The sequence below is a fragment of the Leptinotarsa decemlineata genome, unplaced genomic scaffold (assembly GCF_025532065.1).
Source record: "Leptinotarsa decemlineata unplaced genomic scaffold, Ldec_3_MD MMD2_tig00026340_RagTag_RagTag, whole genome shotgun sequence".
NCBI lineage: Eukaryota > Metazoa > Arthropoda > Insecta > Coleoptera > Chrysomelidae > Leptinotarsa > Leptinotarsa decemlineata.
Genome location: NW_027412694.1, coordinates 1,527,482 through 1,671,660, shown reverse-complemented (window position 1 = coordinate 1,671,660; position 144,179 = coordinate 1,527,482). Strand labels below are relative to the sequence as shown.

At 35.2% G+C, this 144,179-nt stretch overlaps 1 protein-coding gene and 2 long non-coding RNA genes across 5 annotated transcripts; 1 reads left to right on the top strand and 2 right to left on the bottom strand.

Annotated features, from left to right (window-relative positions):
- Positions 1-48,706: 48,706 nt before the first annotated feature.
- Positions 48,707-114,558, bottom strand: LOC111503637 (facilitated trehalose transporter Tret1). Of its 3 annotated transcripts, none has more exons than XM_023157991.2 (5): positions 114,382-114,558; positions 91,610-91,661; positions 59,064-59,199; positions 54,321-54,506; positions 48,707-49,939 (listed from the first exon to the last, which is right to left on the bottom strand). In XM_023157991.2, exons 2-5 carry the CDS (start codon positions 91,655-91,657, stop codon positions 48,843-48,845), a joined length of 1,467 nt encoding a protein of 488 aa, XP_023013759.1. In that variant the 5' UTR covers positions 91,658-91,661; positions 114,382-114,558; the 3' UTR covers positions 48,707-48,842. The 3 variants fall into 3 exon arrangements, with proteins under 3 accessions (XP_023013759.1, XP_023013758.1, XP_023013757.1); XM_023157990.2 differs by lacking the exon at positions 114,382-114,558 and adding an exon at positions 108,633-108,813; XM_023157989.2 differs by lacking the exon at positions 114,382-114,558 and adding an exon at positions 108,422-108,468.
- Positions 50,418-51,776, top strand: LOC141485876 (uncharacterized). Its single transcript, XR_012467503.1, has 2 exons — positions 50,418-51,259; positions 51,362-51,776. It is a non-coding gene; the product is annotated as an uncharacterized lncRNA (long non-coding RNA).
- Positions 114,559-129,500: 14,942 nt separating the features above from the next.
- LOC111503635 (uncharacterized) lies at positions 129,501-130,762 on the bottom strand. Its single transcript, XR_002721901.2, has 2 exons — positions 130,437-130,762; positions 129,501-129,782 (listed from the first exon to the last, which is right to left on the bottom strand). It is a non-coding gene; the product is annotated as an uncharacterized lncRNA (long non-coding RNA).
- Positions 130,763-144,179: the final 13,417 nt, after the last annotated feature.

Sequence of the window (144,179 nt, the reverse complement as noted above, 5' to 3'; positions counted from 1 at the left end):
GTTTTACTTTTACTTTAGGGAGTGTGCTGTATAACTTCAAATTTTCGCCCTTTTTTGTAATTGTAATATAAACTCTAGCTAAACTATCAGCACTAGGAACCCAACAATATATAACCTCTTTGCAAATAAAAAGTGGACTTGGACAAAGAATATGTGAACTCTCAACATCAACTATAGTCTATTTCAAAAGAGTGTAGAGTAATAAATCATGAAGTGTCATAAAATTTGCCTGAATTTCGTTGTCGTCCATGGGCGTAGGCAAATCTTAGGATTATTAAACTTAATAATTAAAGTAAATTAAAAATTACAGACATAGATAATAATAAAAGGCCATTTTTGGGAAGTAATTTGGTCTAAAACTAAGTACCTTCATGTATTTAGGTAAGTAAAATTTCTTAAAAAAAGATTAAGATTAATTTTAGCGGTTCTTGTAAACTTATTTAATATGCAATTTGGGTTCATATACTTGAGCATGATTTCTCAAAAAAGGGTTAACACTTAGTTCCGAGGTGCCATGTCATTATAATAATCCCTTTTTGACCCTGCCCACCAATCATGCAATACCTATTAAACCCAGGTAATTAAGAAAAAGGGTTTAAATATATTGTAATGGTGTCTTAAACATTCGAGTTATAATAGTAATTGTTACTACACCAATTAAACGTACAGTGATATTGTGATATAGAAATAGTGGAAAAGTTATAAAATGGGGACATTTACTCCAAAGAAAAGAAGTGTAAAAAATTCTCCGCTATCTGTTTGCGAAAAAGTTATAATTTTAAATGTATATGATTGCATAAAACACGATCACCCTAGTTTGTCTGTGCAAGAAAGTGTTGAGCGATGTGCCCGAATGACTGGAATTGGACAGTCCACGATTTTTAAATTATTGCGAGAAAGAAAGATATCAGGCCAGGTAAGTCCATGCAAGAGAAAATCAGGAAGACCAATAAAAATCTTAGATGAAGACACCAAATGTGACATTCGAAGAAAAGTTCATTCGTTTTATTTTAAAAAGGAAATACCCACTCTTGAAAAAATATTTATCGAGATAAGCCAAGATAACGATATTCCTTTGATCTCCAGAAAACTTTTATGGAAAACTTTAAAAAGTATGAATTTTGCCTGGGAAAAGCACAATCGAAAGGCACTATTACTGGAAAGTGATGAAATTGTTTGCTGGAGACGAAAATATTTGACAACTATAAAGCAGTACCGCAGAGAGCAAAAGAAAATTTTTTATCTTGATGAGACGTGGATAAACGAAGGTTATATAGTCAAAAAAATGTGGCAAGATAAAAATATAACAAGTTCTCGCCAAGCTTTCATAGAAGGCCTTTCGACGGGTATTAAAGTGCCTTCGGGAAAAGGGAAGAGGCTTATAATTGCTCACATTGGAAGCGAAGACGGATTTTTAAAAGAAGGTTTGTTAAGTTTTGAGTCGTGCCGGACGGGAGATTATCATGAGGACATGAATTCGGATGTCTTCGAAGACTACTTCGGGGAAATGTTAAAATTTCTTTCAGCTGATTCGGTCGTGGTTATGGATAATGCAAGCTACCATTCAAGGCGCTTAGAGAAGGTACCAACTTCAGCTTGGAGAAAGCAAGAAATTATTAACTGGCTGTCAAAAAAAGGTATTCAGTTTGAGACGAATTCAGTAAAGAAGGAACTACTAGCCATAGTAAAACAACATAAATCTCGCTTCATGAAATATGCCGTAGAAGATGTAGCAGAAAAGTATAAAGTAACTGTGCTGCGCCTACCGCCATATCATTGCGAATTAAATCCTATAGAACTTATATGGGCACAAGTTAAAGGATATGTTGCAAGGCACAATACCACATTTAAAATGAAAGATGTCAAGGTATTGTTTGATCAAGCCATTATGGAAATCACATCAGAAAACTGGCAAAAAGCAATCCAGCATGTTTTAAAAGAGGAAGATAAAATGTGGGAACTGGACAACTTGGTCGATCAGGTGGTTGACCCTATAATTATAACACCAGGGGATGATGACAGTTCTTCGGATGAAGACTATACTGATGTAGAATAATTTAATTGAATTGTAAATATACTGTAGCGGGATAAGCAATCTGGACAGAGACCAGTGTATCAGTGACAGTGACACTTTTGCTTAGGTTAGGGTTTAGAATTAAGGGTAGTCTGAATAATTATTTTCTCGGAAGGTTCTCGAAAATTGTACCTAGTAATCTCTAGAACATTCAATTAGGGTATAAATAAAGTGTTGTTAAACGTTAAGGGAAGTTCACAGTTTTAGTATTGTTCAAGTGTCAAATTGTAATAACGTATCCAGTAAAGTTCTTGTCGTTTTTGTGAATAAATTGATTTAAAGTCCCCACAAGTGTTTCAATACGTAAAGTTCGTTCGTGTGTGTTTGTGAGTATTTCCCGATTTCGGTTCGTATATATTTTATTGTTACATTTTATATTTTTTTAATAACACTGTTCTGCTGTATTAAATTTTTATTTCCTTTAATATAATTTTTATGAATGCATATTCTTTTGGCAATTATCCCACTAGCGCGCCTCTGGCTCAGTATTTATCCGTCGATAACAATGGACAAATCCCTTAAAACAGGGTGATACCTACCTGCTCTTTATGAAACGACATAATTTTGCAATGCGGACTAGGGAAGTGACAGAATTTATTGACGGATCACCCTGTAGCGCTTTTGAATACTTAATGAGATTTTATTACTCTACACTCTTTTGAAATAGACTATAGTTAGTAAAAAACCAAACACTCACATAACGCCTCTTTGGTGGTTCATGGTCAACCATAGGTTCCGTTGACCCGGCTTGAGATTTCACTACCGATTTGTCTTGAATTTCGTATCACGCGCTTAGACAAAATAACTTTCCTATTTAGGCCACTTTCCTCAGCCTCGAAGACTAAGGGATGAGACCCATGATATCGTCTCGACGTGCTCCGGTAACCGTCTTTTTGTATCTCTCGCAAAATGATCGAGCCCCCACATCAGCAACGCTAGCCACAAAAACATCATCTCATCGGCAGAAAGCAATATTTAAAAATTCCACACTGAAAATTCCAGTAGTTGTTAAACTCTTAAATTCAAGTAAAGAGACCTACATAAGTCGAGTTGCCCGTTTAGGAGCTTATGTAGGTCTACTCTCTTAAATTTATGAGTGAACAACCCCTAGAATTTTCAGTGTGGAATTCCGAAAGTTGGCATCCTGGATCGCCCAACTACCTGTCCAAATAACCGATGTTTCAAACTTCAGATTTCAGTTTATATTTGATAATGGGGTCAAACCCGAAACCAGTCGTATGAATAAAATCTACCTGTGCTATTTAGACAAAAGTGTTTTATTCATTTCATTCAAGTAATCATGAATTACCCTGAAGTCAACAATCACACATATCAAAACAGAATATACTTAAATTACATTAAATACATACATACATTAAATAAATCCAAAGCAGACTCTCGAACATGGATTAAAATTAATGAAAATCCATAAAGTCCTGAAATTCAAACAGTCTGCATGGCACGACCCTACATCGAGTTGAATACTCGATTGAGGACTGCAGCCAATAGGTCGAAAAAAATCTGTTCAAATTGGCCAATGATGCGAAATTTGTGAAAACAATGGAAAACATCCGGTTACAAAGAATAGTAAAATAAATTTCTTCTTACGAGAGCAGATATGGTGCCAAAAATCTCAATTCCAGTCCTCGATGTCATAATCGTACAGTTTTCGAAACAGACTTGAGAGGAATTGAATTAAAAAAATCTGAACTTGTATTCAATAAACCAATGTATGTGGGAATGACAATTTTGGATTTGCCAAAAACTTGAATATTCAAATATCACTACGACTTTATGCTCCCTACTTTTGGTGCGGAAAAATGTAAGGAAGTGTACACCGATACTGATTCCTTTATTAATGAACTGTCATGTAACGATGCATACAAAGAAATTATTGGGAATCACTTAGAAAAATTTGACACATCCGATTACGCAAAAGATAACATTTATGGAATATCGTTCCTGAACAAAAAAATACCTAGCCTTATGAAGGATGAATGAAACGGTGAAATCATCACACACTTTGCAGAATTGCTTTCGAAAATGTACAGTTACAAAGTACATGGAAGTAAAGTTGTTAATAAAGCAAAAGGTGTGAAAAATGATGTCGTATAGAATGAATTGAGCTTTGAAAATAACGTGGATTGCTTGAAAAATTTCAAGCAAAAGAATATCACTCATTTTCTTAGATCAAGCCAAAGTAGCCCTCAGTTCGTATGACGTTGAACGTCATCTTATCTCCAAATCATTCGATACGTTACCTTGGAGGCATTATAATTCAAGGTATTTTTTTCATTTTCATCAAAACTGTTTGTGAAAATATGGATTATCTGTTGGATTTCATTGCATTTTCACCATTACCTCTACAATTGACAAATTCAAATGGTTTCAAAATCAAGTAGGAATCGAATATGACGGTGATGTCTAAGTTTCGAAAGTATTATTCTTACGAAATGTTTACATTGATTTACGGAAAGCTTTTTCAACGTGCGATAATCTACAGCCGGAAAATATCATTTTTTACTGTATTCCAATAAACCATTTTCATATTTCGAATATATTAATATATATATATATATATATATATATATATATATATATATATATATATATATATATATATATATATATATCTACATATATATAATTTTTCATTGTTGTATTTTACAGTAGGAATTTTATATTAAAATAAAACAAAAATATTGTATATGTCAAAGTGGTGCTGCAGAGTGAAAGAAAGTATTACGTCAGGGGTATACACATCAATCCAGGTGAACATTTTCTATATTTCCATACCATAATTTCACTATATTCGAAATGGATCGATAATTTGAAATTTAATTCCGAAAACATCATCGATTCTGCAATAATCCAACAAACTGAGAGTATGTAGCAGAGGCCTTTAGTATCTTTGACTAGAGATGATGGGTATGAAATTGAGGAGATAGCAATGCTGTCTACGCAATATGGTGAATCCATTCAAGTAGTTTCGTTGGATGAGGAAAATAATACTTCTTCCGAATCATGGCTTCCAAAACGTGTCAGAGAATATTTCACGGAAGAAATGATTCACGTAGTGACTTCATCCAGAGCCTAATTCATTTTTAGATATATGGATCCAAGTTCTTAGGATTAACCTTGTGCCAAATCGCACTCGCTCACTAGTCAAATTCGATATTTTAGATCGATAACAACTTCAATATCTCTGTAAATAGTAGAAATATTGCGTGATGATGTGAAATATGGATCAGCTTCCGCATTTCAAACATTATGAAATTTCAAGTAAGAGCTTTTTTTTTAATATAATTTCCAAACTGATGGATGCATTTTATGTATTCTCAAAGTTCTTTCTCCCACGAACATGTGGTTGCAATATAAGGCCAAGGAGTGGCCAAAAGCAGTGAATTTGTGTATTCTACAATAAGGAGGTTGGCTTGGGAATTAGCCGACTTGAGTTTTGACGCTCTCCCTCCATCATGATGCTAAAGAGGTGCGGAAACTTTTGGAGCTGAGCAAGAAGTATGAGTTCGGTATGGCACTGTGCCACAAATATTCACATGGAAGCAGAAATTTGAATAAGTCATGTGAGCTAATAATTGAAGCAGATTTGAAACATTTCTTTCACGACATATTCATTTACCTACACCAGAATATCATAGAGAAATATCAACTGGAATCAGTACCCACAACTAAAAGAATCTTTAAATAATGGTGTTGTGAATATTTGAAATCTGTTGTATATGTTATGTATGAAATCATGTTTCGATCCATATTTGTCTATATCTAATTGTTTGGTGAATAAAAGACAGAAGATAATTATCGAGTGTTTTATTATTCATCAATTTCGAATACTTCATGTCAATCTTATTACAATCTAGTCTGAACAGAGCCATGGAGGGTATTATAAGATGGAACAGAATCATGGAGGATGAGTGCATTCACTTTGGTGTGAGGTGGAAACATCACCTTGCGTGGTTCGAATTCTAATTTGATGTCGACAGTAGATGTCTTCAAAGTATCGAGTTGGTGGTTGATTGATGCGAAAACCACCAATATCCATCATCGGCTCACTCATAGATTTATCGTAGTAGCTGCGTTGGAAGTTTTTATACGCATAGTAGGATGATAAGTCTAACTTCTTGTCAAAATCCAGATTCCTACGTTCATATGGGTATAATTTAGAGTTTAGAGATAGTCTATCTGAATTATTTTCAAGAATGCATTGCGCCAGTGTTCGACATGTCAGAGAATACATTCATTCAAAAAATACCAAAATGCGAATCATAATTGAAAAAAATGCACTCATCACTTCTGCATTAGCTGATGAATTGACCAATGTGGAAAAGCGAGTTGGCTTGATAACTGAGTTGGTTGATTCCTTTACTGAGCAAGATATTGAAGTTGAACAGTCAGTCGTTAAACCTACACCTGAACAGTAGCGAACTGAATCCCTTAAGCTGGGGCCGCACTCAAGGAAGATTGGTAGGATGGTGGATGGTAGATAGCTGCCTGGCGAACATCCTGCTATTTATAAACGTGAGTAATAGAACGACGGTAGCCACAGTGTCCCCTCACTACCATCTAACCTCCAGAAACCATCCGAAGGTACGCCAGACATCTATCCAACCTAATCAGTCGTGTTTGATATTCAAGCCGGGTAGCCAAGCCATGGCTACCCATAAAAAGTTCTGTGTACAAAAGAAGGGCAATTTGGAACCCAGCAGACCCATTAAGGAAAAATTTGCACTTCTGGAAAAAGAAATCAGCTCCGAAGGAAATCCAGATTTGTGTTTCTTCAAGACTCTACTTCCGTATATGCGGGAATCAAGCCCAGGCCATAGGCTGAATCCGTGGGAAAATTCTAGACCTTATCTTGAATGAATATGAAAAAAGAAATTTGTCTGTGGGAGCCCCTTAATTTGGCCACGAGTATGATAGTCGTACCCAGTACTCATCATTGTCAAATTCTACTGATATGTCATTCTTTTCGATGGAACAACAATCATTAGATTCGTATGGTGTAACATCTACAACTCAACAGCAAGATCTTTTTTTTCATAATATGTAACTCTTTTCTTTAACGTTTATGTTCTAATGTTCAGTTTCAATGATTTTGTTTTTTCATTGAAGAAAGGCATGATTGTTACTATTCCGCTGTCAGTTAGATACTGGCATCATTTCACTGCGTCCAGGATGCATTGCCCCTCCACCATCCAGCCTCCAAGCGACCATCTAGCATCCTGCAGTGCGACCCCGGGTTCACTTCATTCCTTTGAAAAAGCCATATAGGGGTGATATGAGTAATGCAAAATGGCAGGTTGTGGACTGTTATTCGAAGTATGTATGGTCAAGACCATTGAGGAAAAAAACTTCTAATTCAGTTACTGCAGCTATGGCAAGTGTGTTGAGGAATGCAAAGCATGTCTCGAGGAACTCATAATCTGATCACGTTACCGAGTTTTATAATTCAAAATTTTCATCGCCAATGAGGGAGCAAATATCAATCATTACTCAACATTCAGCAAAAAAAGGCTGCAATCACAGAACGAGTTATCAGGACGTTGACTTTGTCACCTCACAAACCACAAGAGGAGACTAAATCATCTGTCGGTAACAAATAAGACAGATGGGTATCCGCGGCTAAGCTATACAGTGGAGACGGGAGTGGGTTAAACAACTTAGCAAATTTCAAATAGATCTCAATGGGCGCCAGGTAAATTTAATCCTCCAGATACCCTAAGTAACTCACAATATCAATAACTTACCAATTAATATTGGAAATAAAAAATAAAGATCCCCAATATGATTTATTCAGTAATCCTTACTTACATGGATTAACCAACAACGCTTCTAAGACAACAATGCGATACTCACACTACTGCGCGATGTTCGAATGTCAATACAAGAGCGCGGTGTATATAACCACGAATTCAATCAACCATAAATTACGGTAGTAACGACGCTCAAAAAAAAAACTACAATACGTCGAGTAAAACTACCACGAAAATTGAGTAGGTGAAATCGTAAATACTAGTATCGGATGGTAAGACAAACTCGTTTGCGTCCCGTGAGCTCAGGCGTAGGCGCATCGGTGTCAATCAGTAATCGTGAAAGGAAGAATATACCTCAATTTCCGTTTCAAAAATATCTATATCAATCAGGTATCAATAAACAAACTCCTAATCAATAAACGAAAAACAAACACTATATCAAACAGGTATCAATAAACAGAAGGGCAACAATTATTCAAATATCTCAGTATATCACAAATATTCAATTGAATCAATTATAACTTGCGTGCTCCTTTTGGGCCACCCGGTATATGGTGTTAGGATACCCCGTGGTTCGATGGAAGTGGATCACCCTGTAGTACTGCTGAGATGGATCACCCTGTAGTACGGCGGAGATGGATCACCCTGTAGCACCACCAAGATAGATCACCCTGTAGGGCACGACAAGCTGGACCAGTAATGGATCACCAAATAAGATCCAGAAAGATAAATAAAAAAAAGGAAAGAAGAAAAAAAAGAAAACAGGAAAACAGGAAAACAAGAAAACCGGAAAACAGAAAAAAACAGGAAAAAAAACCCCTGGCCAAGGGGTTTTCTATACGTTTCTTCGTGTGCGGCGCTCTGCACGGAAGTCCTACTGGGACTTGATGAGTGACTAAGGGCCTTCTGTTTCTTATGAATCTAATTTCGGAAATCCTTCCACCTGGCACGAGTTCGGTAACCACCACAAATCCTCAAAAGAGCTTAAGTTTCAGACTGCAAATATCCACACCAAAATGACCAATACAAATACAATCCTGACCAAATACAATCCTGACTTGTAGAAATAATCCCCGTGAAGGATGGCACAAATACAACCATATATATCCTACAATCAGCCTGATGGTACGCTTGAACTCCGAACCAAGCTCAGTCGAAGGCCAACTTCCGAATACCCAGAGACTGCCACATCTGACAGCTAACCAGTTGTTGCCACAGTGCGTCCAATCTACACTACAAGCACCAAGGGGGCGCTGTGCACAACATCATAAATCTATCAATTCCTCCACAGCCACTTGAGACAATATCAACAAGTCCATGACCCATCAAAACTCCTTCTCAAAGCAATGCAACCCTAAAACAACCCTTGACAACTTGAGTAACCGTTCAATCCCTCACCCGTGAACAACTGTAGAACTAGTTCGGTGTAAGTCGACGGGACGACACTACGAAAGTTCGGCAGATGTCAACCAACAGCTGTCTCTTAACCTTGTTTACAAATGTTTCCAAAAATATTGTTTCAACCAATTTTCAACTATTTACTAATCCTTATTCATGCGATGGAATAGAAACATATATAGTAAGTCGCCACATCCTTCCCTTTCAGTACAAATATTTAAGCATTCGTATTATGCAGAATATTTACCGAAAATATCAAACAGTATTCAGAAACCCAGAGCTAACTAAAGAAATATTCTTGGAAAGGTATAGGGAATAAGGCAGACAACGGCTAAAAAAATGATAGGTGAAGAAAACTGAGAAACAAACAATAACAACTATTTCAACCTAGTGAGGAATTTCGGATCTCCAACGTCGATTGGCAATAGGAGAATGCGTAAGTACTGGTCAAAGCAGTTAGTCAGGGAGCATACATTTATTCTTGTACATTTCATGTATGGTTTTTTATGGAACGGAAGATTCCCATTACTATGATGTTAAATGAATAACATCAACTTGTAACTGAATTACATTGTTAATATTCCTTTGAATAAAAATCTTAAAAGGTAAGGTAGTGTTTTGAAAGGTCACATAAGAGCAGTTTGATCTAGTGCTAAATTGAAACGTAACAACTTAACAATTTTCAATTCAAAGCCATTAGAGTACGATTAAATACTCTCCCTAAAATTACTACTCCAATATAACAACAAAGTTCATCGTACCATTGATATGAAGCCTGTAGAGGTAAAACCATTCACGAAATCGACAGTTCATGCAGGATCAAAGAAGCAGCATGAAAATCGTCAAAAAAATATTAAAAATTGAAGAAATGTTGTGATTCAGTAAGTATGAAGGCGTATTTGGAAAATTTTATACGACAGACTCTCCAACTGGAATTTTCGAACTTGTGAAAGTAAATAAAACAGAGCTCATAACTTATGCGTTCGAAAGAGCATCTTCTTTTTGTAACTCATGGATCAATGAAAGTTCATTAGTGTAGTAACATTATCATTGTAGGTACTTGTTGAAAAATGAAAGGGAATATAATGAATTGAAATTTCATTTTCTGAAGTTTCCGAAACTATAAAATCTATTATTCTTTGCTGAACAAATAGTTTAGAAACACCAAAAATAGTAAAACTGATATTATGGCAATTGATTTATCTATTCTATAGATCAATATCTAGGGCCTATCTAGGTGTATGTCGATAAACGATTACCATTGATTTTTCATCTCCTGATCTGCTTCTCTCGTGAATTCGACTGGGCTGCCATATCCCCCCCACTTTAACGTATAGAGCGATGAGTGGGAGTAGTGTGGGGCGCTACCACGACCACAACCGAATGATGTAAAAGTCGAGTTGCGATCCTGAACCTCACTCAGTATATTATATGAGATAACATCAAAATGAATTTCGAAAAAATCACCGCTGTATTAGCTAGTAAATCACCTGATGACGAAAATGATTGGATGAATGGTGAGTCAAGTGAGTGTGAAATGGCCTTCAACATGGAGGAAGTTGTGAAAGAGGAATTTGAGATCATTGGAGACGAGGTGGATATTGAAGCCAACGAAGAAGAAGATATCGTGAATGATGAGGGTGGTCTGAGCGATACAGAGCTGATTCATCTGAATATGATGGTGCCTCAATGATTGGCCTCCGATGGCTCAACGTGAACGACACATTGGAAGGCCACCTGAATCTGTATTGTGTAACAGATATACACATACGTATCAGAACTATCGATGGCGATATCCAAGAGTTATGTTGGTGATGCTTAAAGTTTTACTCGCAACGAAACAATAATGGTGGCTGCTATCAACATATAAACACCCATGATACGGTCTCTATAATGCAGATGGTGAGGCGTGTGGGAGGCTGCTCACAAATCTCACAATAGTTTCAATTTATGCAATAGTGTCAAACCTGTGACACACTAACCGTAGGCCATCGGATCAATAAAACAACAGCCCTTTCCAGGTATACATAATTCATACAAACAGTAGTAGTGGTAGTAGGAGTTGTTCGTAGGAGCGATATTTTTCGATTCAAACCCGAGAAAAGGATGAGGTAACACTTTATCGTTGCATTATCACGATCATTTTCAATTTCACGAGAAAAATCATGATCAACAAAGTTGTACGATATCAATTTCTCTACAATTTTGGTGCTTCATAGGATCGAAATTTTTCTATTTAAACCCGAGAAAAGGGAGGGGGAGGTAATAACTTATCATTGTATTATTACGTTTATTTTCAATTTCACAAGGAAAATTGTGTGTAACAATATGTATGATATTGAATTTCCCATAACTTCGATATCCGTTGATTTTTTCGTAGGATCAATATTTTTTCGATTCAAAGCCGAAAAAAAGAGGGGGCTAAAATCTTATCATTGTTTATCACGTTATCTCAATGTTACGAAAGAGTACGATGAACAAATTTGTATAAAATGGAATTTTCCATAATAATAGATGAGCAAGCTTGGTCCGAGCCCAAAATCTCATGTATTTCCTTATAGAGCTGAACTTTTTGCAATTTTTGGTTCAAATAGGAGTGGGGAAAACGTGTAACGTCATCGACGCAGGATGGAATGAGTATCAGAGAGATTCAAGCGTGGAACTCCGCCCCTCGGCCCCCTTAGTAAAGTAAAAAATATTGGGTTATGAACACCTATAAGTTCATTCAAATTGCAGAAGCTTGATTCAAAACGCAGAATTTATTGACGAAAAAAATGAAAAAAACATTCTATACTGAAACATATGATATATTTGGATTCCTTAGGGTTTGAAGGTTTCAGATCCATCAAAAAACGACCACTTTCGGTTTCACTTCCGGTCGTCTGATTTCGAAGATTTCAACATCAATGGATTCGTTTACCTGTCATGAAACATAATTAATCATTTGTCGAAGTCAAAAGGGCCTTATAACCTATTTTCATTATACTAGCCGCAACAGACCGATGTGGGTACCCATTTCAAATGATTTCATTTGTAGATTATGATTATAATATACAGCGTCTAATGTGAAATAGCATAAGAAGAATTGCACATTCAAAGAAAATTATTGAACAAACTTGAAATTAAAAGTTTTTGGGTCATGAAAAACTACGAGTGTAATACAATTGCAGAAGTTTGAATCAAAATGCAAAATTTGTTGACGAAAACATGGAAAAATCATCGTATACTGAAACATATGATATTTTTTGGATTTCTTAGAGTGAGGGGGTTTCGAATCCGTCAAAAACAGGTCGCTCCCGGTTTTCAGTTCCGGTCGTCGGATTCCGATTATTTTGACATCAATGGACTCGTATAGATGTCAAAAAATATAGTTGATCATTTTAAGAAGCCAAAAGGACCTCATAACCTTTTTTCGCTATACTAGTCGTAACAGGTCGATGTGGGTACTCATTTCAATGTGAAACAGCATAGGAAGAATTGCAAAGAAAATCATTGAAAAAACTTCTGATCGTCACGTACAGCATCTCAAAGGAAAGAATGCGAATTGCAGAATTCATCGACAAAGAAAAAACAAATACGGTGCAACATGTCAGAAAAGTACTAAGCCACATTTTCGTTAATGATCATTGAGCCTCAACGTGCATTATATCAAATGAAAGGAAACTGAATGTAGAATTCACCGACAGAGAAAGAAACAAATATGACGCAACGTGTCAGGAGGGCACTAAGCCACATCTTGGTTGATAATTGTCAAATCGTCACGTACAGCACGTCAAATGAAAAGAGAAGAAATGCAAACAAAGATGGCGCAGTATGTCAGAAGGACACTAAGCCACATCTTCGTTAATGATAGTTGGATCTCAAAGTGTAGTACATCAAATGAAAGGGAAACGAATGCAAAATTCATCGACAGAGAATAAAAAAGAAGACGATGTCAAGAGGTCACTAAGTTGCATCTTCACTAATAATAGTGAATCATCACATGTAGCACTTCAAATAAGAGGAGAAAAGAAGGCAGAATTCGTGTGTTAGTTGCGCTATTCATATCCAAGGTGACATGGATCAATGTCAACGCTGGATAGGCATCTAACAAAGACTCTTTGTTTTTCTTTGTTCCATTACAGAAAATGTCATCACTTATTTTTATATTCATATCCAAGATGACATTGATCACTGTCAATGCTGAATCAGCATCCGGAGATACGCAGTTCTGAAAGCGACGAAAGCTCTCTGTTTGATTTTGAAATATTCATTGCATATTTTTGACACATTTCCCTATATAAGTTTTCATTTTCAAAAAGAGATGTGTGTTATATGCATTTTATTCATTTTGGTAGTATATTATAGAGCCATTCATATAAAATATCAACGTTATTGAGACTGCAGCTAAACCAATTTCCTTTGGAATCATCCATACAGAACGGCGTGTTCTTCTCCAATTGTGGAATACACTACCATGAATCTCCAAATTCTTTCAAATTCATTACGGTTGAGTATATATTGAATAGGCGCAGTCTGTCCAAGAAACCTGGAAAATGAAATGGAAACTGGTGAGATTTGGAACTCGTTCTGGAAAGGTTGTTATGACGGTTTTGAATGTTGTTGTTGTTGTTGAAATGACTCTGACTGATACTGCACACGTTGATGTATTATTCTGGAATAAATTGGATTTTCAATACAAACATGAGTAGGAGATTTGAGCCGGTTCTAAGCCTCCCCTCACCACTATGACGTATTAATTGCTTTTTTTGTTGTTGTTGTTGTTTAGTAACATCAAGACGATGTGACCTTGAAGTGTCTGGTGTATGGGTCATTCAGAATTTTTTTCATATAAGATTTTGTGTGTGACATAATGACGTAATTACATTTGGTTTGTTACAGGGTTGGTGTGTGTGTGTGTGTGAGAGAGAGAGAGAAAGAGAGAGAGTGCACGGTACAGGGTTTCATCATGTGCTTGTCTCTATGTACAAACATACGTCTGCATACTCCGAAGATCCTTCACGTCATGAATGTTAGTAAAGGTACTAGGCCGGTTCTGGCTCATTCCTTATGGAGATTAACATGGGAAAACAGCTAAGGTTCATTATGCAATTTTTGGTTCCTTTCAAGGTCACGCGTACGGCAGAGTCTAATCAGAGCGCTCCAAATTGTCATGTGACCCAGATGCATCGTCGCGAGTACACCACACTGGCGCCACCTATGAGTCACTAGCTGAACTATCTATTGGTTGAAGAAGGACACTGTGAACACTAATCCTAGCGCCACCTATGAGTCACTAGCTGAACTATCTATTGGTTGAAGAAGAACACTGTAAACACTAGACATATGGGTGTTGTCATGCGACGCAGTATGCGCAGTTGCCGGTTTTATGATGTCTGTCAATACGGATCGGTGTCTGTGCAACTGTCAAATGTCAATGAGGGTGCAGGACGGTGTCTGTGAGGGGGAAACGTGTGACGTCATCGACGCAGGATGGAACGAGTAAAGTAGCGATTTAAGCGTAGAACTCCGCCCCTCGGCCCCCTTGGTACTTCACCTAACCTATCGGCCCCCTTGGTACTCCACCTAACCTATCAGCTCCCTCGGCCCCCTTCAGTAACGTGATTTTAATTAAAAAAAGTTTATAGTTATAAGATTCGAACCTGGGTCGTCCGCGCCGTAGACATTGTCCTTAGCCTCTACACCATCATAAGATATTGAAGTTAACTGCGAATGTTGGGTATTTACAGCCTTAGTTTTGTCGGGACCGAAATTGACTCATTCATTATACTTGACAGCATTTTAATTTTTGATTTCCATAGAATGTAATTGTCATTATCATATTGAAGATAGGAAAATATACTTAGATTTGGGAAATAATTAATATTTCATGTAAAGAGGTGCATGTGTGTGTAAGAGCGAGAGGCGCGTGTGTAAGAGCGAGGGGCGCGTGTGACGTGATCGATGCACAAATTTACGTGGCTTTAGGTATATTGAGAGATTCATTTGAATAATTTATCGTACAGAATTGTTTCATGTCCTGTTATCAGTAACCGCACAAAAATAGGCGCTCGATTCATCGATACAAAAGTATATGGAAACACCAAAGTTATAGAACACACAGAGTCATCTATGAGTCACTAGCTGAACTATCTATTGGTTGAAGAAGGACACTGTAAATACTAGACTCATAAGACTGCATCTGTCACAAATGTCAATACATGCCAGCATGGCAGGTTCGGCGTTGTCAGTTGTACAATAAATCATTGTTTATGGGGCAATGTAGCGTTGCCGGTTTTGGAATTGATCGTGAACTACTCGACGAAAATTGGAAGCGCGAAAGTGATATATTAATAATAATGAATCAGATTAAAGAAAAAATATGACAACCTGCGATCCGTCATTGTATACGGGGTGTCTCAAAATACATCATTGAAAACAAACATGACGTCGAAGTGTACAGGGTGCGTCAAAATATACCATTTAAGAAAAAACATGTCGGTTGAACAGAAGTCTAGCATTCCAACATGCCAAAAGGGCACTACGTCTCGTATCTTTGTTAACCAAGTTAGCATCATCAGGAGAAAGAGGAGATCCAAAAGTGTCGTGAGGTTAAGCGTTGTGGACTCAACGTGAGGGCAATGGGAGAGCGAAGTATTCGACAATGACATTTCAAAATACGTTGTTTTGCATAAGTTTCGAAAGAAAACGATGTTCCGTACGTCGTTGGTAAACAAAAATGAGTAGTATAATGGCATTCAGAGAATACAGACGTAAAGTAGAGGAATTTGAGAGACGTGTCCAACAAATAAGTAAAGATATTCAATTATATGAGGAAAAGAAAATGGTTCTCAAGCAGTTGAATAATTTACACATTCAAGACAAAGTGTTCCAGCCTCAGAGTGTAGAATATGTCGTCAACGATGCTGAAAAACAAATTTTGTACTTCCGACTACAATAATTTCTGTTCAATATGTGAATCATTCATTATACTTGACAGCATTTTTATTTTTGATTTCCGTAGGTTGTAATCATCATTATCATATTGAAGATAAGAAAATATACTTAGATTTGGGAAATAATTAATATTTCATGTAAAGATGTGTATGTGTGTGTAAGAGCGAGAGGCGCGTGTGACGTAATCGATGCAAAGAGAGATGGAGATGGTATCGAGATTTACCGGTTGCTAGTGCAAGCAGGTGTTGCCAGTTGTACAATAAATCAATGTTTATGGAGTAATGTAGCGTTGCCGGTTTGAAAATTAGGTTATAGAACACACAGAGTCATCTATGAGTCACTAGCTGAACTATCTATTGGTTGAAGAAGGACACTGTAAACACTAGACTCATAAGACTGCATCTGTCAAATGTCAATACATGCCAGCATGGCAGGTTCGGCGTTGCCTGTTGTACAATAAATCAATGTGTATGGAGTAATGTAGCGTTGCCGGTTTTGGAATTAATCGTGAACTACTCGACGAAAATTGGAAGCGCGAAAATGATATATTTTATAATAATGAATCAGATTTAAGAAAAAATATGACAACCTGCGATCCGTCATTGTATACGGGGTGTCTCAAAATACATCATTGAAAAACGAATATGACGTCGAAGTGTACAGGGTGCGTCAAAATATACCACTTAAGAAAAAACATGTCGGTTCAACAGAAGTCCAGCATTCCAACATGTCGGAAGTCTCGTAACTTTGTTAACCAAGTTAGCATCATCAGGAGAAAGAGGAGATTCAAAAGTGTCGAGAGGTTAAGCGTTGTGGACTCAACGTGAGGGCAATGGGATAGCGAAGTATTCGAGAATGACATTTCAACATACGATGTTTTCCGTGCGTTTTCGATCGTTTTTTGTGCGTTAACGATCGTTTTTCGTGCGTTTTCGACCGTTTTACGTGCATTTACGGTCGTTTTTCGTGCGCTTCCGATCGTTTTCGACCGTTTTACGTGCGTTTACGGTCGTTTTTCGTGCGGTTTCGATCGTTTTTCGTGCGCTTTCGACCGTTTTACATACGTTTTCTATTTTTTGTTGAGGGTATCATAAGGCGGTGAGGTTAGATAAAAAGGCTGCTTGGTACAATGAAAACGCTGTGGATGTTATATTGAATAAATTAGGCGAATTTGAAGAACAATTGTCGGGGTGGGCTTTGAGTAAAATTCTTTTGTTGGAAGTAGCAATTAATAAATATGTGATTGGTAACGGTTCTTCTTTCATTCCATTGCCACAAGAAATCGCAAGGAAGAAGGCATGCATTAATGTACAAAACAATGACGAAATGTGCTTCTTCTGGAGTATTATTAGCGCCTTGTATCCTGTAGCAAAAAATTTTAATAGAGTGTCAAAATATCCACACTATTCTACAGTTCTGAATACTACAGGGCTAAATACTCCAATGGATTTACATCAAATCTCCAAATTTGAAAAACTTAATAATATTTATGTTAATGTTTACACTTTGGAATTGAATCAAGCAAAGGAAAAATCATTTTTTGTAGTAGTACCTGCCAGACTCACGACAACAAAACGAGACAGACATGTTAATTTGTTATTAATTCAAGACAAATATTTTCCAAAATTGAACGATTATGAGGCTCCACCCATTAATGACGATGACGAGACTGAAATTAAATTCCATTATTGTTGGATCAAAGACATGTCTCGATTATTAAGTAACCAATTGAACAAAAAAAAGACAAAAAATTCTTTTGTGATAGATGCCTAAATTATTTTTCAAGTCAGCAAAAATTAAACGATCATACTATTTTGTTTATAAACATAATTTCGAAATTCCACATAATCGTATGTAGGAAAGGAAATTTTACAATCATTCACTTTTTCGCACAAAACAGTATGATCATTTAATTTTTGCTGACTTGAAAAATAATTTAGGCATCTATCACAAAAAAAAATTGACCTCTATGATTACTCATTTGTTTTGGAAATAGTCCAGACATGTCTTTGATCCAACAATAATGGAATTTAATTTCAGTCTCATCATCGTCATTATTGGGTGGAGCCTCATAATCCTTCAATTTTGGAAAATATTTTTGAAATTCGTGAATTCCTGGAACGGTCGTTATGGCGCCAAAAATTTAATTGCGAGCCCTCGATTTCAGAGTCGAACCGTTTTCGATACAGACTTGGTGGCTATTGAATTGAAAAAGACTGAACTTGTTTTCAATAAACCTCTGTACATCGGAATGGCAATTTTAGATATTTCAAAAACATGCATGTTTGATTTCCATTACGATTTCATGGTGCCCACTCTAGGTATAGAAAATTGCAAGTTAATATATACAGATACAGATAGCTTCAACTACGAAATAACGTGTGAAGATGTCTATTCAGAACTCATCAAAAATTACCTATCAAAATTTGATACTTCCGATTATTCACCCGATAATAAGTTTCAAATTCCACTTGTGAATAAAAAAATTCCTGGGTTAATGAAAGATGAAGCAAATGATAAAATCATCACGCACTTTGCAGGGTTACGTTCCAAAATGTACACCTACAAAGTGCAGGGTGGAAAAGTTATCAAAAAATCAAAGGGAATTCGATATAATGTAGTCAAAAATAAAATTGATTTCAGAGATTATATCGATTGTCTCAGAAATTTTAAAGAAAAAATATGTGAGCAGTTCACTGTTCGATCATATGCTCACAAAGTTTTCAGTATCAAGCAAGTGAAAATAGGCTTGAGTCCACACGACGATAAACGAAAATTAATCCCCAAATCATCCGACACTTCACCTTGGGGGCACTATAGCTTGAATCCTTGTTTGAATATGACTGATAGGTGTGAGTTACTCTGAGAATTTTCAACAACTTTTCAATTGACTGCAAACAGAAATATGTTTGAGTATTTCAGTTTTTGTACATTATTTATTATTGTACATGTACACGTTGATATAATTTTAATGAAATATATTGAAATTTTGTATACTTATTTATTGTTGTACACACACGTTGATAAAATTTGAATAAAATATATATTGAAATTTTGGTGTTTTATTCCATCAAATAATTTTTTAAAGCTGTTGTTTTCACCTTATACATTAAATGAAACAAATGTTACAACATTTTCTCATTTATTACATAAATCATACACTAATTTTTGTTTATAATAAAATAAATATTCACGTAAAGCATTAGCATACAGACTATCTAGAGCTGAGGCTTGACAAAAACCTTCTATGATTTCTTCCAAAGTTAAATTAGTTTTATTCTCACGTAACCATGATTTTATTATATTGAAAACACCTCGATAATAATCACAAAAGTTCAAAGCATCCAGCATAGCGATACGGTCAGAGAGCACACCAAGGTGAGTATTCAGGATATCGTTTACATCTCGTTGAAACAGCTCCATGTTCGTGGTGTCCTTGGAAATGGAAACTTTTTTGGTAATACTTTCGATGTACTGTGTGACGTAAATGTAATCCCCGCAACGTGTTGTAATTGGATCATATTCGTCTACATATCCATCGATTTGTGATTCAAAGAAATTTTCCTTTATTTGTTGCAGGATGTCAATGAGGGTCGCCCATTCATAACTTGTTAAATTGATGGAACGAATGGAGAACTGCTGCTTCAAAATTATGCATGGGCTGAAGTCTCTGCATGGACTTAGGCCACATCGAATTTCATAAGATGACATGGGGAATGCCATCAACAGCAATTGATGTTCGTTTCGAGCAGCCATTTCGTATTGCTCCAACGCTCTGTCTATTGCACTTAGAGTTTCATTATAATCTTCACCATCACTGTCGAATATTACTTCAACTTCACTACCGTAACCACTATCGAGAGACATTTTCAAACTGAATGTCCATCTGTGTTTGCATGCGCTCTTATAGCTTCAGATCACGTGGTCCGTTTCAGATATTGTGCGTTTGTTAAACACACAAATATTTCTTCACAAAAGGCCCTCCCAATACATTGTCAGTATGCTTGTTCTCCATAAGATTCTATACAAAATCGACATTTTCGATCCAACTGTTGTGTTTGTTATCCAAACCCAGCCATTTTACGTACATTTTTTTATCTTTCTTCCTCAAGACTTTTTCAACTAGATATATATCAGGATTTGCAGTTTTTTGTAATTCTTCTCCATAAAAAGCACCCCTAATAGGTGCACCCTGCATATCTTCTAGCATGAAGGTGGCGGGGTTGGTAATATTGACTTTGATAATTTTGAATAATTCCGTAGTCCAATTGGGCGTATAGCTTTTTTCAAAAACGTGTTTCGCCTTACTGATTCGTACAACATCACCGACTTTGAATTTTCTCGGTCCAGCTATTTTCACATGGGTGTATGTTGATTTGAGAATTTGTTTTTCGTTAGTTTTGGTAATTTTCGAAGGTTGTATGCCCGTCTTCGAGTGTCGCGTATCATTGTAGGATTTTGTGATTTCAGGCAAGACATTCAACCATTTAAAGGTGCCATTCAAACTAAAATATTTGAAGTCTTTCTTTTAACGTTCTAATGATACGTTCAGCCATAGAAGCCTTCGTGATACTGTACGTATTGTAGTGATTTATTCCATGTTTTTTCATCAAAGTTTGAAACTTATCGTTGTAAAATTCTTTACCTTGATCGGTTTGTAATTTTTTTGGACAACGTTTCGTATGTGTCAAGATATCTGCAAACGTTTTCGTAATTTCCTCTCCCGTTTTCGATTTCAGTGGTCGAGTCCACACAAATTTCGAAAAACAATCTATGACGACTAGAATCAGTTTGAAATTTCGATTTTGGTGAGCGAACGATCTCATCTCAGCCAAGTCCATCTGCCATAAGTCATCTATTCCTTTGATAACTGTACGGCGTCGAGGATAATTTTTTCTAATTGGTTTATGTAGTTCGTTGACAAGTTGAATCTTGTCTTTGGAAGTCATGACGACTGATGGGGAAGATGTGTGAACCCCGCTCTTTTATTATGGTTTTGCTTGAACTTTATTTTGTATCTTTTTGATTTCCTTGATAGTAGAATTTATTTCGGTAATTTGTTTGGAGATGTCACCTTGAAATTTGGTTAGTTTTTCATTTACTTGGATCATTTGTTTTTCGTGTTTCTTAGCTAGTTGATATATAAATGATCCTAATGATAACATTCGTTGGATGTCTGAAATCGTTCATTCTTTTTCTCAAGAGAGCCCCTTAGATCAACTAATTGATTTATTGACTGCTGAGATGAATAACTGAATTATCATTCAAATAGTTGTTGTTATTTTTTCCTTCAAACCGAAACATTCATTATTTGTGATTATTGTGTTGTGGTTGAAGTATGAATATTTCTATCGAATGATAAATGATTTGTGCTTTCACGAATATAAAAATGGTAAAAAAACATTTATTTGTTTTATTTCTATTTTCCTAACTAATTACTGCAAAGTATATAGCATAATGTGAATGAAATAAATATCAGTTTGAAAAGAATCATCGTAGAGTGTACAATGTCTAAAACAATAGATAAGTTTGGTAGAAAAAAAAATGGGGTGGTACTGTCATTGGAGGTCCTCCCGGGAATGGATTTAAATTAACAAAAGATGGTCATTATGACATGCAAAGGAAAATATTGAAAAATACAAGCGAACCTATTGACAAGAGTGATTGTGTAACTGTATCATATCTCGAGTGGGAAATTAATGGAACAAAGGAGGTTATACTTCTAGCCCTACAAGCTGCAATACAGTCCACAATAGGCAATGTTGCCCGCGATGCCCGTCAAGTATTCGATGATAAAATTGCAGAGGCTCGGATAACTTTCACTCGTAAATTTGACAAAGTTACAAGTGATGAAGAAATAAAAATGTCTGACATAACAGCGTGTACAATGAAAAAATATAATGCTATGTCTAACATAACAGCGACTACAATGAAAAAATATGATGTACTGGAACTGAGAGTTCCACCCCCACACTTTTGGGATGAAAAACCAAAATTGTGTGTCTACCCAATGATGATAATGGGGGCTGTTGTGTGCTACTTTTGCCAAATAAGTAGACCTAAAGAAACTATTAATCCTTGTACTGGTATGTGCAATGATTGTGTGTAGCGGATTCAGCTGTCGCCTCCATCTCATCCACCGAAGCGGCCAAAAATGGAATATCGTCAGCAACAGTTACAGTGTCTGAAGTGTTCCGAACCTATAATATCCAATAATATGGGTATTTGTAGAAATATGTGTGCTACCTGTGCTGCTATTCCAGCTCTGCTGCTACGTTGTTTGCGTTGTGATACATACACAACGAATTGTTGGAATCATGTATGCGCTTCATGTAGAAGTACTTGGGATCTGTGTGAGAAGGTTGGTCAGCTCTACCCCAATAGGAGAATTCATTCCCTTCAATGTTGCTGTCTGACACATGATCAACAAATATTGAGGACAAGAATCGAAGAACATTCTACAACGACAGAGAGACATCAACAATTTTGATTTTTTTTTTGTTTTATTAATGTCATTGTCATTTGTTATTAATAAATATATTATTTTGAATCTATTTGTGTTATTTCCTCATATTTTGAAATGCATGCAACAAAGTGTTCCTCTTGAATGACAAAGATCGTTACATGCGTGAACAGTTTAGTGAAAGAGCGCATGTGCTGATCAATGAAAGATTGGGCTAGTTGATGGAAGAGTGCATGCAAGAGCGCATGTGCTAGTCAATGAAAGAGCGCATGCGTTAGTTTATTTTCTTCTATAAAAGGTGAAGTATCAGTAACATCATCACCTTTCCTATTCACATTCTATTGCTATCACATATCATTCCTCAGACCTAAATAATCATTATCATGAGCTCTTTGCCGTTGTTGATTGCTGAAGATGGTTCACCACTTGTTGATATCGATCACACTGATTTTGAAAATATTCCAGTATTACATTTATCGAGTCAAGATTCGATAAATGATTTTGATATCAACGACTTCGTTAACTTTGCAGATGTGCCGGAACAAATTCAGCAAATTGTTGTTTCAAATCCAATCGATTCGCAATCATCTCCACTCAAACATCCTTCATCTACCCTTCCTCTTGGTGTTGATAAGAAATCTAGAACAATCAAGAGGAAGGGTACTAAAGCATCTTCATCGATTGTCACTGACTTCAGAGAAAAGAGACAATCGAAAAGTGTTGTGCGCGAGAAAAAACCCATAACGAAAAGTGACAAATCGAAGAGGAAGCCAAAAGGTTCACCTAAAGAAATGAAGGGTGATTTGAAAGCTGAATCGCTATCTTCTTTCAGTCCTCTACATCGGTTCGGAAAAATGAAAAAGAAAGCAAAATGCCGTCTTGTAAAGGCGCAGATGACTATTGCTGAACTTGAAAAGAATGAGCGAGTTATTAAAGATTCAGATGAACTCCGTTCAAAAATTGTTAAAGATAATCAATTCAATGGACGTTCGAAAATGCAAGCTCAGGCAAAGTTTGAGGAGTCGACTCAACTTTATGAGACGGCATTATCAGTGAGAGATAATTGGCGAAAAGAGTTGGAGAGTGCATTTCAAAGTGACGGCGATTAGTTTTGGGAATGATAATGTGTTTTCAAGATCGTGAGTTGAAAAATATAAGCGGGAATTGAGTATACAATTAATTTGGTTTGGTATACACAGAACGTTGCGAATGGCTGGGGCAACGTTTACCGCTGCAATATTTTTCAATTCACATACTTATAATTGAATTGAAAACAATAATAAACTCAAACATTACTTTATTCATAAATACAATAGTAGATACATTTAAACCATATTTGATTCATCAATCCAAGAATTTTGTTCGCTAGGAAGGCCTAACCACTTTACATATACTCTTTTTTTCTTCTCTTCAACACCTTCTCAATTAGATATACTTCAGGATTTTTGGTTCGTAATAACTCTTCTTCGTAAAAACATCCTCTAATAGGTTGTTCATTCATATCTTCAAGAATATAGGTCGTTGGGGTGGTTTAATTAATTTTAACAATTTTGAAGAGCTCCGTGGTAAAGTTTGCAGTGTAAGATTTTTCAAAAATATTTTTGTACTTGCTTATACGCACAATATCATTCAATTGGAATTTGGGTTCACTTTGTTTTCCTCCAATTCCTTTGATACCTTTGAATTTCAATTTTGTTGTTGATTCAACATTGATGGGTGCCATACCTATTGTACGATGAACTTTATTGTTATATCTGCTAGTTATAGTTGGGAGAATATCAAGCCATTTGTGGTGGCCTCTCATCGAAAATTCCTTGTAGAGCCATGCCTTTATTGTACGAATCACTCTTTCTGCTATAGCCGCCTTCTTGTTACTAAATGTTGAATAATGATTGATATTATATTCTCGCATGAGAGATGAGAAGCTTCTATTAAAAAATTCTTTCCCCTGATCGCTTTGTATATGTTTGGGGGAAAATTTGGCTTCCTTCTGTACGTGTTTCATTGCATTAGTTATTGTACTACCTGTTTTATCTTTAACTGCTACAGTCCACAAATATTTTGAGTAGCAATCAATCACTACAAGTATATATCGGTATCCTTTATTACTTTTTGCATAGGGCTGTAATTCAGCTAGATCCATTTGCCATAGATCTGCAAAACTTTTGATGATGGTTATTCTTCTGCGAAAATTACGTCTTGCAGGTCTATGTGATTCATTAACAACTTGTCGTTTGACATCACTTATTTCATTAGTCATTCTATTTCAAAATGATTAAAGGGAAAAATTGATAATGTTACTGCATTGAATGATGATATGATAGTGATCATTACTTGTGGATATATTAATATATCATACCTTCTTCACGTAACTCTTCAATTATTGAAATTATTTCATTGTCATGTCCAGTATGTCCAGCTGACTTTGAAGCCACCAATAATCGTAAGCGAGCAACTGACTCTTTCGATGAATTCCAATACACTTAATTCACAGGTTCAGAATTATATGTTTTCTCAATTTTCACTCGTTTGAGTACTCCACCAATTTTACCTCCACTTTTTATTGGATATTTTGGTGAGTCTGATAGAGGTTTGATAACTTCACGAAATTTTTTAGAATTTGTATTTTTAAAACCATTCTTCAAATTGTATTGTTTATATGGAGCATTCGTTATTTTCAATATTTTGGAATATACTTGACGAATTTCTTCATTATCAACATCTTGCGGATTCTTCGAAAAGATCATATCATACAATTCTGAACTACCTGCGCATTCATATTTTTTCACTTTATTAGCATCCCAAAATGAAATGTTTCCATCTTTGAAATGTACCACTAGACTTCCCATTTTCAGCTTTTGTGTAATAGGATCCATACGTACACCAAATATTCCATCATATGCTGAATTTCTAGTTTTTACATTATTGAAATGTTTCGCCAAACAGCTTCACAGCTTTCATCCATTTTAGGTGAGGAGTCACGATCCAAGGAATCTATGTGGGACGATGATGGTGTTTCGAATAGAGTTGTTCTCACATCGTCTTGAAGTGTGCTCGTATCACTATTCACAGATGATGCACTACCAAAATATTGTTTTTTTCCTTTTGGAGTACTCATGGGATAATTTGAAGTAGATTGAATATTTCCATGATTTGATGATAACACTGATGATTTCGATGCAGCGTTTGATGATAAAACATTCAATGGTTTCGTTATGGGCTCATACAATTTTTCAAGTGTCGTACGATTTTCAATACTATCATTCTTGATAGAATTGAATTTCTGTCTGGCAGCTTCTGTTGTCTCTACTAGTTATCGTTTCAAATTCATTTCATTGTTTTTATTTTCAGAATCATTTTTAGTATTCATATTGCCTTTTCAAATTATAGCTCAATTCGCTGATGAAGTGACCTCTACAATATTCAGTGATCGAATGAATTGGAATAACAAGATCATGGATATATAAAACTATCGAATCCTATGCGATATCGACCTTCATCTATTTTTCTGTCCTTATCAATGACTAGAAATCCATATTGGTCCTCCCAGCATTCAACACACATTAATTGGAATTGTTTGAATGTTACATCGGGTGATACATGATCTGAATTAATGTGGTGTAAATTCGTATCATCTTGTTTGAACATTATAATGGAATTGATATTGTCACGCACTAATTGTTTGGGTACCCGTGAATATGTCTGTGCGAGATAAAAACAATCAACATCCTTATAACGTCCCATACAGAAATATGATCTGATAATATCCTGCTTTTCACATATCACATCATCGAAAATGAAAACAGAATTAGGCTTAGTGTCGGAAGGTTCCACTATTTCTGCATTATTGCTGAATGTATAAAAACCTAATCCTTTTATAGGTTCCAAAACATTTCGCAAGTACTGATATTTAGGTTGATTGAGTGATTTCGAATAGAGATACACATTTCGAAATCTCAGTCCTTGTGGATGTGTTAATAGCGATATCATTGCATTCGTCTTTCCACAATTTGAAGGTCCTATAATGAGTCCTCGAACTGATGATGGAAGTAGTGGACCATGTCTGAATACCGTTTGTCCATTCAATCCACACCCAAATTTCTCATCTAGATTATCTACAGCAAACTTTTCTTTCTGTTTTACAATGCGCATCGTGCCGTGGTTGGAGACTATATAAATGTTATTAGCTTATTCATTTCAATGTGTACCATCAAACGATACGGACGTATTTGAAGTGATAGTAAAATTAGAAGAGGTTATGGTTTTGTTATTGATTTAATAAACAAACTTTCTTTTGAATTACATATACCGGGAGGCTATCAATACTGTGGACCGGGTACAAAATTGAAAAAACGTTTAGCTCGCAACGATCCCGGAATCAATAAATTAGATATTGAATGCAAAAAACACGATATTCAATATTCTAAGCATCCATCTGATCTTACAGCAAGACATTTACCTGACAAAGAACTTGAGTACAGCGCTTGGGATAGGGTGAAATCAAAGGACGCGAGTATTGGGGAAAGAGCAGCTGCATTACTTGTTACCAACATTATGAAAGCAAAAAGACATACAGTCATGGGTTGTAGTACCAATAAGAAAAAAGTAAAAGGAAACAAACGAAGAAAAATAAAATCAGAAAAGTTGCATTTGGTGCTGGGATAGTCCATAAAGTGCGAAATATATTGAAGAAAGCTGGCGGGGATCAATTTGTGACGAATAATAGCAAAAAAGCTATCACTGTGGCATTGCAGGCAGCACGTAAATACTTCAAAACTGCCGGTGGAAAGAAGAAAATCCGCACACCACGCGTAATTCCTGTTTCCAAGATCGGTGGACTTTTGCCATTAATACCAATTTTTGCTGGACTATCAGCACTAGGGAGTTTGGCAGGAACTGCTGCTGGTATTACCAAGGCCGTGAATTCGGCAAAAGCCAGCAGAGCGGCTTCATTTGAAGCCAATCGCCACAATAAAACCATGGAGGCTGTAGCATTGGGCAAACGCGAAAGTGGAATTTACCTTAAACCGTACCGTAAAGGATTAGGCCTATATTCAAAACCATACGAACCCGCAAGCAAATCAAAAACTAATTGATCCCCTACCTCAGAGGCCTCTCACCGATATCGATCTCAGTTATTATGCACAAAAAATGAAAATTCCACATTTTTGAGGTGTTTTTTTTGCGTGACAGATTACCCTCTTTAGGTCCAAGACAAAACGAGACAGCTATTGTCAATTTAGATGGAATACGTGGACCAGGAACATATTGGGTGGCATATAAAAAATGTGGGAAAGAAGTCGCATATTTCGATAGTTTTGGAGATCTACCCCCACCATTGGAATTGACTCGATTCTTTCGAAAATGTTCCAACGTAAAAATAAAATATAACTATGATCGTCAGCAGAAATTTAATACAGTTCTCTGTGGTCACTTGTGCTTACAGTTTCTCTCTGAATAATTTTCCAAATAAAAATGGATACAACACCAAAACTGGATCGGGAGGCTATCAAGGGAATGGGGTTTTCACTTAGAATGTTTTCAAAATATGGTACCTTGAAAAAAATGGATAAAGTGATGCTTGCAAACAGCCCAAGGAAGTGACACTTGCATGTGTTGCACATGAGATTGCATATGTTTGGGAAAAGTTGCCCAAACATCTACAAGATGACATCGATATAATGAAATATAGATATTGTTATGAACACCACCCTGATGAAAATTCAGATTCGGATGTTGATGATGGTCCTATACCTCGAAAATCTGTATGTTGTATTTGTAATATAGAAGATATGAATATCGGTATCAATGAAAATGTTATTTATTACAATACAACTTCGAAAAAGTGTAAATTGTCTCAAATATGCTGTTGCTGTGCACAACAATAAATTGAAATGTGTTTCAAAATATTCATCAGTCATGTCACGAAAGTTCGAGCTACAAGCTGTCGGGACAAGTGTCTTGAGTGCGGATTTTTTTCCACCTATCGAATTGGATAGGAGCATCCGTTATGGATTAGGATTTTTGGGATTCTATGGATGCAATACAATCAATAATATAACTAAAGCTAATAATTTAATAAGTTTCAGAATCAGAAATGACAACTCATCGATACTCCAAAAGTATACAATTGAAATTCCATCTGGTGCTTACGAAATAGAAGAGATCAATGCTGTCATACAGAAAGAAATTATGTTCAGATTGTTTCGTGATAAAAAACCAATTGATACCGTTGCAGATGACATTTTCTATCTACACGCCAATAATAATACATTCAAATGTGAAATGCGATCCAAATATGAAATTGATCTGACACATCCAAATTCTATAGCAGAAATGATGGGATTCGCTCATGACTTATTTCCACCAAATCAGATACATGAATCCTCATTACCTATAAACATTACAACTGTGAGACTTATCCGCTTAGATCACAATATAATATCTGGTTCATATATAAATGGTGAAGAATCCCACATTCTTTTCTCATTCGATATTGATGTTAAACCTGGATACAATCTTACTTAAGAACCACACAGTATTATATATATGCCTGTCAGTCCAGAAGTTCGTCAATTGATTCACAACATTACAGTGCGAATTTTGGATGAAAAAAATAATCTCATCGATTTTGGAAGTGAAGAAGAGATTTTCATTATTTTGGAATTGAAGAAAATCTAATAACTTCTGTTATGGGTTTCCTCTATAATAGACAAAATCGTATTGAACAATCTCAAACCAAAACTAGCAGCATCATCAAAAAGAAAAGTGTGCGTAAAAAGAAAAGTGTGCATAAAAAGAAGCTCATTCCACAAGTGTATGCTAAACAGTTAGCACATAACGCTCTGTCTGTGAATAATCTTGAATTTTTGAAATCGATTGGATTGAAAGTGAGAAAATAACAATGGTACTCGAAACAAACAGTGAAAAGTTGAATATATTCGAAGAACCAGTGCTCGATCATTCTCTCATAAGTTTACATGAGCATACATATAAGCCCTATGGATCACCGCTATTCAGGAACTCAGATGAAATTAGAATTGCAATCAATAATCAAGATGTTATACTAGATATTGCCGAGAGTTTTATTTACATAAAAGGTAAATTCACCCCCAAAGATGAAGCGAAAACATGCTATCTCTCGAATAATGAATTGCATTTCTCTTTGATGAAATTCTTTACGAAATGGGTGGTGAACAAGTAGCTGTTGTTAGAAAACCCGGGATAACATCTACAATGAAAACTATGATATCATTCGGACAATCACATGCTAACACATTATTGACATCTGGCTGGGGACTTTTACAATTGAAACAAGATATCTTGGATGTATTTAGTGGAAAACTACCACTGAAACATTTGATGGGTTTTGCTGAAGATTACAACAAAAGTATCTTGAATGCTAAACAGGAGTTGATTTTGATTATCGCTCGATCATTCAAAAACTCATATATAGGTGAGGTTGATGCTGATTTGGAAATAAATAAAATCGAATGGAAAATAAAACGTATCGTACCAGATGATAAACACAAGCTCAAACTTTTGAGTAGAATACAAAAATCAAGTTGGCTTATCGTATGTGGGACCTCTATGAACTACCATCATTACGTGGGACTTCTTCAGACATATGAGCCATCAAAACAACTAACGCTCTGGAAATTCTTCATTTTGTCATCATCGCATTCCAAAGTACTACCACATCTGAAGATAGATCACAGGATATTACAAAATTCACAACTGCCGATATTAATAGTATTTGAGTATACTTGAATTCTGAAGTTTATCCATATGAGCGTTGGAATTTGAATTTCGATAAAAAACTTGATGCTCCTGATTATTATGCTTTTGAGAGTTTCCAACGAAGTTATTATGATAAATATATGAGTGAACCTCTGATGGACATTGGGCAATTTAGAGAGAATCCACTATTTATCATCGATTGCTCCCATCAACCGAATGCAACAAAATCATCAACTATTGATATGAAGATTAAGTTTGAGACGAGGAAGACCAAATTTCCAGACAACACTGAAGTATATGCATTAATTCTGCATGATACAGTTTCAACATACAATGCATTGGATGGTTCAGTTCACAGCAGATATTGACACTCTTTAAATTATTGATACTAGTTCATTTTTTCCACTGTATCATGTACTGTTTTATAATCTTCTTTTTTTTTATTTTTAATTGACTTATATTATCATGTATTGTAATTTTTTCTTCATTCATATATATCATATTTATTGTCTTGTAGTCATTTTCAATTGTATATAATGAGATTTGAATAAATAAAACATGAAAATAATACAAAGTTTTTTATTTGACATTATTTATTATTTACAGGAACATACAGACTATCTAAAATAACTTCTTCCTCATAGTCATCATTTTCGCGACCATCTTCAATTTCCTCTCGATTTTCATCATTCAATTTAAAGTGACGAATAAACCATTCTGGCAAGTATGGTTGGAGACTATACAGAAATCTTCTCAGGTTCAGTTCAATCATAACCTCACAAAGTTGCCACAATTCCAATTCATTATCCAAAAATTTGTTACAAACTTCTGCACCACTCCAATAGTTCTCAGCATCACGAAGACATAATTCGATCTGTTTTTCATCATAACATACACTCATATCATAATTGCTTGCATGTTCGGCTCCTTCACCCAACACCTTCAATTTACATGACAAATGTTGAACCGATAATTTGAGATCTACAAGATCGTTCCAATCTTGACTTGCATACTGCATCCACATCTTTGAATGGCGGAACTGAAATCGAATAAAAAAACAATTAGAAACCTCCAACTTGTTTTCATGATATAATACTTACATTCACATTTCACTTGTAGTTATAAAGTGAGTGTATTCAACCATGTTAGTAATGTTTATATTTCCATATAATTATCATCTAAATCATCTAATATATGAATATTATTAAAACAAAAAAAAAATCACTATAAATAACTACTATTATTATTATTCAAAAATATTGCATTTGACTAGAGATCACGTTTTCATGCAAAAATTATTATTATTCAATCATATTGAATTTGACTAGAGATCGGTTTTCATGCCTGCAAAACTTTGCGGGCTCTGACCTAAATACATCATCGTATATTTATCACCCGATGAGTTGATACAAGTTATATCATCATCACTGAATTGCAACGAAAGGCGTTTTGGTAGCCATGTTTTGAATAATTTATCATTTCTCACATCTTCCAAAGTTAATAAAATTCATTTACGAAATCTTGTAGAATGAGTTGATATATTTTCAATTATGTACACTTCACCAATTGGCAATGATGATAAGGCCTTTTGCTTTAATATTTCAACCTCTTGTACAATCAAATTATTAATTTTATGTAAGTCTACTTTTGAAATGGACATGATGAAAATATGTATGAAAATATAAACAATTTCCAACAGAAGAATACTCTCACCGTCTTCCTTCTATTACGAACTGAATAACACTCTGCCAATTGCTAACTGCTGCAGAACTGACATAACCAACACTCGTCCGCTTCTTAAATACAGTCTGATCGGGTCCGTCAATACGTCATAGCCAACCACACCTCTCACCTACATGCGCCAACCCTATCTCCCAACTAGACGCGTTAACAAATATCGATACGAGCAGAGAGTGGTCGTTGCGCTATCGTAGAGAGTAGACGTTCTCACCGCATGCGCGTCACCATCAGCAGCGAGAGTAAAGCGATGCGTTACGTCATAGCCTTCACCGCATCGAGAGAGGTGAGAGCAGACCGATGAATAGGCATTACTCAGCCACACGCCGCGGAGTGAACATCTCGCTCTCCTACCGTTGAACGGTTGCTGCTGTGACGTCACACCACTACTAACTTGGTGGGCTCACACCGATAGAACATTCATTACGTGAAGGATCTTCGGAGTATGCAGACGTATGTTTGTACATAGAGACAAGCACATGATGAAACTCTGTACCGTGCACTCTCACTCTTTGTCTCTCTCTCTCTCTCTCTCACACACACACACATCAACCCTGTATCAAACCAAATGTAATTACGTCATTATGTCACACACAAAATCTCATATGAAAAAAATTCTGAATGACCCATACACCAGACACTTCAAGGTCACATCGTCTTGATGTTACTAAACAACAACAAAAAAAGCAATTAATACGTCATAGTGGTGGGGGGAGGCTTAAAACCGGCTGAAATCTCCTACTAACATACTCCAAAAAATATTTTTGTCAAAAGAGAGGGTAATGTCTTTCATGAAGTGATTACTACACTCATAGCAGAAATGAAAAATCAACTGTGATTCAGAATAACGAATTTAGAATACATATTCTGTACGTAATATATATTGTATGAATTTTTATGCCGAACGAAAAATATTGTATACAACCACAAACTCTTTGCATATTGAATGAAAAAAAAATTGAAAACAGTACTAACCTCAATTTCGTATAATTTCAAATGAAACGACACGATTCGGTTTCCCAATGTCCATCAACCCTTTGAACACAATAGCGTATTTTCCTGATGAAAATTCTTCCAAGTGAGGGCGATACGCCTTCGTCACTTGGCAAGAATGATTCTTCATCTCCCAAATCCAACCAGACCACCTCACCAAATTCACCTTTCACAATTTTGGCGGTGAAAATCCCCTGCGGCATTTCCACAGGCAAATATATATATATATATATATATATATATATATATATATATATATATATATATATATATATATATATATATATATATATATATATATATATATATATATATATATATATATATATATATATATATATATATATATATATATTCCATGATTCAACAAGTCAACAAGGAAAGGTGAAACTTAAAAAACTCACTTCCAAAAAGAATCGGTACACTTGTCACTGATACCACTTTCAACGGATGCAACTAACTCATTTCGCGATGCAAGACGTATTCATAGTAAAATAAGTGATGACATATTTCAAAATCAAACAAAGAGCCTTTGTTTCGTCGCTTTGATAACTGCGTATCACCGAATGCTGATTCAGCATTGGCAGTGATCGATGTCACCTTGGGTATGAATATGAAAATAAGTGATGGCATATTCTGAAATGGAACAAAGAAAATCAAAGAGTCTGTTAGATGCCTATACAGCGTTGACGTTGATCCATGTCACCTCGGGTATGAATAGCGCAATAAACACATGAATTCTGCTTTCTTTTCCCTTTTATTTGAAGTGCTACATTTGATGATGCAACTATTATTAGTAAAGATACAACTCAGTGCCCTCTTGGCATTGTTTTCGTTTTTTTCCTCTGTCGATGAATTTTGCATTCGATTCCCTTTCATTTGATGTACTGCACTTTGAGATCCAACTATCATTAACGAAAATGTGGCTTTTAGTCCTTCTAATATACTACGCTATCTTTGTTTTTTGTCTGTTGATGAAATTTGCATTTTTTCTCCTTCCATTTGCGTCATTTTTGTTTTTTCTCTGTCGATGAATTCTACATTCGGTTTCCTTTCATTTGATATGCTGCACGTTGAGAGTCATCAATCATTAACGAAAATGTGGCTCAGTGCCCTTCTGACATGTTGTACCGTATTTATTTGTTCTTTGTTTATGAAACCTGCAATTCATATTCTTTCCTACGTGACGATTCAAAGTTTTTTCAATGATTTTTTTTTGCAATTCTTCCTATGCTGTTTCACATTAGGCGCTCGATATTATATTTTTTATAGTCTACAAATTATATCATTTGAAATGAGTACCCAAATCGACCTGTTGCGACGAGTATAGCGAAAATAGGTTATGAGGTCCTTTTGTCCTCGTAAAATGATTGACTATGTATTTTGACATCTGAACGAATCCATTCATGTCAAAATCATCGGTATCGTACGACCGGAAGTGTAAACCGGAAGTATCCTGTTTTTGACGGATTCGAAACCTTCTCACCCTAAGGAATCCAAAATATAATATGTTTCAGTATACGATGATTTTTTCATTTTTTTGTCAACAAATTCTGCGTTTCGAATCAAATTTTTGCAATTGGATTACACTCGTAGTTGTTCATAACCCAACAACTTTCAATTTCAAATTTGTTCAATGATTTTTTTTAAATATGCAATTCTCCTTATGCTATTTCATAATAGACACTGTATATTATACTTTTCATAATCTACAAATGAAATCATTTGAAATGAGTACTCACATCAGTCTGTTGCGGCTTGTATAATGAAAATATGTTATAAGGCCCTTTTGGCTTCGACAAATGAATAATTAATGATTTTATGACATGTAAACGAATCCATTTATGTCGAAATCATCGAAATCGGACGACCGGAAGTGAAAACCGGAAGTTGGTCGTTTTTTGATGGATTTGAAACCTTCTCACCCCAAGGAATCCAAATATATCATATGTTTTAGTATAGAATGATTTTTTCATTTTCTTTGTCAATAAATTTTGCGTTTTGAATCAAGCTTCTGCAATTGGAATAAACTTATAGCTGTTCATAACCCAACATTTACTAATCCCAAGTTTGTTCAATGATTTTTGTTGAATTTGCAATTCTTCCTATGCTATTTCACATTGGGCGTTGGATATTATATTCGTTACGCCATCTTCGTTTTTTCTCTGTCGGTACACTCTGTATTCGTTTCCCTGCCAGTTGATATGCTGCACGTTGATTTGGCTTCGTGCTTTCTTGACATGTTGCGTCATCTTTGCTTTTTCTTTGTCGATGAATTTTGAATTTCTCATCCTTTCATTTGACTTGCTGTACGCGAGGATCCGATCATTATTAGCGAATATACAACTTAGTGCCCTTCTGACAGTTGCGCTATTATTTTTTGTAATAACTCATTAATTTTCACAAATCATCACACACGCCACCACCCCTCACGATGATTACGTCACTTTCAGAGTTTTAATGTTTCATCACTATTATTTTTATTCGTCCCTCATTCTCCAGTTCATTTCATCTAACACAATCAATCGAGCGGTATTTGATTTCTCCATTCTGATTGGCTAACCGACACCACTTTGTAACAGAAATTAGGTTGAGTGTTCCACAAGGTTTCGTTCAAGAGTTTGAAAATTCGTAAAATGAATCTTCATACAACAAACCATGGACTTTAGTCATTCCCTGATGATGCTTACTTGGTTAGCGGAACGCGTTGAATAATAATAATGATTGCTTTTTTTGACAAAATGCAGTACAACATATAGTAGATATATAAAAAAACAGGCTGTTCTTAAATGATATCCTACATCTTTGTCAAAAGGCAGAATTCAGGTTCTGATCTTGTCATTTGAGTAACGCAATCAGAACTTGCTCTTCCATTCAACCGTCTTCATAACAATAATTACAAATGAATTCTAATCATTTGCATGTATATACACATAGGCATTCATATACACACATATATAAGTGGATCATTATTTACAGCTAGACAATAAATTTGGTAGAAGAAATTCTTTAAAAGTAAATCATCTTTCAGCTTTTTTCTGAATTTTGCAAGCGACAGTGACTTCAATGAGTCAGGGAGTCGATTATACAGCCAAGATATATTATATGAAAAGGAGCATCGGAATAATGAAGTTTTATAGGGTGGAGTGGCTAAATGATGTTCGAATCTCAAGTTCAGGTGATGAACATCGGTGCGGAAGCTGATCTTTTCATAAAAATAACTCGGTACTTTCGTAGAGATTATATTATGAAATGAAATGCAAGAGTGGAGTATCCTTTGGACCTCCATATTCAGCCATCCTAGACTACTCAAATGATGAGAAATAGGTTGTCGCCTTTTTGTTCCAGTGATAAGTCTTAAACAAGAATTCTGCAAAGTTTGTAGTCTTCTTTTGTCAGACTGTAACAAACTTGGGCCATGTACAGTATCCGCGTAGTTTGCGTGACATAGTACCAATGCATCACACAGCAATTTCTTCGACTGTCTATTGAGAATTTCCCTATTCGAATATATAGTTTTCAAGCTCCAATATCCCCTCTTCAGGATTAGGGAAACATGAGGTGAAAATCTGAGAGACTGATCTATTGTAGGACCAAAATTTTTAGTGCGCTCAGACAAACTAAGATTAATATTATCAAGATAAATCGAAACTTGATTTTGACATCTTTTTCTCATTGCTGTCCTCCCGAATAGCATGGCAACAGTTTTAGAGAGATTGATTGTTAGACAGTATTTTTTAGAGGTGGTCAATAACGAAATCAGATCTTGGTTGATTTGTTGGCAAAGTATTGCCAGTGAACTTTTAGAGGAAATTGCTTATAGATTTGAGTGTCATCTGCGTAACTGTGAATTTTAGTATACTTGAGACATCTGGGAAATTGTGACGTATATCATCATGGATAATGCAGGGCCAAGGATAGACCCTTGAGGGACAACTGCAAAAACTCCAAGATAATCTGAAGGCTGATTATCCAGAATAACACATTGGGTTCGACTGTTCAAATAGTTATCAATTAGACTGACAGAAGAGTTCGCAAATCCAAGATATTTTAATAAGGCAATTGAAAGCTGATGGCATATTCTATCGAAAGCTTTGGAAACGTCTATCAATACAAGAACAGAAAGTTCATTGCTGTCGATTAATTTGTGAATATCATCTACGACTTTTAAAAGCGCAGTCGTGCAACTATGGCCTGGTCTAAAACCTGATTGGGATGATGGTAATATTTTATTTTCTTCCAGAAACTCACGGATTTGTTTATTGGGGATTCTTCCTAGAATTTTAGATATGGCACATAAAATTCTTATAGGACGGAGGTCACTGAAATTCTGGGGATCGTTGACTTTACATAGAGGGTGAACGTAAGATTGCTTTCAGATTGTAGGGAATACACTAAAATCGATACAGGTGTTGGAAATGTGTTCTATAAACTATAATATAAAAGGACTAGAATGAAGTAGCATTTTAATGCAAATGCTATGGGGACCAACAGCATTAGATTTCACTGAGAGCATGAATTCGTATATCTCTTTTTCGGATGTTCTCCTAAATCAAAAATTATTTTGAGTATTCATTTTATTTTTAGAGAGAGATGAGGGAAAATCATCATCTGGCTGACTATTAAGAATTTTTGAATTTTTTAATTGATCGGGTATAGTTTTTCTAGGATGTCAGCTACTTAAACCAAGATCAGAGAGTTTTTTCCAAATATTATTTTTGTTACGGAGTTGAAACTCTAGATACGGTTTCTTTTCAAGCTTTATTCTTTTATTAGTGAGATTCCTCAACTGTTTGTAGTAATACCAGTGAGTAGCCAAACCAATTCGTCTTTATTTCGACAGAGCTTTGTCTCTCAGTTTCATCAAAAGCCTCAGATTATCGGTCAGTCAAGCGGCCTTTTTTTTTAGTTATGCGCACAGTTTTCATAGGTGCATCCAATCCAAAAATCCAACTCTAAGAGGGGTTGGATTTTTCTGCTTTAAGATCAATATTATCTACCTCATAAATACTACTGAAGTCACAGGTTTGCATATCAACACAAAATGATTCGATATTAAAGCGTTCGAAATCCCTATAAATGTACTGAAAACAATGTTGTTTATCGACAGAACTTCCAATGGTACAAGACGATAGGCAGTTGTCAGAAAAACTCGAACAATCCACAATAGCACAGTCGGTGTGGTAAAGATTTGTAGAACATAAAATGACATCCAGTAGCTTATCCGAGTTAGGAGAGTAACGAGTGGGTTGGTTAATGATCTGGTTAAATCATATGATTTTTTGATATTTTTAAATTCTATGAGTTGCTTGTTAGTTGCATCCAAAAAATCTATATTAATATCCCCAGCACAGACAGTGTAATTGAAACAAGGATAGATGTAAGACATAACATCTTTAAATTCTGATAAAAATGATTGAGGAAGTTCATTGGGTGGTCGGTATAGGGCTTCGACAGCATATTTATTTTCATTCAGGCGGAAGGATATCCATATCTGTTTGGTTTCTATTATAGGTAAATTGGTGATTTGGCTAGCATATAGATAATTTTCAACAAAGATGTCAACCCCTTCACCACGGCCTATGCGTTCTTTTCGAAAGAGAACATATCCGGGCAGTAAAATCGACTCGTCAGGTATTCTATTACTTAATCATGTTTCTGATATAGTGATGATGAAATGTTAAATACCTTTTGTTTGATTTCGAAGAACCCATTCATAATGGATCGAGTGTTGATGTGGCAGATTGAGAATGGCATCTCAGTTAAAATTCAATTAGTAAATTGATAATAAAAAAAAGTAAATTGATAAAAAAAAAAAAAAAGAAAATGGAATGACATGTAAATTTAGCTATCTGAAGGAATTTTGTGAATGTTCACTTTTTTCATTCTCTCAGGTTGAGTTTCTTGGGGGCTGAGTCCACACGCGAAGCCAGCTCTTTCTTTTCCTGATTACCATCGATGGGTGTATTGACAGTGCCTTTCACTCCATAGATTATGGAAGGATCGGAACTCAGTTGTTCTAATATATATTTGGTACCATTCACGAATAATCTGTTTTGTTGGATTGTTGCTTTGAGTCCGTTTCCTTTAGCAATATTGAGGAACCCACGTAAAGATTTATGTATAACTTGGTCCTCGGGAGATAAGTCTTTGGCAATAAATATATCGGAGTCTTTGAGTTGATAAGAATTATTCAGTACTTTGAATTTTTTCCAGTAGGATAAAAATTCAAATTCAACTTTCAAACCCAGTGGGATTTCAAGAAGCTCGCTGAGATCTGTCAGAGATTGAGTGAAATTATCAGATTGAAGGCCGAAGACAATTATATTGTTTTTTTTCTCAGTTTATTGTTCAGATGCAGCATTTGATTTTTCAATTGCGAGTTTTCAGTTTCTTGGTGACAGATCCGTTCATTAGCGGAAGATAATTCTTTTTTAATTTCAGCGAGCTTCTCCTGAGTTTTATCGCTTTTATCATTGACAATCATGAGTAGTCTATACACATCCTCAATTTTTACATTTTTCGGTATCTGGTTCATATCAGAGTTCACAAATTGAACATATAAAGTGTGCACAGTGACTGTACTAATTGAATTTGTGGAATACCTTAAACTTAAATGTTTTTGTACGACAATGTTCTCACTGTGAATTCCTTAAAATCTCACAGACAGTGGCATACGTAAATCAAGTTTACGTCGTGAGGAAGGCAAAAACAGCTCATCAAAATCATCTAACAGATAGGTCACTTGTTGCACAATTTTTCAGTCACAGAACGAAATTTTGATGGTGACTAATAACTAATTTATAACAATCTAGGCGAGAGCTCAGAAATATGGATACATTTCACTATTCACCATTATTGTTAATGATGAATAGTGAAATGATAAATGACTGTCATATTGAAACACGAAAAACGGTTACGACAATTATGAAGGAACGATAACGAATAAATGCACGCTCAACTGTCGGAACGCACGCAAAACGGTCGAAAACGCACGCAAACGATCAAAAACGCACGGAAAACGGTTGAAAACGTACGAAAAGGGGTCGAAACGGTTGTAAAACGGTCGCTATTTTCGAATGTTAACTGCACAATACATAACTCCTCGACAACTTTTGTGCCATCTCTTCCTTCTCCTGATGATGCTTACTTGGTTAACAAAGTTACGAGACTTTGGTTGAACCGACATGTTTTTCTTCTTAAATGATGTATTTTGAAACGCTCTGTCTACATATTGATATCATATTTTAAACCGACTCGCTCTTACACACACATACACATCTCTATATGATATTTTGATTATTTTCTGAATCTAAGTATATTTTTCTTTCTTCTACTAGGAAATGATGACTACAACTTCCCTAACATTCTACGGAAATAAAAAAAATGCTGTCAAATATAATGAATGAGTCAATTTCGGTCCCGACAAAACAAACGCTATAAATACCCATCATTACTTTCAATATCTTACGTTGGTGTGAAGGTTAAGGACAATGTCTACCGTCCCCTATACATATATGGTCGTAACTGACAAGGACGTCACCCTCAATTTTCTGAAACGTAACGTCCCATGTGTCCTTTACACTAAGGTCATATGGGAGTTACGAAATAACAGAAGGAGAATTGTACAGTGTTATAGGTACCAGCTTTGGGGACATGCTACGAATAACTGTTTCAGGACCCCAAGGTGTCTAAAGTGTGCTGAAGGGCACCAAACATACGAGTGCCATAAGCCCAGGACGGAGCCGGCAAAGTGTGCCAACTGCGATGGAGACCACCCCGCCAAATCCAGGAACTGTTCAGTCTATCTAGAGAAGGCGGAGGAGGTCGAAGCCAGACAAAGAGACAGGCAACCACCATCCCAAAAGTAGGTTCAGGCACCGATCCCCAAACTGGTCCCTGCGCCACCTCCTGAAGCGAACCCATGGAAGAAGAGAGCCGGGATGCAGCAAGCCCCTGGGTCACCACCGGTGCAAAGAGAGCGGGCGTTTAGACCCACGATAGGGGATCAACAGAACATCATGGAGGCAACCAACTGCTTCCAGATGCTAAGCGAGTTGGTGAACCTTGCAACCTCATGGCAGGAGCTACTAGCCCACTAGAAAAGTGGAACGCCTTCGCGACGTTCGCGGGCAATATAAGCAAATACAACTTCTTAATGCCTATAAAGGCATGCATGCTGAATGTTAATGGAATTTACAACAAATACCCCAGTGTTGTGAACTTCATTCATTCACATGACGTCGACATAATGTTTCTATCCGAAACTAAGCTGCGACAGGAACACAAACTGAAACTACGAGGTTTTATCACTGTCCGGAAGGACCGTCCTGATGCTGTAAGAAGTGGTGGGGTGGCTATCTTGATAAGAAAAGGTGTCGCACATACGCATATACCCCAGCAGCGAAGCATCCTTGAGCATGTTGGTGTCCAGCTTGCAGACGGTACCTGCGTGTTTGCGGTATACAATAAGCCGGATGGACGCTTCACTTCGCATGATTTGGACAATCTGTGTAATGTTGGGTGCTGGTTGTGGGAGACCTCAACGCTAGAAGGCGTGAGTGGAACTGTCACAATCGACCTACACCAATGGCAAGACGCTGCTAGAGTATTCTCTGAACAATAACATTGTCATTGAATATCCTGAGGAGCCGACACACTATTTTTGGAATGGTACGTCACCCTCCACGATTGACCTAGTACTTAACAAGAATGTTCGAGATCTGGGCGAGCTGGTTACCGTGGACGAGCTGAGCTCCGACCACTGTCCGGTGCTCTTCACTCTCAACAGAGACAGACCAACAAAAAGGGTCAAGGGACAACAAGAGCTCGGACTGGCCTGAGTACAGGGCGTCCATGAACAATCTCATCGTTATCAAGAGTAACATTGATAAGGATGATATTGATGAAATTTGTGAGCAGTTCGTTCAAAATATTCGAAGATCTAGAGACGTGTCTACGAGGAAGGTCGTGGTGAAAGGTGATGGAGATATTCTTCCGCTTGATATTGTTGAACTCATTAGGCGAAAACATCGGATGCGCAAGGACTGGCAGAGAACGCGTGACCCCCGTAGCAAGGATCAAATGCTGAGACTTGCTGCAGAGGCTGACGAGCGCATAAGAGAGTTCACCAACAGGAAGTGGGGGGAAAAACTCTTAAGCCTCAACGTCCACGATCACTCTTTGTAGAGAATGGCCAAAAAAATGAATAACCGGTTTGCGGTCATCCCGACTATAGACAACGGTGACGTGCAGGCGGTGACGGATCATCAAAAGGCTCAGTTGTTTGGAGAATACTTCGCCAGTGTCCACCAAATTAGGTCCGACGTCTATGATGAACACAGAGCCACCACTTGCACTGCAAATAACATCTTGAGCAGACCGGTGCCGACGATACCGGAGCCGACATTGTTGAAGTGGATCACGGACGTTGAGGAGGTGATTGCAACCATTAGGCGCCTGGGGAAAAATAAATCCCCAGGCGTCGATGGGATTGAGGTAGTTCTACTGCGTAGTCTGCCGTGAAAGGGTGTTGTACAACTGGTACATATAGTCAATGCTATAATCAAACACCAACACTACCCAGATTGTCTTAAGCATGCGGTGATAGTGCCCATCCATGAGTCTGGAAAACGAAAAAATCTTATCGATAGCTATCGCCCGATCTCACTACTCAGTGCGGTAGCGAAAGTCATTGATAAAATTCTCTTGAGTAGACTTTTTCGCCTGGAAGATAGGATGAAACTCATTCCCGAGAAACAATTCGGGTTCCGGAGAGGTCGAAATACGACTTCTCAAGTGATCCGGGTTGTTCACGGGGTGAAGGAAGCCTTCAATCAGGGAAAGGATACAGTAATGGTTCTGTTGGACATCCAAAAAGCTTTTGATAGAGTTTGGGTAGAGGGATTTGTCACCAAGCATGCCACGCATGGTCGGTAAGCATGCCCTTATTTGTGATTAGGATTTTTCAATCCTACCTGAGCAACCGAACTTTCCGCGTGAGCGTGGACCAAACCACATTTACGAATTATCCAATTGAAGCAGGTGTCCCGCAGGGGTCCTGCCTGTCACCGCATTTGTACTCTCTGTATACGCACGACTTTCGTATGTTCCCTAGAACAAATGTCGGTATATACGCAGATGACACTGAGATATACGCACATTCGTTCTCGAGCGAGGTGGCGAAGCAACAGCTACAGATCAACCTCGACAGGTTGGTCGTGCCGTACTTCGAGTGTAATAAAATCGATGTTAACCCTAACAAAACGGAACTCGTCAACTCCTCGAAGAAATTTATCAACGTGAAGATCTTCAGGAAGTTACGAGTCGAAGATAAATGCGTTGACGAGCAGAGAAGCGCGCGATATCAGGGAGTTATCCTGGATAGGCGCCTGAATTTTCAGGAACATCTGAGCTTGGCAATCCAACGAGCGGGTGCGGCGGTAATACGAACGTACCCGCTCATTGCACGGAGCTCTAAGCTTAGTTTGGACAACAAGCTGCTAATTCACAAACAAATAATTAGACCAGCAATGTTGTACACCTGTCCTATATTCTGTAGCCTCAAGAAGACTCATTTGTGGAGGCTCAAACGATGCAGAATAAGGTGCTCCGTATTTGCACGAACAGTGACAGACGATTATAGGTCATTTGTTCATAAGCATATGTGAATTGGAAGGAAAAAAAAGTAAAGGACTTCGTTTCAACTCTCAGCAAAAGAGCTACAAATATTAAGTTCACATATGAAATTGAAAACAACAGAGAGTTACCATTCTTGAATGTCTTATTGATAAGAAGTATCCATGACCTAGAATTTGATGTTTATAGCATCATCCTGCAGAAGTTATTCGAACACTACTATTTCTGAGTCAGCAGGGTCTTCCCAATATCAGTCCATAGGAAAATAGCATGGTAACTGCAGTTACTGACAGGACTCAACTCCTATATCAAATAGTCCTCATATTCTTGCACTCACAGAAACCAAAGCCAATGCTTCAACAAGCCTCGTCAATTCTCTATAACCCGGCTATGATTTTCACTCTCGAATCAGACGTAACTTTGGAATATCTCTCTTTTTTTTTAGAAAAAATCTTTCCTGTCAATGAGAGGCAACGCTGAAACCAGGAAACAATGCTGTTATGTGGTCTTCTGGATCTATATGGAGTCTTCTGGATCTATACCTAACAATCAATCCAAAAATAATATCACAGAAGATCATCAAATTCATATTATGCTGCGTTTATCGACCACCTAGTGATACACAATATATAGGGAACTATTCTCTTCACTTGCAAACTCCACTGACTTCATGCAAATCAATCTTCCCAGTGTCAAAATTTCCTATTTCGGCGACTTCAATGTCCACAATATCTAATGGCTCAAATTTTCAAATATCAACGACTAACAAGGTCGTGAAGCTAAGGCTGAGGCATTACAGATCAGCTGAACGGAAGGATAAATTTTCCCTAGATAGATGTTTGTTTCAGCACTAAAGATCCATCAATTTGTGCTTCTGAAGTCACAGAAGTTATTATATCATCCAAGGGTGCATATATTTTTTTTTCGATGAAACGATCTTCTAACGACAAAGTTGGGTCCAACAAAAATCTCACCTACCGGCAGTGGCGCAAAAATCCCAGTGTCGAAAACCCAACTATATTTGATAATGCTTGAAACAGCTGCAAACTTAGGATAAATGAAAGCAAATTACTTCACAATCGGTTAATTAGAGATAAACGGCTTGCCAATCCCAACGGGTCAGAATTTTTCGGATGGTTCCATTGCAACAACAGCCATAGAAAAAGCAAATCTACTAGCTGAACAATTTGCGTCCCACTTCACAGTCGATTTTCTGGGAAAAGCACCACCCACTATTTGCACACTAGAATCCACAATGCCGGAAATTACTTTCCGACAGAGTCTAGTCAGGCGATTTCTGAAACAGCTCAATATCAACAAGGCGTCTAATAAAGTGCCCGTCATCATACTTTAAATGTGCGCAGATGAACTCGCACCAATATTTTGCAGACTTAATAATTAGAAGGCTTCAACATCTTAAGTGATCATAAATACTGCTTTCGAAAACAAAGATCAACAGTCACAGTATGTCACCCATATTCGGAATAACGCAATCGAGAAACATGGAGAGTGAAAAGCTGTTGCGCTAGATATTTCTAAAGATGAGAGGTGGCATAAGGATTTGCTAGCCAAACTTGTGTTCCCAATATTGGATCCATTTTATCTTCAACCCACTTTTCATTATATATCAACGACTTATTAGAGAAAACAAAGAATCCAGTATATTGCTTTGCCGATGACAGCACACTTGTCTCGACATTCCGTTTGGATTCCAGGACTTCTTCTGCAGATGCACATCTTAACCGGCAGCAGGCCATTGCATAACCTTTGAACAGGCCTGTATGTACCAAAAAATTCCAATTTCATTTGTCAGAAAGTACTATTGGCAATTTCATATTCGAAATAGGACGACTTACCTGGCTTCAGGTTTTCAGTGAAGCTGATACTAATTCGAAATGGAATATCTTCTCAGGTAAATTTTGTGATCTCAATTTTTTTTCCAACCAAAAAAATAAAAAAAAAATGAAAAACAAGAAATCAGAAGAATGAAAGAAAAAGTAGGCACCTTGCACATACTGGCTCTTGGTAATGAACAATTGAAAAATGTACACAGTGAATACATGGAATCATACATACTACTTCTGAATGAATCAAAAAGTGACTTTTTCAAAAATATGATTTGAAAAAATGACAATAAATCAAGAGCTGAAATGTGATAAATACTCTCAACAAGCAGAAAATGAAAACACTGTTTTACCTAATACTAGCAAATAATTTTATTGTCCATTTTGTGAACTCTGCAAGAGCTATCGAGATTATTCATAATAGGGAAAATCCCACCCCTAAGATAACACAACTCGATATATCTTTATTCAGTGAGTGAAGAGGAAATAATCCAAGCCAACTGTAAACTCAAAAATAAAATGATCAGTGGCATAGACAATGTACCATCAAAAATTCTAAAAAACTGTATCCCGTCCTTATTACTAGTTCTATATCACATTTATAATGATTGCCTAGAATCCGTACCATCCAGACAAAATAAAACTGGCCGTAGTTATTTATACCCATATATAAATAAGGCAAACAAAATGACACGAATAACTACAGACCAATAAGTTGTTAACAGCTTTTTCCAAATTATTTGAAGTGATTATATCAAACATTTCTCTGAGATTTACAACCATTAAAGAACTAAAGTTGTGAGCTATGCAGAAGATTCCAATGACAATAGGAACCTCAATTTGGAAAACTATATTTCAAATAACATTTCTATAGCACCCACATATTTTTATTTCAACCAGTTATTGTTGAATACATCAAGATCAGACTGCATTTTGTTCAGAACTGTTCACAAAAATATTACTATTCCGGAGTATTTTCAGCTCGGTAGTGAAAGATTAGATATCTCAACAAGTACAAAACTGTTAGGAAGCTATATAGATGATAAACTGAATTATGAGGTAGATATTGACTATCTCGCAAAAAAATAGCAAATAAGTGTTATGCAATTGGAGTGTTGAGACGTTACTTGAAAATCGTTGCACTCAAAATGGCATATTATGGGACTGTTTAACCTCTGCTGAAATGTGGAATAATTGATATGGGGAGGGAGTACACAACTGGAACGTATTTTCATAATGCAAAAACGTTCCTTGAACACAATGTTCAATATGAATTACAGACACTTGTCGTGGTACCTCCAAGGGTAACAAAATGCATACTGTCCCTAAACATATATTGAAATATACAGAGGATGGGCTGCCAAATGCATCATTTGAATTGTACAACCATTTACTCTTGATTATCAAAGAAGATCGGTCAAGACAAACTTTCAAAAAACGAGTTTTCGATATGTTGTGTGACATTGAGCCATATTCATTACAAGAGTTCATGGACAAATTATCTGTTTCAGTTTGTACTAAACTTCCTAGTAACTTCAATATAACATTTTACTCATTGTACTCTGTGATATATAGTTATTTTTTCTCATTTTCATATACTCATTGTATTCACATATATCACGTGATTTTATCAAAGGGTATTTGTGTTGCTGATGTAATCATTCTTCTGACTTCAGTTTTATCAATTGTTTGAATTTGAAGCTTCAATAAATCTATCTATATACTTATCTATCTATCTTAATGAGGATCTAAAAATGATTTCGAATTGGGGTGAAAGTAACTAGGTTCAATTCAATGCCACAAAACCCAGGCATCGGTTTTCTCTAACAAGATAAATGTTTCCGAACCGGATAATGTCAGGGTAGACAATTCCGCTTTCTGCTTCGATGAGTTTGTTGGGAGTTGAGGTGAACACCATTATGTCTTGACACAATCATGTTGCTGGAATTGCAAAGGCTGCTTCTCAAAAGCTTGGAACACTATTCCGAATCAGAAAACTGTTCACACCTCAGTAACTTGTGATGCTTTATGAAGCTTAGATCAGATCTCCTTCGGAGTATTGTTCTAATGCATGGAGCTCTGCCCCCAACATACCCTGAAGCCTCTGAATTCGATCCATACAAGAGATATCCTCTCGATCGAAGATGCGAACATCACTTGTCACCTCGATAGTGGGCTATGCCCACTGTACGTTTAAAATTCATTTCTTTAGATTCAAACCAACAACGGTTCATATCATAAATACGTGATAGACTGTAGCTGCTCATCGTTTTGAGGTTCAACCCAGTAAACCTCGAACTTTACTGTTTGAGAACACTTTCATTTGGAAAACTGCATTTATATTGAATAAACTTCTTGAAAATGTTTGTCGAAATGGATTCAATCTCCAGCAATTCGAATCCAATGTAAATCACTACTTCCGCACAGAAACCGCCCCAAGTGCACCTTGAGGTTTTTCCTATAGTGCTTGTGTTTCATTCTTGAAAAAAATATCAACGACATAAAATGGCAGGTCTTAACGTCAACGTTCATAGGCTTTTTACGTTCCCTTTGAGTAATGAAAGGTATGATGTCTACAAATTTCGTAGATGAGTTCATTGAGAAGAAGCTTCGTGAATCTTCGACTTTTCGAAAATACATGAGTCAAAGTTCATTGTCATGTTAAATGTATTGTATTTTACCAGCAATTTTTAAAAAAATTTCTACTCTGAATCACTGATATGTTTCGGAAAATTAAACTGTATTCTGTTATATATGAAACCAGAGTTTCAGAGTTGGGAATCAGTTTTGTCCATCTGATGAAACCATCAACTTGGTTCGTGAAATGCTCGTTGAGAAGAGTATTGTATTTCTGGTGGTTGGGAAAAGTACTTGTTTGGGATTTATTCTTTGTCATAGATTCCAGTTTATCCTTTATTACTGAATATGAATATCATCTGGGTTTCTTAGGAGTACTCTTCATGATATTTTCAGTGAATGAATGAAATTTTCCTCGTCGATAATTATTAAAGGATCACTGATATAAATTTAGTAGAAGCTTTCGAACGAAATCATTTTGATAAATGAACAGAATTATGTTATAAAAAATACAATATGATGAAAATAATACACATTTTTCAACAAAATATTCTTTATTTCAACAAAATAAATTACTTGTTCTATGAGAACTACTTTTCACGAAAACAGACAAAACTGATGTTTTCTTCAAAAATAGGAATCACAATTGCCACAAAATTTTCTAGTGAACACTAACTTTCCACTTTCACTTCAGCTATTACTTTATCTGAACTTTCAGACCTGTCATCAAATCCCCTATTATCCATCCCTGTCATTTCCCTTCTTTCATTTCTAAAATAAGCTTCAATATCTTCCAGAGTTTTGTTATGAGTTTCAATAAGAACGAATTTACAATATATTGCTGATATTATAGAAGCTGCAACAAAAACCATCAAGGTTCCACTGAAATGCAAAGCCGTATTCATATTATTGTAAATTTTCACACAAATAAAAATGAATATTTGAGCTATACAAATAACTACACCCATCATTATTGGTCTCACTTGAATTGAGAACATTTCTCCTACCATGACCCATGGTACTGGGAGCATCCCAATCATACTGAAGGCCACGTTCAACATGATTCCTATTAGTGGAAGATAACTGAGAATTTTAGTTTGATCAGAGTTCACTTCGTAATATTTGACATAAATAGCTACTATCAGCATAGTCACAGCCATTCCAATACTTGACATTGTACATAATATTTTTCTTCCCGATTTATTTATCAAATACGCTAGTATAACCGACATTGAGAAACGAATAGCGCCAACAATAATCGACGCCACATATTCATTAATATCTACAGAGCTCTCTTTGAAAAAATTTACTGCATAAAATAACAAAGTGTAGATTCCAGAGAACTCTTGCAGAAAAAATAATCCAACTAGGATCAGAAAAGGTTTAACATTCTGAGGGCCAAAGTACATTTCTCTGAAACTGATGGTTTTACTCCTATTCAATTTTTCATTTTCATGGAACCTGTCAACTTCTTGTTGCGCCAAAGCGTTATTTCGTCTGAACCATAAAAGAACGTCAAATCCTTCGGTAACTCTATTTTGCTTCAACAGATAGGCAGGACTCTCCGGAATGAATTCTATGGCAATGACTGAGAAAATACCAAAAGCTATACTGATGTAAGCAACTTTAGCCCAATCCATGTAATAGCCTAAAGTATATGTAAGGACGATGCCGAAAGAGGTGCATATTGGTCCCAGTGCCTGCATGAAACCTCTTGACTCTGGTGTTGAAATCTCTCCCACATAGGTGTAACACGCTGTGGACATTCCTGAAACAAAAAAATATATTTAATTTTCTTCTGTTAGTGATTTAGAAATCTACAAGAGAATATAAATTTGAATGAAAATGTGAATTGAATGAATACAAAAATGAGCAAATAGAAGTATGAAATGCAAAAAGTGTGTAAGAAAAAATATAGAATGTGGAAATATATACAAATACGCCTGAGAAAGCCATTGTATTGTTAAATACGTGCTGCAGTTTTGTAAGTTGTTCAGTAAAAATCTCACAATGAAGTTATCAATACTCCGACCCGTTACTTGATGAGAATCAGTAACACTATACATGATGATAATTATGAAATATTCAGAATGGATTTTATTTACGACGCGTTTCGATACACGGTAGCTTCATCAGCTAGACTAGTGCGCAAAGCGCTCCGTTCAACGGAACGCATCTCAAATTTGATTTATTGTGAAAATCTTTAATTATTATCTTAGAAAATTTTTTGCCAAAAAAATTATCCTATCAAATTTGTCTATTTCTAGTCATGTGTGTCGAAATAACCAATGAAACCATCATTACACTGATAACTACCCATGGATAATTTTCACGGGTAGTTATCACTTATGTCATGACATTGCTAAGCAACCAACACAATAAAGTTGTTTGACATTTCAGTAATTCAATTTATTTCGAAAATGTCACTTCCTCGCTTTGGTGTTCAAAATGATGCGGCAATTGACAAAATCATTGAAGAAAATACACCAAAAAATACTGTCAATAGTAAAAAATACACTTGGAAAATATTTATGGAGTTTTGTGACGCCAGAAAATATGAATTGGATGGAAATCGTACTCTCGAAGAGCTTGCATTAATACTCAAGGATTGGGCGATTAATATGAGAAAAAAGGATAGCACAGAGTTTAAGGAGGCTACTGTTAAAACCGTATGGAATATAACAAGCAAATTATTACAAGAAAAGTATTACAAGGAGTATAATATCATGCTAGACCCCTTTAAAAGTGTTGCATTCAAACAATCGCGGAATGCACGCGACGCAGCACGAAGAAATTTACAAACAGATCCCACTAAACGCAAAACAAGCTCAGTATCATTAACTTCAAATGAAATGAGTGAAATTATAAACTTTTGGGATGAAAATACCCCTATAGGACTCCTACGCAAATTTTATCACATAGCAGCGGTGGAATTGGCTTGGAGAGGTGGTGAAGGTGCTGCTTGCTTAGTTGATTATTTTCATATCGAAAAGGACAACAATGGATCTCCAACTAATAGGATAGAATATAATCCAATTTTCAGTAAAACCTGCCAAGGGGGTTCAAAGAACTGCACCTCTAGCAAATGGTTAGTTCAAAATAGTGATAACAATGCTTGTCCTGTCAGATTATTCATTAAATTATTATCAAAACGAGGCACAAATATCAAGACAAATAGACTATTTTTAAGGTCAAATCGTCACTGGAAGACAGGAAGCGATAACTGGTATGACAATATGCCTCTGGGTAGAAATATAATCAACGGATGGACGAAATCTTCTGCTGAAGCAATTGGCTTGGATACGAAACAGAGGAAAATAACCAATCATTCTAATAGAGCAACTGCAGTCAGTCAACTAGCTAAGAGTGGAGTTCAAGAACAGCAATTGTTGAAAATTACTGGGCACAATAATGGAAATTCCATAAAACCTTATTTGAATATTGATCAGGAACATCATAACCAAATAATCAATAGTATGCGTGGAAACACCTATGCAGTAACCGAGGCAAATACAGCAAGATCAACGGAATATCATTATACGAATTGTTCTTTTAATAACTGTGTGTTCAATAAATAATTTTGTTCGAATTGCAAAAAATTTTTTCACCGAATATCCCTCGAACATTGATAAATAACTCATAATTTTATCACAACTTCCTCAAGCACGTTATTTTAGGTAACATCCCTCCGCCTTCGGCGTCGGGATGTTACCAAATAACGTGCTTTCGAAAACTGTGATAAAATTATTTCGTTAGTTATCAATGTCCTTGGGATATTATAGCTGATAATCACATTGAAGTGTAACTTGAATTAAATAAAAAAAGTTGTGATGACGAGAAAATGTTATTGTAAGTTATGAAAAACAATGAACAGAATGAAAAAAACTTGCAAAATTCAGTTATCGTAAAGATGAAATACAACAAAATACAATATGAAATCACAAAAAAATCATGAACGGAGGTTCTTTCTGTTCATTGATATTCTGCTGTCATTATTATTCTGGTAAGAATTTTTTGAAAGGAGAAAATTTGAAAAACTGATGCATCCGAAAATCGTTTGGAAATGATAATGAAAAATGATGAAACCGTAAAGGAAATAGAGATCACTCATTCAAGTTTTCCGAAGGAACAATTTGTTCAGGTTAATCTCGACTGACATTCACTATAGGTTAATGGAGTGACACCTATTAGAAAACAACTATTCCTCTGGATAATACCACGAAGGGCATTGGATTATATTCAACAGGTGTCAGTGCAGGAATCTTCACGGAAGTATTTTCTACATATTGTGTCGGCAATACAACTGCTGAAGCCGATTTTCAATTACTGAAACGGACCCACGTCCAGATCAGTTTTGAGCTAGTTGACCTCTCGTCAGTGCAAGGTAGTAGTAGTAGTAGTAGTAGTAGTATCATCAATCTGAAGTTGACGATATTCCATGATTAGAAATCGAGTACCTTCCAGAATATCATTTCTCTAACCAAGCTGAAGCGAAAGGCAGACAACAAATTTGTCATCGCTCCATTTCGTGAAAAAGGTACTAATCTACCGCATATCCAAAATTTGACCCATTTCTTGTATAAGGAAAGAAACCTTCGCATATATTCAGTGGTCATACTTGAAGACTGGCTGTAAATCAAATTACTTTAAAGAATATTTTGTTCAGGCCAATTTCGAATTACCTACACTGTAGGTTAACGAACTGACACCTAACAGAAAACAATAATTCCCTTAGCTAGTTCCACGAAGGGCGTTGGATTTTATTCAATAGGTGTCAGTGCAGAAATCGTCACAGAAGTATTCCCTGCATGTGCTGTTGGCGATACAACTGGTGGAATCGATTTCAAATCGCTGGGCACACTTTCAAACCGGTTTCGGGCTATTTGGCCTCTCGTCAGTGCAAGGTAGTGGCCAATATCAACCTAAAATTGATGATATTCGATAATTGGAAATCAAATTCCTTACAGAGTATCATTCCTCTAACCAAGCTGAAGCGAATAGCAATAAACAAATCTGTCATCGCTTCATCTGGTAAACAAGGCACAAACCAACCGCATATCCGAAATTCGCTATAACATATATTCAGTTGGCGTATTTGAATACTGGCTGTGAGTTAAATTAACTGAAAGAACAATTTGTTCAGGCCAGTCTGGACTACACTGTAGGTGTGTGCCCGTTCCTATAATCGAAAATGGATTTCAGCATATGCAGGAAATACTTCTGTGAAGGTTTCTGTAATATCATCTGTTAGATGAAATCTAAGGCCCTTCGGGTTATCAGTCAGGGAAACAGTTGTTTTCTGATAGGTGTCAGTCCATAAATCTACATTGTAGGAAAGTCGAGACTGGCCTGAACAAATTGCTCTTTCAGTTAATTTGGTTTACAGCCAGCCTTCAAGTATGCCCACTGAATATATATGAAGATTTCTCCACATATTCATTCCTCAAGTAAGTTCATCATCAGGTTCTGGGAAATGTCATATATCCCAGAATATTTCTTCATACAATTTGAAATCAAAAGCAGTGAAACTTTCCATTCGCTTTGTGTGAATTCGGACAGAGTGGATGTAATTAGGTCGAAATGAATTCAATTGAAACTGTAGAGGATGTTGAACTAAAAAAAAAACACAGGAGAGCAACTAACTATTTCAAGGTGCCAAAGTCGACAACCATTGGCAAAGTTAAAGAAAATCATGTGGAAAAAAGTGGAGGGCAAACTATGTTGACTAGTGAAGAGAAAACAGACGTGAGTTTGGGAATACTAACTGCTACTGAGTAGGGTTTTCCATTATTAAAATTAGATATCACAATCACTTTCTGAAGCTACCTTGATATATGTGAAAAAACCATATCCAAACGGAGCACTCCTTTCAAATACTAGAATTGCAACATTATTTTCGACGTGCGATTCATTATACAAATTCTGCGTGATTAGGCTAGTTCACCTCATGATGAAACCAACTTGGTTGGTGAAACGTGCGTCGAGATGAGTGTTGTAGTTATGATGCTTCAGAACAGTGCTTGATGAATAGGTTCTCTTTTGTTTTCTTTTCTCAATAAGAATATATATGATTGCTTATTACAAAAATTTTCAGTTGCAGTGAAGACCTATCTCTATCTAAGAAATAATTTGGGTTTTGAACGAATTACCTGCTGCTACTCCAGTAATCAATCTACCAGCATACAACCAGTTGATGTTTTGGGCCAAACCAAGACAAATCCATCCCAGTACAAACGGAAGACTCGATATTTGAATTGATCTTCGCCTTCCGAAGTATTCTGCCAGTACGCCCGACAGTATTGAGCCAACCGGATTCGTTATTGTTCCCAAACTAGCTGCAAGATAAAAATCGTATAGGACAGAGAATTTTGCAATAGGTTCCGTACACTATGAGCTAGATATCAATCAGCTACACAATAAAGATGGAAAATAAGTGGAAGCATTTATATGCATTCCTTCCAGTAATTCAGATGGAATGTAAAAAATAACATAGCAAAACATATATAATCCCAAAATGTATTGATCATGAAAATGATATTGAATAACTTATATATATATATATATATATATATATATATATATATATATATATATATATATATATATATATATGTATATATATACCGGGTGTCCCACATTTTATGTGACAGGCAATATCTGGTTTGTTGAAGGATACACAAAAATGTTTCATACAAAAGTTTCAGGAGTTCATGAGAGCTATATTTTGATATAATTTTTAAATATACAGGGTGTTTGGTGTAGGTGCTACAGACCAAAATTCCATTTTTTAAAATAGAACGCCCTGTATATCATTACATATTCAGATGCTACGTTAAATTCTGATATCATTTCATGTTTGGTTTTTGAAATTCGGTTACGGCGTTGTTGAGTTATTGCGTAAAATGTAAAGTCTTGAGAACGACTATTATTTTTTAAAATATCTCATACAATTATTCTCTCTGCATCAGATCACATGAAAACTAGTCAAAATTGAGCGGTGATAAATCTGGAGAACGAGCCGGCCACCGAATTGGACCCTTATTACCAATCCATCTATTTGGGTACGTTCCATCCAGATATTCAGTAACAACCTATGAATTGTGAGGAGGAGCACCATCTTGTTGCCACCAAATTCCTTGTCGTTCTGCTATAGGAATATCTTCCATCAACTGGATCAAATCATTTTCTAGAAAATGTAAATATCGCAATCCATTGAGATTTTCATTGAAAAAGTAAGGTCCTATGATGCGGCCATTGAACAATCCACACCATACATTAATACACCAAGTAGTTTGAAAATTACTTTCGCGGACCCAGTGGGGATTTTCTTGAGACCAATAGTGACTGTTATGTCGATTCACAACTCCATTATTGTGGAATCGCGATTCATCGCTCCACAAAATTTGACTGAATATGTTAGGACTTTCATGTAATATTACCTGAATACAAGCAATGAATTCAAGTCGTCGTTCAAAGTCCGTGGGTTTCAAACCTTGTACCAACTGAATTTTGAATGGGTGGTATTTATTTTCTTTCAGAATTCTCTGTACATTAGATTTACTCACACCGACTTCTTCTGCAAGAGTACGGATAGAAACATGTGGATGAATAATAATATAAGCCAACACATGACGATGCTTTATAGTAGAAGGAAATGACCCAGTTCGCAATTTTTCTACAACTCTCGAAAAAGTCATTCGTGACGGAATGGGTCTGTCTGGAAAACGTTCTTGGTATAGACGTTGTGCTTGACGGCAGTTTTTCTGACATTCCCCAAAAATTAATAACATATCAATGCAATCACTTGGACTAAACGGGAAAGGCATACTGGAGTTTTCGCACAAAGAACACAGTTACTGTTTTGGAAAGAATCACTGAATCGAACTGACAAGTAGATACAATTCAACAACATTTGTTACTATGGCATCAACAAGCATAAGCTACTTGATGAAATTGTGCAATATAAAGCAATTCACCCTCAAGTTAGTCACATTCTCAAGAATTTCAATATTATATTCAACTGATATCGATATCGTATCGTAGAGGTGAGAATAATGGTTTGTATTCAGTAGTAGTCTAGTTCACTTTAATAAAAGATATAGACTGGATTCGTGTACGAGTAAATAAGTTTTTTTGAAACTTTATATTTAAGGAAAAGTGCAATAACTCAACAACGCCGTAACCGAATTCCAAAAACCAAACATGAAATGATATCAGAATTCAACGTAGCATCTGAATATGTAATGATATACAGGGCGTTCTATTTTAAAAAATGGAATTTTGGTCTGTAGCACCTGACACCAAACACCCTGTATATTTGAAAATTATATCAAAATATAGCTCTCATGAACTCCTAAAACTTTTATATGAAATATTTTTCTGTATCTCCTTCAACAAACCAGATATTGCCTGTCACATAAAATGTGGGACACCCGGTATATATATATATATATATATATATATATATATATATATATATATATATATATATATATATATATATATATATATATATATATATATATTAGATGAGGCGCGTCGAATTCAAGTGGATAATGTAACATTGGAAAATGAAAATTGACTGATTCATTTGAGGTTCACTATTGGTTTGCAAAACTGTTATTGATAGAATATGTGAATACTCGAAAAAAGTTTTAAGAACATTCAATGAATTCCATTCGAAAGAATGAAATCAATGTTAGTTCCTGTGATTTGCATTATTGAATTCCTGAGAATTTCTTGAATGAGGAATTCTTTTGGCATAATTTTCATGGTTATGTACCTACAAACAATGATGAAGAATCCCTATGAGGCTCTGAAAGCCCAGTTAGCAAGACTTTTACTCCACATTTCCCAAATGATGGGGTTTTCAAAAAGTTTAGCCTGCTGTGTTCGAATTTGAAATGTAATTCACTTCGTTTTTCTGCCAAACATGGCTTTCGGATGAATCAAAGCGGGCTATCTAAATTGAATATCATAGAAATATCAAGCATCAAAATGAATCAATTGCAGTTGGTGAAATTGTTTGTCCTGATGTTATCATTCCCAGTTCACACATAATATAGCATTTTTAAAATCAACTCATGTTTGATGACTGTTATCTCAAGATAAATGAAAAAATAATGAAAATGTGTTTTGTTCGCAGTATCTTTCGCAAAGCAAATTGTTAAGTCTGGACAGAGAATATGCATATGTTTATCTCAGAAATTTACAAATAATGAGTGAAAATCAATTTGGTTTTAAGATTATGATGTAACCACATGATAAGCTGCGAAATATTTTTCCTAGAATTGAGTGATTTTTCAATTCTGTGTTTTGTTCGCAGTATATTTTGCATATCAAATTGTTAAGTATGTCTGGACTTATGTTTTGTCGAATATTATCAGATAATTTCAGAAATTTTCAAATAATGTATAGAGATACAAGTTAGTTTTCAAATAATGGTGTTACCACATGATTACATGTGTTTTGAGGTTTTTTTCAATTCTGCACCATAGACAGATTTTGTTTGATTCGTAAAAGCTAAAACCAATAAAATCATCCCCAGATGTCATACATTTTTTCATACAAGTATATTGATAGGTTGAAATAGTGACATCGAAATCTTTTTCTTTCTTTGAGTGACAAAAATTGCTTCATATTGAACATTCAAGTCACACAAATCAATTATATTCATTTCAGTATCAATGAATAATTATATACGGATCAAGATACGTCGCTGCATAATTTGAATATTGGGTGTTTATGATGTATTAATATAAAATATACTTTTCTTCCTCGAATTTCATTTGTACCGTGAAATAATATATTGGAAACGCATCGATTAGTGGCAGCCAGAAAAGCCCACCAAAAAGTAGACTAAAACTTCTGCTTTCATTCACCAGAACTGCAACACTGTTCTTGATGTGCGTTTCACCAATCATCTAACTGAATATGTCACTTCACCTCCTGAAAACGCTAACTCGCTTGATGAATCACACAGCGAGAAGAGTGTTGCAGTTTTCTGGTGTTTGAAAGCGATACTTGTTTTGAAAACTAACGGGCAATTTGGATAGGTGAGATAATATGATATATTCAAACTTTCCTGCAGGAACCGGTGTATTGGAAATATTTTGATGAATGACGATTCCATGAATTGGTCTATGAGGAATAAAATGTATCCGAGAGAGTGTAGTAGATACATAAAATTTAAAAAATGAAATGTAGATCATATGAGTTCTGATTTTGAATGGAAAGTAACTGTTATATCAAATATAATTTCAGAAACCACTCAACATTCAACAATCGAAATAATTTGTTCCTCATATCTATGAAATAATATAACTGATTTTTTTAGGTAGTTCACCGACATTTGACCGGAAGTTTCTCTTTGTGTTATGTGAAATTGAATTAAATAATAAATAGTGAGAGGGACCTTGACAATTCGCATATCCAGTCCCATGTATAATGGTCGCACTGAACCACCTTGTAACAATTATCGCAATTTATTTCCGATATCAGTTAGGTTCATTTTGGAAGTACCTTCTATCTTTAATTACACACGCACCAGACGCCTGTGCTCTCAATCAATATCTGATGAAGAAGGTGTTTGATATAATTCACAAGGTACCGACATACGTATGATTACTAAACAAATGAGAATACTACAGTAGAATTCCTGTTCAATTGTTATTTATTTATAAACTGAACGATTCGATTACTTTGAAAAGCAATTTGTTCATTCTATGGAATGGAATAAATGCATTTTATCAATAATTATTTATCTTTAAGATAATTTTGAATATTGGACCACTTGTTGATACCTTCGGAAACATATTGTTTGCTGAATAATGATGTGATGATGTGGAAAAAAAAATCAAAAATTTTAACTTCATTCAGAGTTTACAACTTACCTATCCAAGATGTTTCATCTTCAGTCAAATTTCGGTATTTTTCACTGACCTTGAGTTGGGGAAGAAGTATTGCGCTATAACTTTGACAAATGCCTATCGATATTGATACCGAATGTGCACATATAACTGCTATCACCTGTAAACAAACAGTTCATGAGAGAGGGTCACTAGTTTGTTACAATATAACAAAAAATTCAAATATGCGTCCATGACTACTAGGAGAGATTGCCATTATTATTCAAGAAGGGAGGACATCTGTGTTATCTGTCAGTTTATAGATTGTTGATTGTTTTATAAGATGCTAAAGTATCCATGGTACTTGGACTTAGAAGCATTGCGCGCGTATATGGTATTTCGATTTATGTCCATGGAATAACTAGAAAAACTTTAGAGAAGATTGAGAAATCTAAGCAATAAAAAGGACCCTCGGAATCTTTATGTGGGCTCCATTCAGAAAATGGAAAAAAAATATTATCGTGCCAATGAGTGGTTTCCCAATAACGAACGATGACACAAGGAATATTATCGTTTTTGTGAAAAATTTTATAATCGATCAGGGCAGGAAATGGATATGAAGAAGTATCCACAGCCAATTTTACGAAAAAAAGACAAACAATAACATTTATCGAACGTTTGTAATTTTTTGCCGCCAGCCTGTATTATCAAAGATGAAAGTAAGAAACCAGAGTACGAAGATGGAATTCCTCCCGGATCGGTTGATTTTATTTTGGTGGAATCAGTCTATATAGCTTATGTGATATTTTATGAATGAAATTCAGTTTCAATTCCAACCTATGCAAACGAAAATGATAGCAATAACTTGTCATCACCCAGTCACCTGTGACATTTGTATCGTACTGTTTTTAAACCATTGAAAACTTATTCACTGGCTGTATATGAAACAGGTCATCGCATTACTAGGCTGCAATTTGGTATGCTACTGATCAAGCTTGTGGAGAAGTGGCTTCATTAGAGGCGAATGAGTGCATACTGCGTCAGGACGGCACAGGACGGAAACATGTCGAGACGGGAACTTGACGTGCAGCTAATTCGTGCATTATCTATCAACCAGGATATGAAGAAAGCAATCATTACAGAGAACCAAGGTATTACTATTTCGTTTATATTGGCACCCAAAAATTCACAAGTCGAATGTTTCACTAAGGCCGATTGTCAGTGTCGTCGGGTCTCCGACGAATGAGATCGTACTTATCGGGTTTGCTACATCTACTAAAAAGATTCGTGATTCAAAATTAAATCATCATGACATTTTGGTGAGTTTCGATGTCGTATCTCTATTCACAATGGTTCAGTTCAGTGAAAAATTACAACTCATCAGCGGATCCTTTCCTCCAGACATCATTTGAACATTGCTAAACATCAACAGTGGGATGGAAAATTGCATGTGCAGGAATAAAGAATTCCAATGGGAAGAGCACCAAGTTCCAACTTCTATATGGAACAGTTCGATCGACGATTCGCCGGATCGACTCTCCTGCTGGTTACGATATATGATAATTTCGTGGTTCAGTTACGGAAAGAAGGAATAGGCAACATTTCGGGAATATTCAAATTCTTGGAACCCCGAAATCCAGTTTACGATGGAGATTAAAGAGGAAGTCAGAATCGATTTTCTGGAGTACTCCAATCATCATTTGCGACAGAAAAAACTCCAGTAGGGATGAAAAGATATATCTGCCAACCATAAGTGCTACAAGAAGAAATTTGTCATGTAAAGAATTCGTTTCTGGGTAACAGATATGGAGAGACCAATATCAACCGAGCTGCAAGACCCATACAGAAAGACTCCATAGGAACACTGGAGCAAACTGCCAATGGATCAACCTTTATGCCCTATCTGAGTGGTATGACGGTTTGAATGGAACAATCACGAAAAACATTGAGTTAGGGTCATTTTGAAGTCCACAAGAACGATAAAGTATAGTCTCAGGTCACAAAAAGACCCCAGAGATCCTCGAGTGACCCAGTAGTTACCTTAACACAGAAAAGTTGTGGTTCATTCTACGTCGGAACCAAGAAACGAAGCGTTGAAATGCGTTTGACTGAGCATGAAAGAAGTTGCTGTCAAGTATAGCTTCAAGCACTGAAAGGTGAATAACGTTGACTTCTATATCCGAAATGAGCTGTGAATTCAGTGTCAGATTTTCGAGAGGTTCAATCGATTGTTTGTTTTCTGTTTCTTTATTTCGGCATAGCATGGCTCCTGGTGAAAGAGATATATTGAAAATAATACACCAATGGAGATTAAATGGCGGAATCTCGTCTGTTTCGAGTATGGGAAGAGTTAATATATTTGGTCGAGAATTGAAAGCTTCAACTTTCGCTATTCCAAGAGTTTTGATTTTGATATTTGCATACGAACTGCTGTTTCTACATCCGTTGGCTGATGTTTCAGAAAATAGTTCTTTTAAAAAAAAAAACTGTTCACCTGTGAACAAAGCATCAACTGGAAACAGCTACATTGATATGTGTCAAAAAAATGTAGTTGTTTGCAACTGTGGCGTTATTCACAAGTGAGTTTTTTCAGATTTCAAAAAAGGAAAGGGATATTTTCCTAAACATCAACCATCTGAAGATACTCATACATAGAAATCTGATACATTCCATTGATTATTCAATGGACGATATTACGCAATACCTTTATAGGGATAACTTTTCTGTTGGAAATAATCCAACGCCCTTCGTGGTATTAGCCAGTATGCACACTGAATACATATAGGCGTGTTCTTTGAAATTTTCGATTACACGTCCGTTTCTGACTTACAGGTGGGTTAAATTTTTGTTGGAACGCCCTGTATATGAAGGTTTCTGTCCTCATACGAGGACAGAAACCTTCAGGTTGATGATGGCCACTACCTTGCACTGACGAGAGGCCAAATACCCCGAAACCGGTCTGCAAGTGTGTCCGTTCCTATAATTGAAAATCGATTCCAGCAGTTGTATCGCCAATAGTATATGCAGGAAACACTTCCAAAAGGATTGTTACACTGACATCTATTGGATATTATCCAATGCCCTTCGTGAAATGAGCCAGGGAATACTTGCTTTCTGATAGGTGTCAGTTCATTAATCTACAGAGTAGGTTAGTCGCGACAGGCTTGAACAAATTTTTCTGTTAGTTCATTTGAGAACTATTCAAGTTTGCCATTTATCACAGTTCAGCAGATTATCTTAACATTGAATTACACGAAAAAAAATCCTTTCGAAACAACATTATTCATATGAACTATTCAGTATGTAGTGAAAATATTCGTTATGGAATGCTACATAACGTAATATATAAGAGTACTGATATAAAATATCACTTACATAAAACATCATCATCCACAATGGCGTATTTTGAAGTTTCGGAAAAAAATATCATCAGCACCGTTTTCGTTAACAGTACAAGACGAGGCCCTCATTCCTCTTTTCATATTATGACTTTATGCCAGCAAATCATTACTTGAAATTGAAAAGAAAATATTTTGAAAGATATCAAATTTTTGAAAAAAAAAATTTAGGCCGTCCACTTCTCTTTTATTGAACAAAACATGTAAGGAGCTTTTGAGTGAAGAACATAACTACAACAGAAACTCTTCATAAAGATATGAAAAGCATATACAGAAGCTTCTTTCAAATATAAACTGGAAGAAATTACCCTTTCTAAAGAATGACTTACCTAGGTCACTGAATCACAAAAAAAAACACTTTTTTCAATTCAGTTTGCAATTGAAAAAAACTTCTGTGTACACTTCTACATATCTTCATGTAGTTATTTCTTTCCTTCGTTTCTTAGAAAATTTTTCACATTTCTGTTCAATAGTGATGGAGAAGTGGACAGCTAAAATTGTTTTTTTCTCAAAAAAATTATTCTCCCTGGAAAATATCCTCTTCTGAATTCAGAATGGTATTGTTATTCTCAACGTTTCTTTAGAATAAGTAATTATGATTATGATCCAACTGATGTTGGGTGGACAACAAAAAAATATCATAATTGAGTAAAAACTGCCAAAAACCTGAATATACTCTGCTCAAAACGTTATAGCATCAGCTTCAAAGAACGATAAAACCCGCAGATGGGTACTTGATAGAGATTGAAATGAATCATTTTCAGATCATTTACAAACAAAGGCGCATCATATTCATCTAGAAAAAATATGAATTATTAACTTCAATACCTGTTGAGAATGTATCTGCGAAATTGCCATTTCTTATATATCATAAAATAATTCACAATTCAGTTAATTACCTCCGAAAATATACACAGTGAAATTAAATAGCAGATGAGTTCACTTATAAAAGTTCAACCATTGAAAAAGAATGCTCCAATGATTCTTGTAAACGCTAACTACTTCAAATCAATCTGCATTCATTTTCTAGAAATTTTAGAAATCATCTTTTTCAAATGAATTAAATTGAAATTGAAGTTGTTTCTGAACGCATAAGAAGATTTCTTGTTTGAAGTACTCATTGACGCGCCGAATTTTCTAGTTTATTTCACCACATCATATTTCTGATAAAACATTTAAGTCAACAAAAGTATCCTCTCAGAAACTACTACATCGATGACACTCTTCATTTCTGCAATGAATAAACAAGTAATAATTCAATATTCATCTAATACAGGTTTACTTCATGTCAAGATCAAGGTACATCCGCCGACAGAACATGTTCAAATGTGGTGTTGCATAACCTCAGATTATTTCAAATGATCCTCGCATTTTGTTTTGTTTATGTCGTGCGGTGTTATTCGCGATAATGATAATAAAGGAGAAAGTAAATTGCTTTGATGTGAGAAAGATTTCGCACTAGTAAATTGTTCGGGATTCACGTTTCATAACAGTACATATTCATCCTTAATCTATTTTTTATCTCTTTAATAACAAATTTTCACGGGGATTCTTCAACATATACAGTGCGAACGTAAATAGTGTCTCCCATTTAACTTTTCAACCAGGCAAGATATCAAACTGGGACAAAATTTGTATGTTGCGTATCTCTACGCTAGCTTGGATGAATGCGCCGTTGGACAACATTATACAGCTTCTCCGAACTTCCTTTTGAACCAGTGTTTCTCTCTGTGGATGATATCAGCTTGGCGCCACTTGATGTTATGGATGGATCCAAACATGCTCTGACATTCCTGATTTGCTGGTTTGTCCTCGCGAGGAAAGAGGAAAGAGCATATATGTGAAAGCACTCGAATAACCTAAAAATAGTCATTTTTCGCAGGAATAGTCCAGTCTTCACGTGAAAACGATTGTGGATACTAACAATCGAAACGTCGTGAAATAATTCGGTTTGAAATCTTTTTTAATTTTTTGCATCTCAGTCTCATTTTTTTTTCTTTGGTCATTTTCATTTTGAATCTGAATTCTTTCATTCTCTTCATTGTATTTTTTTTTTCACGATTTATTGCTTAATATAATTGAAATTTTAGCTACTCATTCTAATTTTCTTTCATAGATTTCGAATCAAAGTAAATTATATCAGACAATGGAAGTCCGAACTGATGAAATGAACCAAAGTATTTCACAAAAAGTATTTCTTTTCTGAATCTGATCTAGGATCTTTCTGTGGTCAACTATGTAAATATGAATCCACACCGTGTTACCATAGTAACAGTGACTATTGTGTTAGCTCGACTGCTGTCATTTATACAAAATATATTACTGATATATTTCGAGTCCAGCCCCTATAATTTATGCATTCCATGCATTGTATTTTTTTTCTTACCTATCAATCAAAACAATTATTATTATTATTTTGTACATTGAATAATTTTTATCCTGTTGATTCGGATATAAATCATTTTATGGCAAAATATAACAACTTAATCCACTCCAACTTTGAAAACTCACCCTGTATTCCAGATTCATTTCTGAAATGTATGGAAAGTTTCTCATTGCTGAATTTTTTTTTCGAATTATATGCGATTCAGAAAATTTTCTGTGTAAATCACAAAATTTCACAAGGGAAATGACATAGGTATTTCACGAACTTTGTTGTGCAAGTGACTCGATCGAGAAACATTTTTCTCAACTATACAACTGATTGAACATTTTCTCAGGTTTCAGAAACACAGCCAGATTTTAACTCCAAAAACCATAGCTTTGAATTCCTTCACTGAAGTTCGGGTCGGAACTGTTATAAAAGACCGTGTTAGGAATCGTATATTTAAAGATAAGACCTCGTTAATCCTTAGCTCGCACAAGTTCCGATTTCTTCGAGTCGTCGTTCATAGGGCGGCGACATATTTCAAACAGATTTTTTTCAAACGTGACTTTTTCAGTGTCAGATGAACGTGAAGTTTATACAAAGATTCGAAGATATATGGGGGGACCTTTTCTGAACACACTAACACTATAATGATATAAACATCAATTCACTATGTAATAACAACAAACTCTTTATTTGCGATGTTAATTATTGAATTTCGAGAAAATAAAAATCCATTGGGAGCCGATGTGGAACAAAACTGTTATCAAGTCTCTTGATGAATTGTACAAACAGAGAGTATACCACTTTTACACATATACGTTTCATAATTTCGAACCGCTGAATACACTTTCTACATCAAAGAAGGAAATTTATTGCTCTGCCAAGAATTTGTGTATTCTGCCAATTTGATCTCAACCACAAACCATTGTCCTAGGTAAAACACGATTTCAACAGGATATCAATAACTCTAACGATGAGTTAATATCTATTGGAATTTTCACTTGATGAGTATACCCTGTGTTCAAGATGAGAAAGGCCAGTATAATGACATATTTATATTATTTACTAATAAGAATACTCAAGGGAATATGTTATTAAACGCGAAACCCAAAAGGGATAAGTGAAAAAATCGGGCATATATACCGGGTGTCCCACATTTTATGTGACAGGCAATATCTGGTTTGTTGAAGGAGATACACAAAAATGTTTCATAGAAAAGTTTTAGGAGTTCATGAGAGCTATATTTTCATATAATTTTTAAATAAACAGGGTGTTTGGTGTAGGTGCTACAGACCAAAATTCCATTTTTCAAAATAGAACGCCCTATATATCATTACATATTCAGATGCTACGTTAAATTCTGATATCATTTCATCTTTGGTTTTTGAAATTCCGTTACGGCGTTGTTAAGTTATTGCTTAAAATGTAAAGTCTTGAGAACGACTATTATTTTTGAAAATATCTCATACAATTATTCCCTCTGCATCAGATCACATGAAAATTAGTCAAAATTTTGGGTGTTCGAAGTAATAGTTTCAAGTTTGAGTTGTGGAATTCAGTCAGGAATCATTTTGAATATGAAACAATTGCGAAATTGAAAGAAGTGTATTCGAAAACAAATCTTTAATTAATAACAATGTGAAAAATATAACTTGATAAATCATTTCATGAGAATGGTAGGTACCTAGAAATAAGTCATAAAAATTGTTCAAAGTGATGCCCATTAAATATTATGCAGGCTTCGAAACGTCGAATCACTTCTCTCGTACAAGTCGCTCTTATAATATCAGGCGTAATATCACTGCACGTTAGTCGAATTTTCATTTTCAGATCATCCACATTCAAAGGGGGAGTAGTGAAAACAATATCTTTTAAATAAGCCCATAGGAAAAAATCAAGCGGTGATAAATCTGGGGAACGAGCCGGCCACCGAATTGGACCCTTATTACCAATCCATCTATTTGGGTACGTTCTATCCAGATATTCAGTAACAACCTGTGAATTGTGAGGAGGAGCACCATCTTGTTGCCACCAAATTCCTTGTCGTTCTGCTATGGGAATATCTTCCATCAACTGGATCAAATCATTTTCTAGAAAATGTAAATATCGCAATCCATTGAGATTTTCATTGAAAAAGTAAGGTCCTATGATGCGGCCATTGAACAATCCACACCATACATTAATACCCCAAGTAGTTTGAAAATTACTTTCGCGGACCCAGTGGGGATTTTCTTGAGACCAATAGTGACTGTTATGTCGATTCACAACTCCATTATTGTGGAATCGCGATTCATCGCTCCACAAAATTTGACTGAATATGTTAGGACTTTCATGTTATATTACCTGAATACAAGCAATGAATTCAAGTCGTCGTTCAAAGTCCGTGGGTTTCAAACCTTGTACCAACTGAATTTTGAATGAGTGGTATTTATTTTCTTTCAGAATTCTCTGTACATTAGATTTACTAACACCGACTTCTTCTGCAAGAGTACGGATAGAAACATGTGGATGAATAATAATATAAGCCAACAGAGTGATCTCTAAATCTTCAGTTCTAACAGATCTCTTATGATGACGATGCTTTATAGTAGAAGGAAATGACCCAGTTCGCAATTTTTCTACAACTCTCGAAAAAGTCATTCGTGACGGAATGGGTCTGTCTGGAAAACGTTCTTGGTATAGACGTTGTGCTTGACGGCAGTTTTTCTGACATTCCCCAAAAATTAATAACATATCAATGCAATCACTTGGACTAAACGCGAAAGGCATACTGGAGTTTTCGCAAAAAGAACACAGTTACTGTTTTGCAAAGAATCACTGAATCGAACTGACAAGTAGATACAATTCAACAACATTTGTTACTACGGCATCAACAAGCATAAGCTACTTGATGAAATTGTACAATATAAAGCAATTCACCCTCAAGTTAGTCACATTCTCAAGAATTTCAATATTATATTCAACTGATATCGATATCGTATCGTAGAGGTGAGAATAATGGTTTGTATTCAGTAGTAGTCTAGTTCAATTCAATAAAAGATATAGACTGGATTCGTGTACGAGTAAATAAGTTTTTTTGAAACTTTATATTTAAGGAAAAGTGCAATAACTCAACAACGCCGTAACCGAATTCCAAAAACCAAACATGAAATGATATCAGAATTCAACGTAGCATCTGAATATGTAATGATATACAGGGCGTTCTATTTTAAAAAATGGAATTTTGGTCTGTAGCACCTACACCAAACACCCTGTATATTTAAAAATTATATCAAAATATAGCTCTCATGAACCCCTATAACTTTTGTATGAAACATTTTTGTGTATCTCCTTCAACAAACCAGATATTGCCTGTCACATAAAATGTGGGACACCCGGTAGACTAGAATGTGGTGACTGTCCAGCAGCTTATGCCGGCCAAACAGGCAGGAATTTCAACATGAGATACCTTGAGCATGTATTATTGTGAAAAGCCGTTATATATCGACATCTACAAGAAGCAAGCCACACAATAATGAAGAAAGGGAGATGAATTTGTTGGATGTACTGGAAATAAATAAATTGTACAACTGGAACTATTCAGCTCACCAGTTTTGAATTTGTGACTTTAGACATCTAGTTTAGGATCCATTCAATATTTGGTTATCGCTTTTTGGACAATTAAATGTATTCATAAGATTATATTCATAGAAGTAAATGTTACAAAACTCATCTTTTTTAAACATTTCAAACGGAAGTGGCCGCCATTAATTTAGAATACAGTGTATTCTAAATGAGCCATTACCTACCTGCTGTCACGTAATGATTACATTTCATAAGCTCGGACTTCCATTGAATACAATGATATAAATTGATTTGAAATCCCTGAAAGAATCTGTAAGAAATTTGAAAAGATTAGCTGGGAAATAATAATAATTATATAATATAATAATAATTATATTGAGCAAAAAAAAAAAGAAATTAAAATGAAATAAAATGCAAGCAACAATCAACAACCTCCGAGATCTGACTATTCATAGGTCATTCGAGTGCTTTCACCTATACCCTCTTCCCCCTTTTTTTGAATTTTAATCACGTGTTAATAGTTCAACTTTTCATTTTTTGGTTGTTTTTTCTATTTTATTCCATTGTGATTTCAATTTTTTTCGCTTAGTATAATTGTTATTTTTCAGCTGTTATTTTTACAGATTCCTTCAGGTATTTCAGATAAAATTATATCATATTGAACATTGGAAGTCCGAACTGATGAAATTCACCACGAAACATTGTCACAATCACCCTCAAACAAACGTAATGATTAGTTCAACATGGAGGGAGTGAAAAAACAATTTTTTGGGACGTTATAGTATATTGAGAAGCATTTCGAGAGATATTTAACAGTTATCGACAATTATTTGAGAAAAATTTTAGAAAAAAATCGCTTGTTGTGTTCTATGGATTTTATTTTTTGAATTCATCCATGAGAGTTAATAATGAGGGATGAATTCTGGTTACTGTGGTGGTCAGAAAAGGATAATTGTTTTTTCAATTCAGCGCCAAGGATAATATTGATCAAAATCAACAGAAGGATCAGTGCTGTTCACCATAATGCCTTTATAGTTTGATAGTATTCAAATCATTGTTTTCCACAGCACTGTATTTAGAGAAAACGTAGCATTCGAAGACTCCACGGTTACCATATTGGTCGCTTCTTCAATTTTTTTTGTAAGGAATAACAGAAAGTTGAATTCATTGAACTCAATCCTCATCTTCAGGAGATTCGCGTCACACAATTATCGAAATACTCCGAAAATATTTCTGAATGTGTGGGAATGTTAGAAACAAAATCTTCAATATTGTAAGGACGCATGCTGTTATTAGTTCGAACATTCAACTGAGTAGTCTTTCACAACTTGAATTTGTTTATGTACCTACTCACTAGTAGTAAGTGAGTACCTAAACAAATTAAAATTTCCAAAAGAGATTATTCACAAAACTACTGCACAAAATTACAAGGACTTTAAAAAACGACACCTTATTCGACTCAATATATGCTGTTTCATAATTTTGAGGAGATTCTTACCTTTGCTTGGTGGGTTGAAGGTATAGAAAAAGACTAACCACAACTATGAATAAGAGATATGATGGAATTGGTCGATATTTGATAAAAATCTATAACTAACGTTTTAAAAAAACACTTCATTGTGAGATTATCACTAAAGAGTTGGTCGGTAGCCAAGCGGTTCGGCGTGGGTGATTTGTTCACTCACTCGAATTGACTGGTGTTGGTTGGTGGTTCAAGCCTTAGTCTGAACGATCGATCTTTACTTGCTATCGTCCAACCCGTGTTGAGAATCACACGTTGAAAGGTAAGACCTCGTTAATCCTTGGCTCGCACAAGTTTCGACTTCTGAGGGTTGACGTTCGGAGGGGTGCGACAGCTGGTTAACGGAAAAACAGATTTTAAACCGATTTTTTTTAAACAAGAACTCAACACGTATTTTGCCATACACGCTCGGGACACGCCCGAAGAAGCTACTGCATGGCGAAACGCGTGTTGCGGTTTTGTAAAACGGTTCATAGAAAATGCCTCAATGAAGTGTTTTTTTGAATACGTGAGATATCAGAATTATATGTTTCAAGCTTTCACTTCTTCATTTCTATACAGTGAGAAACTTCTCAAGTAAGAAAAAAGCAATCAAGTTCAAAATAAACTATATACAACGATGGGTATATCATACATAGAAGTTGAATTCAGATACAAACTGGAAAAAACCCCTCTGAAAACACATACATTGAATTATACGTAACTTTCTTTTTCTTATTCAGTTTGTACTCCAAACATTCGTTATGGATCTGAATGAGATATCATTCATGGAAAGGCTACACAAAAGCTTCTGTGTATGCTATAAATATCTTTCAGAAGAATTTCAATTGTAGTTATTTTTTTTCTTCTCTTTTTGAAAGTGTTCTACAATATTTTCATAATGGAGAAGTGTGAAGCCAAAAAGTTTTCTCTGAAATCATTTTATTGACGGAACCTCAATATCATTTTGTGAAGATTAGAATCAAATTTTCAAATGCGTAATTGCTTTCAATATGATTCAAATTTGCTTTTCATTGGCCAAATATCAGATCATTAAAAATACTAAATGCATCATTTGCATACGTAATTTCACTAAAGTTTAATTGCTTTCTGGAACAGGTAGTAACTTAAGTATAATTATTTTACGTCGATTATTTTGTTCGCTCATTTAAAAATGAATAGCACTTCGAACTTCTACAATTTGATATTCAAATATTCTGAGGGATTTCCTGATTAGTTACATCATAGATGAGAACGAAAGTGCAAATTACAATTTGAATCACTTTCAATATGTAAACAGAAGCAATCGATACAAATGAGTGATACTAAGTAAGGTAGTAAGATTCAAAGTTGTGAACGTTACAAATGTCAGTGACATTCACCTTCAATTCAATATAGAAATAACGAAATGAAAGTCAGGTTTCACGACGTATGGTGATTGATATTATAGTTTTCAGTACAATATGCATACAAGTTACAGTATACTAGTTGAAGTAATATTGAATATGAAGAAATAAAATAAGTAAAAACAAATCTTTATGTTGAACGGTTTTATTGGAAAAAAGATAATAATGATGTAGATAATGTACTGGAAACTAAAAATTAATTCGGAAGGTCCTAGGTAGCAGTCATCACATCACATCTCCTCAGCAATCTACGGTATTGATCACATAAAAAATAATTGAATCGTTGGGCGTAGTAACCTGAGTAAACGATTTTATCATTTTTTTATCTGATCAATACCGTAGCTCGCTGAGGAGACCATTCCTGCTACCTAGGACCTTCCAAATCATTATCTACATCATTATTATCTTTATTTTCCAATGAAACCGTTTAACATGAAAACATTCTTTACCGTTTTCAGCAGTTACTACCACATAGTACATCCATCAATTTATTTTTTACTTACATCCATCAATTTATTTTTTACATACATCCATCAATTTATTTTTTACTTATTATGTTTTCGAATTTTTAGTTTACAATTTTGTTACTCAATTCCTCTCATTCTGTTCACTTCATTTAGTACCACAGGTAATATGTAATCCGCCACTTAGTAGCTGCGGCCATCTGGAAATTGCATCTTTTTCAAAGTGTACCACTATTCTACTGGTCAAGTCTTGTCATTTGATACCCATATCAAGGTTGTTGTGATAAAATATGTAATCAGCCATTTTATAGCTCTGGCGATCTTAAATTTGCATATTTTTTTAAATGTACTTTTATTCCACTAGGCAGCTCCAGCATTTGATACCCATATTGATGTAGTTGAGAAAAATTCATAAAAAAAAACAAAATCTTGGTAACAACTATCTGTTCCATCCAGTAACGGTTGAAACTTTTGGTGTTTATGCCCCGGAGTCTCAATTATTCGTTCATGAACTCAAAAGGAGAATAGGCCAAGCAACGCAAGATCACCGTTCCACCTCTTTTTTGATAGAATTAATTAGTATTGAAATTCAACGTGGTAATGCTGCTTTGGTTCTTGGAAATATTTCTCCTTCACATAATTTTGATGAGATCATGCATTGCCCTAATTTCAGTACGGAACTAAAATCTATTCGAAACAAGCCTAGATATGTGGATATTAATCAGTCTCCTATCAAGGTTAATTCGCAAGAGAATGATCCACCTTCTTCCTTTTCAGTACGGTCAATGAACTTAGATCATACTTGCCCCCAAATATGAGTAGCAGTCCTCGTGGTTCTGGTTCCTTTTCAGTAAAAGAGCTTTATGAAGCAAGATCCGAATCGATCACTCTACGAAACCCTTCTTCACTTGGAAGGATTGATCGCAGCTTGAGAAATAGTTTTTATACAGATCATTTGAAACATATTCTTCCTCACGAACCAGTAGAGAGTTGTCCTAAAAACTTTGAGAAGAAAATTGCATTTGATGATTTAGGAAACACTTGCTACATGAAAAGCATTTTACAAATGTTGTTCGTAACGAAGAATTTCATGAACGAGGTTTTAATGATGAACGAGAACGAGAATGCTTCTTTTTGTTTGAAGGTGGTTGACAATGTTTCGTGGTGCATTCCATCAGTTCGGACTTTCATTGTCTGATATAATATAAATTGATTTGATAACCCTGAAAAAAATTAAACAAATTAAAAAATTAACCGAAAATAACAATTTTATTAAACAAAAAACTGAAATTACAAAGAAATAACACAAGCAATAACCAAACAAATAAAAATTGAAATAATAATAAAAGCTGAAAAATTGAGAAAATTAAAAAATATCATTAACAAAAAATGAAAAAATTAAAATTAAGAGATTTCAAACCAAGTTATGTCAAGAGGTTTCGATTGTTAGTATCCACAATCGTCTTCGGCTTATAACTGGACTTATTCCTCCGAGATCTGACTATTTATAGGTCATTCGAGTGCTTTCACCTATCTCCTCTTACCTCTTTCCGCTTCATTGGTTTTGACGGGTGGGAGGATTATCGGAAAGGATGAGGCAGATTGGGTCCAAGTATAACATCAGGACCTGCTTCAGATCTGGGAACACTATCCGTAGCAGTCTCACGAAAATCAGGCCACCAAACAAGGACTGCGATTTCAAGAATTGCGATCACCGGATATCCTGCGAGTGTGGAGAATCATACATCGGTGAAAATAAGAGGCCATTTAAAGTTCGCATTGCTGAGCACAAGAAACACACACAGCGAGAAGGAACCAGTAAATCCAGAAGAGCAGATCATGTTTGGACTCAGCAATATAATTTCAAGTGGGCTCAAGCTGAAATCATCCCCAAAGAGAAACCCTGGTTTAGGAGAAAATTCAAAGAAGCCGCGTATATGTTGTCCAACAACATATCTAGATAAGCTAGCGTAGAGATACGTAACATATGGACACCTCTAATCAAGCGAAAAACGACCAACTCCCACCAAACCAACTCCCACCCGCCAAAAGCAATGAAGCGGAAAGAGGGAAGAGGCGATAGGTGAAAGCACACGAATGACCTATAGTCAGATCTCGGAGGAATAAGTCCAGTTATCACCCGAAGACAATTGTGGATACTAACAATCGAAATGTCGTGACATAACTTGGTTTGAAATCTTCTAATTTTAATTTTTTCATTTTTTGTTAATGATATTTTTAATTTTTTCAATTTTTCATCTTCTATTAATATTTAATTTTCGTTTGTTTTGTTATTGCTTGTATGTTATTTCTTTGTGATTTCAGTTTTTAGTTTAATAAAATTGTTATTTTCAATCAAATCAATTTATATTATATTAGACAATGAAAGTCCGAACTGATGGAATACATAATGTTTCCTACTTATTCACCAAACTCAAACATCTGTTCATGCAGCTGTAGTTTCGTGAGAAAGTATCATCTTTCCCTCCAACCGATTTCCTGGAGTCTTCAAAGTCCACTAGATACTCGTTGGTACAAGAGGATTGTTCCGTATTCTTGGGGTTCTTGTTGAATACTCTTCGAGAGCAAAACAACAGCAGAATCAATACATTCAATCATTCAATCCAAAGCGGTTAGCTCTGGATTGGATGATCTAATCTTGTGTTTGTAAATATTTTGCTGGAAAAATCATCACTTGTTTACTTTGTAGTGAATGTTCAAGAGGTAGCAAAAACGAATGTGAATTTCTGAAACTTCAACTAGCGTTTTCTGAAATGGCTGATAACCAGTCCATGCAAATCTTATTGTTAAATCATCTGAATATGGAATTTTCAACAGGTGATGATCGACTGTATTGTCAAACATGCGCCAAACTGAATGACTGTTATAAGAAAACAAGTATAACTGAGGCACCAGTCAATCTAATAATAACACTGATTATCTTCAAACATGTCTCAACCTCTGACGTGAGCAATCTAGCAGAATACTGGCGTTGTCACGAAGTGTTCTGGCGATGTATTGAATTTATTGAAGCCGCTGGAGACACCCTACCTTTTTTTATGAGATAGAAGACATTGGCAGGTCAAGCTCTTCAGATGATGTGGTACTGCAGGTTTTTCCGGAGCGCCAATCAATTTTAATTGTTGTTTTATAATTTCATCAAAACTGAATATGTGTACCGAATTTCAGATCAATCTTAACTTCAATTACTAAATTTGACCCAAACAAACAGGATAAATGTTGTAGGATGGATCTCAAAAGATACTTGAACTACTGTCAACAAAAATGTATTTAAAAGTTCAGATTGTCGTTGGTATCTAACATAAATTTATTTGGATATAAATTATTTCACATCCGCATTGAATAATGACAATGTTAACAAGTTAATCATCGAATAATAGTGAAGAGTGGATTTTCAATACTTCCACCAAATCACTTAAATAATTGCATTTTCCCACACAAGTGTCATTAGTGAATTGTGCGATCGCAGTTAGATTCTTACGTAAACAAATAATAACATAGATATTATACGAAATCCACTACATTGCATGTTTGTGAGTGATTTCGTGACCTTGACAGTGAACTTTAATTTTATGTGAAATTGTAAATTCATTGGATAATAACAGAATCAAAACCATCATCAATTAGGTACTTACTTCAAAGATACAATCATTTTATATTTATATATTCTACAAAAGTTCCGTATTCCTATCATATTCTGAATGTGACGTTATCATTCACTCAACGAAATTTATATCTCATAGAATTTGGAATAATAATCTTACCTCGTCCCAACAAAATAGATTTATCAATTCATTTATAAAATTTTCCTGACTAATACTAATATGGATATTGAAAAGTTTATCTTGATTTCTGGGATTTATTACCTGAACTATATTTTTTGCCATTTTTTGTAGGTACCGGGTGTGATATTCAGCGCATAGATAATGTTGGGTTGTTGTACTGTGAATGAATGAAAGAGAGTATATTCACGAATGCACCTAAGAATTTCTGACATTTCTGACAGGAATATATTGATTACCCAGCGGCAATGATTTAGCAAAAATAATGGGTCTTCCAGAACCCAATAAAAACAATTTACATTTTCGGACAACAAGTACTGGTCTTTATAATATCAAGTTAGAATAATCTCTATTCGAATTTCTAAAGATTTGAGGCGATTATGAAGTGTGTGGCTGCTTTAGTAAACATACTCCTTTTATAAAAAAATCTCTTTGAAAAACCTGAATCTAAAATACGAAATACCATGTTCAAACTGCCCCAGAACTTACATCGGCCAGACCAATAGAAGAATTTCCAACAGAGCCTATGAACATGAACTAGCGGTTCGCAAATCAGATCCAGCATCATCTCTCTTCAAACACCACCAGGAAATAGGCCACACAACAAGCTTCGAAAACACCAAGACCATTGCTACGGAGATAAATCTTCAAGCCAGGATAATTCGGGAAGCAATAGAAATTGAAAAACGCCCCAACTGCCTTAACAAGTGGGATCATTCGCAGAGACTACCACAAACATGGAAAACATTGATTTCACGCAAGATACCTGAAAATAACTCAGGTACCCGGTCAGGCAAGCCAGATACCTGGTACAGTAACATAAATATGGGCCCCGAACAACAGAGTGACCAGTACGAACTCAAAGTGGAACACAGCACACATAGAACTAGTAACGAGACTTGAGGACAAAGGAGATTACGACACCGTCCTCGAGTCATGTGAGTATATATATATATATATATATATATATATATATATATATATATATATAAAGATAAATAGATTAGTACTTTTTGATCATTCCCATATTGATTTCAATTCAAGAGCCAGCAGTATACAGCTGTTTCAGCCTATTGGGCATCGTCAGTACCGGGCAGGCGGTCCTCGATTGAAGACAAAATGAGAAAAACCAAGAAAGTACTTGATAAAAATAGCTGCGTAACCGCAAGCAAAACATAAGTGGAACCACCAACCAGTATTGTCTTGTAATGTATAAGCCGCTTTGTTTTGCTACAATCACGATACCGAAATGATCATTCTGTCATTCAAGTTGCTGTTGTTCTTGGCATTTCTTTGGTGTGAGTAATCAAGACCAAAAAATACCATCGTTCACGTTTGATAGGTTCTGCATTTCTCTATACAATGCTGTTTCATATTTGAAATTGTCAGACTCAGGAATGGCTTATCCGATTTCCAAAAATTAAGCAGTATTCGATAGAAAATCAAAAAACTTGTCAAACGTGGTATCACATGACATTCCTTTTGAATTGAAAAAAAAATTGATAGTGCCGTTTTGAAGCCGAGTAATGCCACCTTTATCGTTTTTTTCGAAGAATAGAATTGCAAACCTGTAGTTTGAAATGAATCTATTGAAAACTCCACCACCAGAACAAACTCTTTCTCGGCGCACGTTGTCTTGGTCAAAAGTTGAGAGAAGGGGGGCACTTTTTACGTCTACACTGTATAAAACATCGGTTTATAGGCCTTGATCTTGTGGTTTTCAAACATTGATGAACTTGTGCCCTGCGAATTATATTCTACTTTATATTGAGTTGAAAATATCATGCAGATATCTACTGGATTTGCCACTGATATACATAAGAACAACTGGAAGAACAACTTAGTAGCACTTGTGCTAACTAAGTTGAACTTCGCCTTTTGTTATGTCAGCAACCAGCTCTCTAATTTATTTAAATATTTATATGTAACTACAGCTGGGTAACAATAAAGACGATTATAATTATTATTATTATTAATATGTACTGCAAAATTCCAAAAATACATCGAGTTTGTGAGAGGAACAAGTTTGAAATAAAAACTATAAAAGAAATTTCAATCCCCTTAGATTATTGTTTTCCTTTTAGAAACCGGATCAATTTCCGATATTCCGTTAACCAGCTCCTAATGAATAGTAATCCTCAGAAGTTGAAATTTGTTAAAAAATGAACACCTGGATTTTAACCAACATGAACAAGAAGGTTGATTGAATGAGTATGGTGAAGCAATCACGCTAACCAACCGTTATGATAATCCATCCGAAGCTATAGAACATCAAAATGCCAACAATACGTTTTCCAGAAAATTTTAATCGATTTTCTGTTGGCTGTTGCTCCAAGTAGCATAATAGTAACTGAATAATTGCTGAACATCGGCTTGAAAATTGATTTCTGGATATTATATGCGTTTGTGCTATTGTTTCAAGGATCAGAAAAAAATATAGAAAAATTTGGATTCATCCATTAGTTAGCACAATGCATGAATGGACAAATTCATGAATTGATACGGTGAGATTTTAAGTGAAATGTATTCATTTTCGAATTTTTGAAAGAACTCAATGTTGGCACCTCAAATTGCCTTATGTTCTAAACAGACTTGTTTTTAATGGGAAGCAGCAATATGCAGGAAATCATTCGATCCCACTATTATTTTGAAAACAATTGCAATGACTTTTATTTCATATTGTCCACATGTTTGTGTATTGCTATGAAACATTTTTTCTTGAAGTTATGCCTTGAGGTATGTTTTCGACGGCTATATGAGTAGAATTCAGTTTCTTTAGATTCAATTAACCTTCAGCAATAATAACGGAAATCTAATATATTTTGAATTTTCCTTATGATCCAAGTTCCCATCGAACAAAAATGTGTATAATTTCGAGAAGTCTGCGTCATCATTACTGGATACTAACAGTTTTCATAGGAACATCATTTATTCTTTGGGAAAAAAAGTATTTGGCTTCCTGCAACTCCATCTCGATACAGAAAAAAGTGGGAATCTTCCAAAGCAGATTTCCACTTTCTTTCTTTCCCAAAAATTAGTCACTCCTAAAAATATAACCCTTTCAAAGTAAACATCATTTATTCACATAATAAAGTGAAACAAGAGTGAATTACTGCATAACATCACAAAATACAGTGACAGTCACAGGATGATACACCTCACTTATTTCCACTCTGTTGAACTCATTTCGGAAATATTTTCTCAAATTCGTTATCATTTCAATGAATTTATGAAAACTTGACCCAATTGACAATGGAATCCTCAAACTCTATTAATTGAAATAATTTCCAATTGACATTTTTTGAAACATTTTCATCGACAACCCTGTAATTAAAGTTTGTCAGATTTCAAACAGATTTTTTGGCTGATTATTATTAATAGTCTGCCTAAATATTTTTTCTCGTATCACATTCTTCAGAAATGAAAAAGTGTAAATTATGAAACGGAGCTATGGAAAATGAAATTGCAACAAGAAAATATTGCAATAACTTCAAAAGTTTTGAGTGGAGGTACCAATAAAAATATTCACAACAAGTTCATTCGTAGAATAAGAGTGACTATTATTAACGAAAACGTAGAAATATAAAACTGCTGAATCATGCCACTCATTCATTAAGAAATTACATGTTTTCAAAACGTGCATTACGTATTGATTAACCACAATGAATAATTTCATAATATTCAAATACGTAGGAATCTGTCATGAACTTCTATAACTATATTACTATTCATTTCAACAGATTATTTCACGAAACCGATAAATATGAATCAAATAACGATACCCAAAATATAAACTCTTATGTATTATATGTTTTCGATTTTCATTTAAAAATTGACGTTTACGGAAAAATTACAAGTTTGAGAGGTCATGTATCAATGAGATAATCAAAATTTGGACCGAACAACAAATTTGTACGAATATCAAAATTTGGGCCGAACAACAAATTTGTACAAATTTTAAGTATATTAGGTATATCAAGAGTATAACGCTGTTTCGACTTGATACAATTTCAGCCATACAATGAAAATTCGTATTATATCATTTTTAGGTAGTGTGAAAAAACATTTCGTTGAGCATGTATATTCTTCTGACGAAGGAGCTATCTGCGAGATTAAAAGTGACCACAAACTTTTTTTATCCAAAATAAGCAAGGGCCCGCGCAGCGGTCTGCTGCAAAGATCAACTTCGATATAGATCGACGAATGATGAATCGTCTCCTCTTCTCCGTCCTCTGCAAAACAAATTACATAGAATCGGACCCCAGTAACAGAGCATTCAGGTTCCAAACCAGACAGCGCTTGATCAGTGGAGCTGGGCTGAACCTCGTTTGTTCAAAAACAACGTCGAGTGACCATAATCATGATCGTCTTTCCGTACAAACACGGCATTCGTGAGAATCATTATCCCCATGGCAGCCAAGCTTCAACATCGACCGTCGGATGAGTACCCTGAATCTGTCTTCACAAGCAGATTTCATTGCGAGGCAACTGGATGGAACCGTGAAACTTTTTTAAAGTGAAACATCTATAGCCGCACGTGGAACTATTGCTGGCGTGGCGACGCATTTCGTGGCGACGAGTCGTGCAAACGACTGTGCGATTATCTTTTCTCTGGTTCCGCGTTACGCTATCTCTCTCGTCACACTGAGATCGGATACCTATAGCGTATAGAGTTGTGTTTACTACAGTATACCTAACCTGCGTTTTACCAAATGAATAATTTTTGAAAATTATTAAAAATCAATTGTCTGACAGTGATACATCACACTACAACACACTATCACGTCATAGATACTTATATATTTTATATGTGAAGTGTGCAATTATCTTGTGTCAATATATTGTTAATATAGGTGTCAATATATTCCAATATATTCATGAAAATTTTCATTCGTTCGAAAGATATATTGATGCCATTATGTGGCAAGTGATCAAATCGTACGATCTTGGAGGCCAGTTCACATTACCTTCACGAGAGATGACCATGCCCTCAAAACGCTCGTGCATAATATCAATGTGGCATGAGCTGTGTACCATGTAACGCCGCCCTGTTGAAACCATATGTTGTTGGTGTCCAGATCATCCAATTCAGGCCATCGACCTACAACTCGCTAACTCATGTCTATCACTATATCGTCCCAAATTCGACAATTTTGTTTGTTCACGTTGAAGTCATGATAGGGTGATGAATAAAATGCGAGGATGGTTATCAGAGTCGTGTTGTCAATGTTCAGTTAAGGAACTGATCGCGTCTTTGGACGTCTTTGGACGAGTACTAATAGTAATAACGAGTGTGATAACAACGCAGACTTTTTTCTGTGTATTGTTTCCAATAGCGATGGTGAACAATGCGAAAAAGAGATACCAGTGAATAAGATTCGGATGCATTCGAATAATGAAACACCGAGAGTATGTTTCAATGTATATAAGAATCTACATCTCAAGTTTGGTTTCGAGGGAAACATATTATTAGAAACAACATCACATTTGACCGAAATTCCTTTCTCAAATGTACGTAAAATAGTCAAAAACAAACCTTATGAACGCAAGACGCGATGTGATATGGGATAACCAAAACCTTTGGATGTTCATCTAAAAAAATCATTGGAAAAAACAATATACAGACTGTTACAAAAGCAATGAGATACCTACAATTGAAATCATAAGGAAGAAATTGAATATTTCTGACCATAACGTGAGCTGCTGTGACAAAACTCTTCAGAATTGAATAAAGAAACTTGGATTAAATTTAAAATAATAAACAAACGTCCAGCAGTTATGGCAAGCAGAAGAATAGTGGAATTGCGTAACAAAAACTTGGTATGACACTCACGACACAGTTACGAAAGGGGTGGACTGATGATTCGAAAATTTGTACGCCTAACATGCCTGCAAACAAAGGATCGCGACTAATCATTGTGCAACTAAAGGATGGGTTCCGAATTCTTTGAAATTATATGGAAAAAACTTGAGGACTGCAACGTTGACTATCATAAGAACATGGAAGCTAATATTTTTTAGAAATGGTTTGAGAACATATTGATCCCAAATTTGGATATGAATAGTGTAATAATTCAAGACAACGCTTTTTATCATTCGCGACAGCTCATCAAAGTACCGAATAAAAATTCGAGGAACGATGAAATAATAAGTTTTTTAATATATAACAATTTGTATTTTGAAGATAACTATACCAAACACCAACTACTTGAAGTTTTACAGACAAATACATTTGAAAAATTGTATGCCTTTGAGAGTATTGATGAAATGTTTGGACACACCATATTGAGACTTCAATCCCATCGAGTGGATTTGGGGAAAATTGAAACAAAGCATCAGGCGTAAAAATAATTTTCCACAATTTGATAAGAAGGTAATAGAGCTAGTTACAGAAGAAGTATCTAATATTACCGAAGAAGACTAGCAGAAAAGGAATAAAAAAGTAACTTCAGTTGAGAAAGACTATATATGGAGATTGGACATTTCTATATTGAGAAAAAACTGTTCAAAATCTGTTTTTCCGTTAATCAGCTGTCGCCCCCATACGAACGACAACTCTCAGAAGCTGAGAAACTTATGCGAGCTGAGGACTAACGAGGTCTTACCTTATAACGTGTGATTCCTAACACGGATATTAATGGTGGAAATGAATTCATTATTTATTCAAATGACGACAGTGATATAGAAGAGGAATTTTGTGAAGAAAAAATCATATAATATAGCGATATTCTGAAAAAAATGTGTCTAGAATAAATAATTTCAAGAAGCGGAAAGTTTTATTCAGCAATCATTCCAGTAGTATTCAGAAGTAATTTGATATAATTTTTTCCGGGTTGAACCACGTCTGTAATTTTCATCTTTTCGACGTTTCGCCTCCTGCTTTGGAGCCATTTTTAAGAATCACTCGGAACTATACTTACATGACTCGAGGACAAGGTCGCAATCTCCCTGGCCCTCAAGTGTCGTCACTAGTTATTGTTATTGTGATTCTTATATAATCAGAAATTATTATTGAATAACGAAATTAGTTAGCTTCCTAACTATATTTTTAAAGGGGAGCTGTTGGAAGGTAGGTTGCACTATATCGTTTACTTGAACTATAACATTGATCCAGAAATGGGCCTCATCGATGAAGATGATTTTTCGATGGAAATCACGGTCAGTTGCCAGCTGCTCCCGAGCCCATTCAACGAACACACGTCGTTGTCTATGGTCATTTACCTTCAGTTCCTAGGTCAGTTGAATTTTGTACGGGCCCAAATTACCATGAAAAATTCTTCAAGTTGTGGTCTGCAGAAGGTTGGGTTCTTATGAGCGACGCGAAATCGACTGCCTCGTATTCTTCTGCACACTCCACAGACAGTGGCGATGTTTTTGGCAGATCTTGCATTCCATCGAAGTACTGATGTTGGTTGATCGTTTACTGAATCAGTAAACTCAAATTTATCCACCACATCGCAAATAGTCATCTCGGTAGGACGATTATGGCGACAGTCGAAGGATCACGCACACTCCTTTTGCAAAATGGCTCTCAGTCGAATCGCTTGAAATTTTAGTATTTTGTTGAGCTCGATCTACTGATCAAAAGTCATCATAGGCACAAAAAATGCTATGTATAGTTTTCGAAATACAAGGTGTCAAAGCTGGAAAATGTCACTTTCAGACCAATATTAACTAGTTAATATCACACAAAATAATTGGTAGAATTGAAAAAAACTAAATGGAGTCTATAGTTCTGATCTCAAATCAAACTTCCATATATATGTTATGAACTTTAAAGAATAATATACAGGATGAATCGTTATTATTTTTGGGTACTATAAAATGAAAAATGAACCTCCAAAATGAGTTGACGCTTTTTTGCATATTGTTAAAAAAATCACAACAACTCATTCAACTATTTCTAGCTAAGGCCACAATACACCGAAAATATTAGATTTATTATTTTATACGATTCGGTTTTTACATTCCAACAAAATGTTCGCTTGAATCAAGTGAAAATGTACAGAAACCAAAATCAGAAATGATCAACAGTGTGATTCAAATAAATCATATCTATTTATAGGATTTTGAAATATTTTTGTTACATTTCACCCTGTATTCTAAAATTTTGACTGTCAAATTCTATTATTTTTTAGCATTCTATAGTTAATGTGATTTGTGAATTTGAGTAAGAATTACAGATAATTCGTATCTATACCGTTTTCTATTTATAACCTGGCATAGTCAAGTAGGCATATTTTTCAAGGATATTGAAAATGTGATTTCGCTCTCGGAAGATGAGTTTTGAAAAGACGACGATCCAATTTGCCTTATCCCACAATAATGAATCATATCGCACGAGGTTGTTCAAAATAAAAGCATAATTCATTATGTATATAAGGTGAGTTGAGAAAAAAATCGTAGGACTTTACCTTGTTTCGTATCATAATTTTTCGACTTGACGACAGTTTTTTGATATTATAATATAGTTTCCGGGAGCTAGATCTCTCACATAGTTCAGATAATTGGCTCAAAATACAATTCAGAAATCAAGTTACCTCTAAAGCTCTGTTGTAACCGGCAAAATGTCGGTCTTCAGGTCAAAGAAGATAAAAAGGTTCAATTTGTTCAGTTGTAATCGTTCTTATGCTCTACTCATCATTACCACTCTCTCACTAGAAATGATGGAAAATATGGGAAGATATCTTATCTAATTTTGAATCCAAACCTTAGGTAGGTCAGTTGATAGAGCAATCGCCATGTGAGCGAGAGTGAGGTTTTTCCGATATTTCATCATTTTTCTGATTTGTCCGAATGCCACGATTTATTTGATATCATATAATGAATTCTCCATTAATTTTATACCAATTCAGTTGTTCAGTTGTTCAAAAATGTATATGAAAAATATGTTTGATATTCTAATTCTTTGTCACAATCTGTACTCTCTAGGTATATTCTAACAGGAGATGTCAACATGATTCGAAATATTGAATAACTTTGATATCTCTCATTTTTGAGGTTTCATTTAGTATAGCAAATGTTCAAATGAAACTCTCACGTTAGAAATATCAATACAAAATTGAAATATCTTTTTTTGAATTTGTATTTCAAATCGATTACTTCATAAGTCATGTATGATGTTTAATCACATTTTCAATATCCTTGAAAAATATACCTACATGACTATGCCAGGTTACGAATAGAAAACAGTACATTCGATTTTTCTGTAATTTTCACTCAAATTCACAAATCACATTCACTATGGAATGCTGAAATATAAAAGAATTTGACAGTCAAAATTTTAGTATACAGGGCGAAATGTAACAAAAATATTTCAAAATCCTATAAATAGATATGAGTTATTTGAATCACACTGTTGATCATTTCTAATTTTAGTTTCTGTACATTTTCACCTGATTCAAGTGAAAATTTTGTTGAAATGTAAAAAACGAATCATTGCGAAACCATAATATATACCGCAACAAAAATTGTGAATCGCTCTATATAACGATTCATCCTGTATGTTATTCTTTGAAGTTCATAACATATATATTTATGGAAGTTTGGTCTAAGATCGGAACTATAGACTCCATTTAGTTTTTTTCAATTCTACCGATAATTATGTGTAATATTAACTATTTAATATTGGTCTGAAAGTGGCATTTTCCAACTTTGACACCTTGTATTTCAAAAACTATACATAGAATTTTTTTGTGCCTATGGTGACTTCTGATCAGTATATCGAGCTCAACAAAATACTAAAATTTCAAGCGATTCGACAGAAAGCCATTTTCCATAAAGAGTGTGCGTGGTCCTTTGCGAAGCTCGCGGTACATTGCACGAATAGTACACCCATTTTGATAAAACAATTTCATCATTTGCACGTGATGTTGAATGCAATACCTGTCCATGGTGATTTAACAAAACAGACTGAATGAATAACAACTGATTTGATAGATTTTGCTTCAACAAGATGGCCGTTATCAAGACCTTATAATATAAAAAAATCGACTTTTTTGTATATCTCTGAAAAGGCTACCTGAGGTTTTCCAACTTCATATTGATGTACCTCAAGATACGCAGGAGGCAGAACCCCCAATTACATACTCTGTAGGTTCTATGAATATTGATGCCCTATGCACAAGGGCGTACAACTCAACGCAACGCAAATATAATTCGTTATTATGAAGATTGTTGAAAGACTATCTGTTATGAGTTGACTCAGACCGGCGACGCTCACTCCCTCATTCGCTCATCTGCATTGGCTCATAAGACTCAATGTGGTTGTTTCAACAACGTCCGTACAAGGTCAATCTCAATGCGCATTTGCAGAGCGTTGAAATAGGTATACGCCCGTGTACTCCGGGTGTAAAGGATTAAAAAATCGTATATGATGTTGTCAAGGTTTTCTCCAATTAGTGAATACTGGTTGCCCTGACACTATATGAATAATTATATAGGTCAACTGCGAAAAGATAAGTAAACAAAACGCCAATGGTTATAATATGTAATTATTACCGACATGCTAGATAACTCATAAAAACATTTACCCAATACAAACTGATTTCTTTAAAAACCCTAGTTTTAGAATTGTTATCTTCTGAAAGTAGAATATGTAATGGACTGTATATCAATATTTTTTCATTGGTGAAATTAAGTACTGAAATTTTCCAAACATTAATGCTTTTTATCTCTTAAATTTCAGTAAAAGGGTTATCATCTAGAAACATTCTTCAAAAAATATCAATTTCACTATGACTTGTTTTCAATAGAGTATAAATATTTCTGTTTGAGAGTCGTTGATAATATTTCATTGTGAATTTTACTAGTTCGGACTTCCATTAATTAATATGAAAGAACAAATAAAATTGAAATGAATAACTGAAAATATCAATTATATCAGAAATTAAAACGTGAAATGGAGTTACAATAAAACAAAAAAATGGGAAAAAATAGAAAATTAAAAATGAAATTAGAAAATAAAAATTATTTGAAAAAAGGATATCAAACCAAGATACTTCACGACGTTTAGATAGATTGTTAGTATCCACAATCGTTTTCAGGTGATGACTGGATTATTTCCCGGAAGATGACTATATAAAGGCCATACGAATGCTTTCACCCATTCCCTCTTCTCTCTTCCCGTTTAACCGGTTTGGCGGAAATTGAACGTTATTCCGTCTGATAACAAGTTTCCATATGTTGCGTAGCTCTACGCTGGCTTGGCTGAATGCGTTGTTGGACAACATTTATGCAGCTTCATTGAACTTCCTCTCAAACCAGTGTTCCTTTCTGTGGATGATGTCTATAATGGTTTATCCTCGGTGTGTGTTTCACTTTTGCTCGGCAATGCGGACTTTCAATGGTCTCTTAGTTTCACCGATATAAGATCTGCCGCACTCACAGGGAGTTGGTGAATGCAATTCTTAGAATCGCAGTCCGTGTTTGGTGGCCTATTTTTCGTGAGGCTGCTACGGATGGTATTTCCGAAGCAGGTTCTGATGATGTATTCTTCGACAAATGTTTGACGTAGGAAAGGGCAAGCTTCTCTTTCATATGATGACTTCGCTCTTTTCTAGCCAAAATCTCTGTTCCATGGAGTAACCATTCCGTTGAAGATATTTTTTGATGATGCTTAGTTCTTTCTCGAGACCTTTCTTCATATTACAGAGCCCGAAAGCACGATCCACTATAGTCTTGATGATTCCTCTTTTGGTAGATTGGTGGTGGTTGGATTCGTGATTGAGATACTGTCCCTTGTAAATGAGAGTTCACGGTATACAGATATTTTCCACACAGTGTCTCTCCTCTGCACCAATATGTCTAAGAATGGCAATGTGACCAGTACAGTCGACATCGTATTAGATTTTTTTTTGAATAGCTTTTTAGCATAAATTTTGCAAAAGTCAATTTTATTTCGAGAACAATTATAAAAGACATATAAGAACAAGTTTTATGAATCAAATTTCTAGCTAATATGCAAAATTACCGCTAAATAAACATGAATGCAACCTAAATAACTCTCCACTTCTTGAAATTATTTATTCTAGACACATTTTCTTCAGAATATCGCCATATTGGATGATTGTTTTTTTTACAAAATTCAAATATGGGTTTGAAATTCGGTCACGAGTATTTGTTTTGAATTCATCATAAGATTCCTTAAGTTTTCTAGTGAGAAGGAAATCGAGAAGCGGACCAGAGGTTGAACATAAATGAAGATTCTGAGAATGCTCCTATAGTAGAGGTTGAAAAAAATAATTCTTTCAAGAGAAAATAGTCAATAACTACAGACGAGTCACAAATCAGCAAGACAAAAACTTAAAAAGTATTGATATCGACCATTCAAGTGAGATTTGACATCATGATATATATCAAGATACTCATCTTGAATCGATATGAAACCAGAAATTTAAAAATTTGTTTATACTTTTTTGAAAGTAACACCCATTCTAGTTTCGAAATTGGATTTTGTTCATACCATAATAAATATCTTATATTGAATTATGAATGAATTCGATCTGAGACATGAGGAACAAAAAACATAAATTTTATAATAGGTTTGTTCTGGTTCTAAGAATTTCAGTTTCTAGGACGTCAGGATCATGCGCAGTTGATATAAAGCGTTTTGATTCATTGAGGATAATTTCGGACTGATGAATCCCCTGTTCTGGTTTCAACTGCGAATTGATCCTGAACTGTCTTGAACCGTCCCGAATCGTTCTTGCTCTCGATGCAGAACTGTTCCCGTTGCTCATGCGCATTCACGTGGAAATTTGTTTGGGCTATTTGCTGGGATGTTTTTTTATTTATTTGATTCAAATAACTGATGATTGAGGTTAGATAATGCTACATAACAAAATGGGCATGATCAACAGTTTCGGATGTTAGAACCAGAATAAACCTGGTACCAGACAGCTCTCCTTATCTTAAAGTAAGTAGAATTATTCGAATGTGTGCTGGATATGATTTTCTACCCATATTGGAACATTTTGAAAATTCAATTGTCATAATCGGTACGGTAGCCGGTTGGCTTGGCGTAGGAGGTTTGTTTCAAATCTCAACTGTTTTTCTCAACAACTTTTTCTAGGAATTTTAGGCATTAAGTTAAATGTAGCAGTAACTTGAATGTATCAAATATGCAACAAAAAGTTAACTCTCAAGTAAGCTTTGGCAAAAACGACACGTCATAGACGAAGTCTGAAATGAAGCTCTGTTGAATGGAGAGCTAACATCAGCGGGAGCGTCATTCACTGTCCAACCATGGGACCATGAGGTGGCGTATTTGTGGGGTCATTCTGAGCTCCTCCTTTTGCGCATCCCCTTCCTCCCACAACTATCATTCTTCTTTCTCCCCGTATACCTTCATGTGGGAGCTGATCTGTTTTATGAATGGATGAATGAAGTTTTATCAAATATGTAAAAGAAATAGAAAATGGATTTTTTTTATTTTTTCGACTTCTTGTTCATTCCACTGATTCAATTGACCACAAAGTGAAACTGGTTTTAGCACACAGATTTTTTTGCAGGGACACACTTACATCCACCTTTCATTACGAATAAATGTTTTGAAATCACAAATTTCATTAAGTCAGATTTTGATTTCATACCTTTAATTATGTGATGTAATAATGATAAGATCCAAGTTTCAGTACTACTTTCAGACGTACTGAGTAGTGACGCAGCTTCACAATGTCGAATTGACACTTCAATTTTCAAAGTTTTTCAAATTTTGAAATACATTGATGATTTTTTTATATTAGGCTCCATAAATTAATTATCTCAATAAGGGAAACAAATTTTGATTCTTGCCCCATTACAAAGTTGGGTCAATATCATTTCTCGCATGGAGAGTTTTTGACAAAAAAAAAGATTCACTCAAAAGACTAGTGTTTCTATTCATCTATAAATTGAACAAATCCAATAAAAGTGGAATAAAAATTGGCATAACTAAGAAGTTACGAGAAAAACTTTTGCCTAAAAGTTCTGAAATTTATCTTATTTTGCTAATTTCTCATGCCTTCAATAAAGAATACATATCAATGACAATTCTACTCTCCATGATCATAATTATAAAATTTCAATAATGAATTTCATTTTAAACTCGTTTCGCTACATGGTAGCTTAATCAGTTACTGGTACATCTACAATATCTCGCGTTATGTATAAAATTCATTATGATAATTTTATAATCACTATCATGGATGGGGTTATTAATTTTCATCAAGTATGATACAGAAGCAATACTCATAATATGCAATCACATGAAAAAAACCGAATATTATTTCTCAGAAAAAACTACCGGAAGAATATGAAAAAATTCTGAATCTCATGTTTATACTTTTTTAAATCAACTTTGAAAAACTTTTAATATGCATATACATATAAACAGATATTCAACTGAATAATAAACAGAAGTATTTTGCAAATCTCTCATATCTAAAATGAAAATAGGAACGAACGTTTCTCGACATATAACGTTTGATTGAATTTGATTTAATTTCTCGAATATATCTAAAGTGAACAAGTTTGCTAAACATTTCTTCATTGTGTTGTTTTCTGTTTCGAAGGACACAAAAAGCATAAATAAATTTCATATAGACAAAAATGGGATATTGAAACAGGAAGTACACGTGAATCAATAAATCTTATGCGGAACAAGTGGTGTTGTGAATACGGAAGGAATGAAAAGTGATTGTAAGGACTTTTACAAGAAGGTTCATTGAAGTACCTATTTGACGAGATGAATCACGCACAGATAGAAACAATTAATTTCAATCAAGAATAAATTTCTGAAATACAATTGAGAATTCACGTCTGTAAAATGATAAAATTGGAAAATATAATCTTTCAGGCTTTTCTAGACTGAATTGATATAAGAAGAATAAAAATATCCAAAAACATCAATGAGAACTTTTTTAGAAATAGTTACGAACTACATAAATTATTCAGTTATTCCTTGATATCTTTCTTCTAGAAAATAAAATTCAGAAAGATACGTGAATTTCATACCAAATGAGTCAGTTTTGAAAAATATTTCATTATTCAATTGTGGTTCAATCCTGTTCGAGGAGTCTCATAATTTCAAACGGAAAAAAATCTATCATATATATTTTTCATAAGTCAACAATTTCTGAAAAACTTCATTCAAAATTTCCATTAGTTTATCGTTTTATGTTATTGTCCGAATTGAAATGAAAGGTTGCATTATTTGTGACTGCTATGTGACCACGTTTATGTGGAAATTCGACCATCTTGTTCATTCTATGTGACAGCAGCTGACTGTTGAATTATCACAGATCAAATAGTTCCTATCAACAATATCACATTTGTTCTTCATTATTCCTCAAATTATAAATGAAAATGATATGCTCAAGATAAAAATAATGTTTGTCGTTTTCTAGTAATCGATGAATAATTCAATTTAATAGAAAAATGAATAATGATTATATATGTGTATTTGATTTTCCCAACTCACACAATATGAAATGTGACCAACTCTTTCATTTTTTGGTACGGCGAATAAATATTTAATATTTCGTCATATTATATTTCATACTACTTCAAGTCTTGAACTTGAACTAGTCAGCAGGTAATGATCTATGAAGGACATCTACATCAAAACAGTTTGAGTGAATCATTTTATGAAATCGATACAGAATCGCACATATGAATATTTTTAAGTTCCATGAAGTGAATTGCAGATCAGTTTTTCAAATAATTTTAAATAATTACACTAACATTCCTTCACAGTCATATCATGCGGTATTGATTTCAGAATCCATGATTTACTAGTATTTCACCTAAAAATTAAAATTCAGTAAGAAGTTTCTTCCAATAAGTTAGTAATGAAATAAGTTAGTAACAGAATATTCTCACTACTGAATTCTACTACACGTTGGGTAGGCGATCTCACTTCTCAATTCAGGTTTCGTTATGTGAGTTTCTACTTTCAATATTTCTGTAACTATACTTCACTTCCGATTTTTACTCATGAAAAAAGGTTATTTATAGTAATTGTTGTTTTATTTACTCAATATACTCATTGGTGAGTTTTTTCTGTAATATCATTCAGAAAGTATAAAGTTTAAGGTTCACTTACCATTCGACCACCACCAAACTCCCAAAATTTTCCTAGGCTGCGAATCATTTTTCTGAAAATAAAATATAGATTAATTCTGCGACAATCAGGAGAAACTTTTGAATTTGCAATTTTCATTCTTGAGAATTTTCATTTTCATATTTAGCGCTATCAGGAGATAACCAAAACTCCTCTCATCTCCTGGTGATCCTAACTTGGTTAGCGAAACACACCCTGTGAGGGGCGCATTGTTGTTCTTGGAAGAGAAAAGTGTCTTTTTTAACATGAGATTTTTTACTGAAATAAACGTTCCGAATATAATTTCCAAAAACCAAACCTTGAATAGCATAGAAAGATATCATCTTCCTTGAAACAATGCAATGCTATCCTATGCTATGCAATGCTATGCTATGCTATCCTGTTGTTGATAAATATTACTGGAGTATTTTCCTAACAGAAAACCGTTATTTTAACACCTCAGCATGTGTTTCGATCACCAAGTGTACATCTTCAAGAGGAAGATCAAGAAGTAATATCGAGTTTGATCTTTCTCTTGAAGATGGTCACTTGGAGGCCGAAACACGTGTTGAGGTGTTAAAATAACGGTTTGGTGTTGGAAAAAAACTCCCGTAATATTCATCACTACACCAAAGGTTCCAAACAGTGCATCACAAGTACTGTTGTTGATAGTAAAATAATCAAAACTTGATTTTATATTCGAAGCAGAAAGCAACAAATTCACGCCGAAGAATGCCTCATGTGTCAGATGTGTCATGTGTCAGATTTAATGAATCACTATTTCAAATAATCTTTTCCATGCAGAGCTTTATCTGTATCTGTAGAGTAGGGAGGGTGAGTGTAAGCCCACGCACTTAGGCCACATATGACCCATTGTACATCCTCCCGAGGAGTTGTCCTCCTAGGTCATCGTCCATCCTGTCCTTTCTAGGAAGGTGGACAGGTCGCTGGGAGACGTCTCCTTTATATCAGCAGGTGTAGGCCAAGACTCGCCGAACACACACTCTCTTATTGACGATAACTCCGGGCACTCACACAGGACATGCCTGACAGTCTCATCTTTCTGATCACACATTCTGCATAGAAGTGTGTCCACTAGCCCCATATTATGGAGGTGGAGTCCAGCCGCTTCCTTGGCTAAAGAGTCGGCAATGCGATTACCTTTACTCCTGTCGTGCCCTTTAACCCACCTCAGGATAATGTTATTATCTACCGAGGCTTTGGCTAAATCTTGGTAGCACTCTAGTACTGCCTCTGAAGTAACACTCTGTTCAAGGCTAATAGTGCTTGTCTGCTATATATATATATATATATATATATATATATATATATATATATATATATATATATATATATATATATATATATATATATATATATATATATTTCACGAGGATTATTTCCACACCGTTTCAGCAAAGTCTCATTTGCCATCTTCTAGTGATGTTTAGAGTTCAGAACTAGACTGATCCTATTGCCTGTTTGACCCGATTACCTGTGTTGACACGATAACCTGTACTGTCTTGCTTACTTTTGTCATTATACCTGAATTATCACGGACTGAGTTCTGCTCTTGGGGTTGTGCGGCCTGTTAGATTTTGTGAAGTGACAATATGGATCTCCACGTTGCTCCTTCATAATACTACGTTGGTTTTCAATTTCAATAGCCTCTCTGATTGCTCCAGAGTTATTTTTTTTGCAAGACTCAACACCAGCACTACAGGAAAATCCCTAAGGCACTTTAAGAGCGGTGCCTTTGGGAAAGTGGCGTTTCTAGGAAGATTTCATTTCTTGCTAGTGTTTTTGTTCTCGAAATTGATGTTGTGTCCTATCGCCAATACGTGTTGGAAGAGAAGACGTAATGACTTTTCCCTTCACTGATAATTTGTGTTCATTCTTGCGAATATTACTTCGCCTGTTAATCTGACCGATGTTAGTTTTGTTACAGTTTCAGCACGGTACTTCATAAACTCTTTGGAACTCCATTGTTATCAAGATTAGGAATATTGAAGTTAACTCGTACCAGAAATTCTTCATTCACAACAAAAAATTATAAAAATAATTCATACATTACGCATGTGGTGGAATGTACACCACAACAATTGTTACAATAAAATTGCCGGTTATACCAGTTATATCTATTTCAATCCTGGCTAAATGCGCTGCACGAAAGCAATAGCCGAGATAACCTAGAGAGAGAGAGATCTATTTCAGGAAGCAAATCTTGTAACGCAGCAAATTCGACGGGTAATGTGTTATAATCTGATTTGACTGCTATTGAAGTTTCATCACCTTTTAAAACACTATTAATTGGTGAGAAATTCTTGAATAGACACATCGGATGAAGAGTTGTTTCGTAATTACAGATGACATCAATATCATAGTAAGAAATAGCCATTGATGTTCTTGTAGTAAGGCATCGTGTTTGCTCTTTATATACTCTAGTTCAATTCGAAAAGCTTTGTAAAACTGAATTTCACGAGAAGTTTTATCAAAAGAAATGAAAATCCTGCCATTATGAACATTTGTGTCGTCATTCAAACTTTTCGCATTGTGTTTCATTGTACAGTGTTACCTTTTTGTTGCTGTCATACTCGTTCCTTTCTAAACGAAGAGGTCTAATACGTCTAATAACTTTGAAGTACTTTTTTACATTAGTGAATCCCGCAGATTTTTATCTTCTTTGTTTGAATTGGATGCTTTCTTGGGAGTAACAAATATTAGCGTTGTTAGCGTTTTTCAACTCCTTGACTTCTTCCTGATCATATCATGTGAAAACACTGTTCATTTTCAGATACAGATTCACTGAAATATATGTCAAGATCATGACCTTGTTTTCATGGTGACAATTGCAATTCAACACGCCTCTTTTGGATGTAGTTTGTGACTCAACCCCCAGATTTTAGGTATGAAGGTGCATTGACTGCTGCATTAAACATTATTATTACAGATTTACATATCGATCTTTGGCTGAATATGAATATAATTTACATATTGAGTGAGATCATTCGTTTTTTCCAGAGGAACATGAGTTGTCAGAACCTAATGAATGTACTGTACAATATTTTTAATATTGAACGAGGTCTTTTTGAAATCTGAGTGTTGAACAACTGTTCTTATTTCACTTTAATTGCAATTGAAATGGAAGTTTCTCTTCAACTGTATATGTATTATTGTGATATCATACTTCTTCATATTCAACTGTTTAAACATCGATGAGACGAAAACCACTGAAACCAGAGCCCAAAACTAACGCATTTGTGGTCCAATACCGGACAACACTTTTTCGATCTGCCATATGTATCATCTGTGGTGCTGAACTGAACCACAAATGCATTTACGTGGTCAACTGTCCTTGAGGGACAGTTGAGTAATACGAAGAGAGAACTCAATCTTCGAATATCAAAGATAAACGAGGTTGTCACTTGCATAGCCAAACAGTGAAACCGACACCTGACCAAATTCCTCAAGGGTTTTTCACTGTAGCTTTCACTGCGAGGCATCCAGCTGGAAAACAGAGCTTAAACACAATGCATTCCTTGTTCAATATCAGACATCGCTGTTTTTCACCCGCTTTAGATCTCATCAGTGGTGATAGGCTGAAGCACAAATACATTGCTGGAATCAACTGTGATTAAGGGACAATCCTGAGTAAATGAGGCCGATGACATATACCCTTATCTAGAGGCCATCTATAGGATAGACAGATAACTCAATTTTTGTTCATCTCTGTTATAGGGGTAATGTACTTTCCAGTAATTGGCATAAACCATATGAACGATTAATGTTACACGTTCTCACATCCATTGTCTGAAATAGTGTTAACATATTTTGTGTCTCTGGAAGAAAAGATGAAGTGAAAATGTAATGAATCTTGAAATTATTAAAAATACTAGAAATAATCAAATCAATATATTCAGTTTTGTTGATCAAAAAGAAGTAATGTCAACGAAATTGAATAAGAGAATGGGAAACGTCGCGGTTACGCAAGTTTCTAAACAAAACAACGTATTGTTATGTGACTTGGAATTGAATACCTGTCGTTTCATCAACTACTGTGGTAGACATAATCAAAGGTGATACAGCAACGGTCAAAGTGTCGACGGCTGACTTCTTTTGTACCTGATTGGTCTGACTATTCTTCAGTTGTTTCATATGCTGGTATTCATGTCTTGTTGATTTTTGAATCATAGCTAGACAAAATGTACAAAATTAACAGTTACAGAACACGCTTTCTCAGAGAGTAATCATGACATTGCATTCGAACGCACGCAAAAAGGCCATAGAAATACATAAATATAAGAATATTTCAATCATGAGAAAGATAGCTTAAATATCAACAAGACAGATACTAGCACTTCATAACACAAAAATTCTCCCAATAATTGAAGAAACATCTGACCACTCAGGTACAAGAGCAGTCGAGTATCCGACTGTCCAATAAAAGAAGGAACGCACCAGAACCATTTTCACTTCGACTGTTGCCGCATCACCTTCGATAATGTCTGCTGCAGTAGCAGACGGAACGTCAAGTATAAAAACCTACAAATCACGGAAAATAAACCCGGAAACATCGGATAAACACCAGTCATCAAAGCCTACACACCATTAACAATTGTGTATTTCATTAGAATTGCCAACCTGCTAAAATTTGACATGTTTGCCAACCTCATAGCACTAAATCGCCGGTTGAACGGTTGAAAATATCTCTACAATTTGTTCAATAAAATTCATTTTTATTGAATATAGAAATATAACAGACTGGTAGATGATAGAAATAGTTGTTTGTTTTTTTTTTGAAATCACCAAATTACACAGAAATTAGAAAAAGATCAACGCAAAAGGACCAAAATTAATTTATTATTATTTCATATTATCGTTTCATAACTCCTAGCAATTATTCACCAAACTATAAATTTGCGAAACACAAATTTTTGGGTCATATTTCAAATGAACTTGTAAGCATTAGGTATTAAAGATAATAACAAATCTACCGCAAGAATAATAATATGCCCGGTCAATTGAAAAATTACAGTGTCTCGAAACATTGTTCATTTGAAAGAAAACTCAACTGCTATATAACTTGCAAGAAAACACTGTTAAAAACTGAACAACTACGAAGTCTATGATAAATAAGTTATCCATATGAAATTGATATCTCACTACTCGGGCTTGTATTCCAAGGCCAGTTGAATACAGCAATTCGTTTGTGGTTCAGCCAAATACAACTAACGAGACCTATATTGGATGGAGACAGTGATATATGTGGTATTGTATTTCGAACGCCTTGTATTCCGATTCATAAACAGTGGAATTCGAGGTGTACTGAGTTGAACCTCAAAACCACATTCCGTCGCATATTTTTGATATGTACTTGTCTTGGTGGAATCAAATGTGCTGAGTCACTTGAACACTCCTCGGAAAAATATCTATAAAAGAGATACAAATCTCAAACATTTTAACCTTGTAACCTATCAAGGTTACAAGGGAGGTTCTTGTCTCCAATCAGGCGGATGGCTCTTTTCTGGGTGGAATCCAGCAGCTTCAGGGGCGGAGCTTCATGCATGAGAACAATACTTCAAAGAAGGTCTGATCTGAACTTCTTTTGAGAAGCAGCCTTTGCAATTCCAGCGACACCAATTGTGATATGTTTCCAATCTGTTATTTGGTTTATAAATTATCGTTCGTGGAACGTGTACTCAGCACGCACTAATTTGGATTCGGAATGGAAATTATTGAATCATTCAATATGCTAACATTGTTCTCTATTGTCGCAATTATTTCTATCCAAAGTTGGGGTTCAGAACACTGTATCACTCATGTATTTTCAAAATACAAAAAAAATCTAGTCTAAACCGGTAGTGAATTTTCACAATGAGTTCTTCAAAAGTATTTTTTCATATGATATATTCAGACCTGGTCGGAGATAAAAACATCATTATTTTTTTCATGGAAAGACTCCACCGAGTTTTCAAAACTATGTGGTCTCTTTATTTGAGATATATTTTCGACAGTGTTGTCGCAGATTGTGACACTACTAAACAGAAATCGTGTGATTGAACTCTGAAATAGAAAACATTTTATCCATTCCGATACTTAGAGCTTTTCTATTGATAAAACATCCATTACTATTCATTTACTCCGCTTATAAAAATTTTTCCAACACACAAAACTGCGAAAGAAAAGGTTGAAACTGAAAATAGGTATGTAGTAAATTTATTTCGCCAATATTGTTGAGAATTGAATTCCAATTTCTGATTGTTACTCAAAAAATTACCTAATGACCTAATAATTTGATAGTTAAGATATTCAGAATGTACCTTCACAAAAATGAAGATGTGACATTTTGATTTCAAGTAGTCTAGGACTACGCCAGTGGTTTGTCCCTCTCCCTCAAGAGTGAGATTGGATATGATCTAAGAATGCCCTGAAGAACATAAGAAATTGTCAGAAACTGATATATTGACTCCATACTGGTTGCCAGGTCACTCATGAATCAAAGGTAACAAAAATTCTAATGAGTACGCTAGACACAGATTGTTAGCTCTACCGGGCCCAAAATTTATTGCATAAGACCAGATCAGAAGATGAGAGCCAAAAAACAAGAAACAGGAATATATTCGTGAGAATACACGGAAAACCCTTCATGCAGGATTCGTCCAAGAAAAGAACTAAGGAACTGCACCAACAGAGTTTTGCTCTTTGAAGCAGTTGAGCAAAATTGGTCCGTGAAACAAAGATCTCCGTGCAATGCAACAAAAGGAAGGAGACAGCTTGTCACAGCCAAATCGTGAAGAATAAGAGTTGCGTACTTCATCAGAATGACCCATTCTTCAGCTACATGCCTGATGTAGTACTGTTTGACCAACAAAATGAAACGATATTTTGTACCTCCTCTTGAAGCGAATATGGTCCGGAAAGAGAAAAAGAGAGGAAAAAGGCACAGGAAATACCGAGATTTACTTTTAGAGGTCTGAAAACTGTGAAAATAATTGTTCTGATTATGGAAATCCATCTAATCGCTACTCTATCACCGGTTTGAGATATGACACGATTCTCAGACTCAGTGGTTGTGAGAAGTGATCATTCGATAATGAGGTTGGCACGGTCTTCGAATGGATTGGAGCTTTGGGTCTAGGGCCTGAAGAGCAACCATTTCTCAGGTAAAGAAAAATGACAATTAATAGGTTTTCATTTTCACCAAACAAAGTCGGATAGTAAACTGGCGATTCCTGAGGGGTTATTTGAAATGGAATGAGTCCAAAACTTCAATCTGAAGGGCACCGAAGATCATGATATGAAACAGTTTTTTATGAATATTCGCCTTCATGTTATTGAATAATTTAGTGGAAAAATAATACGGTAAGTTCTGTATGATTCATTCTATTTCTATCATTACTACTGAAGCGTCTGTTTTCGATTCACCAAAAAACTCTAGAGAAGTTACGAAGTTTTCGTTGCTTTTTCTCTTGAAGAAAACGCAACAAATGATTTTCTCAAATATATATGCTTGACACTACTTGGAACATTCAGAATTTTCTATCAACGATGTATTTAACGAAATATATCGCTGACATATAATATCAGTAAGGCTTGTACATAATTTTATCAAATCATGAAACTCGTATCAAAATTACCATTACTTATTCAATAACATTATCGGATAGATACGTGATGAGTTTTGAAACAGTATTTAAAAAACTATATCTTACTAAAATACTATTGATATCATAATTATATCTCCCAGAAAGTAACCGTGGCCTCAATTTGATAATGTTAACATCATCAAAAACTTTTCTTACCTAAACACATTGTGGAAGTGTATCATCATTTTTCGAACGTGTTGCGCACAGTACTTTGAAACCTACCCCGTGGGCAGTATCACGTTAGGGGTTCCTCGCACACCATTGTCGAAGGACAGGTGGGCATTTGCCGCTAGCTACAGTGAAGAAGGGGGAGTTCGTAAAGTAGTCACTGCTAATATAAAGATGTTAATGGGCGCCAGGTAAATTCAATTCCCCATTCAAATACCCTGTTACCAATTTCAACCCCCGAATCTACCAAAAGGATTGAAGTAACCACAACAGAGTCAAAATAAAGGAGTTTATTCGGTACAATTATTCTGAGAGAACACAAATCAAAAGTTGAGATAATTAACCTACCACACAATAAAAGTTGAAGTTGAGTGAGAGAATGAGCATTCAACATATAACTAAATTACCTCTGGATTGTAATGTAGTATCAGTCAACTATCACACTAGTTTTAAGCAACAATAAAATATATATAAATATTCAAGCTCACTACAAATATACCGTAGACCTCTATCATCAAGAGATACTGGTCTCAAATATCTTGTTATCAATTAAAGTTTCATTACAAAATAACCTAGGTACACTAATCGCAGAAATTAAGCCGGAGTGTCAAATATATTGGGTTTTTCTACCAAGTATAATTAGGAAGGAATGAGTATCGCTTGAGCTCAGGCGCGTACCGTTTAGAAGACAATACAGGGAAGGCAAATGCAACCACCTATCTCAATTTCCGCTTCACATAAATACATATATACATATAATTCCGATGTGAATCTTAAACTAAAAATTATTATAACTACGACAGTTCAACTGTTGTAGTTATAATAATTCAATAGCTACCGTGTTGTTTTCTTTATTGGTGTGTTGCTCCGATGGCTTAATAATGGCACACCCGGTATATTATGGTACCTCAAGGAAGATGATCCCAAGTTCCAGTAGTTGTTGCAACCCAAGTTGATATCCAAGTAGAATCCAGTCAGATAAGAAAAGAAAATCCAGGCAAGAAAGAATATTCCGGACCGAAATGAATTTTCCAGGCAGTAGGAAGGGAAGGAAAAATCCCTGGCCGGAAGGGGTTTATTTCTGAACAGCTATGCTCGATCTAGCCGCTGGGAATGGGAAAGATGTGATTAATCGGCGAGTTACAGTCGTATTACGACGGCTTGACCTGGTTCTCCAGCAATAAGTTCGGCGTGGTACTCTAAAATCCTCCGAAGAGTATGGCGTTGGTCATATATCCAAAATATCCAAAATATTCCAAACTACAACACTAGCTTGACCAACGTCCACTGATATGGCTTGTAAAAATAAAACCCAATGAAGGATGACCACAATGTCACATATTTTTCCACAAGTCAACGAACACACACTCCTTGCTTTCTTGCCGAAAAAAGGAAAAAAAAAACGAATCTTGTTCAATCGCCACTAGGATCGTTCCTCTCTGCCAACGGTCCTTGATAACCAATCAAAACTCAGGAGGTTGAATTCTAATGACATCTTAATTCAGCCTATTTTATACGAGCAATTGCTGCCTCAGAACCGAATAGAATTCGGTAGTAGCCACCGGTCAGTTGTCAGAAAGAACCTTTTGAATTATCAAATACTCCTAATAACAGGAGTACCGTGCCTGAACCATTTATGAGAATCATAATGCACGAACAATATAAATAAACATTTAAAGTAACCTACGATTTTCCGCCGACTATCATCAGCTGTTTATATTGATGAGTTTACATTTCGGAATTTGGCAATACTGTCAACCGTAAAATAAAAACAATTCGCATTCTATCGATCCTAACCTGGCCTCGCATATTCTGAAAAATGTAAACAGACAATTTGGAGGAACCATCCGATGCTTTTGAAACCTTATGACGAACAACAACTGTTAGTTAAGCGGTAAGTATATTTACAATGTTTCCCATTATTCTTTTAGTAGTGAGACAGTACCTAAGTATGTCTATGGAACGCCGTTTTACTTTTTATTGTCACAAATATTCATTCCTCAATTTATTCAACTAACAATTTATTTGTTTGAATTTAATTGACTCATACATTTGTTCGACACATTAAAAATGATTGTTCGCAAAATTTGTTCTATTTTAAATGACACTTGATTTAAAATGTTACATGAATAAAATTGTTATTTGAATAAAAAAGAGTAATGAAATAACTTGAAGCTTTTATTGATTCCGAAGAAAAATATTGTTTCAGAGTATTGGAAAATGGAACGCCAATTTATTATATATTATGCTGAAAAATAATCTATATACATATAGTTCAACTCAGCAATAAACCAACATTTTAATTCAACAATCAATGGAATGTATTATTCGAGTAAATTCAACAAACGTTTCAATTCCGCATATAATTTTGACCTTTCAATAAAATGTTAGTTATTTATATGACTGTTGAATTACAATGAAACTTTAAATTCACTTTCTAAAATTGAGTTTTGGAATAAAATTTCAATGAATATATTTGAATGACTGTCAAAGTTTTTCCATGAAACATTGTTGGTAATAAAAATAGACTTTCGTTTGTCTGAAAATATAGCAAATTAACTTTCCATAATAAATATTTTTCTATGAATAATAAAGATTGTTATATTTCAATTTTATTGAAAGTGTTCAATATTTGCAACATTCACTTTAATGCATTCAATTTAAAATTTGGTTACAACTTTTGTGCAAAACATTCTCAAGCAAGTATCATTTTATTTCATCAGTCTTTTTAAAAAGCTAATTTCTGACAAACAATTAAATTTTTTGATGATTTAAAAAGTTTGTTGTATTTGAAAGATACATTTAAAACGATTGTTGATAATTTTAATTCGGCGCTGGTATCGAGCGGATTTATCAAGAACTTCAATTGTTACATATGGCAACATGCTAGTTCATTTATAGTACGACAACACGCCGTTCAACCGTGGCGCCGAATAAAAATTATCAACAATCAATTTAATTTATGTATCACTGGAATTCAACAAACAAAATAATTCAGATCATTACAAAGGAATATTTTACTTTTCATTATTATTCCTTTGGAAAGAATTGAATTAATTTGTTTGTTGCATTTCAGTGATACATGAATTAAATTGTTTGTTTATAATTTTTATTCGGCGCTGCGGTCGAACGAATTTTGGTCACACTAGTTCTTCTTATAGTTTTTTTGGTTGGTGTCTGTAAAATGTCATCAAGTTTTCGTTAATGTTACTATTCTGTGGTTAGTATATCTTGGTTTGATTGTATAGATGGCAAATGTTATGCTACTTTTGAGAAACACATTGTAGACTGTATCTAACGTAAGATGTCTAGACGTCATAGGTAACGTAAGCACAGCTTATAGTTATAGTCTAATACGCCTAATACTGACACTGACACCAAGAAATAGGTTACCCAACTGAACAGAAATTGATGGTTCAGGTTGTTCATAGTGAAAACATTACAATATTATATTTATCATGAGTGGTTTTAATGTGAAGCGTAGGATTCGTCAAACTATACTAGAGGCAAATAGGTTTTTGGAAGAAGGAAACATATACAATGCAATACAATGCGCAGACGTCGGGGGTATTTTTGCGGAACTACATAACTGCATATAATATGTATGTCATTGGTCATAGTAGGTAATAATCCGTTCGACTACAGCGCCGAATAAAAATTATCAACAAACAATTTAATACATGTATCACTGAAATTCAACAAACAAAATAATTCAGATCATTTCAAAGGAATATTAAAAAAAGTAAAACGGCGTGGCACGCCGTTTTACTTTCTATTGGTATTTTGTAAAAATGAATTGTTTTGATTGTTGCTTTTAGGTGATACATGAATTAAATTGATTGTTGATATTTTTTATTCGGCGCTGCGGTCGGCGAATATTGTGTTACTATCACTAAACTATCATGTTGCCAGATTTAAAAATTCAGCTTCTGCAAGAATCCGTTCGACGCTAGCGCCGAATTAAAATTATCAACAATCGTTTTAATTCATGTAACTATAATTATCAACAACCCATTTTATTCATGTTTCACAGAAATTGTAGTAAATTATTCGATAGTTACAAAAAAAGTATATATGACAAACATTTACTTCCAAAAATTTCAAACAATGAATTTATATTATAACTGTTCGCAAATTTTCATCAAACAAATTAATTCATGTTTTGAATCAAGTGTCATTTAAAATAGAACAAATTTTGGGAACAATCGTTTTTAATGTGTCGAACAAATGCATGAATCAATTAATTTCAAACAAATACATTGTTAGTTGAATAAATTGAGGAATGAATATTTGTGACAATAAAAAGTAAAACGGCGTTCCATATATGTCGGATATTCGCTAATAATCATTCTTGTTTCTTACAGGTCGGCCTCATCAAGAAATATATAAAAATGAACTATAACACCATCATCTTTTGATTATACACCAGTCCAAAGTGCAACTTTTATGTATTTACGTTTACGGGTCCTCTAAGAAATGCATCGAATAAACTACCACACTTCAAGTCGTCGAATAGTTTAGGGTGATTCAACTACTAAAGCTAAGACCACTTAAGGAAGGATATGCTCGCAAGGTTACACTATAACGTGTGGTTACGTGTTGAAGTAACGTGTTGACATACAACCACGAATTCTATAAGCATATCCACCATACTGGATGATCATAGAAGGCTGTATCAAGTATAATATTTGATAAAGTATATACAAAATATGCAAAATAAATCAATATACCTTTATAGTAAAGAGAGTATTATTAAATAATGGCTAGTGCCAAAAATCAACGTAACAACTTTTTAGCAAACTGTGTAGAATAACAAATCAGTAAGACAAATTTCTCTATTGTATTTCTTTATAGGACCAAATTCTGAATAGTTTAATTTTTATTTGTATTACATTTCGAAATTCGAATAGACCATACAGTATCAACGGACAGAAACATTCTAATTCTTATTTATATCTGACATAGAATTAGATGTATTTCATTATTACATTTCCTAATCAATTTGTTGATCTGCTCGCAATTTAATACTTCTGATTTCTTCACTACATAACCAACATTCATTGAGAAGGTGGTTCCGTTTACATGTTTCTTCACCGGAATGTTCTTTTCAACATACATTAGTATAGTAGGATTTTGAAGTTCTTGAATCCTGTGAATAATTTCTTGTTCTCAAAAAATATCATCCAAATTTGTCAAGAATCCCAGAATACCCACAAAACCCTCCTTAGTCCCCCAGAAATCATAACCCCAATTATAAAACAGTCGAATCTAGTTACCAGCACAATTGTAATGAAGTATACAGCGGCATAGCAAAAAAGAAAGAACTCGTGAAAAAAAGGAGACAAAATACAAATACAACAACTGAAAATTGAACAATAAAAAAAATTAAAAATCTCACGCGGGTTGGCTATCCTTCTTCATCTTCCACTGCCTGAACCATTGAGCACGCTGTTTATGGCGAGTGCTTTGGCTTGGGATGTAGGGTTGAGCAAACCGGCCATCAGATGCCTGCTTCCACGTAACCCTGCTGGATACGGGAATTACAGTATCACGTGTGGTTCTGTTATTACTTAACTGAATGGTATCCTAACGAATGCTCAATCCTAAGGTGTGTGTATCCGTGCCGAGAGGATGAATGAGACTGAGCCTATCAGCTGTCTCTAACGGAACCTTCGAGATACCGGGCGCCCACTCGTCGTAGCCTTGTCACGGTGATGCGAGGCTCTGCCGTGATTGACCCCCTTTCCCTGGCCACTTGTGGGACTTTCATAGACAGAGTAAACTTGAATTTTGTTTCTGACGGTGAGTCTACAGAGGAGATGGATTTCGAGGTTACGACTCCAACTGACCTCCGTGTAAGTTCAGATCAGGATCGAAAGCTTCTCAACTCTCCAACACCTTATCCAAAACTGAATCTGGAAAAAGGTTTAGTGGTGCAGCCAGGAAACGGAGTTGTCTCCTCAAGAGCGGAGTACCTCATAAAACCGCCTTGCACCAAATTCTTGAGCGACGTACACAGAATATGTCTTAGGTGGAGAAACAAACCGCCCATGAGCAGGTTAACAAACGTTTGTGCTCAAGTGATGATTCACTGAAACCAGGTGCACCTGACGTGCAAGGTTGTCGCGGGTGTCAATGTGGGAATCTTGCACCTTGATTATCCGACAGTCACAGACTGACCTCCAAATAGGTCCTCACTAGATTGAGGAAAATGAACCACGGTCTGTCAACCTTGGAGTGGACTATTCTCCACAAGGAAAATCCAGACCCTGGTCCAACATGGACCTTCGCTGTAGACGATGAGTCCATGGCCATGCTGGCAAGAATGGGTTTCAGATCACAATTTGACTTTGGGCAGGTCTTATTCCGCCCTTAAATCCGGGCACCCTCCCAGCAGGAAACTACTCAGACGAGTAAATAAAGAGGGGCTGAGTGAAAATCCAACTATAGGGAGGACCTTAACCAAACTTCCACCCAAACATAGGGGAAAAACCACCGGTTCACACCCGTCCCAAGGCCGGGAAAACAGGTGTTTCTCAGGAAATGAAGACGGCTAACGTCTCGTTGAGAAAACGAAGACGAAAAACGTCTCATCAAAGGGATCCAAAATACCAGCAGGCAACTCAGAGACGGCAGGTGTCCTCACCTCATCATCTGAGCGTACACATCTCTCGATCCCGGGAGAAGAGGGTGAAGGTGTCCCTCCTAGGGTCGAGGAGTTAGAAGTTTTCGGCAACACTTTAAGTGTTTGCAGGCAAACTTACAACATACCCAGGCCGCTTCATACGTCCTTGGAAAAAACTTCAAGAATGAATGAATCGACCTTGCTTTCCTGCAAGAACCATGGACAGAAAATATAGGCCGAGTAACCGGGCTGAGCAATATTCCTGGTGAGGTGATAGCGTGCCCTGGAGTGAAACCTAGAGCATGTCTGGTCATCACTTTTTGCTCACAGACTTCTGCAACCAAGACGTGGTAACCATCCAAATTTTCCTATCGGGCAAGAAGGGTAAGACGAATATTATCGCCTGCTCTGCCTACTTTCCGGGAGATTTAGATACTGTACCTCCTCTAGCTGTTACACGACTTATCGACTACAGCAAAAGGGACAAATACAAATCGTTATGGGATGTGACGCCAATTGACACCATACAGCGTGAGGCAGCACGGATATAAATCGTAGAGGTGGTTATATACTAGGGGAAGGGCTCTCTGTAATTAATGAGGGCTCGTTACCAACTTTTGTCACTAGTAATAGGGAAGAGGTATTATACTCAACCATCAGCTGACATTATCTGAGCAACAAGATACACCTACTGTATCTACTGAACCTTCTTGTTCAGACCATAGATATATTATTTTCAATATTGAAACAGGTCTAAGACCAGTAGTAGAATATCGTGACTCAAAATCTACTGATTGGACTGGGTATAAAAACTCCCTCCAATCATACTTTGAGGACGGATTCATTACCATTCACAGTTGTAATGATATGGATACAGCGATGCAATTTCGCGAAGCAGTGATCTCATCCTATCATGAGGATTGAAAGAGATAACCACAACTCTTCTTGTTGGAACTGAAGCCTAGAAAAAAAAAATAAAAAAGTTCGACGATTATTGAATCGAGCTAAACAGTCAGGTAACTGGGAGCTTTATAAAACTACTCTTACGATATACAACAAGGAAATCAGAAAGGCAAAACGGGAGTCTTGGAGAAAGTTATGTGAGTGTATCTCTGATTTACCTCGCAGCAGTTGAATTCACAAGATTATCTCTAGAGAGCCGACGACTGAAATTGGGTCACTTAAACGACCCGATGGATCATTCACGCCCTCTGATCCCACTTGCACCAAAAGTGTTCTCACTTGTTCCATAGTTTCATTATAGATAAAGAAACATTATTATTTCTGAAGATAACAGAGCCGTTTATCAAAAAAAATTATGAGTATGTTTGAATGAATAGCATGATTTTAGATGAATATTTCATGAAACGTAATATATCATGAATCTATTTAACGTCATTACAATATTCTGACTTGAAAATCTATTCGTATTGTAGGTTTTCTGATCCGAATGGATTTTCTGAAATGTACATACTGCAGAATGACGAACTGTTGAATTCATCGTTCATATGTTTGAAAGTAGTTTGAAAGGTGTAAGATATTGTAGAATAGATTTATGTGACAGTCTAACTGATGGAGCTTAACCATGTTGCGAAACGCGTCTTGAATAAAATGAATTGTGAACATTATATATTATTATCATGTTCAGCATGATGATTCATGAATCAAACCTGAATTTAGTCTTCTAAGATTTTTGATGAAATCGGAAATCAAAATAGATACAAAGTCGGTTAAATTACAAAAAAAACTGCCTGTGATGTTCCAAAATTTAGAGAATGTCGATTATCAGTGAAGTTGTCCCCAAAAAGGATACTTCATATCGGGCGATTTTTTTTTCCCGGTGCAAGCACAAAAGTAAATTTGGTGATGGTTTGCTGTAGATGAATCGTCAAAATGAAAATCTATGAAAGCCATCTTGTACAGGAATCGTTTCTGATTTTTCATTATCTTGTCAAACAACATCAGAAAAGAATCTAACCAAAATCGGCAGATTTCAACCCTTTTCAAATATTGAATTCCATTCCTTCAAATGAGTTCTAAAATTGACAACTTTTTCCTCATTTCACCGACTTTGTATCTTTCACGGTTTCCAATTTTCCCTTGCTGGCCCTCCTCATATCGTACAAACAGTATATTGCTATTACATCTTGTAAAATATTTATGGTTAATAATAATGATTTTAAGTCATAGATACTCTTTATACTAGTTTCATATTGGAATAAAAAATTCAGTAGAAGCATGTGAAACTATTGAAACAATATGTACAATGGAATATGAACAATGGAATTTCAAATACTCATGGATATTTTAAAACTTCATGATGATATAAAAATCAAAATAAAGGAGCAATATGCTAACTGAAATACAAAGACTTACTGTTTTCCCTTTTCGTCAACAATATTACTCATCAATCTATCAATTCGAAAAATTACTCTGTAGCGGACAGAAACAATATCAGGTGAGCATTCTAAAAATGCAAGTTTGTTGATTGGTGTTCTACATTAGGCCAACGGAAATTTCAAAAACTTACTAAAATACGATACGTTTTCGGTCGATATCATGCTTTGAAGATTATCAGAAAACTCACCCTATTGAAAACACAAATATGACAATAGTTTTCCTATTGCAATATTGCAGCAATAACCAAAAATAATGGTTATCATAAACACAAAGGATCAAAGTTCTTGAACACAATTCACAATTTTTGCTATTTTGATTTATTCACATACTCACTGATGTGAACGAGGGGTATGAACAATCGAATGTGACAGATCATAACATGCTTGATAAATATATGTGTACAGAGAGCTGAGATTCAAATCGCTATTCCCCTTCTCTCACACCTTTTCACATGCTTGATTGTCGGTTTTATTTCGCATATATTTGAAGATATAATGTCTACGGCCGACCAGAACGATCTTTAAGGATCGTGAAATTGGAATGGATTGGTCTTCGCGAGCAAAATTATGACTTGAAAGAAAAATACACATGCGTCAATTTGTGAAAGTCGGGAAACTAATGAAAACAAAACGATCTGGCTTCTGCCCCTAATAAACTGATCTATTGGTTGAGAATTGGTTTTTTTGAATTGTCTAAGGCATCGGATGCCCTTTCAAATTCAAAAAAGTGTTTTGCAATTTCTCTTGATTTGGCCAAGGCCTTTGATAAAATTTCTCTTGAAGCACTCTTAAATAAACTGAATTTATATGGAATACGAGGACCAGCAAATAATGTTTTTACAGATTATCTTTCTTGTAGAACTCAACGGGTCAAACTTGGTAACAATGTTAGTGAACTGGCAAAAATCTCTGGTGGTGTACCTCAAGGTACCGTTTTAGGCCCAATACTATTTTTAGCATATATTATTAGTTTAAGTCGCATAAATAATTTCAAAGGGCACCTCATATCATATGCTGACGATACTGCAATTATCTGTTCAGGTGATACATGGCAACAGGTATTTAAAGTAGAAGAAGAGTGTTTGGGTAAAATACAAATTTGGTTAAGTAACAATCTTCTCAACCTTAATGTTGAAAAATCGAAATTTATTACTTTCACTCTTCTGAGCAACCACCAACCTGTCCAACAAAGGATGTATGTATTTACATATGCCAGTGTTGTTAAACCATTTGTGAATGTCCATATATCTAAAAAGTAACTAAACTGAAGTATTTAGGAGTTGTAATGGATCAACATCTGAGATGAGATGAACATTTGCAATATATAGTTAAAAGACTAAGACATCTTAGCTATAAAATGTATGAACTCAGGGATATACTCACAAAAATAAGCTTAATAATTGTTTATAAATCTCTTGTTGAGTCAGTTATACGATATTGTATCACAGTGTGGGGTGGAATGTTTGAGAATGTGCTAAATATTGTACAGGTGCTCCAGAATACAGTTTTAAAAATAATGTTGAAAAAAAACAGACAATTTGATACAGAAAAACTCTGTTCTGAAACTAATCTGCTTGATATAAGAAGTGTGTATGCACACCAGTCTCTTATATGGATATACTCAAACAATATCAAATATTCTAAGGCAAATACAAAGTACACCAGAAATGTACATAATGTATCCATTGATATCAATAGATATCAAAAAAAGTCATACCCAACGTTCAGTCTACTATTTTGATCCAAAACTGTATAACATGCTTCCCCTTAAAATAAAGATAATTACTACATTTTTAAAGTATAACAAAAAAACAAAAGAATTCATGATTGTAAATAATACCCGTATAAACGGTTTATTCAAACATACCCAATAACCCAGAAATATCACTCAGTACATTTTCTAATCTTCCAATGTGTCTTTCAGTGTATGTGTACCTATTTCCAATATTATGTAAACCTAGATGTATATATAGATGATTATAGGTACTCATTCTCATAAAATATACCAGCTTCCTCTGTCTATTCACTAATACAACTGCAACATTTATTTAATCTTTTATTACTTTTGTGCCTGATATATTTTCAAAGTACTTCCATGGGGAGACAGACGGAAGAACATTACAATCCACCTGCGCTTAGGCTGCTTTACTCAAACTCCTAGTGGTCCTAACCATAATATTAATAAATTGTATATTAACATATTCCAAATAAATTGAATTGAATCGAATTGAATTGTTTTGAGCTAGCGACCTGCTAGTTTCACTGGCAGACACTCGAATGTTTCGCCGTAAGCATAAGACACACCGGTGTGAACTTAGCAGCTAAAAGGTGACAGCCAAAATCCCGAAAACACCTGAGCGCACAAAGACGTTCGTTGAAAAATTAATAGGAAAAAAGAAAGAAAAATAAAGGAAGAAGTTTTATTTTGAAACTAGCAGTCAACCCTGGCACTGCACGGGTGCAATACTGATACAAAATATACATAAAACGCGTGTTTTTGCTGCTAATGATAAAGTGCTATAGGGCGAAGCGACACCTTCAAAAATATTCTTTTTTTAAGGACAAAATACATGCAATGCAGAAAAATCCTTGAAGCGCCCTTAGAGCGGTGCCTGTGCGAAAGTGGTGATTCACATTGAATTTGATTCACTGGAAATTGATTCCATTTGGAAAAATGATCTCAGGAAGTTAATTCCACATAAACGACGTTCTCCAAATGGAAGCATTCTTAAAAATTGAAGTTCGAGATGTACTGACTTGAACCTCAAAACGATGAGCAGCCACAGTGCATCGCGTATTTTTGATATGTACCGCTCTTCGATGTTCGATACTATTGAGGTTGCAAGTGATGTTCGGATCTCCAATCAGGCGAATGACTCTTTTCTGGATGGAATACTCTAATGAAGGTCTAATTTGAGGTTCATAAAGCATCAAAAGTTGCTGAGCTGTGTACAGTTTTCTGGTTTGCAACAGCGTTCCAAGTTTTTGAAAAGCAAACTTCGGAATTATGTCAAGATATCTTTTTGGAGAAAACCGCTGGTGTTGAGAGTCATACTGATCTATATTGAAGGCTGTATACAGCTGTTTCAGCCTATTGGGCATCGTCAGTACCGGGCAGGCGGTCCTCGATTGAAGACAAAATGAGAAAAACCAAGAAAGTACTTGATAAAAATAGCTGCGTAAACGCAAGCAAAACATAAGTGGAACCACCTATTGGTGTGACACCCAAGTCAACTTGCCAAGTTGACTTGGGTGTCAACAACTTGCCAAGTTGACTTGGTTGTCAAAAATTATACATTTATATAAGACTACGATTTTCTGTTTTTTTAACAAAAACTGATAAAGAAACATTAATATTTCTGAAGATAACAGGGCAGGTCACCAAAAACATAATGACTATGTTTGAATGAATAATAATCGTCTGATAATTTGACAACAATTTTGGATGCATATTTCATGAACGTATGCAATGAAAGCTTAATTTTTTTACAATTGGAGTATACTTATTTATGAAAACATAATATGTAATGAGTCTATTTGACGTCATTACAATATTCTGAATGCAAAATTTATTTGTTTTGTAGGGTTTCAGAATGGAAGAGATTTTTTAAGATCAACAGTGTCTGCAAAATGACGAATTGTTAAATTTATCATGTTGAAACATTGCTATATTCTAAACCGTAACAGATACAAAGACGATTAAATGGGAAGAAAGGTGACTGTCATCGGGAACAATACAGTGGTCGAAGAAAATTTACGTGGACTCTCGCCCTTCTCGAGTTATAGGGGATAAACAAAATATGCTGTTTTTCGTATTTTACGAATGGAATTGTTATTTCAGAGTGTACTATGACGATATGATAATAAATATTCGATAAAATGTTCCGTGTCCACATGGCCACCATCAACTATTTTTTTTGATACGGACCTGTCTTTTTTATTATAGATATTGATGGAGCAATAAATTTGCAATCCAAGTGTATATCAAATTTGATATTTTTATAGCGTTTCATTCGAAATAACTACATAACTATCATCAGTTACAACATTTCCAAATTACGGTCCTGTCATTATTTCTTTCGTAAATTGTTTCGATTTCTTCAAAATTCATTACAGATAACCAAACAAATTCCCTAACACAATGAAAATTCGTAGGTACTTTTTCGATTTGGAAATTTTTGTATTGCCGCAATCCTTCTTTCAAGGCTTATTTATCCCCGATCAATTATAATTCCTAATATTTTTATAATTCTCAATACTGGAAGTAACAAAATATCAGTTTTTGGTCAAAATTCGATTTTTGTTCAATTTGGTATGATCAAATGGCCTCTCATTTCATTTACCATCTTGAACGCATAGGCTTTGCTTGCTTTCTATGAAAGGAAAAATTAATGCGTTGTTGATATCTGTTGAGGAATGTCAGCCGTTCATGAACATGTTAAAGATGTATTCAAATAATGAAAGGACTGATATGATATTTAGTTATGAAAAATCGAATAGAAATCCTCTTTTGTCAAGGAATATGTATTCCGCATTATGGTATTCCGCATCCAAATGTTCAGACGATTAGAAAGTAAATATTATCACATAAAAATTTACACAGTAAAAACTTTTTTTATTATGTTGGGTTGGCCAGTCACAAAAATTATGCCAATCAAGATTGTTCTTTACGAGAAATCACCCACGAAATGGGGATTTCTGTAAAATCCACCAGAACTATTGTGAAAAAAAAATATAAATGCTACAGGATACGCAAACCTCATCATCACAATGAAAGCGATTACGGAAGGAGAGTACGATTTGCGAAGTGGTTAAGACGTAGGAATAGGGAAGTTGGAAATATTTGTAAAAAAATAATATGGATATCCTTGGTCCTTTCTTTTACGATGATCATTTGAATAATGAAATGTATCTTCATTTTCTATTCAATAAATTCAATGGCTACTCAGATGAATTTCCACTGAATATCCGCCATGAAATACAATATTTTCAACATGACAGCGCTCCTCCCCATATAACTCATATAACGCAGCAATAGTTAGTAAGGGCACATTAAGATTTCATATTTCCAAGAAAATGGATTGGAAACAATGGTCCAAATAACTGGCCAGATCGATTCCCAGATCTCACTCCTCTGGATTTTTTTTGTTTGAAGGTACATACATGATGAAATTTTTTTAACACCAGCTACAGATATCGACCATCTAAAACAAAAAATATGAGATGCATATCTGGAAATTATCTGGACCGACAACTTATGTGCATTCAACAAATAGATTGCCATGTAGCTTTGATTTTTTGTATTGGTTTTATTTTTCATGATATAATGAATTGTTTTTCCGTTTTATTGTTGTCACTGATGATGGTGGTTATTTCAAATGAAACGCTATAAAAATTCAAAATGTGATATACCCTTGGATTGTGAATTTATCGCTTCATCAAAATCTGTAATAAAAAAGACAGGTCCGTATTCAAAAAAAAAAGTTGAAGGTGAACATGTTGACACGAAATGTTTTATTTAATATTTATTATTACATCATCATGGTACACTTCGAATACAATAATATTTTTTTTCCATTTTTGGATATTCTCCGAAATAAAAATTCCATTCGAAAAAAACGAAAAACAGCATTTTTGGTTTTTCCCGTTTGTTATTTCAGTAATATTCACTATTACACCAAAGGTTCCAAACAGTGCATCACAAGAACAATATTACTCATTGAATTATCCATTTCGAAAAAATAAGCTGAGAAATTGTTCAACTTATTATATATAAGTTCTCTATAGTGGACAAATAACGAGATAAATTAAATCAGGAGGGCATTCTAAAAATACAAATTTGTTGATGCCCGTTCTAAATTAGGACAACGGAACGTTTAAAAACAGTAAAATTATTTTCAGTCAATACCATCCTTTGGAGACTATCAGAAAACTCACCTTATTAAAAACACAAATGTCACAATAGTTTTCTTATTGAAATACTACAGCAATAACCAAAAATAATGATTATTATAAACACAAAAGATTAGAATTCTGGAATACAATTCACAATTTTTGTTATTTGAATTATTCACATAGTGACTGATGTGAACGCGGGGTGTGAACAATCGAATATGACAGATCATAACATGCTTGATAAACATATATGTATACCGAGAGCTGAGATTCAAATCGCTATTCCCCTTCCCTCACACGTTTTCACATGCTTGATTGTCGGTTCGCGTTCGCATATGTTTAAAGATCTTATGTCTACGGTCGACCAGAACTAGGTTTGAGAGTCGCAAAAACAGTTGTGACATTAACAAAAAAATACACATACATCATCAATTTGTGAAAGTCGGGAAATTAATGAAAACAAAACGATCTAGCTTCTGCCCCTACCTAACTGATCTTTTCGTTGAGAATTGGTTTTGTTTTGAAATTAGCGACCTGTTAGTTCTACTAGTAGACACTAGAATGTTTCGCCGTAAGTGTAAGACACACCGTTGTGAACTTAGCAGCTAAAAGGTGACAGCCAAAATCCCGAAAACACCCGAGCGCACATAGACGTTCGTTGAAAAATTTATAGGAAGAAATAAACATTCAAAAGATTAAAATGATTAGTAGCTCTATTATTGTCGCTGAACGAACACTCAGACAACTCTTACTAATTAATTATTAATAGGATATGAGTACATTTGTAAAAAATTATCTATCACTGAAGATATTTATTGTTATCAGACGCAGCACATGAGACCAGCAGAACGGAAATCAGCATAATTTAAAAGAATCGAATTCGATTATAATAGAGAATATAATGAGAATTACAAGATGAGACCAGCTATCGAAGGAGGTCAAATGGGGATGAAAATTCAATACTAAATCGAAACTCATAGAAGCAAAAATCCGATCAGCATAATTTTATGTAAGCAAAATTGAATTTGAAAATGATATTGTACTGTGAGAATCAAAAGAAGATACAGCTCGTCTAAGGGTACCAAATGAGAATATAAATTCAAAAATAAATATAATCCCAAAGAAGTAAAAATTGTGTCACCATCACTTGATGTTGCAAAATGTTTAATTATTAATGGTATTATACTGTGGAATACAAAGGATAAGACCAACCGTCAAACGGGGTCAAATAGGAATATAAATAAAAAATTATAATTTATATGAGAAAAAATTCTGTCACAATAATTTCATGTTGGAAAAATCAAATTCCATCATAATATTAATCTGTGAGAATTACAAGATGAGACCGCCTTTCGAAAGGAATGAAATGGGGGTATGATAATAATGATAAATTAACGGATAATAATAATAAGTTAACGGATTAACGGAAAAACAGATTTTTTTATACAGAATCGAAACTCATAGAAGGAAAAATCCTATTGAGATAATTCCATGTGAAAAAAATCGAGTTCAATCATAATAACTGTTAACTGTGATAATTGTTATAACTGTGATAACTATTATTACAGTTATAATAGATTGTGATTTTATGTTTTGTTAATAATTTTTCAATTTTCATCTCGAGTTAATAGTTAAATTTTTTTATTGTTGCTTGTATTTTATTCCATTGTAATTTCAGGTATTCTGCTTGATATAATTGTTTTTTTCACCTGATCCATTTATTTTTTTATAGATTCTTTCAGGGATTTCTAATCAATTTATATCATACTAGCTTTTACCCATGGCTTCAGTCGCATTTATGCCATTAAATAAGTGCCAGGACAACATAAATGAATCAATATGAGAACTATATGACGTTAGCTATATTTTGAGATTTTTTTGACAAACAATTTTTTATCTTACATATTTTTTTTATATCAAAAGTATCCTATATTACTTCTAATACCTTCAAAAATATGTGCACGAAATTTCATAATGATCGGTTAAGTAGTTTTCGCGTGAAACCGTAACAAACAAACTTACATTCGCATTTATAATATTAGTGGGAAGAGATAGAGATACGAATAGTAGGGATTAGACAATGGAAATACGAACTAATGAAAAACATCACGAAACATTGTCGACCACTTTCAAACAAAAATGAATGACCGCCAGTCGAGAGGGATGAAATGGGGATATGAATACAAAAAGGAATTGAAATTCGTAGAAGTAAAAATCCTATCGAAATAATTTCATGTTGGAAGAATCGAATTCGATCATAATGATTATCTGTACAAATAACAAAAGAAGACCGCCGGTCGAAAGGGGTGAAATGGAAATATAAATACAATAATAAATCGAAACTCAAAGAATGAAAAATCCTGTCAAAATAACTCCATGGTGGAAAAATCGAATTCGATCATAACATCAATCTGTGAAAATCACAAGATTAGACCGCCCGCCGGAAGGGGTTGAATGGGGACAAAAATACAAATAAGAGTCGAAACTCACAAGAAGAAAAAATCGTGTCAGAATAATATCATGTTGAAAAAATCGAATTCGAACATAATAATTATCTGTGAAAATCACAAAATGAAACCGCTTGTCGGAGGTGGTCAAATAAGAATAAAAATTCAAAAATACATCTAATCACGTAGAAAGAAAAATCCTGTCACAATAATTCATCTCAGGATGAGATCGGTCGTTCGAGGGGATGAAACGAAAATATAAATTCAATAATGAATTGGAAATTCTAGAACGAGAAATGTTGTTACCATAACTTCATATATAGTAAGAAAAATCGAATTCAATAATGGAATTATACAATGAGAAGCAGAAAATTTGTCCGGCCTTCGAAGGGGGTGTTGCTGTTTGAATTCCTGGACTAATTTATATTGACGTTAATTTGAATTAGTTGCTTGGATAATAATATAAATAAAGTATTGTTTTTGACTCTTTGAAAATCGAATTTCAAAAAATTATCAAAAATTGGTCATTCGACCAGATATAAAAAAATCTCATACATTTCAGGTAAGAATAATAATTAACAGGGGGTTACATAGAGACTTGTGAAGAAGAAAAATTCTATCAATAAAATTTATTGTTAGGAAAAACGGACTGAAAATAAAAAATTTTCATGGAATGCAAAAGATATAGGGTTGTTAAATACTGGAATAGAATGGAAATTTATCAAATTTGATTTTGAAAATTCTCTTAGGAGAAATCTTGTCTCTTTGATTTGTGAATTAACAGACGTTATAGATTCCACAAAATTTTGTCAACTTCAAAAAGTATGATTCAATATAATCTACACAGTAGACACATACCATTTATTGTTTTCTCTGTGATTTTTAATCCACCATTTTGTGTTAACAGGCATTTTTTATGAATACATCTCAGACATTTGAATGATAACTGTGTGTCGTTTATAATTTGTCCACAAAAAAGGCAGATATTGTGCATATGTTTGCTGTTTTTCAGTAGAAGCAGTTTCAGACATTGCCTAATACTGAAGCATCAAAATATTTCAATAAACTTTTTTGCTTCACAATTTTTTTGAAAAAATATATGACATATACATCATATTCGAAGGTGTCCTTTTGTATTATATATTGTAATACAATATGTAAGACAATATTGAAAGCGTAATTGTTTTTTCGGAAAAAGATACTTTCGATAAAATAAAGTGATGGTGAATCGTAACTGAAAATATTACTGTATTTTAATGAAAATTTACAAAGTCTACGAAATTTGTTGTCAAAACTTCTTCACCAAAAATTATTGAAAATTTGACTACTGAAATTATCTGGTATTTCTGTTCCGAATTGAAAATATGCAAACAATGATTTACTATTGAACTACTCAGCCATTCTCCTCCGTTAAGAGTTGAATCTTTCATTGAAAAATTGATGTTACTATGTATCTAGTCATGATTGTCGCTGAGCTGTTTATATAATTCATATCGGACACAATTCCGTTTTCCAAAAAACTTACTAGTTCCGTTGTAGTCCATTTCTACTCGGTGGGTGATAAATTCCTTTCCGGCAATACCAGTTGAGGTAACATATGAAAATAATGAAAATACTTCAACTTCATAAACATCATTTCCCAGAATTGTGTTGATCTATAGACTCTCACGATTTTTATTTTAGTGAAAGTGAAAATTACCAAATCATACCATGATCTATCTGCGTTTTCCAGAAGTCCTTCATTTTGATACAGGTGTAGTTATGCACAGATTTTATAGAATAATTGTCTTTAAAAAAATTTAGTTTATGGAGAAAAGGTTCAACATCTCGCGAATTATAAGTACACTTCACTTCTAGAACACCATCTGTATCAATGAGCCCCCGTCTGTAGAACCAGCTATGAAAGGAAATTGTCTATGGATAATGAGTCCAGATTGTAGATATGTTGAGTAGGTCTCTTTTATATAAAAAGCGATTGCCTCTTGTTCATAATCAATGCCGTGTTTTGTTGCCTTTGTATTCATTTGTTTTCCAGAGTTTATGTTTGATATCATATATGGGTATGATATTATATTTCTTAGTTTGCAAATTTGCGGTTAACCGTATTTTTCGTTTTTCAAACTATTGTGCACATACTATCTGAGTTCGTGTCACTTTTTCCAGCTGTTTCATCTGAACTTCTGACAAAGATAGGTTTCTCAAAAATTGTTCACACTTCCTCATTTAATGAAATGTTGACCTCACATATTTTACATATGAATTTCAGTGAAGAATATGAGTTATTATATAATTGATGAAACCAACGCTCACACTGACCGCATTTCACCCAAGAAGTTTTTTCCCCAAGTATTCTGTGGCCGCAGTATGCACGCTGAGCTAATTCTTTATCATCTTCCGGAAATAATACACTCTATTCATTACTTTGACTAATGGTCTGATTCCTTAAAAATCTAGCTTCAAAGTGATGCTAGATTTTTTTTCAGATTTGCGCATCCAACTTTCTTGAGATCCCTTCTCTTGGGATCCTTGTATTTTGTTATTCGATACTTTTCAATTCCCAAATCGCATTCAATTTTCAATGATAAAACGTCCTCTCTTAACTTCCTAATGGATTTCGAGCACTTTGAATTTTTGCAAGAATCGTGTTTGTTATTAAATTACTGACTGATTTTCTATCAAACAATGATAATTCGATCCATATAGGACAAAATGGCAAATATTTGGTGATGAATATATTGAAAAATACTTTTTTATAATATATGTTTTTTCCTTTGAATAGTGTATTTCGACATGAATTGTTTCTGTTGTTTTCAGAAATCTAATACAAAAAGGACTAGAACTGTAAATACTTTCAATTTTTTTTTCACGGAATTGTCAGTATTTACTCTAAAGTCATCGACGTCGAAAGCACATTCCGTTTTTTTATTGAGGTATTCACAATTCAAAAGTATGGACATATTTCTGACGAATGTGTCAAATTTATGGATTTCTTTCAATAAAATGGTAGATGCGATAATGTCTATGAAAATATTATTTTGGTCTATACTCAAGCATTGGTCATTCACATCCTCACGACACCATTAATGTAATGAGCAGAGCATAGGTAGATTCCCACCATGCAATTATTTTTCAGACTGGTAAAAAATTTTTCTAATAACACATTGTATTCATGTAGATTATCTTTGTAACAGATCTAACTCTTTCAAGTTACATCTGTTGAATGCTTTACAAATTGCATGTATATTTGCGAATGAAAAGTCTGTTACAACACTGGAAAATGCTGACCGGTACCTGTTGTCTTCGCAAAAATATTTAACGTAAAGTCATCCAACAATTTGAAAATGGAATTTGAATTGTGTGTTGAAGAAATCTTAAAAAATACGAAATATATTCTTTAAGGTATCTCAATTTGATTACCGGTGTAAATAAATAAACCCTTTCAGAATTTGCTGTTGGTTTTTTTACGAATCCCCTGTTGCATAAAAATAAATGATTCCTAACGATTTTTTATTTTTGGCTTTCAAAACACTCAACTGTTCAACGCTATAAATTTTCATGCTGAACGGAAGACATATCTCTTTAACATACTCTGGGTGATCATTCTGTATCGATATCAAATCAAATAGATCATCTTTGTCACGATCCAAATGTGCAATTGCTTGAGACCTTAATTTCCTCAAGGTTGAATCAGATTTGATTCGTTGCAGATTTTTACTATTACTTAAAATTTTGTTGTTAGCTTTCAGAAATGTTTTTTTGTAAGATAATTACTTTTTATGCAATAATCTCTTCTTTATAAATCATCTATCCACCTCTTTCACATGATTGGTTAAATGAAATAGATGGTTGTAATTTGAAGAAGTACTAACTACTTGAACAGTTCTATCAATAATATTTAGTCTAAATTTTGTACATCCATAATTATTATGTTTACAAATACCATATACATTGATGATATTACTTTTCTTGATATATTTAGCGTATTTAAACGCTATAATGCAAACATTGTTCACATATTTAGCAATTAGATTACAAAATACATATGAATGATATTTTACATTCAATCTTCCATCGGTAAATATATTTTCTCAGATTTTATCTTCAACTACAAATACTCCTTTTAGAAAATTGCAGATTTCATAAGCCTATTCCCGATGATATTATTTGAACTTATGGGTAAAATTTCAGAGCAGATTCTGGGACTGGATAAATGCCATAGTTCTTCGGGAATTTGAAAATTTTCTGGTGAAATGTTTTTATGATTTCTATTTTTAATAGCTTTCGCTTCAGACATTACCTCGGCACATATCTGAAAATTATTTTGAAAGAATTTTCCTTTCTATGCTCTCCACTGAATAATATTATCATACCATTATGGAATTCGATTTTTCTAACATGAAATTATTGTGAAAGAATTTTTCCTTCTATGAGATGCGATGTATTTCATAGTTTTTATTCCCATTACCTCCTCCGTCGAGCTGTTTCTTCGTGTGATTTTCACAGATCATTAATATGATCGAATTCGATGTTTTCAACATGATATTATTGTGAAAGGAATATTACTTCTATGAGATTCGATGTATTTTTTAATTTTTATTCCCATTTGAACCCCAAATCTGAAATTATTATGACAGGGTTTTTCCTTCAATGAGTTTTGATTAATTTTTTCATTTATATTTTCCAATTTGACCCCCTTTGACGGCCGGTCTCATTTTTTCCTTCTCAAAATATAATACTATTATACGATTCGATCTTTCTAATATCATAGGATTTTTTCTTCTATGAGATTTGATTTATTTTTGAATTTATAATCCCATTTGACCCTTTTTGACGGGCGGTCTCACTTTTTGCTTCCTCCTCAAAGTATAATATCAATTTTGAATTCGATTTTTCTAACATGAAATTATGCTGACAGCAGGTCTAGTCTTGTGATTTTCATAGATTATTATTATGGTCGGATTCGATTCTAACGTGAAATCATGCTGTCAGGATTTTTTCTTCTTTGAGTCTCGATTTATTCTTGTACTCGTATCCCCATTCGACCCCCTCCGATAGTCGGTCTCATCTTGTGATTCTAATAGATTAACATCATGATAGAAATCGATTATTCTAACGTGATATTATGCTGACAGATTGTTTGCTTCTAGGAGTTTCGATTACTTTTTAAATGTATGTCTCCATGTGACCTCCTTCAACTATTCCACTCATATACTACGTCTGAAAACAATACATATTTTCAGAGATAAATAATTTTTCACTAATGTACTCATCCCCTATTTAAAATTTTTTAATCTGCGTTCTTAGTAGACACATTTGGAAGAGTTGCCTGAGGTGTTCATTCAGCGACAATCACTAATAATTTTCAACCTTCCTAATGTATGTTTCTTTTTTTTCGACGTATGTCCTATGTGCGTTCAGGAGTTTTCGGGATTTTGGCTGCCACCTTTCAGCTGCTAAGTTGAAACCGGTGTAAGAAACTCGCCTTATTGTCTCTTAAGTTTCAAATACGTAAAACATTATAAAGAAACACACTCAATTCTGTCATAAAATTACGTCTTACGAATCTACCCATGTCATCGATGACAGCACATAAATAAAAGTGTTACATGTAAGTGGAATTTTAATTTTCTCATCAATTATAACGTGTGATTCCTAACACACGTTAAAAGGTAAAATGTTTATATGAAAATAATTGTTTCGACAGGGCTTTTTCCAGTTTGTGCCTGAAAGTTACTTTTTTTGCATAATCAACACATTTCTTCAGTATAGAGGTAATTTTTCAAATTGATTGCTTACTTCTTTTCATTGGAAATTTTCCACATTTTTCGAATCACAATGGAGAAGTAGAAATCCAAAAGCTTTCTATCCCAAACAATTAACCTCTCTTCGAATATATCGTTTCAATTTGAAGTGTTCTGTATTTCGAATCATGATACTTCATTTGAAAAATAATATAAATGTGAACACGTATAAAATGATGACAAATTTTCAAACCCGAAAGAAGAAAAAACCATGCCTGAGTGCAATAGTTTCAAACTACAATATTTCACAGTAGATATTCGAAATTATTCCCAATAACTGCCGTACATGACTATGAGTTCGTCCCAGAATGTCTGTAATTTTTTAGTATTCCTGGAATTTCATGATGACATTGTTTTCTTTGCAAGATGGCACCAAAATGAAAAGTTACGTAGTAACAGTTTCATGTATGACTTCCTTAAAAAATTATATTCTTGATGAAGTATCATATTTATTTCTCTCGCTATTCAAATTTACGAGTGACGCACAATATATATAAATTTCATTTTGTTTTCATAGATTATATTCAATTCGTGGGCAAAATTTTTGAATACAAAATACTGACTAATTTGACTCTTCAGTGGTTTATTTTAGGCAGTAACGTTTTGAGGTAAAGTTTTCATTTTGTATTAGTTCCTCTTTCGATGTTGATATGTTCACTTTTCAGATTTTTGGGAGGTGAAATTCCTAATGAAACAAGAGACATAATTTTCAAAGAATATCAGTTGAGTATTGTGGATACTGCAGCTTTTTTTGATGAACTGAGTTTCTTCTTATGTTGAAGAATTAACAAATCAAGCACTGAATCAGCAGAATTTGCATGACTCAGAATGAAAGAAGAAGCCTATAAAGAAATCTATGTTAATCTTTTGACTCCGTCTGAAGCTTTATTCACCAGTGGTGATAACTCAGTAAAGTGAAAAATTCCAATGGAGCAAAATTCACCTAGGTTATGTAGAGGAATCAGAAGATAATTTATCGAACTCTCTCTATTGTGGCAAGAACCAGCCTTAAATGGCTGTATACATTTCTGAATCAGCAACTTTTTTGAACACTCTTGAATGAAGAGATGATATCAAAACTATATCACAAATTGTGACGCCTATTTTGAATTCCATCTATGCTCTCATCACCTGATACGGTACAACATCTGATAGCGGAATGAAATAACTGAAATATAGAGCATATTATCAGATGTATCAGCAAGCCACATGTCAATTGAAATGATCAAAAGATTACATTAGCCATGTTACATGTTGTTATTAGATATAACAGCCATATTCCATCAACGCACATAGATAAATGGTAGTAGATATCTCACTAAGTACTACCTACGTCAAACAATTCAAAAGTGGAAGATAAATGAAATTATCAAAATTTCATATCTCTACAAGAACCTTTGAGACACAAATTTTGGTCTCTACATCAATCATTCAATACAGAAATATTGACGACGTATCTGGTACTGAATCACTAAAAACCAAATTCAAAATAATATATAAGTTGAAATTCAATATTCTCAGTTGGTATAGTTCAGACTTCATTCTCATTGAGCTGGAGCTGAACTCCACTGTTCTTAAACAACAAGCCCAAAAAAGTTAGTTCAATGACATATTTCCACAGAAAGACACCATCTGTGGGTTCGACAGCGAACTCAATCCTTGAATATCAAAGATGAACGAGGCTTTCCAAGGTGATCAATTGCAAAGCCAAGTTTTGACATCGATCGCTAACGAGATTCGTTCTCTGTCTCTCACTGCAGTGTGCACTGCAAGGCAACTAGCTGAAAACCAGAATCCAAACACAACGCATACATGATTCAATACCAGACATTGCTGTTTCCACCCGCCGTAGGTCTCATCATTGGTGTTAGGCTCAACTACTAATGTATCGCTGGACTCAAGCCTTACGAACAAGCCTGACTGAGTGAAGGTGACATCCCCCTCACGGAAACGACATCTGTGGAGTCGACAGAGAACTTAATTGAAGAATATATAAGTTAATCGAGGCCTTCCACGGCGGTAAGTTACAAAACCAAGCTTAGACATTGAACGCAGACGAGATTCGTCTTTGGATTGTCTCGTTCATATTTGATATAAACGAATATGTCATTTTCGTAAGGGGGGCACCGAGACCAGACGCCGATGAGAGAACACCTCCTAGTAAAGTGTTAAGTTGAGAAGGTGAATGTTATCTGAAAAGATAACGCAGTGAGTGATAAAAGTGAGTGTGACTAGTGCTGAGTGTCTAACACATAACACAAAAAGACATTGGTTCTTTTCAGAATTATACCGTGTGCATGCACACAAATAGAAATTGGGAAAAAAGAAGAAAGGAAGGAAGACGGGTTTGAATTAGTAGAAAGAGCAAAGCCTAATAGAAGAAGACGTCTAGCACAGGAGAAAGCCGCGAAAGCGGCAAGTCATGAAGAGGAAAAAACAAGCGAGGACATGGATACACTACAGGAAACGAGCACCATTGTACAAATAGTGCCAGAAACAGAAACACCGACTAACAATGCAGAGAAGCCAACCACTGAAGAAGTGACACCAACCTCAAACATGAACGAAAAAGAAGTGGTACCAACAACAGAACCAGGAAGGCCGCCACCAATAGACTTACACGATACCAAGAAATGGAACTAGATATCAAAACATCTCGAAGCAAAGAAAATTGGTTACAACAAAGCCAAATTAACGAGAGACTATATATATATATATATATATATATATATATATATATATATATATATATATAAATGAATAGGTAAGTACACTTTGATAATTCCCATATTTATTTTAATTCAAGAGCCACCGGTAGACAGCTGTTTCAGCCTATTGGGCATCGTCAGTACCGGGCAGGCGGCCCTCGATTGAAGACAAAATGAGAAAAACCAAGAAAGTACTTAATAAAAATAGCTGCGTAAACGGAAGCGAAACATAAGTGAAACCACCTATTGGTGTGACACCCAAGTCAACTTGCCAAGTTTTTATGTCAGTGTTGGTGGTTTGACCAATCAACCGACAACAGCGGTAGCAGAAATTTTGGAAGCTAACCTGAAATGCCATCGGAAAAGGAATCCACATGTTTCTAGAAATGATATGAAATCTAGAAAGGTTAATGCAGTCGAGCTGCTGGAAAATAATTCCATATCATTTCTAGAAACATGTGGATTCGTTTTCCGATGGTATTTCAGAAAAGCTTTCCAAATTTCTGCTACCGCTGTTGTCGGTTGATTGGTCAAACCACCAACACTGACATAAAAACTTGGCAAGTTGACTTGGGTGTCACACCAATAGGTGGTTCCACTTATGTTTCGCTTGCGTTTACGCAGCTATTTTTATCAGGTATATATATATATATATGCGCACTGGCCCCAGGCAGTGCAAGCATACAGTATTATGGGCATGAGAACTGTTCTTTTCATCAGCAACTTCAATTTCAGCCAAAGTTGCTTATGTTGAGTGTTATTGGTGCCAGGCGTTGTCTGGTTGATCTCGCCATTCCGATTCTCTCTCGTGTTAGGAATCACACGTTAAAAGGTAAGACCTCGTTAATCCTTAGCTCGCACAAGTTTGGACTTCTGAGGGTTGTCGTACATAGGGGAGCGACAGCTGGTTAACGGAAAAACAGATTTTAAACAGATTTTTTTTAAACCTGAGGCCTGAATGTTAGTTTCTTCTCTAGGGTAACGGTATCTCTTGTCCGTTGAAGATAACCTTGCCTTCCGGTCGTGCCCACCTCCGGGTGAACAGTATCGCCTGACTCTTGTCAGGGTTCATACAGATCTTCCACAGGTTGGCCCATTCCTCTAATATGTCTGCCTGTTGCTGCAAATATCTGGTGACATGCGCTTGGCTCGTAGATCTCGCCAGCAGAGCCGTGTCGTACGCGTAGAGCTCCAACCTGGTAAATTTGTTTTCCAGCTTGGGTACGTCTGCTGTATATAGCGAGAAGAGGTGTGGCGAAAGGACTGCACCTTGCGAGACCCCTGCTTCTAGTAGTCGAATTATTGAAATTTCATCTCTTACTCTGCAGCGGCATTGCCTGTCAGCTAGAAGAAACCGGATTAATCTTATCATCAGTTTTATGTAGCCAAAATTGCTCATTTTGGCCAGGAGTCCGTCATGCCAAACTCTGTCGAACGCCTTGGAGATGTCTAAGATGATAGCTTCGGTGTTGTATCCTTTGCCGAGGTGGAAGCCTTCGGTCGCGGAGTCTACTACCCTTGTAGTTGTAGCTCTGTCGAGTGTTCTGATCTGAAGCCGAACTGTTCATCTGGTAAGATTCCTAGTTCTCTGGTTTGATCCTAGAGATGACACGCTCCGCCACTTTGCTTATGGAAGGTAGTGAGCTGATTGGCCTGTGAATATCTGGATAACCGTTGCCTTTTTGACCGGACACGGAAAGTGCTGCAATGTGAGTACAGCGTTTATGCTGTTGGTAATGGCTGATATACTTTTGCGCGGTAGGACTTTCAGTGCCCGGTTTGTTATTCCGTCCGGGCCTGGGGCTTTTCAAATGGATGTATTTCACTTCTTCGGGAGATGTCGGGGCCAGGGGTGACGCATTGTCCGTTTTTATTCTTCGTATCGTTCTTTCCACCTGCGTCTCAGTTTCTTCTACGTCGTCCATGAATGGGACGTTGTTCTCTCTTCACTGCCTTTCGTAGTTGTCCGCAAACGCTTCCGCTCTTTCCAGGTCAATGTAGACAATTTCTTGCTCTCCGTGAATTGGTGGGCATAGCTGTTAAAATTGTTTCCTGAGTACTTTCTGCATTCTCCATGCAGACTGGTCTTCAGTATTTACTTCTTCCAGACGGGTAGACCATTGTCTGTCTCGGATCGCTCTCAGTTCATCTCTGAGTGATCTATTGGCTCTTTGCATGCACTTTTCATCCATAAATGCACGTGTCCTTTGATATCGTCCTTTCAGGCGTCTTCTTATTCTGATCAGCTCCACCGTTTCTGGTGGAAGTTGCTCTTGGAAGTTGAAGCGTGGGGCTGGGACTTTCCGTGCGCTTCTTTCCGTTTGAATGATCGCCTGCTGCAGCTGGTGTGTGGCGTTCTCCAGATCCGTTTTTGTTTCGATGCGTGGCATATCTCCCATCGCATCGTGTATGGTGCGCTTAAATTTCATTCAGTCGATGACCACTTCACCTCTTCCTATTGTGAACAGTATGGGGTTGTGGTCTGACGAACCTTCATCTAGTGCTTCCATCTCCGTAGTATCCATGTTCTGCACTAGTGCGATGTCAAGAATGTCAGAGTCTTCTCATGGGTAGTGCGTTGGTGTGTTCGGTGCTACTATCGCGATGTCCTCAAATTCTTCCAGAATTCTGACTAGATCTCTGCCTCTCCAATTGCCATACCTACAGTTCTAGTCTCGCGACTTTGCGTTGGAGTCGCCGATGGCAACTGTTGGGTGGTGGTCTGGGAACATTTCTGCCATGTCGGTTCTTTCTAGTCTTATACCTTGCGGAGGCAGGTATACCGACGATATTCTTAGCTGCTCGTAGCGTCTCAGTTTGACTCTGACCACGACTGCTTCTCCGAATTGGACATCTGGTTTTCTATCTTCATTCTGCGCTAGGTCTGGCCTGTCTGTCCTGTATACGTTGTATCCTGGGATTTGGTAGCTCATTTCGCTCCTCAACCTTCTCTCCTGCAGTGCCATGACGTCTTTGTCTAGACGCAATAGCAGCTCCAGTAGCTCGTTTCGCCTGTCTGTGGAACCGTTTATATTTCACGATTCTATTTTCAGTTGTTCCGGGATTCGTGCAGGCATTACTGTCTCCCGGGTGCTTGATTTACTGCAGCTAAGACCGCTTGAGTGATCTTTTGCTGTTCCGTCCTTAGTTTACTTCTAACTTTGATCAATTCGTTGTTGCTGTCTGATTTCTTTTTGTATCGAGTCGTTTTTTTAGCCGACGGCTGTCGTTTAGGTCTTTGTCTTTCGGCTTCTCTGGGCCTGTTTACTTTAGTGATATTTTAGTAAAACCCTTTATCTGTGAGTAAGAGTAAATAGGTAGTCTTTGTTGACTGGTTAAAAACCAAATTACTGATTTATTGGAGTACACAAAAGAAGACTTTTAGGATATCATTTCCAATATTTTGATACTTTTCATTGTCATCATGAGGGAAACTACAAAAGTAAAAATGTGTGTTCTTTGCATATTGCTGAAGTTTTGATGAAACTACTTACATTATCCATGAGGTTGTATGCAAAAGGTTGAAAAATCATCACATATATTGTCGCTTTGAAATCAAACCGGCGTATCTGCAAAGTACATATTTTTCACCTGAGCACTTCGAAGTTTTCGCCTATGATATATTCCATTCAACGTCCGTTACTTTTTATTGAAGTAGTGATTGCAAATAAATCGAAAATTGTTTCAATTTGAAGATATATGCACATATGTTTTAGGTGAAAGGAAAAGATAATGTCGTCGAATTTATTGCTTTACAATCTTTTTCAAACAAACATTGACATAATATATGTAGTGATGAGGTGAGATGGTTTGTTATCGGTATTTAGGTTGATATAAATTTCTGCCATTACGCCATCAATATTGATGATTATTCAATTTTTTTTCATTCTTAATCGGAATGTTTCGGGACCATTGTCCCAGCATCAGGATATGTGTAATGGAGTGTTCAAATTTGTTTTTTTGTATCCTTCTTTTGTTGTTCCTTTCGAGAGTTTTTCTTTTCCACCGTAATTAAAATTGAAGTCCATGTGGTCACAGTTACACAAAGAGCTTAATACTTCTCCATGAGACCCATAGGAACTTCTACTTGATCTATAGTAGTCAGGTCAACGTTCGTTGAAGCAGTAACTTCACGCCCTGAAAAATATATCATAGATATATGACCTTATAATTATATTTTTGGAAAAAGTTTGAACAAGAATGAGTGAGTTCTTCTTCTTTATTCGTATCGACTACATACATACTTATACAATTTATCAACAATGTTGATTTATTTAAATGAAACGATAAAACTTAAACTTATCCGCAGTATGGAAAACATGGTTTTATGCCTGGAATTCGTAGTCTTGGTAGTTTAAGGAGCATCTTCAGGAGTGCGTTCTAAATTGACACGTGTCGGGGGGCAGAGCTCTGGCGTTATCACTTGCCCCTTTCCTTCACTGTTCCCTGCAAGTTCCAACATCAAAACTGTACGCTTTTTTCTCAATCTGAAGAAAAATATTGAAGTTGTGTAATAATTAGTTCAAGTATACATCTACATGGGTCGATTTTGAACCTTGTGAGCTGTAAAACATCTTGCATAACATTACGTAAGAATAAAATAAACCGACACATCTTCGAAAACATCACATGAAACTTCGTTCAATTCAACCTGAATTATTCAAACATATTTTGGTTTCAATTAATATTTTGCTTCATTCGCTAGGAAAAAATTTACCCGGAAACCGACAATTTGGCAAATATGCCGGTTTGTTTTGGTTGAGGCTGCTGGAAACTCATTATTGTTAATGTTAATCAGTTCACAGAACACTGTGTTGAAATGTATTTATAAAACACCAAATGGAAGAGAAACTGGCAGGTGTCCTAACTCTTATTTGATTACTATGATTTTTTTTCATTTTATCATGATGCGATTCGCAATATAAAATGTAATTCTTGAAATAAAATAGTGTTGATGCAAACGTGGAAATATTATCGTTTATGAATTCGAAAAATTTTTCAGTATGGTTTTGAACATAAGTTCTTTGATCTAGATGCAGAAGGTGAGAATATAATTATATAATTCACTCAAATCAGTTTTTTTATTCAAGCTGGAAAGTGGTGAATCAACCTTGATATGAAAGTCAAAAAATTATACATACCTAAACTTCAATTTTCGAATACTCCCATTTCGTTATTCCATTACTCAATAACTTCATTTTCTGTATTGGCGGTAATATTCAAAATTTATCGTTTTCTATAACAAGATTCTATGTGTGGTTACATACGAAAATTCACAACTATCAAATTATTCCGAATCATAAATTAATAAAAATTCAAGGAAAACAAATTGAGTAGTATCAAAAATGAGATCATATCAAGCACTATCGAACGCTTGTTTACTGAATTTTCCTCAAGACAACAATGTGTATACTAAAAAGTCTTCAACAAAATTTGGGAATCAAATGGAAAAGATTGACAACCAACAAAGTGTCTTTCTCATCAACAATTGAATACAAAACCTGAATGAATGTAAAATATCCCAAATGTCAAAGAATTGTCAGATATATATCCGAAAATATTTCGAAAGATGTAACGAAATTCATACATGTCAATATCAATATTATTAGATAGTCTCTGAACTCTGGAGCATAACCATATGAGTGTTGAAATTCGAATTCTAACATGAAGTTTGACTCAGCAGCCTACAATGTATATGAAAATTTTCAACGCAGCTGCTACAATGAAGCTATGAGTGAACCGATGATGGATATTGGTAGCTTTCGCAACAACCCACTATTTATCATCGACTGCTTCCATCAACTCGACACTATAAAGTCATCCACTGTTGACATCGAAATGGAATTCAAAACAGGCAAGGTGAAGTTTCCACTGTTGACATCGAAATGGAATTCGAAACAGGCAAGGTGAAGTTTCCACTGTTGACATCGAAATGGAATTCGAAACAGGCAAGGTGAAGTTTCCAGCAAACACCAAAGTATACGCACTAGTCCTCCACGATGCTGTTTTATCTTCTAATGCCTTAATCGGCTCTGTTCTCACTGGATTGTAATACGGTTGACATGTCATTCACCATGAAATACTCGATATTGTAGAATAATAAAACATTTAATGATTATTTTCTGTTTTTTCGTTATAAAAAAATCAGATATAGACGAATGTGGATTGAAACATGATTCTATAACATATAGATACAACAGATTTCAAATAATTACAACGCCATAATATAACGATTCTTTCAGTTGTGGGTTGGGACTAAGTGGCTCCAATTGATATTTCTGCATAATATTCTGCGTTAGGTAGGCGTATATGTCGTAAAAGAAATGTTTTAAGCTCACATACTAATATTTTCGACACCATCTCACACCGAGTTCATACTTCTCACAGAGCTCCAAAAGTTTTCTCACCTCATCAGCATCATAAAATAACACTCAAATTGATGAATGTAGAGCGTTAAAACTTAGATCAGTCATTTCGTGAGTCATTTTGCTTATGGCAAAATCCAAATCCACCGCATCAGGCCACTCTTGTGCTGAATATTGCATCCACATATCCATAGGATGAAGAACTCTGGAAATACACGAATTGCAATCATCACTTTGAAAATTATATTGTCGAAATAAATTAAAATACTCATATAAAATTTGACTGTCTATGGAGTGAGTAAGTTGATACATATTTTATAATAATCTATCATGTCTTTACTATTTACAAAAAAGACGATCTTAGTTAAACTCTCAAAACGAATGAAGTCTTCTGTGAATATCCTGTGGAATACATTGAAATGTTTTCAATTTTATTTTCTCCATCAATAATCAGAGAGCGGTTATAGGTTTCTGCTCCAAAGCTTCACTTCAAAATTAATGTCAAATTTCAAATTATCATTCATGAATATAGTGGAATTACGGCTCAAAAATATATAATAATATGTTCACCTCTGTGACGATGATTTTCACTTCTTGGATTGGTAAATATTCACTGCTCTCGTTGTCACAACTTAACAAATATTCATTCCGTTAGATGATCTGAACTGAATGAGACTATATGATATATTATGCTCATATAGAAAATCATCAAAAAAGGTAGGGGTTGGAGGTAATGTATCGATGACAGTCATATCTCAAGATTGAAGTTAAAGAGAATGAAATGGAGGAGGTCGAGGTAATATATTTCATTCATTCATCTTTTCATTGAGAAAATACATCCAACAGGTCATGAGACCCAATAACTGGAGTACATAATGAAAAATGAAAAACTTATATCAGTCCTGAAAAACAAAAATTGAAACAAAGAACGAAATATGTATCAGCATTACATACCATGTAACATTATAACATATAAGCATCAGTTTCCTAGAGGAGAGGATTGCCTAGAAGATGACAGTACTGCCAACTGTTGAAAGCGCTCGCTGATAATTAATAGAAGATATAAATCTTCAAATCTTCAAAATATATATATATATATATATATATATATATATATATATATATATATATATATATATATATATATATATATATATATATATATATTGATTATGCAGTCAAGCTGCTTCAGCTGTTTCAGCCTATTGGGCATTGTCAGTACAGGGCAGGCGGTCCTCGATTGAAGACAAAATGTGGAAAACAAAGAAAAGTACTTGATAAAAATAACTGCGTGAACGCAAGCGAAACATAAGTGGAACCACCTATTGGTATGACACCCAAGTCAACTTGCCAAGTTTTCATGTCAGTGTTTGTGGTTTGATCAATCAACCGACAACTGCGGTAGCAGACATTTAGGAAGATAACCTGAAATGCCATCGGAAAACGAATCCACATGTTTCTAGAAATGATTACAAATCCTAGCATTTTCATTGCACAGGATGTTATTTGTTCGATATGTGAAGAGAACGTTAGTTTATCATCAGAAATAATACCTAGATCTCACGATTGGCTGATTCTTACCAATGTTATATTATCCAATTTGAAGGTATATATTTGTACTGAGGATATCCTTGCGAAAGTCATTGTTCTACATTTGCCTATGTTCAATGATAGTTAATTGTTTATTTTGTTCACTGAGGTTACACTATAAAACACACTTTAGTCTATTTTCCACGATACTAGCGTGAAAAATAGTAACTTTGTAATATCGTTGTGTAATTATATACAATCAGTCTTCAATCTCCCTGAAAATCTTCATATCATCAGCAAAAAGTAGTTTTTCAGAGTAGATACTATCAGAAATGAACGATTCAATTCCTTCGTATTCCACAAATAATTTTCTCTCACTAAGATATAATTTAATCAAATATTGGAGGCTTCTCGAAATGCCAAAAAATTCGAAGGCTTGATAATTTCATGAGAAATTGATGATGTGAAACCCGATCAAATGCTTTGCTGAAGTCTATATACACCACGTCCACTTATTTACGTTGGTCCAGTTTGTCAGAAACATATTGCGTAAAAATACAAAAATGTGACACAGTGCCACGACAGTTCACAAAACCATGTTGGAATTCGGACATTGTGTTTTTTACGTGCTTATACATGAGGCCTGATAAAATTATTACAACTAATTTCGAGTATATTGATATTATGGAAATCGGTCTATAATTAATTTACTATTTCAGAATTCTTGTCAGTTTTGAAGATAGGGCATACCCTCAACAGCTTCCATATATCCGAAAAGTAGTAATTTTTCAGCATGAGGTTGCAAATGATACAGAGAGGCTTCACAAAATGAGCAATGAGATTCTCAACAATTTTGACTAAAATGCCATCTGGTCCAAATGTCAATTAATTTTTCAATTTATTGACCCTATATTGTTTCGCATTATCAAATGCTCAATGATGAGCAGATTTCAACAAAGTATAAAACATATGGTCTGAAGCTTATGGTTCGAGAGCTACAAATTATTTGATTTGAAAACGAGCCACCCTGAATAAATTTTGAAACAATGATTTGCAGGAAAAACTTGAGACTTCAAATGACCTCATAGAAAGAAATCTACAGGAGTGAGATCCAGAAACCTCAATGGCTATTCTGTAGGACCTCTTCTGCCAATCCAACGACCAGGAAAATAATCATCAAAAAATTGTCGCAGTGAGGCTGCACAATAAGGAGGTGCACCATCCTGCTGAAGAACTATTTCGTTTTCGGATGAATTTATATCCTCCTCAGTTGCCCTATTGATGCAAGGTATCATTATATTCTCCAACATATCAAAATATTTATCACTAGTCAAATTGTCATCGATAAAAAAAATCCCTTGATGTGGTCACCTGAAATTTCTGTCCAAACATTCAGTTTTTGAGGTTATTGAGTATGAACTTGACAGTACAAATGAGCATTCGTATCACTCCAATATCAAAAATTTTGCCGATTCACCCCTCCATCCAAAATAAACACATTCATCCGAAAAAAAAACATTTATACAAGAAATTCTGATGTAAGTTGATCCGTTAAGTGAGACATTCACAAAACTCGATACGTCTATCGAAATCATCTTCGTTCAATTTATGAACTAGTTTGATATCATATGGATGAAATTTGAACTTCTGAAGGATCCTGAAAACATTTGTGCGACTGATTTCTGATTCTCGAGATAACCCAGTAAATGATCCGAATCTTGCATTAGTCCAACGTGCCCTCAAACTGCAGTACAAATAGCTTCATCATTGACAACTTCTGAACGATTATACTTTTAATTGTTAACTGATCCAGTTTCCATAAATTTGTTCAATAATTCCAAAACGTATTTTGTGTCGTTCATTTCTTCCTGGATGACTGGATGATTATCATTGAACATACGGGCAGTAGCTCTAGCAAGTCCTGAACTTGACCGAGCACGGCACTCGTATTTCTTCTGTGTTGAAGAACTGCCATTCGTTATGACGTAGGTCCATCCAGATACAACAATCAGCCCCTTGAATGAGAACATGAGCCAACTTCGCACGCACCAATACTTCCATTAATCTTACACGATCTAACTCTCATCGGCACATAACATTTGTTGATACTAGAGCATCGTTGACCATTGGCAACAGTGCAAAGTACCACCTGTTTCCTGTTTAACGGAATTCCCAAACGTCCAACTATATCCCAACCCTTAGTACCTAAAATCGATCGAGAAGCACCAGAATCGAGGAAACCAAGTGAGGAACAGCCCAATATGTCAACTCGCAGATACGGTCTCTCGTCATTATGTACATGATGTAATACGTAGTCCAGTATTGGTTGGAAGGTCAAATTTGTATATATGCCGGCGTGTCTACGGCCTCTCAGACACGCCGATCGGAGTTTCCCGACATTGAACACGTAGGACAGGTCTTCACCGTGTATCCTACCTTTCTATATTTGAAATAAACCTTTTTCTTGGAAGCACATCCTATAGCTCGGTGACCCGGTTGGTTGCATCGAAAACAAAGAGCGCTACAGTGTTTGATTCCCGGCGACCCTGTTGCCACTGAAGATACGCTCGCAGAGATGTCTTCAGGCATGGAAAGATATGCAAGGTCTGGGTTGGTGCCGCGAAACTTTCAATGGAAGCCTTCCTAACCTCAAGTCTACTACCAAGAGTCGAAAGTCCACTAATGAATACGATGTTAGCCAATTCGAGTTGACTTTGGTAGTGGGGAGATATATTGCGAAGCAAAATCTCCAATTCAGCTTCCTCGGAGATCAAGCACTTCAGCCCCTTGAAGTACCCAGCCATGACTGCAAGGTCAATTCCCATAGACTCGTCTGGACCTTGAGTTCGACGTTTAATTTTTTCGAAAAGCTTCTTGTTACAATCCGAAGACGGAGATTCCAGGAGAGTGACAAAATCTTACTATGTATCATCTTCGTGCCTGTGAGGGGAATAGAATTGGTACGCTCTTCCAGTAAAAAGGTCGATGCCTGATTCTAATAAGACATCTTTCCTCACATTACGGTCCACTCTCAGTTCTTCCACTCGTTTCGAAAATGTACTGAGAAACATGCCCTTACATTTCCCAGAAAATTCAAGGTCCCACCAGTTACCTTCAACATCATCTGTCTGAGCAGACTACCTTCGCTGAGGGGACACATTCTGTAAATCCGATTACACAGATTCAAGAAGACTGAGCTGAGTGGGTGCTGATCGTAGTTTTCGCAAATACTGCTCAGCTTTGGAACTCAACAGGTCTGAGAGGGAGAGCTTTAGCTAAGAGATAGGATCTCTTGGTGTTGAGACTGTCCTCGCCAATCGGAATGTTATCAATCCGACCCAGAACGTGTAACAATTTGGTCTGGTATTTTTGGAAACCACCAATACAATCCGTATTATTGAAGTCAGCTATACCAGTTTCCAACTAAATTAGTTTAGCAGTCACTGCATCCAGATCTTCCGTAACAGACGGATATTTGAGACTGTCGCCACCCTTTTCGAACTGAATAGCCATGGACAATCGACAGCGCATCTCTTTCACCGTACCTACGCCAATACCACGTACTTGTAACTCACATATTGATTCATCCTGGCCTAATCGGTTCATAACTATTTTTGAACCGAATGAGTCAGTATTTGTTGTAAAAAAATGTTTTTGTTATAATTATTTTTGTGTATGTGTGCGCCCAGGTTGGGCGCCATGAATGTGATGCCAAATTCAGTATCAATCAAAATTGTACACCCTCAAAAAAATATAACTGTCCAAAGAGGTCTCGAAATACGAAATACCTCAATGTATCAATAATTCTCTAACCAGTCAAATTTGCGAAATAATCCCCAGATGCAACACATTCCAAAAGACTGAACCTAATGTGTAAAAATGTTCCTAATTATGTACAATTATTAAAGTATCAAACTTCGAAAACTAGTAGAAATCGAAAAACATGTTCAAGTCCGAAGAAATTTCAATGACGAAATATTTCAAAGTATCAACAATTGTTAAAGTGTCAAAATTCTGAAAAATTATACAAGTCGAAAAATATGTTTAAGTCCGAAGAAATTTCAAAATGACGAAATATTTCAAAGTATCAACAATTGTTAGAATATCAAAAAATTCAAAAAAATAATTTGATTTTGATACGGGCTGGCTCATTCTATCCTTGAAGGTGACAGGAAACCGGCATGGGCCGTCCTACTTTATAACAGTGGGTGAGGCGGGGTTCATATGAAAGTTCTTAATTATTAGGGCGTCACAGGGTTTACCTCACTATCCAGTACCTTTTCGGAATGATCCACTCGTGAAACCTAGAAATGGTGGAACACATTGTCGTCACTAAAACTATACGACTAAAATGCCGACAACTTGCTCAAAATTATACAGACGAAGTGAAATCTAATTCCAGAAGGTATAATGTAAAATTTACATCAGCACTTCAACGCCTGTTATATACCAAAATCACGTTTTTCATCGAGAGAGGCAAAACTTTTTTATTTTCACTCTCGGAAGGTCCCCCTTCCAGTACATTCTAGGTTGGCCTTGCGCGCCCACCACTTTATTAATTCAACCTGAAGAACTACCCATGCCATCCAGTAATAACTAGATTACTCACCTATTTAGCGAAAACAGTATGCTAGCAACGTAGCCCTTCATTCAGGAAGAAACTAAAGGATGTTCTACACTAGGCTAATTTACGGTCATGAAGACAATTGTAGATTGTAAATGGGTGATTGATCTTAACGCGAAAAATAAACGTATTAACTTCAATACTTCACTTTCTCATTTCTCTGTTGCCAATATTTGTCGCTTTGTAATTGAATAATATCAAATACAAAAAGACAAATATCATAAGAATAAACCAATTTATTAATGTAATTGATTCATTCATTAGCTCATTCGAATTTTTTCGTCATTTCCAACAGTTTTAGCAATTCATTAGAATCTTCGCAATGAGTTCAAAAACTGATTAATACTAATAGGGTTGTATACATTAGGTTATGCAATCGATTAAAATCTTTAAATATTTTTGTTTTTGAAAATATCGAATTATTTGAATACGTTATCAAAAGCTGATTCAAAATTTCAGTAATACACCGTATAGAATATCTCAAAATATACCGTGTGGATATATTCTGAAAATATATCATATATCATAATCTAAAAATCTATATTCATTTATAGACATTCTATGCACATTCTTTTGTGATTATTCCTGCCATATTCATTCAAGAATTATGAATATTCTAAAGGCATGTATATATTCCGAAAATATTCTATGAATATTTGAAATATATACGTTCGTTTAATCACATAGAGGGAATAATCCATGAATATTTGGTGCTGTGTGGAAATGTATCAAATGTAAAACACCCAATATAAAAGAAATTGATAGGGGTTCTAACTTTTGTTTGATTGTTATGAATATTTTTTTGGATAATTAAATTTTTTGAAATTCACAATATGAAATAATACATGAAATTCGAATATTAATGGAGCTAACATTGAAATCTGTATTGAACATTTGCAAAATCATCAGAAACGTTTTGGAAATATTTTTGATTTTTGATACTAGTGCAACAGGTACGAATATATTTCACTCAAATGGTTGATATCAGTTTTTTATCAGAGCATGGAATTGATTTCCTCTCATGCAGATCTACGACTTTGTAGGTACGTGTGACAGATACTCAACAGAAAAAACAGCAACTAACCCAGCTAATGCCGCGCCGATAAATGAAGTAAAACCATCAGTGCTACGTCTTCGACTTGGAAGATTTGTCGCAAGTTATTTCCCACTATGAAAAGTAGAAATCAATTCCGTTTGGTCGATCTGACCAACCGATAAACCGGTTTCGAGGTGTTTCCCCATCATCAGTACCGGGATGGTCTCTTCAGAACGGTGTGAACCGTTCGAGTCTCGCGACCAAATAGATATAATTCCAGTTACTCATGAAATCTCTCTGCAGTCGCATCAGTGGGATGGACACTGGGCCACCTGCAGACAGAGCCAGTGCCACACCTACCTACAAAGTCATAGGTCTGCATGAGAGAAAAGTGGGCACTTTGAGCATGTCATAATGCACCTCTCTGGAATATTGATCATTATTCCGACTCCCACCCTGGAGTATGCTCGTGGAGTTGTTTCGATCGACTCTACCGGTGAAAGCTATGTGGTTAAAGACCAAAGAGAGAGGAACAAAGAACAATTGACACTGACAGCTGTCATGTGATTTAGTTCAAAAAATGTGTGTTTGTTTGTTTACGTTGAAACTATGGAACAATTGATATAATTTTTCGTGCAGGTGTGATGAGAATAATCTGCTGTTATATAAGCCTATAAATCAGAAAAACCAATATCAAGTGCATCAACTTAAAATTTGATTGATTGAGTAACAGACTCATTAGTTTTGTGAAAAACTGAATCGATGAGTGTTTTAACTGAATGAAAAAACCTGTCACAAAGAAGTTGGGAATCAATTTCAAAATGTTCAAAAAACTATTTTGAATTATTTTAATGAATTTTCAAAATTATTACTGGTTTGAATATCATATGAATTTTTATCAATATTCAGTAGGAAGGCATACATTCCACTTAGGTGATTAATGTCTGATTTTTCATCAAGGCAATTATTTGATTGTAATATAAATGACATTTCCCGAGAAACTCGTTTAGTTGCATTTCTTTCAATCGCAAAAATTTTTATTGAATCATAGTCCATTATATGACCTTCAAAAATATGATTACTGAGAACACCCCTTTCTCTCTCTCTCTCTCTTTTTCTCTCTCCCTCAGCACAACTCTTCATCTCCCTACCCTTCTCTTAGTAACTCTCAGTAATCATGTATACAAAGAACGGCATATAATGCACTCCAATTCAACTGAAATTTAGGCGATTGGAAGAAATGTAACTGAAAAATTGGTTTTTGAAATGACATTTATATTACAATCAAATAACTGCCTTAATAGTAGATCAGTCATTGATTACCACAGGTATATCTGATCTTCTCCACTAGATACTGTTGAGAATTTACATGATTTTCAAACCAGTAATAATTCTGAAAATTCATTGATATAATTCCCAATAGTTTTTAGAATATTTTGAAATAAATTTCCAACCTCCCTATGGCAGTGGTTTACATTCAGTTAACAACACTTCTCCATTGAGTTTATCACAAAATCAATGAGTACTTTTTTCAAATAATCAAATTTGAAGTTGCTGCATTCGATATTGAAAAATTGGCATAAATAACAATAGATGACTCTGATCACACTTACACCAAAACTGTTCTGAATTGTTCCATAGTTTTAACATAGACAAAGAAACATACCTTTTTCAAACTAAATTAAATGACAGCTATCATTGTCAACTGTTCTTGGTCTCTCTCTCTCTTTGGTCTTCAACCACATGGCTCTTATCGGCAGATTATAATTTCAAAACGAAACGATTTTTATTGAGGAAATTGAAACAACCGTTTTATCGAAATATTGATATAGCTTGTATTATAGGAGTACACTTCCGTTCTGCTGATTACCCGAAGATATTTTCCAAGTTTTGTTCCAGCATATATATATATATATATATATATATATATATATATTCTATTATATTGATACCGGTGTGCTTGTCGTAATTCCTGATACTGTTAGTGATATTTTCGCATTTCTGCGATATACGTAATTCTGGTTATTCTAGTAGACGATGATAATCAAATATTGGTTATTTTGCTAAGTTTTTTTGGTTAATTGTAAATAGTTATAACGTATTCCATGCTTTCGTGTTTGTGTTAAAAAATATTGTATTCAACGATGTAACATTACAAATTGACATTTATTTCATTTAAGAAGGTGATGATGCTGAACAATATCGGAATAGGAAATGGTGGATGTCTATTATTGTTCAAACAGTTCCTAAAAATAACCAATATTACAGCGAGGTACATGTGATGAGACAGTATCTACATACTGAAAGCCAAATTCGAAGAAGCTATACAGAAAAATTATTTTGTGACTCCGATCACACGCTTGCCAATTATCCGATGATTTCTCTGGCAAATCCAGTTTACAGAACTGAACAGCTTTATAATAAATCACAAATTCGAAAACAGAATATTGTCAAACGACAGTATGGACTATGGACAAGATGATTTTCAGTTTTACGCTTCGAATTGAATCTGATACTGAAAACCATACAAATATAGTTGTCTTGCAACATATCGTATGGGATGACGACAATATGCTGGAGGACATTGCAGAAGATCAGAACCCTGATGAAAATTATGAAATTGTTAGAGAAAATGCTTGTAAAATTCCGAATCAAATTCGTCAAAATTTGATAAAAATTCAATTTTCATTATTGGCTGCAAGAAAAGATGAATGAAATATTGACTTTGTTTTCATGGGTCCATCTGATTCATCATGATGTACTCCATCATAAGATCAAAGGAGAGAAATTGCAATGCATCATAACGCTGTAAGATCATAATTGTAATGTACAGATAAGGTAATACAGAGAATTGTAAGCCGTCATAATCGCCCGAATCACCACAACATTAAAAAGAACGTACTTTATCATAATGTACAAATTCAAAACGTATAATATTCACATTGTATTATAAACTCAATGTATCATATCGCTAAAGCGTAGAAACCGTATTGTACAGAATGCGTACTCCATCATATTCGTTATGTGTAGAAAACGTAAAATACCATAACGTAATCCATCATAATTTGGTTGCGCGTGCATCAAGTCGTGTCTCACAATAGCCTACCGGTGCCATGGTCGATGGGCTGAACACATATTTTCTAGGCAAAATAACAATATATTTTCAGCGGAAATTTGCCATACTATGTAGGGTAAAATTTATTTCAAATGCATTTTACTTTTATCAAAGATAACCAAAATTATATCACTTTCATTGATATCTGAAACTCATATTAAACGTTTTTAGTAATATAGTTATAGGAGTTCTATGACATTCCTTATGTAAAAACACGTGCGAATTCGAGCAGGTTCATTCTGATGATGTTTGCCCATTCTTTCACTTTTGTCGTCGTACAGTCGACCAATCAGAAGATATCGCGCGTACTGCGAGAAATACAAATCAGTAGATGAACCAACTTGATCCGAGCTTGAGGAAGCTGAACTTTCATCAATTTCCTTACATCCGAGAGGAATCTTGTGGAACACCCAATCAAGGTAGGTGTGATTCGGAAAGTGGGAGAGAAAAACGCGTGACGTAAACCGATACAGAATGGAATGAGTGTCGGAGAGATTCAAAGAGTGTGGACCCTATTTGGACTCAACCTCAACCCTGGGGCCTATTGTCACATACCAGTCACGTAGTCATCGGCAGCTGGGTGAATATTGGAATATTGGAAGTAATTATGAATTTTTGATATTTATAGCGGTACACGTAAACTCATTTCTAGGTTTCAGTAGAATGTTAGGGAAATTGTGACGTCATTTCCATATATAAAATAGAAAAATATCCTTAGGTTTGGGAAAAAATAGATGTTTCATATAAAAATGTGTGTGTAAGAGTGACAGACACGTGTGACGTAATAGATGCAAAGAGAGATGAGATGGTATCCAGGTTATACGTCGCAAGTGCAAGCATGACAGGTTCAGTTTTGTCGGTTGTAAAATAAATCGTTGTTAATGTGGCTATGTAGCGTTGCCGGTTTCAAAATGAGCCATGAACGGTTAGGAATGTCAGAAGGACACTAAGACGTATCTTTGTTAACCAAGTTAGCATCACCAGGAGAAGGAGGAGATGGCAGCCAAAGGTGTCAAGGAGTTACGTGTTATAGAGTTAACGTTTGCAGGTGGGGGCAATATAGGAGTGAAATATCCAACAATTGAATTAAAATACGTTGTTTTAAGTTTAAGTTAAGTTTTAAGTTTCGATTGCTTTGCGTGCGTATTGACCGTATTTCATGCATTTTGACCGTTTTGTGTGCGTTTGTTCGTTATCGTTTTATCTTTATTGTCATTTTTTTCGTGTTCCAATATGACAGTCATCTGCCATCTATCATTCAACGCGTTTCGCTAATCAAGTGAGCATCATCAGGAGATGATGCTCACTCCTTTAATGGAGGAAACACATATCAATTGATTAATTGTTAATGGAATTGAACTCAAGAATGACAATCGAATAACAATAATAATAATAACGCAGGACCTCTCTATGGCCTGGAACGATTACCGTGAGGCATTTGATACAATATCGCATGAACTTATCTTGCATCTGCTCAGATGCCTTGCGGTGCCCGAAAAAATAGTGAGATGCATTGAACAACTGATACTACTCTGGCGAAGTCGCTTCACCATATCATCTGGTCAAGTCAGAGTCCAAACAGGGTAGGTCACTTTCAGAAGGGGTGTATTTCAGAGAGATTCCCTTAGTCTCCTTCTCTTCTGCATCTCATTATTGCCATTATCTGTTGCGCTCAGAAATACTCGAGGATATAATTGTGGCATCCCCGGAAACCAGAGGATATAGATGATCTTAACGATCTTAACGATGCGTATACCTCGGGGTGGAATAACGCCACTCACAAGGAGTAACAGCAGTGAAGAACTCTCTCCGCGAGAAGTATCAGCACAAACTTCGACAGATCTGGTTATCGGAACTGTCAGGGGAGAACAGAGTTGCTGCAACGAATATACTTGCCGTTCCAATTTTACTCAACTCGTTTGGAGTAGTGAAGTGGACTCGGGAGAAGCTGTATCAACTCGACGTAAAGACCCAAAAAATAATGCATCTCTATAGTAGTTTACATTCCAAATCGTCCGTTCCACGGTTGTACTTTCCGCGACAACTGGGAGGCCTTGGACTTTTGAGTTTGGACTACATGTTGTCTACATGACAAAATGGTCCTGGATATAGCCTGTAAAGAAGTTCGGATTCCCTCCTCTGCATGGTCCGTGACCATAAGAGAGCAGGAATTGGAGCATTTCTCTTTGGGGCAGCTGCCCGAGCAGCTGATGA

Excerpts from the sequence above, each read along its gene's own strand:
- LOC111503637 (XM_023157989.2), bottom strand. The coding sequence starts at position 108,453 with ATGAGTAATATTGTTGACGAAAAGGGAAAACA. Across the intron at positions 59,200-91,609 it reads AGTTTGGTGGTGGTCGAATG|GTGATAGCAGTTATATGTGC; the intron begins GTAAGTGAACCT and ends GTTTGTTTACAG. Across the intron at positions 49,940-54,320 it reads GATTACTGGAGTAGCAGCAG|GAATGTCCACAGCGTGTTAC; the intron begins GTAATTCGTTCA and ends TTTTTGTTTCAG.